This window comes from Heptranchias perlo, chromosome 8 (genome assembly GCF_035084215.1).
Source record: "Heptranchias perlo isolate sHepPer1 chromosome 8, sHepPer1.hap1, whole genome shotgun sequence".
NCBI classification, from domain to species: Eukaryota; Metazoa; Chordata; class Chondrichthyes; order Hexanchiformes; family Hexanchidae; genus Heptranchias; species Heptranchias perlo.
The window spans coordinates 62,488,780-62,632,958 of record NC_090332.1 but is presented as its reverse complement, the minus strand read 5'-3'; the positions used below and the strand labels follow the sequence as shown (position 1 = coordinate 62,632,958).

General features: G+C 46.0%; 1 protein-coding gene across 1 annotated transcript; it reads right to left on the bottom strand.

Annotated features, from left to right (window-relative positions):
* Window positions 1–46,840: 46,840 nt before the first annotated feature.
* Window positions 46,841–125,063, bottom strand: LOC137324643 (5'-nucleotidase-like). Its single transcript, XM_067989186.1, has 9 exons — window positions 124,561–125,063; window positions 86,988–87,210; window positions 86,721–86,909; window positions 81,761–81,958; window positions 76,096–76,250; window positions 58,651–58,759; window positions 55,077–55,226; window positions 49,068–49,268; window positions 46,841–48,963 (listed from the first exon to the last, which is right to left on the bottom strand). The coding sequence occupies exons 1-9, from the start codon at window positions 124,885–124,887 to the stop codon at window positions 48,794–48,796; spliced, it is 1,722 nt and encodes a 573-aa protein (XP_067845287.1). The 5' UTR covers window positions 124,888–125,063; the 3' UTR covers window positions 46,841–48,793.
* Window positions 125,064–144,179: the final 19,116 nt, after the last annotated feature.

Here is a 144,179-nt window from a genome sequence, read left to right as displayed (position 1 = left end):
TAAACCTACGCTGCACTCCCTCCAAGGCCAATATGTCCTTCCGAAGGTGCGGTGCCCAGAACTGCTCACAGTACTCCAGGTGCGGTCTAACCAGGGTTTTGTATAGCTGCAGCATAACTTCTGCCCCCTTGTACTCCAGTCCTCTAGATATAAAGACCAGCATTCCATTAGCCTTCTTGATTATTTTCTGCACCTGTTCATGACACTTCAACGATCTATGTACCTGTACCCCTAAGTCCCTTTGGACAGCCACTGTTTTTAACTTTTTACCATTTAGAAAGTACCCTGTTCTATCCTTTTTTGATCCAAAGTGGATGACCTCACATTTGTCTACATTGAATTCCATTTGCCACAGTTTTGCTCATTCACCTAATCTATCAATATCGCTTTGTAATTTTATGTTTGCATCTACACTGCTTACAATGCCACCAATCTTTGTGTCATCGGCAAACTTAGATATGAGACTTTCTATGCCTTCATCTAAGTCGTTAATAAATATTGTGAATAATTGAGGCCACAAGACAGATCCCTGCGGGACTCCACTAGTCACATCCTGCCAATGTGAGTACCTATCCATTAACCCCACTCTCTGTTGCCTTTCGCTCAGCCAACTTCCTAACCAAGTCTGTACTTTTCCCTCGATTCCATGGGCTTCTATTTTAGCTAACAGTCTCTTATGTGGGACCTTGTCAAATGCCTTCTGGAAGTCCATATAAATAACATCCACTGACATTCCCCTGTCCACTACTTTAGTCATCTCTTCAAAAAATTCAATCAGGTTTGTCAGGCACGACCTACCTTTCACAAATCCATGTTGCTCTCTCTGATTAACTGAAAATTCTCGAGGTGTTCAGTCACCCTATCCTTAATTATAGATTCCAGCATTTTCCCCACAACAGATGTTAGGCTAACTGGTCTATAATTCCCTGGTTTCTCTCTCCTTTCTTAAAAAGCAGAGTGACATGTGCAATTTTCCAATCCAGAGGGACAGTTCCTGAATCTAGAGAACTTTGAAAGATTATAGTTAGGGCATCTGCAATGTGCTCACCTACTTCCTTTAAAACCCTGGGATGGAAACCATCTGGTCCTGGGGATTTGTCACTCTTTAGTGCTATTATTTTCTTCATTACTGTTGCTTTACTTATGTTAATTTTATCGAGTCCCTGTCCCCGATTCAATATTAGTTTTCTTGGGATTTCCGGCATGCTATCCTCTTTTTCTACTGTAAATACTGACGCAAAGTAATTGTTCAACATGTCCGCCATTTCCCCATTGTCAATGGCAATATCCCCACTTTCAGTTTTTAAGGGGCCAACACTGCTCCTGACCACCCTCTTTTTCCTAATGTAATTATAAAAGTTCTTTGTATTGGTTTTGATATCCCTTGCAAGTTTCTTTTCATACTCTCTTTTTGTAGCTCTTACTATCTGTTTTGTGACCCTTTGTTGATCTTTATATCTTTCCCATTCGCCAGGATCTGTGCCATTTTTTGCCTTTTTGTATGCCCTTTCCTTCCGGCATGCATCACATATGTGCAGTAGGAAGCATAAGGCAAACGTGCCGTGAGCATGAAGGGGATGCACAAGGGTGTTTGAGGGTTTGTCATGGTTTTTACTTATATTTGATTTCTGATCAACTCACATTACATCTTATGTTGTCACCATTACTGCCACGTCTTTGCGAATCTTGTCTGGTTTGTGCAATAATGCCCTTTCCTGAGGATCACAATGAAGACCCACAACTGATGCCACCCATTGTGTCACTGTGGAGTGGGTGTAGGTGTATTTGCAGGGCTCTTTTGTGCAGACGACTGAGAGACGTCGGCGATGTCCCCGGTGGCACCCTGGAAGGATGCGGAGGAGAAGTTGTTGAGGGCAGTGGTGACTTTGACAGCGACAGGTAAGAAGATGGTGCTCGGGCCAGCCGGGAGCAGCTCGGCATGAAGGAGGCTGCAGATGTCCACGACTACATGTCGAGTGACTCTGAGCCTCCGTGTGCACTGCTGCTCAGAGAGGTCCAGGAAGCTGAGCCTCGGTCTGTAGACGCTGTGGCGAGGGTAGTGCCCTCTGCGACGCATCTCTCTCTGCGGTTGCCCTCCCTCCTGCTGTGCTGGTGAATGTGTCACAGCACTGTGTTGTGGAGCTCCACGTGTCAGAGGTGGACGGCGTGGCCGGCGAGGCTGGTGATGCTGTTCGCCCTCCGAGGAGTTCATGACTGCAGCTACGGCGGCCCCCATCCAGAAGATGTACATTTGAGGGGGTCCGCAAGGTAGGTAAATGTGTCTGGACACCGGGGTAAGTTTGCAAGTTGGTGAATTTTATTGTTAAGAGGAGGGTGGTGGAGGCCAAACTTTGTCCAAAGTGACAGAATGGCCTCCTGCAATGAGTGAGGGTTTCCCCCCCACCTGTCAAATTGACCTTTGCAGCTGCCACAGGCTGATGGCTACAACACGTCCATTTCAACTGGGAGTGTATCCCCCAGTACGGGAAACAGTCCCAGTTGATCTGAAAATCCCACCCCTCCTAAAATATCAGGTCAATCGGGTCTGTAAACGACCTGAAATACCTGGTTAATTACTTCAAGTGGCATTACGCCGATTTTAATTGTTGGCAGGAGTCCCGCATGCGGGGGCTGCACGCGCATGTAAGCGTGTCACTAGGGAACCCGGAAGTGGGCGGGTTGGAGCCGGGCTCTGGACCCGCCCCGGGAATCCCCGATTTTCACAGTCCCCCCGCCACAAAAGCACCTGCTCGGGGGTGCGAAAATCGAGTTCTATGTGTGTGATTAAGCAACCTCGGTCAACAAGGAATGTGAGAGATAATATAAAACTAAAAGAAAGGGTTTATGCAAAGGCAAAGAACAGCAGAGATCCCGAGGACTGGGAGAGATAAAATGAACAGCAAAGGATACAAAGAAAGTGGTAAGAGCTGAAAAAGGGAATACGAGAAAAAACATGCGAAGAATATTATGGACAACACAAAAGGTTTTTACAAGTATATTAAGAGAAAGAGAGCGGCGAAGGGTAATGTGGGCTCCTTAAAAACAGACGCAGGTGATATTGTAATTGGAAATCAGGAAATGGCAGATTTACTAAATAGTTACTTTGTATTGGTCTTCATAGTAGAGAATGAGGATAAAGTACCAGAGATACAAGGAAAAATAAAAATAAATCAAGGGGAGGAACTAACTAGATTCAATATAAGTTAAAACATGGTGATGGAGAAACGAATGAGATTAAAGATAGACAAATCTCCAGAACACGATGGTTTCCACCCAGGGTATTAAAAGAAATAGGTGAGGAAATTGTTGATACATTAGTCATGATCTTCCAAAACTCTCTCGATTCAGGAATTGTCCCCTTGGATTGGAAAACTGCCGATGTCACTCCATTATTTAAGAAGGGTACGAGAGATAAACTAGGAAATTATAGGCCTATTAGTCTAATGTCAATTGTGGGGAAGTTACTAGAATTTGTTATTAGGGACAGAATGACTGAGCATGTGGACAAATATGAGCTGATCAGTGAGAGCCAGCATGGATTTGTAAAGGGTAAGTCATAATAATGTGTATGTATCCAAATTGGAAGATGTGGTATCCCTCAGGGATCTGTCCTGGGCCCTCAACTTTTCATTATATTTATAAATGACTTGGATGAAGGAATAGAGAGCCATATATCTAAGTTTGCTGACAACACTAAGTTAGGTGGCACAGTATAGTATAGATGGGAGCAGAAAGTTGCAAAGGGACATTAATAAAGTGAGTGGGCAAAACTGTGGCAGATGGAGTTCAATGTGGTAAAGTGTGAAGTGATCCACTTTGGACCGAAGAAGGATAGATCAGAATGTTTTCTTAATGGTGACAAGCAAGGAACCGTGGACGAGCAGAGATTTAGGAGTCCAAGTGCAGAAATCACTAAAAGCTAGTGGGCAGTTACAAAAAATAATTTAAAAGGCGAATGGAATGTTGGCCTTTACCTCAAGGGTGCTGGACTACAAAGGGGTGGAAGTTATGTTACAGCTGTACAGAGCTCTGGTTAGACTCCATCTGGAGTACAGCATTCAGTTCTGGGCACCGCACCTCGGGAAGGATATATTGGCCTCAGAGTGGGTGCAGCGCAGATTCACCAGAATGATACCAGGGCTAAAAGGGGTAAATTATGAGGACAGGTTGCACAGAATAGGCTTGTATTGCCTTAAAAATAGAAGATTAAGGGGTGATCTAATTGAGGTGTTTAAGATGATTAAAGGATTTGACAGGGTAGATAGAGAGAAACTATTTCCTCTGGTGGGGGAGTCCAGAACAAAGGGGCTTAGCCTTAAAAAATGAGCTAAGCCTTTCAGGATGTCAGAAAGCACTTCTTCACACAAAGGGTAATGGAAATCTGGAACTCACTCCTCCAAAAAGTTGATGAGGCTTGCCCCATTGATCATTTCAAAACTAAGATTGATCGATTTTTGTTGGGCAAGGGTATTGAGGATTACGGAACCAAGGCGGGTAGATGGAGTCAAGTTATAGATCTGCCATGGTCTAATTGAATGGCGTAGCAGGCTTGAGGGGCTGAATGGCCTAGGCCTGTTCCTATGTTCTGGTGTCCTGGCCAATATTGATCCCTCAACCAACATTACTAAAACAGATTATCTGGTTATCATCTGATTGCTGTTTGTGGGAGCTTGTTGTGCGCAAATTGGCTGCCACATTTTCTACGACAGTGACTACACCTCAAAAAGTACTTCATTGACTGTAAAGCACTTTGGATGTCCTGAGGTCGAGAAAGGTGCTATATAAATGCAAGTCTTTCTTTTTTCTTTTTTTTCCTCCTTATCAGCCTATAGAATAGGATACTTACTGGGTTTGGCTGTTTTCAAAGTGAAATGAAAAGAAAAACCTCCCAATAAAGATGGAATTGGTCTGTTATAATATACAGGCTTACAGTGTGTCTGCAAACTGATCTTTCTCATGTTGGATCAACAACAACTTGCGTTTATATAGCACCTTTAACGCAGAAAATCGTCCCGAGGCGCTTCACAAAGGAGAACTGGTGCCGAGCCAAAGGAGGAGAGATTAGGAGAGATGTTCAAAAGTTTGGTCAGAGGTGGTTTTTATCGAGATTCTGAAAGAGGAAGAGGGAGGTAGTGAGGTGGAGGTAGTCAGGGAGTGGGTCTTAGAAGACTGAAGACACAGCTGCTCAATCAATAGATATGATGAGTTACAAACATTTTGTTGAAGATCTAATGAAATACTATATTGATATTTTGGTATAAAGATTAACTCAGTTACGTTGTGTAACCAGAAAATATAGTTACACAGCCTTTTTTCTACCATATTTTACGTGTTTCCATTGGCAACAGAAATTCTGCACAGGTTTCACAAGTGTGATGCAAATAAGGGAGTATTTTCTTCCTGCAGTCATGCAAAGTGAAGGGTGAAAGGTCAATGGTCCTGCTGGTCAGGAGGAACTAACAGAATTGAAAACCAGTCTTATGTCAATGCACTGCTTTCTTTAACTCTTGAAACAACTGCTTTGAACCAACACTACCAGAAAACAGAATAAACCAGTCGTTCATCTCATTTGCTGTGTGCAAATTGGCAGTTTATGTGCAAAACAATAGTGACTACACTTCAGAAGTAGTTCAATGACTGTGAAGCGTTTTGGGACATCCTGAGGCTGTAAAAGGCGCTATATAAATGCAAGTTCTTTCTTCCTTCTTTCTTCACAGGATAATATACAAGTTTAGCAGTACAGTTTGACAGAAATAAAGACACACTACAGAAAGGTGAGCTTTCAGTTCATGTAACTTTAAGTACTATTAAAATATGCTGTCAGTCTAAAATTAGATCAGTGACTGAAAAACATTCCAACATTTAGATTTTACTTTGTAATGTGATTAATGTAAGCCCACTAACAATGCAGATAGAACATTAACTGATGTGTACTATTAGAAATACTTTTGAAATGATGAAAACAGATTATGTACATGATAGTATTTTGTTGATGACGGACAGATTGGGATCTTTTCTTGCCCTGAAACCAGACTATAAATCTTTTCCATTTACAGCCCTACCCAGTGGAAATCCTAAGTTTAGATGTGGGAGGCACATCAAAGCTCATCCATCCAGAATAAAACCTCCATTCCCCTCACCTCCCAATCACACCAACTGACACTTGAATGAGTCTAAGGTTTTCGCCCCCAATCCTTACCCAGAAGACCATTGCTGATGTTGATCACTCTTTGTATTGGAGAAGTTCTGCCTGACTTCTGTCCTAAACTTTTCCTTCACCAGTTTTAACCTCTGTCCCTTTGTTTATGTTCATGTCTCCAGGATGGTAAAAGGCCATCACACACCTATCCGTGCTTGCCCTTATTGTTCAGCTGATTTCATTGTAATGGACTAATCATTCCTTCCCCCACCTTCTGGGAGAGACAAAAAAACAGAGACCTGCAGCCAATTCCGGAATCCTCTGGCAAAGAAAATCCTCTCTGACCTTTCATAAGACCCAAGAAGCCTGACGCCACTAATTATCCAGAAATAATTTACTCTTATCTTTCATTTGTCGTGATCAGTTTATTTTCTGGGAATCCATCTAACACCTTCTTGAAGGACAGTAAGGAATGAGTCTCCAGCACCACCTCTGGAATCATGTACAACAACCCTCTGGGAAAAGTAAAATTTCTGAACATCCAATCTCACCCCCGCTTCCCCACTTTGTACAGGTGGTCTCTAGTTACACCCAACCCCAACACCTGAAACACTACTTCCATGATAATCCATGTATTTAATAAGCTTAAATATCTGCATCAGATCCCTTCTAAGTCTCTTTGTCTCCCAGCAAGCATGAACCCAAGACATTAAGTCTATCTTCATAGCTCAATGCTCTCAGGCCAAGATCATTTTGGTTGCCCACCTCTGCATCTTCTCCAGAGTCACAAAGCCCTTCCAGAGGCAGGAGGAGCAAAATGGGACACAATACTCCAAATGAGGTTTTAATAAAGCCTCACATAACCCTATAATTGTGGACTCACCTTTGTATTGAATCATCTGGGCAAGATAGGCCAGGATCCTGTTCATTTTGGTGTCAGCCCCCTGACAGAGCTTGCAATTTAAGGGGGAAGTCAATGATCACTTTCATGTTTCTTCCTCTCATATATCTTTAACCTACACTCAATCATGTTTTATATATATGCATGTGTGTCCTTATTATGTGTATCTTTGTGCATACCTGCAAATTTGTCTACATTCTTAATTATTTTAAATCTGTGTCCTTTGGTTACTGACCCTCCTGCCAATGGAAACAGTTTCTCCCTATCTACTCTACCAAGACCCCTCATAATTTTGAACCCATCTATTAAATTATATTGAAGGACATTTACCAGTCTTGGGCCCACCTCCCAAGCCTATCCAAATCCATCACCCTCTTCGACTGACTTTTCCACACAATTTGGTGTTATCAAAAAATGTAATTACTGTGCCACCTATGCCCATCACTAGATCATTAATGAATACAATGCATTGAAGGGGAGACAGTACTGAGATCTAGAGTACCCTTCTTATAACCAGACCTCATTAGGAAGCTATCTCATTTAAAGTCACCCTTTGTTCATGGTCCCTTAACCAATTTTTTAATCCATATTCCCATTTCTTTCCTCCCACGCCACACACACGCGTGCACATGCACACACTCACAATGTGACCTAATTTTCTTACACCCTCCCTGATATGGCACTTTATGGAAATCCATATAGACAATGTCTACGACTTGATCCGATGTTCTAGTCAGCTCTTCAAGATATACCGGCAAACCTTGAAGTAGTACTGCAGATAAACTTTATCTACGTCAATTAGTATCTTGTATACTTCTGAAAGGTCCTCTCTCCGTCATCTCCTTCCACGGCTGAAGAGACCCAGTTTTTCCTCAAAACTCAATCTTTTGATGCTAGGGATCAGCCTCATGGTCCTTCCCTGCATCTTCTCCACAGCTTCAATGTTTCTCTTGTATCTTGGTGACCAAAAATGAACGCGGTACTCAAAGTGGTCTGACCAGGGCATTGTATAATTTTAACGTCACATCCTCTGACTCATACCCATTGACCAGGCAATATAATTAAGCTTTCTATTCACTTTGTTTAATAATGGCCCACAGTGATTTGACATGTTAAGTGCTGAATTTACTACCACTCCCAGAATCCTTTCTGCTCCACCTTTAGCTATTTGTACACCCTCCATAGTATACTTTTGACATCCATTTTTCCTACTGATATGCAGTACCTTGCATGTATCTGTATTGAACTGCATCTACCATTGATTGCCCAATTGTAAATTTTATCTATCTCATTTTATAGGTCTCTGGCTGCTTTGTCTCTCTTGACAACCCTGCTCCAGTTTAGTATCATCGCAAACTTGATCAGTTTGTATTGGATTTCTGTATCTGGATTATTAAAGTAGATTATTAAAGTAGATATTAAAGTAGTCCATACCGTTCACCTGACAAAGGAGGAAGCCTCCGAAAGCTTGTGGAATTAAAAATAAATTTGTTGGACTATAACTTGGTGTTGTAAAATTGTTTACAATTGTCAACCCCAGTCCATCACCGGCATCTCCACATCATAGATCAGGAACAGTAGGGGTCCAGGCACTACACTATTTGGCACACCACTCTGTACCCCCCCCCCCCCCCGACCCCTCCGTAACCCTGACATCACTCCCAAACAAGTCCTTGTTGTTTTCTTTCCTTCAGCCATAATTTTAACCATGTCCGCATTTTACCTTGAATTTCCACTGCTTGCAGGCTTTCATGAGGAACTTTATCAAAAGCTTTTTGGAAATCTAAATACATCACGTCATATGAGTTTCAATTACCCTCTTTAGATTCACCTCCTCATAATGATTAGGAGGTTTGTCAGGTGGGATCTTCCCCTTCTAAAGCCATGTTGACTTGTATTAATTAGATTATTCCCGTATAGGTACTCCTCGAGTTTGCTCCTGATGATTGATTCCATTATTTCACCAGGTACTAATGTTTGAGTGATGGAACTATAGTTGCCTAACTCTGTCCCCTTTCTTGAACATGTTAGCTTACTTCTAACCTAGTGGTACTTCCACAATATTCATTAATTCTCTCACGATGATAGCACTTCACAAATTTCATCCCTAGTCCCGAGCACCCTGAGATAAATACCAACCACCCCTGGGGATTTGTTCATTTTGAACTCTTTAAGTCTATTTAAAACCTTTATTTCGTTGATGTCAAAGCCCTCAAATCTGCCTGAATTATTTTCCTCACGGTAGGGCATCTTGCAGTAAGTCTTCTCTGGAAAATACTTCATTCAGTAAACTAAACTACCCTCTGCACATCCTCAGTTTCATCCCCATTCCCATCCTTTAAGCTTTGCACCGGTTCTCCAACTGTCCTATTATTATTACTAGAAGAATTTCCTGCTGTTGTGTTTAGCATCTATATTTGTTCTTATTTCCAGTACTCTCTTATCTCCTGTAATCACCTTTATAACACACTTTGGAAATTCCTGTAATCTTCGCAGTGGACTCCATCTCCTTCTCCCAAACAGTCTGGTGAAGTCCAATTTCCTTTTTTATTCCATTTTCTATTGGTTTATTGAACCATTTAGGGTTATGCTTAGTGAGCCTACACTTGCTAATCTTAAGTATTTACCCAGCATTTTCTTCAGTATGTCTTCTAGTTAGAGGTTCGTATATAATTTCCCCCACTAAACCCATTTTAACATTGCACTCATATCTTTGTAAGATCTTTGTAAGATTATACATCTGGATGTTGGACTTTGACAGTTTGAATTCCAAATCATGTTGAACTTATATATTATGCCTGCGATCACCAAAAGGTACCTGGCCTTCCATTTTCTGTATACTGAGGGGTCTTATCCTCAGCAAGTCAAGTGGACAGTTCCTCCAAGGTTTGAAATGTTCTAGCATTTTGCAAACACCGGCACAAGTATATCCACCCCAGGGTGTTTAAAGAGGGGACACTGGATGAATCACAGAGCATGGGCTTGATTTTCGCGTCGGGTTACCTGCGGGTTTCCAGCGGGGGGGCCCCCGAAAATCCCGATATCCGGTCACGTGACCGGATCGCGCCGAAATCCCGCCCACTTCCGGGTACCGCGCTGATGTGCGGGGCTGCGCGCGCAGGCCCCGCTGGTGGGAATCCCGCAGGCAATTAAAGCCAGCGGGGTTCCACTTGAGAGTACTTACCTTGCTTGTTGAGGTCAGTTAATGAGCTGAAGCAGCTGTCAAAAGAGGAAGTGTGGGATTTTAGGTTCAAGGCAGTGAGTTTCCCACACTGGGGGAAACAGTCTCTCTCCAACCAGGCGTGTTGCAGCCAGCAGCCTGTGGCAGGTGCCAAGGTGCACTCCACGGGGGAGAGCCCTCACCCACGCAGGAGGCCACCGCGTCACATAGGGCAACGCCTGCCCTCCACCACCCCCCGCCAAGCCAGAGGACAGACCGACACTAAACCGCAGCCCTAGTGTGAGGAACCACCCACCTACCCTGCACAACCCCTCAGACCAACACCTGCCAGATGGGTGGTGCGTGGACACCCTCGGAGGACGAACAGCATGACCAGCCCCAGCAGCCTCGCAGTCCACGCCATCCGCCGCAGAGACGTGGAGCCCCCCAACACGGTGTTGTTGCACGCCCACCTGCACAGCAGGAGGGAGGGCTACCGCAGGGAGAGACGCATCGCAGAGGGCACTACCCTCGCCGCAGGGTCCACAGACCGAGGCGCAGCTCCCCGGACCTCTCCGAGCAGCAGTGCACAGGGAGGCGCAGATTCGCTCGACATGTAGTCGTGGAGATCTGCAGGCTCTTTCATGCCGAGCTGCTCCTGGCTGGCCCCAGCACCAACTGCTTACCTGTCGCTGTCAAAGTCACCACTGCCCTCCACAACTTCTCCTCCGCATCCTTCCAGGGTGCAGCCGGCTACACCGCCGATGTCTCTCAGTCGTCTGCGCGGAAGAGCCCTGCAAATACACCTGCACCTACTCTGCAGTAACACGATGGGTGGCATCGGTGGTGGGTCCTCATAGTGATACCCAGGAGCGGGCATTATTGGACACAACGGACAGGATTCGCGGAGACATGGCAGTGGTGGTGTCAATATAATGTGTGCTGTTTGTTGCTCTGAAATTCAATATAGGTAACACCCAGGACAAACCCTCAGACACCCTTGTGCACCCCCTTCATGCTCACGACACGTTTGCCTTATGCTGCCTACTGCACATATGTGATGCATGCCCTGTGGCTGCAGCACAGGTGGTGGCAGGTTGAGTGAGGCTGGCCGTGAGGGAGATGCACGAGAGGGTGAGTATGGGATGGAGCAATGAGATTGTATGAGGATTGGGTTGCGTGTTAGTGGCAGGATGAGTACTGGCGAGGTGAGTAGGTGGAGGCAAGATGAGGATGGGGTTTGAGTGGGTATGAAGGGTGATGTGACAGAGTAGTGTTGGCGGTGCCGAAGGAGATGTGGGGTGGGGGCAGTGTTGTGGCAGACGGAGTGTAGGGGAAAGACTTCGTGTTCTCACTGTGGCTGACCTACTGCGGTCATTGCAGCGCCTCCTGCACTGTATGCAGGTGGGCGATATGTTGGTGGCGCAGGTAACCCCCTCTGCCACCTCGAGCCAGGCCTTCTTGGTGGCAGAGGCAGGCCGCTACCTCCCGCCCGCCGGGGGGAAGATCTGTGTCCTCCCCCTCCTCCTCACCCCATCTGATGATACCTGGGGTGAGGCATCATTAAACTGGGAGCAGCCTTCCCCCTGGGCTGCTCCATGCTGCAATTTGTTCCATTGGTTGCAGCATCTGTCAGTGGAGGACTGCCCCTTTAACTAGAGAGCCTCTAGCTGACAGATCGTACTGCGCATGCGCAGCCCGCCCGACGCGCAGACCAGCAGCGCGGACCCCGGAGGAGCAGGTAATTGATCCCTATTAGTGGGTTGCCTGCTACGATCGCGCGGGCAACCCACTAATTTCGCCGAGCGTGTTGACCACGCTCCCGGAGGACCACCCGCTGGGAACCCGCAGGCCTGCTAAATTCGAGCCCCATGAGTGAGCAAACACAGTGGATTGTCTTAAACTGAAAACACCAGTGATTGCTGCCCAGGAAGCAGGCAGTCACCTGCATAATTGTTGGCCACTGATCACCTGCACATTGAAGGGATGGAAACACTCGCAGTTCACAAAGACCATAGAATTGTGTTTCGGGGCCCAGTATGTTACATGGGTGCCACCAGTACTGCTGTGGACTTTGGGGAATCCTGCGACATGGTTTTTCATGGGGAGAACGAGAGTGTTTGCTCTAGGGAACAATGCTTCAATGACCTTCTTGTGCATTGAGGATTGACTCATGTTTCTGATGCCTCCTTTGGCAGCTTAGAATGAGCCTGATATATAAACATTCAGGGCTGTGGTGATTTTCACTGCCACTGGCTGTGCTGTCCCTGTGGTTGAAGATGTCTGCAGGCTGAATTCCAGTAGATGGCACAATTTCATCACTGCCTCCCTGCTGAAGGTGAGCCTGTGAGAGCAGTTTTACTCAAGCAACCTTAGTTAAAATGCTTGGGTCTGTATGCCTGGGTGCATGGGTGAGGGCAAGCGGCCCATCTCTGGTGCAAACTAAACTGCCGCTCATCTTTTGATCCTCTTCTGCCTCTTCCAAATAACTGAGAGGAATTCCCGAAGGAATCCCCATATCCAGGTCATTGAAAACTCTACTACCAAAAATTCAGTGAAGGAAATGGTCTGTTTGCAAAAAAAGATCCAGATGTCCGAAGTCAGAAATGCCCCAGAGAAAAATCCAGCAGGTACATAAGAAGACATTCAGTGACTGGCCAGAACGTGATTGACTCTCATCGCCCTTATGTGGGTGAGCTGATTGCAAAGCAAATCCCCTAAGGTGAAGTCAGGAATCATGCTGACATTCATTATTTTATTATCAATTAACATTATTATATTATCAATATTGAAATGAAATGTGTGAGAACCTTTTAGGCCAGCTTAAAAATATGTCAAGGGGAGGAGATTTGTCTTGTGGTGTTGGCGCAGTTTTGCCAGATTGTGATCATTCTGAGCATGCAGAGGCTGCTGATGCATCCCAGAGACTAGGATGGAGGGAGGGAGATGGGGCCACTGATGCATCTCAGAGAGTGGGAGACCGTGGGCTGGTGGAGCAGACCAAGACCCAAGATATTTGGAAGCCTGGCAGGATGTATTGTGCTTTTAGTGGAAAGTAGAGGGAAGAACAGTTGGAGCCAAGTTTATGGGCAATGTTGTGGTTTCCTCTTCGGAATTGTTGAACATTTTTTTTAAGAAATTTTATTTTTATGGGTGTATAGTAGGATGTTTGAGGAACTATCCTAGTTGCTAGTGGATGGTAACACATCAATTTAGTGTGGTTGAGGAGGATGCCAATATATTAATAGAACCAGTTCTTAAAGCAAAATTTTCTCTCTCCTATATTATCTGTAATTTGAATATTCTGTAAACTTTGTTCCTGTCTTATCTCTTTCAGTGATCTATGCTGATTGTATTTTCTGGTGATCAGCTGTTGAATTATCTTAAATTTGAAGCAATGAGGTCAGAATTGTTGTTCCTTGTGTGTGAACTTCATCCTGTAATCGTGATGTGAAGCATACCAGTTACATGTGTCTGCCATGACAAATAAATAAAAGCATAAGAACATATGAAATAGGAGCAGGAGTAGGCCACATGGCCCCTCGAGCCTGCTCCACCATTCAATCAGATCATGGCTGATCTTCAACCTCAACTCCACTTTCCTGCCCAATCCCCATATCCCATGATTCCCCTAGAGTCCAGAAATCTATCTATCTCAGCCTTGAACATATTCAACCTCTCAGCATCCACAGCCCTCTGGTAGAGAATTCCAAAGATTCACAACCCTTTGAGTGAAGAAATTCCTCCTCACCTCGGTCTTAAATGGCCGACCCCTTATCCTGCAACTATGCCCCCTACTTCTAGACTCTCCAGGCATGGGAAACAACCTCTCAGCATCTACCCTGTCAAGCCCCCCTCAGAATCTTATATGTTTCAATGAGATCACCTCTCATTCTTCTAAACTCAAGAGAGTATAGGTCCATTCTACTCAACCTCGCCTCATAGGACAACCCTCTCATCCCAGGAATTAATCTAGTGAACCTTCGCTGCACTGTCTCTAAGGCAAGTATATCCTTCCTTAGATAAGGAGATCAAAACTGTACACAGTACTCCAAGTGAGGTCTCACCAAAGCCCTGTACAATTGTAGTAATGATGTGGAGATGCCGGTGATGGACTGGGGTTGACAATTGTAAACAATTTTACAACACCAAGTTATAGTCCAACAATTTTATTTGAAATTCACAAGCTTTCGGAGGCTTCCTCCTTCCTCAGGTGAATGTGGAAATGAAATCCTCGAACCCTTCGCATTTATAAATCACAGAACAATACTTGGTGATTACAAATAGTCTTTCCAACTGCCCGTTGCCAAGGCAATCACAGTGTGCAGACAGAGAGGTGTTACCTACAAGGCCACCGAATATACAAACAACCAAAAAAAAAACAGAGAGAGAGAGGCAGAAACATAGAAACATCCGGAAGGAAGAGAAAGACAGCAAATGACCCGTTATATTAAAAACAGATAACATTTGTTCGCTGGTGGGGTTACGTGTAGCGTGACATGAACCCAAGATCCCGGTTGAGGCCGTCCTCATGGGTGCGGAACTTGGCTATCAATTTCTGTGCGACGATTTTGCGCTGTCGTGTGTCTCGAAGGCCGCCTTGGAGTACGCTTACCCGAAGATCGGTGGCTGAATGTCCTTGACTGCTGAAGTGTTCCCCGACTGGGAGGGAACCCTCCTGTCTGGTGATTGTTGCGCGGTGTCCGTTCATCCGTTGTCGCAGCGTCTGCATGGTCTCGCCAATGTACCATGCTCTGGGGCATCCTTTCCTGCAACGTATGAGGTAGACAACATTGGCCGAGTCACAGGAGTATGAACCATGCACCTGGTGGGTGGTGTCCTCTCGTGTGATGGTGGTATCTGTGTCGATGATCTGGCATGTCTTGCAGAGGTTACCGTGGCAGGGTTGTGTGGTGTCGTGGACGCTGTTCTCCTGAAAGCTGGGTAATTTGCTGCGAGCGATGGTCTGTTTGAGGTTGGGTGGCTGTTTAAAGGCGAGTAGTGGAGGTGTGGGGATGGCCATAGCGAGGTGTTCGTCGTCATTGATGACATGTTGAAGGCTGCGGAGAACATGGCGTAGTTTCTCCGCTCCGGGGAAGTACTGGACGACAAAGGGTACTCTGTTGGTTGCGTCCCGTGTTGGTCTTCTGAGGAGGTCTATGTGATTTTTCGCTGTGGCCCGTCGGAACTGTCGATCGATGAGTCGCGCGTCATATCCCGTTCTTACTAGGGCGTCTTTCAGCGCCTGTAGGTGTCCATCGCATTCCTCCTCGTCTGAGCAGACCCTGTGTATTCACAGAGCCTGTCCATTGGGGATGGCCTCTTTGACGTGGTTAGGGTGGAAGCTGGAAAAGTGGAGCATCGTGAAGTTGTCCGTGGGCTTGCGGTAGAGTGAGGTGCTGAGGTGCCCGTCTTTGATGGAGATTCGTGTGTCCAAGAAAAAAACTGATTCTGAGGAGGAGTCCATGGTGAGCTTGATGGTGGGATGGAACTTGTTGATGTTATCGTGTAGTCTCTTTAGTGATTCTTCGCCGTGGATCCATAGAAAGAAAATGTGCGAATCTGGTCCCCATGGCTGTTCCGTGTGTTTGGGTAAAGAACTGGTTATCGAAGGTGAAGACATTGTGATCCCGGATGAAGCGGATGAGTTGTAGGATGACGTCTGGAGATTGGCTGTTGTTGGTGTTGAGTATTGATGCTGTCGCAGCGATGCCGTCATCGTGGGGGATAGTGGTGTAGAGTGCCGAGACGTCCATCGTGGTGAGAAGTGTTCCTGGTTCAACTGGTCCGTGGGTACTGAGTTTTTGTAGGAAGTCTGCAGTGTCGCGACAGAAGCTGGGGGTTCCCTGTACCATGGGTTTCAGGATGCCCTCGATGTATCCAGAGAGGTTCTCACACAGGGTTCCGTTGCCTGATACGATAGGACGTCCGGGTGTGTTGGCTTTGTGTATCTTTGGGAGGCAGTAGAAGTCTCCCACGCGGGGAGTACGTGGGATGAGAGTGCGTAGGATGCTTTGAAGGTCTGGATCGAAGGTCTTGATCAGTTTGTTGAGCTGGTGGGTGTGTTCTTTGGTCGGATCTGCGGGTAACCGTCTGTAGTGTTCCTGGTTGTCCAGTTGTCGGTATGCTTCTTTGCAATAGTCCGTTCTGTTCTGTATGACGATGACTCCTCCTTTGTCCGCTGGTTTGATGTCGATGTTGCCATCCCCTATGGACAGGCCCTGCGAATACACAGGGTCTGCTCAGACGAGGAGGAATGCGATGGACACCTACAGACGCTGAAAGACGCCCTAGTAAGAACGGGATATGATGCTCGACTCATTGATCGACAGTTCCGACGGGCCACAGCGAAAAATCGCATAGACCTCCTCAGAAGACTAACACGGGACGCAACCAACAGAGTACCCTTCGTCGTCCAGTACTTCCCCGGAGCGGAGAAACTATGCCATGTTCTCCGCAGCCTTCAACATGTCATCAATGACGACGAACACCTCGCTATGGCCATCCCCACACCTCCACTACTTGCCTTTAAACAGCCACCCAACCTCAAACAGACCATCGTTCGCAGCAAATTACCCAGCTTTCAGGAGAACAGCGTCCATGACACCACACAACCCTGCCACGGTAACCTCTGCAAGACATGCCAGATCATCGACACAGATACCACCATCACACGAGAGGACACCACCCACCAGGTGCTTGGTTCATACTCCTGTGACTCGGCCAACGTTGTCTACCTCATACGTTGCAGGAAAGGATGCCCCAGAGCATGGTACATTGGCGAGACCATGCAGACACTGCGACAACGGATGAACGGACACCGCGCAACAATCGCCAGACAGGTGGGTTCCCTCCCAGTCGGGGAACACTTCAGCAGCCAAGGACATTCAGCCACCGACCTTCGGGTAAGCGTACTCCAAGGCGGCCTTCGAGACACACAACAAGGCAAAATCGTCGCACAGAAATTGATAGTCAAGTTCTGCACCCATGAGGACGGCCTCAACCGGGATCTTGGGTTCATGTCATGCTACATGTAACCACACCAGCGAACAAATGTTATCTGTTTTTAATATAACGGGTCATTTGCTGTCTTTCTCTTCCGGATGTTTCTATGTTTCTGTCTCTCTCTCTCTGTTTTTTTTTGGTTGTTTGTATATTCAGTGTCCTTGTAGGTAACACCTCTCTGTCTGCACACTGTGATTGCCTTGGCAACGGGCAGTTGGAAAGACTATCTGTAATCACCAGGTATTGTTCTGTGATTTATAAATGCGAAGGGTTCGAGGATTTCATTTCCACATTCACCTGAGGAAGGAGGAAGCCTCCAAAAGCGTGTGAATTTCAAATAAAATTGTTGGACTATAACTTGGTGTTGTAAAATTGTTTACAATTGTAGTAAGACTTCCTTACTCTTGTACTCCAACCCCCTTGCAATAAAGCCATTTGCTTTCCTAATTGCTTGCTGTACCTGCATGCTAACTTTTTGTGTTTCTTGTACGAGGACACCCAAGTCTCTCTGAACATTAACATTTAATAGTTTCTCGCCATTTAAAAAATATTCTGTTTTTCTATTCTTCCTACCAAAGTGAATAACCTCACATTTTCCCACATTATACTCCATCTGCCACCTTCTTGCCCACTCACTTAACCTGTCTATATCCCTTTGCAGACTCTTTGTGTCCTCCTCACAGCTTGCTTTCCCACCTAGCTTTGTATCATCAGCAAACTTGGACACATTACACTTGGTCCCTTCATCTAAGTAATTACTGTAGATTGTAAATAGCTGAGGCCCAAGCACTGATCCTTGTGGCACTCCACTGGTTACAGCCTGCCAACCCCCAAATGACCCATGTATCCCTACTCTCTGTTTTCTGTCCATTAACCAATCCTCTATCCATGCTAATATGTTGCCCCCAACCCCATGAGTCCTTACCTTGTGCAACAACCTTGTGGCAACTTATCGAATGCCTTTTGAAAATCCAAGTATATGACATCTACTGGTTCCCCTTTATCTACCCTGCTAGTTACATCCTCAAATATTCTAATATGTTTGTCAAACGCGATTTCCCTTTCATAAAACCATGTTGACTCTGCCTAATTATATTATGGTTTTCCACTTCCTTAATAATGGATTCCAGCATTTTCCCAGTGACTGATGTCAGGCTAACTGGCCTGTAGTTCCCTGTTTTCTCTCTTCTTTTTCAATCACTTTTATTTTTGCATTTGGTTTTGAGCAAGTGATGCTATCCCTGAGTCTCTGCTCTTTGTTGGACATGTTGCATGTGTGGAACTCTGAGCTCACCGTTATTTTGATCAGCCTCCCCCAGAGGGCATACCTGGGGCAGATTTATTCTTTAAATTTAGAAAAATAATATGAAAGGGCTTGCAAAAAGGCACCGAACCAGCCCAATCTTGTGTGATTTTATTATGATGTGATTTTATGTTAATGACATCGGAACGCTGACGATGTGATCTTTAACGCATTGATGGGGGCAACTTAGGAGGCAGCAATACTAACGGCACATTTGGAGACTTCTCTGCCATTTGTAAGGAATCTTACAACACCAGGTTATAGTCCAACTGTTTTATTTGAAAATCACAAGCTTTCAGAGGCTTTCTCCTTCGTCAGGTGAGTGTGGGATTCTCTGCCATTGGCTGAGAATAGCCTGGTAAGTTAAAATTCTGCAACGTTATCGACTGCGCGAGACCTATCATTGGAAGTGAGCAGCATTGTAATAATATTAAAACGCTGCGACAATTTAGGAAACTTCTGTATTACATATTTTTATATAACAATAGATGTGCAAGGTGATTTAGAAATAGAGTTAAGATAAAACCGATTAAACTTTGAAATGGAGACTGGAGCCCGGCTGGCTACAAGTTGCAGGCAGGCTCTTTGATTGTGTTTGACTAACTTGATTGACTTCTTTGATGAAGTAACGGAGAGGATTGATGAGGGTAGTGCGGTTGATGTTGTGTATATGGACTTTCAAAATGCATTTGATAAAGTACCACATAATAGACTGGTTAGCAAAATGAAAGCCCATGTGATTAAAGGGACAGAGGCAACATGGAATCAAAATTTGCTAAGAGACAGGAAGCAGAGAGTATTGGTGAATGGTTCTTTTTCAGACTGGAGGGAAATATTAGGACCACTGGGGTTCCCCAGCGGTTGGTATTTTTTAATTATTCGTTCATGGGATGTGGTATTCAATGGTATTAGGACCATTACTCTTTTTGATATATATTAATGATCTGGACTTGGGTATATAGGGTATAATTTCAAAGTTTGCAGATTACATGAATCTCAGAAATGTAGTAAACAATATGGAGGATGGCAACAGACTTCAGGAGACATAGACAGACTGGGGAAATTGGCTGACACATGGCAGATTAAATTTAATGCAGGGAACTGTGAAGTGGTATATTTTGGTAGGAAGAATGAGGAGAGGCAATAAAATCCAATTGGTACAATTTTAAAGGGGGTACAGGAACAGAGAGTGTATCTTTGAAGGTGGCAGGACAAGTTGAGAAGACTGTAAAAAAGCATATGGGATCCTGGGCTTTATTAATAGAGGCATAGGGTACAAAAGCAAGGACGTTTAGGCTTAAACCTTTATAAAACCCTGGTTAGGCCTTAACTGGAGTGCTGTGTTCAATTCTAGGCACCACACTTTAGGAAGGATGTAAAGGCCTTAGAGTGGTTACTAAGATAGTACCAGGGATGAAGGACTTCAGTTATGTGAAGAGACTGGAGAAGCTGGGGTTGTTCTCCTTAGAGCAGAAAAGGTTAAGAGGAGATTTGATAGAGGTGTTCAAAATCATGATCGGTTTTGATAGAGTAAATAGGAAGAAACTGTTTCTGGTGGCAGAAGGATTGGTAACCAGAGGACACAGGTTTAAGGTGATTGGCAAAAGAACCAGAGGAGACATGAGGAAAGATTTTTTTACCCAGCGAGTTGTTGTGATTTGGAATGCTCTGCCTGAAAGGGTAGTGGAAGCAGATTCAACAGTAACGTTCCAAAGGGAATTGGATAAATACTTGAAGTGAAAAAATTTACAGGGCAATGGGGAAAGAACAGGGGAATGGGACTAATTGGATAGCTCTTTCAAAGATCAGGCACAGGCATGATAGACCGAATGGCTTCCTTCTGAGCTGTACCATACTATGATTCTTTGATGATACTTGCTGCTTCCGCTGTTTTGCATGAATGTAGCCCTGTGTTGTAGTTTCATCAGGTTAGCACCTCATTGTCAGGTATGCCTGGTGCTGATCCTGACATGCTCTTCTACACTCCTCATTGACCCAGAGTTGGTCACCTGGGTTCACTGTGATGAAGGAGTGAGGGATTTGCTGGGCCATGTGCTGGTATACAATTCTGCAGCTACTGATGGCCCACAGCGCCTCATGGATGCCCAGCTTTGAGCTGCTAGATCTGTTCTTAATCATTCCCACTTAGCATGGTGGTAGTGCCACATGACACGATGGAGGGTGTCCTCAGTGTGAAGAAAGGACTTGGTATCCACAAGGACTGTGTGGCGGTCAGTCCGACCAATACTGTCATGGACAGAAGCAGCTGCAAATGGTAGATTGTGAGGATGAGGCCAACATCCTGGCTGTAGTGCTGAAGTCTTGTGCTCCAGAACTAGCTGCGCCTCTAGCCAAGCTGTTCCAGTACAGCTACAACACTGGCTGGCATCTGCCCGACAAAGTGGAAAATTGCCCAGGTCTGTCCTTTCCACAAAAAGCAGGACAAATCCAATCCGGCCAATTACCGCCCCATCAGTCTACTCTCAATCATCAGCAAAATGATGGAAGGTGTCGTTGACGGTGCTATCAAGCGGCACTTACTCATCAATAACCCACTCACCAATAACCTGCTCACCGATGCTCAGTTGGGGTTCCACCAGGACCACTCAGCTCCAGACCTCATTACAGCCTTGGTCCAAACATAGACAAAAGAGCTGAATTCCAGAGGTGAGGTGAGAGTGACTGCCCTTGACATCAAGGCAGCATTTGACCGAGTGTGGCACCAAGGAGCCCTCATAAAATTGAAGTCAAATGGAATCGGGGGAAAACTCTCCAGCGGCTGGAGTCATACCTAGCACAAAGGAAGATGGTAGTGGTTGTTGGAGGTCAATCATCTCAGCCCCAGGACATCGTTGCAGGAGTTCCTCAGGGCAATGTCCGAGGCCCATCCATCTTCAGCTGCTTCATCAAGACCTTTCCTCCATCATTAGGTCAGAAGTGGGGATATTCGCTGATGATTGCAGTTTTCAGTTCCATTCGCAACCCCTCAGATAATGAAGTAGTCCGTGCCCGCATGCAGCAAGACCTGGACAACATCCAGTCTTGGGCTAATAAATGGCAAGTAACATTCGTGCCAGACAAGTGCCAGGCAATGACCATCTCCAACAAGAGAGAGTCTAACCACCTCCCCTTGACATTCAACGGCATTACCATCGCCAAATTCTCCACCATCAACATCCTGGGGGTCACCATTGACCAGAAACTTAACTGGACCAGCCATATAAATACTGTGGCTACAAGAGCAGGTCAGAGGCCGTATTCTGCGGCGAGTGACTCACCTCCTGACTCCCCAAAACCTTTCCACCATCTACAAGGCACAAATCCGGAGTGTGATGGAATACTCTTCACTTACCTGGATAAGTGCAGCTCCAACAACACTCAAGAAGCTCGACACCATCCAGGACAAATCAGCCCGCTTATTTGGCACCCCATCCACCACCTTAAACATTCACTCCCTCTACCACTGGCGCACCATGGCTACAGTGTGTACCGTCTACAAGATGCACTGCAGCAACTCACCAAGGCCTCTTCGACAGCACCTCACAAACCCACGACCTCTACCACCTAGAAGGTCAAGGGCAGCAGGCACATGGGAACACTACCACCTGTACATTCCCCTCCAAATCATACACCGTCCAGACTTGGAAATATATTGCCGTTCCTTCATCATCACTGGGTCCAAATCCTGGAACTCCCTACCTAACAGCACTGTGGGAGAACCTTCACCACACGGACTGCAGCGGTTCAAGAAGATGGCTCACCACCACCTTCTCAAGGGCAATTAGGGATGGGCAATAAATGCTGGCCCTGCCAGTGATACCCACATCCCATAAATGAATGAATAAAAAGTCAGTTATTCCCTCATGTTGGTTCTCTCACCACCTGCTGCAAGCCCAGTCTCGGCCAGCTCAGTCAGTGATGGAACTACCGAGCCTCTCTTGGTGATGGACATTGAAGACCCCCACCCAGACTACATTCTGTGCTCTTGCTATCATCAGTGATTCATCCAAGCACTGTTCAAAATGGAGGAGTACAGATTCATCAGCTTCGGGAGAGTGGTAAGTGATAATTAACAGGAGGTTTCTTTGTCCATGTTTGACCTGAAGTCATGAGACTTTATGATCCAGAGTCAATGTTGAGGATTCCCAGGGCCATTCCCCTCTGACTATATACCACTTTGGCCCCACCTCTGGAGGGTCTGTCCTGCTGGTGGGACAGGATATAACCAGGAATGGTGATGAAGGACTGTAGGACTTTAGATGATGTGTATGATTCAGTAAGTATTACTATATCAGGCTGTTGCTTGACTAGTCTGTGAAGCAGCTCTCCCAACATTGGCACCATTCCTCAGATGTTAGTGAGGAGGACTTTGTAGGGTCGATGGGGCTGGGTGTGCATTTGTTATATCCTGATTCGATTCCTAGCTCGCAGCTGAGTGGTCCGTCCGGTTTTGTTCTTTTGTTCCTTTCTAATGGTTTGAAACAACAAAATGATTTGCTTGGCCACTTCAGAGGGCAGTTAGGAATCAACCACGTGTGGGACTGGAGTCACATATAAGCCGGACCAGGTAAGGAGGGCAAGTTTCCTTCCCTGAAGGACATTATTTTATGACAAAACAACAGCTTCATGGTCACTTTTACTGATACCAGCTTTTTATTTCCAGATTTTGTTTTTTTTAATTGAATTCGAATTCTCAAATTGCCATGGGTGGGATTTGAACTTACATTTATCTGGATTATTAATCCAGGGCTCTAGATTACTACTCCAGTAACATAACCACTATGGTACTGTATGCTTGATATATAGATCCCTGCCCCAGCAGTATATTTGGATGCTGCTTCTCCTTACCCTGACCTGCCTTTCTTTCTGCTCCATAGCCAGGAAGTTTCTCTTCCTGCCAGCTCTTTGGTTGAGAAATTTCTCCTCCTTTTTGTATTCCTGATCTGAGGAATCCTTCTGTCTGAGTGCCTGCAAGGTGCCACTCGTCTCTCTGCTGCCTCTTACCCACATCAGCAGCACTCCCCGCTCCCACAATCATTCAGTGAACAGCCTGATGCAATGTTTTAGCACTTCTCATTTCCAGCCCACACCCAAGCAAGGCATGTGATGGCCAACAAGAAGGATGTGGGATATCCCAGGACAGTGATGGCCAACAAGAAGGATGTGGGATATCCCAGGACAGTGATGGCCAACAAGAAGGATGTGGGATATCCCAGGACAGTGATGGCCAACAAGAAGGATGTGGGATATCCCAGGACAGTGATGGCCAAGAAGGATGTGGGATATCCCAGGACAGTGATGGCCAAGAAGGATTTGGGATATCCCAGGACAGTGATGGCCGAGAAGGATGTGGGATATCCCAGGACAGTGATGGCCAAGGAGGATGTGGGATATCCCAGGACAGTGATGGCCAAGGAAGATGTGGGATATCCCAGGAAGTGATGGCCAAGGAAGATGTGGGATATCCCAGGACAGTGATGGCCAAGGAGGATGTGGGATATCCTATGATAGGATTAACTTGATTTGTATTGAACCCTCCCACTGTTTTAATTAAAACCATTGCACATCTGATTGGAAAGAGCAGCCAGACTAACTGCTAGACATTAATGATGCAACCGGGTCTGCCCATCCACTATTGTCACTTAGGGCTCAATTTTAGGGGGCAATTGCGGGTGCGTTGGGGGCGGGGGGGGGGGGGGGGGGGGGCTCTGAAAATCATGGAAATCCCGTTCGGGTTCGGAAGCCGGCTCCAACCCATCGACTTCCAAGTTTCCCAGGGACCCACCTGTGTGCGTGTGGGCGACCCCAAAAACGGAAGTCCCGCCGGCAATTAAAGCTGGTGGAATGACAGTTAAAGAGCCAAATGTACCTCATTGAGGTACTTAAGGCACTTTACCTGAGACAGATGAAATAATTGAACCGATTTTTAACTTACCCGGGCGGCTTGTCCACCGCTTCTGATTCACGTCTGGTTTCACCGGACATGAAGGGCCGGATCAGGGAAAAAAAACTAAATAAATTACATAAAACACCGTAGAAGGAAGTTAAAACACAAAATGAACCTACCTTTACACCCTGCTTCGATGTCCGATGTCTCCCTCTCCGATCTCCTGCTCTTCATCCCCCCCGATGTCCTCCTGATGTCCCCCTCTTCACCCCCCCCGATGTCCTCCCGATCTTCCCCTCTCCCCCCCGTTCGTCCCCTCAACCCCCGATCTTCCACTCTCTCCCCCCGATCTTCCCCTCACCACCCCCCCCCCCCCCGATCTTCCATTCTCCACCCCCCCTCCCCAAGTCAATCAGGCTGGCTGCCGGGCGTGAACCCAGAGAGGACTTTAATCATCAGCAATCAACATGCGATCGCGTTGGAAACGGTAAGGTTTGTTCATGCGGGTTTGCCACGCGCACCTTCATCCCCCCACTGCCAACCTGCCACCATTGCAAAATTATTAATATCACTAAAACCTGGTGAAGCATCCTATAAACAGACAACTCCAGCAAACTCCAGCAAACTCCAGCCTTCTTGCACAACAAAATACAAAATATATTCTGACAAAGGGTTTATACCTGAAATGTGATTTCATCACTTTTCTCCAGTTTGTGATTGGCCTGCTGACGGGTTCCCAGTGTGTGCAGTTTTTTTTTGCTTTTTCTTTCTAAAATCCTTTCACTTCAACAAACCTAATTTTTTTAACAAAAACTCAATGGAAAAATAGACCGTGCCCACCTTTTATTGCAGCACCGATGAAAACTATTCACATTATATTCTTGAAGTGATCTAACCTGTAATGGTGAACATTAGTCTCCCTGTTTCAGATTGCAGCTAGTGCTGAAGGTTAGTAATTGTTCACGTGTGTGTGTGTGTGTGTGTATGTGTGTGTGAGAGAGAGAGATAATGGGGTTAATTTTCTGACTGGGGGCTCCTGGCAGGGAGCCTCGCCTGCCGGGAGAACGTATTGGAAATTCGGGCCTGCACTGCCCACAATACTTCGACCACCTAAAAGAAAGGCTCCTGCCTTGTTCACTGTTCATTCCCTTTCTGCTCTTCACCTCTCTTTTCCTTCAGACTGATAAACTACACAGGGTCAAACACACACGGAACCATTAGAATAGCCCATTTCATTGAGAGTATGTGATTATGTTATCTGTTTTGGGAGTACTCTGAATTTTTGCATGATTAGATAAAGATTAACCAGATTCTTGAACGAAATGGGAAACAAAACTTTTCTTTGAAAACAGACCAAACAAATGATTCATCTTTGTGACAAGTAAAAAAAAAATCCCTAAGTATTGACTGTGGTTTTGGTAATTATAGATTGTAACTTTACACAAATTTAAGGTGCAGACAGGGTGTGTCCTGACAGTCCTCATGCCCTAGCCTGGGAATGACGGGTCCGTGGAGAGACTTACCTGCCGGGAAAAAAGATTTAATTAAAGATCGAAACACGTTTTAAAATAAATTAGAGGCAGCCCACTTTTTTGTCCCTCCCGGAAGGGTGAGGATTTGTTCTGCCGTCCCACAAGTTCTTTCTAATAGGCCACATCCTGGGTCTGTCGGAGGGAGATTTCCTCACACCTGGAGGTTCTGTAACATGTTCCTGATGTTGTTATAGAACGGGGAGATATTCTGCAACTGAAGTAAAATACAGATTGCAGAAAATGCTCTCGCCGCCATTGATCATAGAATAATAGAATGATAGAATGATGCAGCATAGAAGGAGGTCATTCGGCCCATCGTGCCCGTGCTGCCTCTTTGAAAGAGCTATCCAATTAGTCCCATTTCCCCGGCCAGAGCATCCACTATCTCCACCTTTCCTCAGCAACCGAGGATGCCTCCCATCAGGACCAAGTGACCATTCTACTTTGAGCATTGCCAACCTTTTAAGTACCTCCTCTTTATCTATTTTTATCCTGTCCAATTTCTTTACTACCTCCTCCTTTACTGTGACATTGGCAACATCCTCTTCTCTAGTGAAGTCAGATGCAATCTAGAATCATAGAATCATAGAAAGGTTACAGCACGGAAGGAGGCCATTCGGCCCATCGTGTCGGAGCCGGCTCTATGCAAGAGCAATCCAGCTAGTCCCGCTCCCCCGTCCTTTCCCCATAGCCCTGCAAATTTTTTCCTTTCAAATACTTCTAGTACTTCAAAAATAATTCACTGGATGCGAAGCACTTTGGGGTATTTCTGAAAGACACGATAAAACATTATTTAAATGAAAGTATTTTTTTAGATTTTAACGATTGAACTTTTTCAAATCGTATTTCAAGGTAAATTTTCCAAGTATGTGCCAGCAACAAGGTACCTCACATTTCGGAAAATGGTGGGCGCATTCTCACCAATTTTCCAATTTGTGCTTGTAGTGGTCGAGGTTTCTTGTTATTGGCACGTACTCAGAAAATTTAAGCTCTCAAATATATTATGTAAAACAGCAAATGAGTTAAAGGAGGTAACTGAATCAGAGCTCTGCCAATATTGATAAACTGTTTCAGCTGCACTCTCACATTGTGTAACTGCAACAGAATCCCACAACTGAAGTACAGCCTTTTAATTCTCTCCATACTATCCACTATCTTTATTTAATTTGAAAATAAAATAAATGTTACGTTTTTTAAAAGCGCGATTAACTTTTAATCAATGACACTCATACTTAACCAATGCATTAGAGGTATGACATCAGAGTTCTTCAGTTCAAATTTGATGACTTATTTTGATCGCGTTACTGCTAAAGTTAAACAGTGTTGTGTTGAGCATCTGTGTACTTGCAGAATTTATTCCCCTCCAAGACCTAATTTAGGTCATACCTATTAAAAACAGAGCATCAGTAACTTACAAATGACCAAGTAAGCTGATGGGCTATGGAGAGGCAGATGGATTTTTAATGTAAATAAAAATAAAGTAACCCAAATTGGAGCAGGAAACAGTAAATGCACGTACAGTGAATGGGACCATTGCCAAAGTGGAAAAGGAGAATGATTTCAAGAATATTGTTAATCATATTCATTCAGTACCTCAGCCGTGCCCTCTGCCTCCACAAGAAGATCTCCTTTTTGGTCCCTAGTCGGCCCCACCCTTCCTTTGACTCCGCTTTTACTATTTATATGTTTATAAAAGGTTTTTGGGCTCCCTTTTATGTTACCCACTGATCTATTCTCATGCACTCTCTTTACCCCTCTTATTTTCTTTTTTAGTTCTCCTCTGTATTTTCTGTATTCAGCTCGATTCTCTTCTGTCTCATGAGCCTGACATTTATCATAAGCCTCCTTTTTCTGTTTCATTTTAATCTTTATGTATAATCATAGAATGATACAGCACAGAAAGAGGTCATTCGGCCCATCATGCCTGTACCGGCTCATTGAAAGAGCTATCCAATTAGTACCATTCCCCTGCTCTTTCCCCATGATCCATAGTTTTCCAAGTGACATTAAATTTGTTATGGATTGTTATCTCTAAAAGTTTCCCCACCTCCAGTTGCTGAGTTTATCCCTCTCCCCTTTTTTGAACAGGGGTGTAACAATTGCAATCCTCCAATCCTCTGGCACCACTCCCATATCTTCTGGGAGGATTGGAAGATTGTGGTTAGAGCTTCCGCAATTTCCACCCTTACTTCGCTCAGCCCATCTGGACCGATGACTTTTCTACTTTGAGTATTGCCAACCTTTTAAGTACCTCCTCTTTATCTATTTTCATCCTGTCCAATTTCTTTACTACCTCCTCCTTTACAGTGGCATTAGCAGCATCCTCTTCTTCAGTGAAGACAGATGCAAAGTATTCATTTAGTACCTCAGCCATGCCCTCTGCCTCCACAAGAAGATCTCCTTTTTGGTCGATCACCCTGCCAAATGAGTTGAAACCTTCTCCTACAGCACGAGTTAACCTCCCCACAAGGACATTGGTCCCAGGCCCGTTAGGGTGCAACCTGACCATCTTGTACAGGTCCTTCCTGCCTCAGAATTGGTCCCAATACTCCACGAGTCAGAAGCCCTCCCTCCTGCACCATTTCTCGAGCTACGCATTAACTTGCCTTATATTACTGCTCCAATATTCACTTGCTCGTGGCACTGGGAGTAATTCAATGGTTACCATCTTTGAGGTCCTGCTCTTTAACTTCCTCCATAGCTCCTGAAGCTCTGACTGCAGGATCTCAACTCGTTTCCTTCCTACGTTGTTGGTTCCAACGTGGACCACAACATCTGGCTGTTTGCTCGTGTTGTTGGGGAAGGTTTAAACTAGAGTGGCAGGGGGATGGGAACCTGAGCGGGGAGTCAGAAGGGAGTAAAGTTGAGAGCAGCAAGAGAGGGGAAGACCCAGGGGAAATCTACAATACAAATAGTACAAACAGTTGTTCAAGAACAAGTGAAAGGGAAAAGCATTGAGCAGCGGAAAGAAAGTGTACTTTAGGCACGACAGATAAAATAAAAACTAGAAGGCGTAAGGCGATTAACCCAGCATCAAAGCTGAAGGTCAGGCTAGGCTAACCCTAACCCTAACCCTAACCCTAACCCAATTTGAATTTGAACCTGTAGTTCATTTAATTTATTCCTTATACTCCATGCATTTGTATATAGAACTAAGAGTTCTATATACAAATGCATGGAGTATAAGGAATAAATTAAATGAACTACAGGTTCAAATTCAAATTGGACGGTATGACATGATAGCTATTACTGAGACATGGCTGCAGGATGGTCAGGATTGGGAACTAAATATACCGAGTTATAAGGTCTACAGGAGAGAAAGGGAAAATGGAAGAGGGGGAGGAGCAGCCTTAGTGATTAGAGATTAAATCACTTCAATGATAAAGGAGGATATAATGAGAGGTAAGCAGCCAACAGAGACCTTATGGGTTGAATTGAGAAATAGGAAAGGATCTAAGACTATAGTGGGAGTTGTATATAGGACTCCTGGCAGCTCTGAAGTGCTAGATTGTATAAATGCAGAGATTAGACAAGCGTGTAACAAAGGCATAGTGGTCTTAATGGGGGACTTTAATCTTCACATAGATTGGGAAAAGCAGACTAGCAACTGTCAGAAAGGTAGTGAATTTCTTGAGTGTGTCTGGGATAGTTTTCTGCAGCAGTATGTCCGAGAGGCAACAAGGGGGCAAGCCATACTAGATTTAGTAATGAGTAATGAACCAGATTTAGTTAACGGCTTAACTGTGCATGAACATCTATCCAATAGCGATCATAACATGTTCGAGTTCAATGTAGTGTTTGAAAGGGAAAAAAGTGAATCAGCTGCTAAGATTCTAGACTTGGGTAAGGCCGACTTCAATGGGATGAGACAGAGACTGTCCACAGTAAACTGGGCAAATCTGTTAATGGGTAAAACGACTGATGATCAGTGGGAAATGTATAAAGAAACATTTAACGTGATACAGAATCGGTTTATACCCCTGAGGGGCAAGAACTCTACTTGCCAAAAAAAAACCATGGACAACTAAAGAGGTAAGGGACAGTATAAGACATAAGGAAAGGGCATACAAAAAGGCAAAAAATGACACAGATCCTGGCGAATGGGAAAGATACAAAGATCAACAAAGGGTCACAAAACAGATAGTAAGAGCTACAAAAAGAGAGTATGAAAAGGAACTTGCAAGGGATATCAAAACCAATACGAAGAACTTTTATAGTTATATTAGGAAAAAGAGGGTGGTCAGGAGCAGTGTTGGCCCCTTAAAAACTGAAAGTGGGGATACTGTCATTGACAATGGGGAAATGGCGGACATGTTGAACGATTACTTTGCGTCTGTATTTACAGTAGAAAAAGAGGATAGCATGCCAGAAATCCCAAGAAAACTAATATTGAATCGGGGACAGGGACTCGATAAAATTAACATAAGTAAAGCAACAGTAATGAAGAAATTAATAGCACTAAAGAGTGACAAGTCCTCAGGACCAGATGGTTTCCATCCCAGGGTTTTAAAGGAAGTAGGTGAGCACATTGAAAGATTATAGTTTGGGCATCTGCAAAGTTCTCTAGATTCAGGAACTGTCCTTCTAGATTGGAAAATTGCACATGTCACTCCGCTTTTTAAGAAAGGAGAGGGATACCAGGGAATTATAGACCAGTTAGCCTAACATCTATTGTGGAGAAAATGCTGGAGTCTATAATTAAGGATAGGGTGACTGAACACCTCGAGAATTTTCAGTTAATCAGAGAGAGCAACATGGATTTGTGAAAGGTCGGTCGTGCCTGACAATCCTGATTGAATTTTTTGAAGAGGTGACTAAAGTAGTGGACAGGGGAATGTCAATGGATGTTATTTATATGGACTTCCAGAAGGCATTTGACAAGGTCCCACATAAGAGACTGTTAGCTAAGATAGAAGCCCATGGAATCGAGGGAAAAGTACAGACTTGGTTAGGAATATGGCTGAGCGAAAGGCGACAGAGAGTAGGGATAATGGCAGGATGTACTCACATTGGCAGGATGTGACTAGTGGAGTCCCGCAGGGATCTGTCTTGGGGCCTCAATTATTCACAATATTTATTAACGACTTGGATGAAGGCATAGAAAGTCTCATATCTAAGTTTGCCGATGACACAAAGATTGGTGGCATTGTAAGCAGTGTAGATGAAAACATAAAATTACAAAGCGATATTGATAGATTAGGTGAATGGGCAAAACTGTGGCAAATGGAATTCAATGTAGACAAATGTGAGGTTATCCACTTTGGATCAAAGAAGGATAGAACAGGGTACTTTCTAAATGGTAAAAATTTAAAAACAGTGGATGTCCAAAGGGACTTAGTGGTACAGGTACATAGATCATTGAAGTGTCATGAACAGGTGCAGAAAATAATCAATAAGGCTAATGGAATGCTGGCCTTTATATCTGGAGGACTGGAGTACAAGGGGGCAGAAGTTATGCTGCAGCTATACAAAACCCTGGTTAGACCGCACCTGGAGTACTGTGAGCAGTTCTGGGCACCGCACCATCGGAAGGACATGCAGCGTAGGTTTACTGGAATGATACCCGGACTTCAAGGGTTAAGTTACGAGGAGAGATTACACAAAGTGGGGTTGTATTCTCTAGACTTTCGTAGGTTAAGGGGTGATCTGATCGAAGTTTATGATATTAAGGGGAACAGATAGGGTGGATAGAGAGAAACTATTTCCGCTGGTTGGGGATTCTAGGAGTAGGGGGCACAGTCTAAAAAATTAGAGCCAGACCTTTCAGGAGCGAGATTAGAAAACATTTCTACACACAAAGGGTGGTAGAAGTTTGGAACTCTCTTCCGCAAACGGCAATTGATACCAGCTCAATTGCTGAATTTAAATCTGAGATAGATAGCTTTTTGGCAACCAAAGGTATTAAGGGATATGGGCCTAAGTCAGTTATATGGAGTTAGCTCACAGATCAGCCATGATCTTATCAAATGGCGGAACAGGCACGAGGGGCTGAATGGCCTACTCCTGTTCCTATGTTCCTTTGTTCCCCTTCCCCCTGCAGAATGTTCTGCACCCATTGTGTGAGGTCCTTTACCCTGTCTAATTGCTGTAACTTGGACCTCAGAGCTTGGTTACACCACAGGTACCCCAGATCATTCCAGTTGGATCGGCAGCTCAAACCCTACAGTAAATCAGTTCTCGGGCTAACTGAGGTGAGTAATGCCTGCTCCATTTCATCCTGAGAGCATAACAGGCACAAGGAAAGCTCATTTAAGCCACTCTGTCCATTATCGCCAATACCATTTACGGTGTCAGAATTACCTCCTTAGTTGTACTGTGTGCATCTGCTTGTACAGCCTAGCGCTCTGTTTAACTTGGTGATTACTGCCATGCAAGGTGATAACAATTAGTCAGCCAGCATGTCCAATCTAGATGAAGGTTCAAGGCCCATGCCATCAACAAGGTTAAAAAGAGTCAGAAAGCGATAAGGTACATCAGGTGACACCAAGCTTGCATTTTAAAAGACTGTAGATTGTAGGAGGAAGGAAAGTTATGTAAATAACTGTGTAAATAATTTGAAAGAAAATAAATTCCAGAGTCCTAAAGAAGTGCAAAGAGGTTAGGTGATCCTGTTCATTAGAATATCGAAAGTATACCCATGCAAACACATCCCATTCTTTCAAATAAATATCAGCTAATATGTCATTTTTTTGTCATTTATCCCCAATCTTCACCCTCCCCTTGCCCCACTTGGCTCAGTGGTAGTACTCTTGCCTCTGAGTCAGTAGGTTGTGGGTTCAAGTCCCATTCCAGAGACTTGAGCCCATACTCCAGTGCAGTACTGAGGCAGTACTGAGGGAGTGCTGCACTTTTGGAGGTGCCGTATTTCGGATGAGACGTTAAACTGAGGCCCCATCTGTCCTCTCAGGTGGATGTAAAAGATCCTATGACACTATTCAAAGAAGAGCAGGGGAATTCTCCCGCTATTTATTCCTCAACCAATATCACCAAAAAAACAGATTTATCTGGTCATTTATCTCATTGCTGTTTGTTGTCCTTGCAGTACGCACACTGACTGCCATGTTTCTCCTACATTACAACAGTGACGACACTTCAAAAGTTCTTTATTGGCTGTAAAGCGCTATGGGATGTCCTGAGATCATGAAAAGCACTGTATAAATGCAAGTCTTTCTATCTTTACTCCTGAGAGGGAAGGCAGTCCATGGTTGTCACCTCTAACCAGCTGCCAAGAGGTACTAGAGATCACCAAGTCAGGTGATCACCTTTCTATTTTCCTGTCCACAAGGAAATGGCAGAACCTCTGGCTGGAACTTAACCTGATCAGTGCATCTTAGAATCCGAGTGTGCAAGTCTGGGATCAGACTTATTTGTCCCTCGCTCTGTGACTGTGATAGTTGGTGTCTGTGACACTTCTAGGTACGTGGCGTTACCCACTAGCCATGTGTCTATTCTTATAATACAAGGGGTTCAATTCATAATCCCATTGATGGATGCAGCAACAATGACACTTGGGTCATTTTCCCCCCAAAACACTCTTCCCACTAAAACACTGCTGAAATTTAATGACAGAAAACATCAACAACAAATTCTGTGCAGCTACTTACTAAATATTCACCCAAGGGCTGAGGTTTGTTTTTAACAGTACTGCCAATTGTACCTCTTCAGAATAAGTTAGAAAAATAAACAGAAACCTTCACGAGCTGGCTTGTGTTAAGAAACTAGGGCTGTAAGGGGTCAGAGCGTGACAGAGGACCAGGACATGCCCTTTCGCTTCCGCAACTTGGGTTTGAACCCAGCCCAGACAGCTGGGATGAAAGCCTCCTCTGTCAGTGACTGTAAAGGCCCTTTTATGAAGTGAATTTGTGCAGCCTCCACTCAGTTCCTAGCTGGCACCGTTTGAAAGCATCGAATTTGCCCGTTATCTGCCAGTAACCAGCACTACATTGACAAGGTTGCTCAGAGAGATCGCAAGAATGGTTGGCGTGGGAAATGGAAATGCCACACTTTGAGGCTGAGACCCATTCAGGGGAAATCTTACTCTTGATGCCTTTAAGGGGAAGTTAGATAAGTATACGAGGGAGAAAGGAATAGAAGGATATGCAGATGGGATTAGATGATGTAGGGTGGGAGGAGGCTTGTGTGGAGCATAAACACCGGCACAGACGAGTTGGGCAGAATGGCCTGTTTCAGTGCTGTAAATTCTACATAATTCCAGGTAATGATTATACCTGATGTGAGCACACTTTACGCAGACACAGGGTGCAAAATAAATGTGGGAAAATGCTTTATAGGGCAAGCCTTGCTACACTTGATGCACAAAGTCAGAGAAGGGTCTACAGCTCTGTGACCACTGCTCCCTCTAAGCTGCGTGCGTGCGCGGCTGCGCAGCAGTTATGTGCTGCACATGTGATCATTCCGTTCACACAACAAACCAGTGCTCTCTGGTGGCGACGCTGCTGAGGTGAGTCAGCTGCCAATCACTTTGCAGCATGGGTGGGAGTTAAAGTTAGGTTGGATGGGAGCGTTGTCCTGCGGATGTCGGTGTCTAGTGCGGGTCAGAGGTCCAGCTGCTCAGAGACCGGTCTCCATAAATAGTATACTGTCTGATGGATGGAGATATATATATATATATATTCATTGGACAAATAGTGTAAATGTATATATATATATAACACATTAAAGAAATAGTGTAACAGTTTATATATGTGGAAGAAATAGTGTAAAAGTTTTTATATATTATATAAAAATATATAATAATTTGACAAAAAGTGTATAAGTTTATACATATTTATATATATAGGATAAATAGTGTAAATATTTTAATATTTATATATATTCATTCATTGGACAAATAGTGTAAAAGTTTATATATATATATATATATATATATATACATTTCTATCCCTTCGTGTTATATCTGATTTGAGTTTCCAATCAGAAAACTTCAGCACGCGAGGATTCAGTGAGGAGATGCATTCAATTAAATGAAAGCTTTTCACCTCTAGTGCAAATTGTGGCGAACTGTTACTTTAGTCTGAAGACAAACATATTTAAGGCACTGGTAGCAAATAACATTGGAGGGAGTCTACAATTAGTGCAATTAACAGTTTTTGTCACCATCCTATTCAACATTCACTTCTGAAGTAAACTACAAATGAACCCAAATTACCTGGCATATTGTAATAATCATTCATCAATTTCCATATTTCATATTTACAAATTAAGTAATTCAGACACAGATCATGTGTAATATTGTTATTAAAGATCCTTCTGCAATTGTGCTAAAATATACTTTCCAATCACATTGGTACATTGCAATCAAAACAATGAAGTTGATTTAAATTGTTTTATACAACTGCTATCCAAAAGCCCTCAGCTGCCCCAAGGATTGCCTCTTTTTAATCTTTGTCCGTTGCCTCCCTCAGTTCAGGTTCATGACCAAACTGCTCCCTGCCTTACATAGAGGCAGCCAAAACTAATGAGACCTGCAAGATGTACAATTGTGGTGCAATAATCTTTTAAACCCTGCTGAGGATTAAATGGGGGTTGGGGGGGGGGGTGAGCTTTAATTAAACTGTTCCCTATCCCCAAATTCACACTGACTGATTTGACAGCTGTTTCATATTTCTGATTGCATGCAATTTATTTCTGTTTGAATCAGAGTCATTAAGCTGCTTCAACAAAAAGCTGATTGGAATCGTTCCCATCAGATAACTTTTAATAAAATATAACAAGATTGGTCTGCTCAATCCTAGTGCAACTTAAGAAACCCATTTCATAAATTATATAAATTTATCAGCCAATATAACATTAAATTGTTACAATTAACCATTATTTTGTACATTTGTTCTGTTTGTTATTTATCCTGAATAATGTTTTCCAAAAAGATCTTCTATTTAAAGTTGTGATTTTTTTTTACGGTGGCGCACACACCCTTTATATTGGTGCACAAACCCAAATTCATTCACGCATGGCCGAAAAAAATTAGAGGGAACATTGACTGTGATCTCAATTCTCTAACTGCACTCCTATCAAGAGAGGCTCCCTGTTGGGATTGCTGAATAAACTCTAACATCCCAACAATAATATAGGAACAGGAGTAGGCCATTTAGCCCCTCGAGCCTGTTCCACCATTCAACGTGATCATGGCTGATCTGTGACCTAACTCCATATACCGGCCTTAGCCCCCTATCCCTTAATATCTTTGGTTAACAAAAATCTATCAATCTCAGATTTAAAATTAACAATTGAGCTAGCATCTACTGCCATTTGCGGAAGAGAATTCCAAACTTCTACCATCCTTTGCGTGTAGAAGTGTTTCTTAATTTCACTCTTGAAAGTCCTGGCCCTAATTTTTAGGCTATGTCCCTTAGTGGAAATAGTTTCTCTCTATCTACCCTATCAGTTCCCCTTGATATCTTGAAAACTTTGATCAAATCGCCCCTCAATCTTCACAACCCTAGTTTGTGTAATCTCTCCTCCTAATTTGACCCTTGGAGTCCAGGTATCATTCTAGTAAATCTACGCTGCACTCCCTCCAAGGCCAATATATCCTTCCTAAGGTGTGGTGCCCAGAACTGAACACAGTACTCCAAGTATGGTCTAACCAGGGCTTTGTATAGCTGTAATATAACTTCCACCCCCTTGTATTCTAGTCCTCTGGATATAAAGGCCAGCATTCCATTAGCCTTTTTGATTATTTTCTGTATCTGTCCATGACATTTTAATGATCTATGTACATGGACCCCCAAGTGTCTTTGGACCTCCACTGTTTCGAGCTTTTCAACATTTAGAAAGTTCTCTGATTTATCCTTTTTAGGTCCAAAATGGATGACCTCACACTTCCCTACATTGAAATCCATTTGCTATAGTTTTGCCCGCTCACTTAATCTATTAATATCTCTGTAATTTTATGTTTCCATCTACACTGCTTACAATGCTGCCTATTTTTGTGTCATCGGCAAACTTGGATATGTGACTCTTTATCCCATCATCTATATTGTTAATAAATACAGTGAATAGTTGAGGCCCCAACACAGATCCTGTGGGCACCACTAGTCACATCCTACCAATTTGAGTACCTGTCCATTATCCCTACTCTTTGTCTACGGCCACTCAGCCAATTTCCTAACCAGATCAATAATTTGCCCTCAATTCCATGAGCTTCAACTTTAGCTAACAGTCTCTTATGAGGGACTTTATCGAATGCCTTCTGGAAGTCCATATAACCAACATCCATAGACTTCCACACCGTTCACCTGAGGAAGGAGGAAGCCTCCGAAAGCTTGTGGAATTTAAAATAAATTTGTTGTACTATAACTTGGTGTTGTAAAATTGTTTACAATTGTCAACCCTAGTCCATCACCGGCATCTCCACATCATAACATCCATAGACATTCCCCTGTCCACTACTTCAGTCACCTCTTCAAAAAATTCAATCAGGTTTGTCAGGCATGACCTACCCTTTCACAAATCCATGCTGGCTCTCTCCGATCAGCTAAAAATTTTCAAGATGTTCAGTCACTCTATCCTTAATTATAGACTCTAGTAATTTCCCGACAACAGATATTAGGCTAACTGGTCTATAATTTGCTGGTTTCCCTCTCTCACCTTTCTTAAATAGCGGAGTGACATGTGTAATTTTCCAATCTAAAGGAACAATTCCTGAGTTGAGAGAACTTTGGAAGGTTATAGTTAGGGCATCTGCAATGTTCTCACCTACTTCCTTTAAAACCCTGGGATGGAAACCATCTGGTCTTGGGGATTTGTCATTCTTTAGTGCTATTATTTTCTTCGTTACTGTTAATTTATTTATGTTAATTATGGTGGGTCCCCAAGCCTGATTCAAAATTAGTTTCCTTGGGGTGTCCGGTACACTAGCCTCTTCCTCTACTGTAAATATTGACACAAAGTAATTATTTAACATGTCTGCCATTTCCTTATTTTTATTTACAATATCACCATTATCAGTTTTTAAGGGCTGCTCTGGACCACCCTCTTTTTCCTAATATAATTGTAAAAAATGTTTGTGTTGATTTTGATATCCCTTGCAAGTTTCTTTTCATACTCCCTTTTTGTAGCTCTTACTATTTGTCACCCTTTGCTGCTCTTTGTATCTCTCCCAGCCACCAGGATCTGTGCTATTTTTTGTATGCTTTTTCTTCTTGTTTTATGTTATCCCTTACCTCTTTTGTCATCTATGGCTGTTTTTTTTGGCAAGTACAGCTTTTGCCTCTCAGGGGTATGAACTGGTTCTGTATTACGTTAAATTCTTTTTTGAACACCTCCCACTGATCTTCTGTCATTTTACCCATTAACAGATTTGCCCAGTTTATTGTGGACAATCTCTGTCTCATCCCATTGATGTCGGCCTTACCTAAATTTAGAATCTTAGTAGCTGTTACGGGTTTCTCCCTTTCAAACATAATGTTGAACTCGATCATATTATTATGGTCCCCCACGTAGATGGCTGAATGTGCTGAGGGGGTTGCTCAGCAGCAGGAGTATGGCAGGAGCAGGCAGAGCAGAGGGAAGTGACTCTCAAAGCAACTCATCTTCCTTACCACCCAGCTGGATCACTCAACAGAACTCACGCTGAGCCAGAAAGTGAGCAGATCCAAGCAGACACTACAGCAGCACAAGTGGCACCTTTGGTTGCTGGAGTGTCTTTTGATCCTGGTGGGGGAAGTAACAAGTCTCCCCTGTCCCAGGAAACTCTCATTTATTTCTTCCAATGGGATAGCCACTTAGAAAGAGCATTTGGATCACCTCACAATACATCATCTTTGGGGGAAGAAACATTCGACCAAAAAAGGACAATTTTCTCATCGATTTGACACAATTTGTCCTTGAACTCGGTATTTGAAGTTCATTGATGTCAGGTCTTTCCTTGGTCTTGGACTTTCTTTTTATATTGGGCTTCCCTTGGTGTTAGAGTTTCCTTTCCGCTTGAGCATGTGACTGGCTGTGCATTGGGGTGGGCGCGGTATAATATGGAGTCCTGAAGTTCTAGGGCGTTGGTGATGCAGATCATGAGGAACATGACCCAGGAATGCTTGTGCTGGGAGACTTCAGGATTTCAAGCAAATTGGTTCTCCAGTATGCCCTGGCGGAATTCCTGGACATGTTGCTGCTCGAGTAGAGTTGGCAAATCCACAGGCTCTCGCTCAGTGTTTCCATTCTCTTTGGCCACTTAATTCCTCCACGTCCTGCCCCCTGCTCCATGGTGATTCCTCTCCAGACAGCATAACTATGCAGCATGGTTATAATTTTAAATACTTTTTCGGAGCCGTACAGCAGCCTTATCCTGACAGTGAACCAATATTTGAGCAATCCAATGGTCTGTAGAGGCATGTGTCTCACTCCTTGGATTGAAATTGTGCTGTGTGATATTCACAATTAATGACTTTAATGTGTATGTACGTAGTTCCTTTCTCTGTTATTTATTTTAAAATACCTTGCATAGTTAAGGCCAAGGTTGGTATGACAACAATCCACGATCAAACTATTACTCATTTATCCTTAGGGCCATTCATGTTGTACATCAACAAAGGAGGATAATCAGGCAACCCTTGGACTGGAACCTATGACCCCTGGATGCTAAAACAAGTGCTTGGTAGGATGTAACGGGGGTTATATTGGATAACCCCCGAAAACGGGCGCTGGGATTAACCCACGCCCATTCATTGTGAAGCAAGCAGCACCTAAAATTCGTGCTGCCTGATGATGTAAATGATTGCTGCGGCAGCTTGCGCTACCTCCATTGTTGATTGGCTGCACGCATCTGCAGGGGGCTTCGATATCGGGAGTGGCTAGCTCTATTTGAAGGCAGCTGCGCCTCTTAAAGAGAAGGTGCACTGTGGCTGCAGGAAGTGGTGGAAGTCAATTGTGAAGTGAATCTGTGTTGTAATATATTGAAGGATGGCTGCGCCTGGGAGAGTGTGGCACCAAGGTTCTTGGATGATGCACTAGAGGTCATGGTGGAAGAGGTGGACAGAAGGAGGGGCATTCTATATCCACAAGGGGGCAAGAGGCCCTCCAGACATATGCTGAAGAGGCAGTGGGAGGAAATAGAGGACAAGATCAATGCCAGGAGCATTGCACCAAGAACATGGATGCAGTGCAGGAAGAAGTTCAATGATTTGACACGTGTGGTCAAGGTGAGTGAGTTCAACTGTCAAATGGTGTCTCCTACCAAATGCCCCACTAGCCTCATCCACTGCTCCACGCACTACATCCCCCATCACCCACCTACCAATAACTCTTTCAATCAGTACTCAACTCTTCAAGTCAGATGCTTCCTCTCACCCTCACACACTACCACTGTTGCAAACCGCACACCCACAATTCACAAGTCACAAACACTGGCAGCTATTCAACCAAACATCTTGCAGGACACTCACTGACACACTTCCCTCTTTCTTGTAGGAGTAGGCGGTGCAAAACACTAGGCAGCAAAAAAGAACTGGAGGAGGACAGGCGCACTTGCATGTCCTCATCCCCATTGGGGACACAGTGCTGTCTATCATTGGAAGGGCCATCGCTGAGGCCGTAGCCACTGGCGGTGCTGGAGGGATCGATGATGAGGGTCTCTCCATACCCAATCCTCCTTCTCGCTTCCCATTTCTTCCTCAGCCCACAATCTTTTCTGACTCATGTTCAGCAGATGATGTAAGCACGCATGTCTTACTTTCTCCTCTCCCCGCACCACAACCCAACCTGTGTCCCTTTGTCATTTCAGATACCCAAGAACTGGAACCTGCCCTGTCAGAGGATGCAGAGGAAGATGTCAGTGATGATGAAGACACACCGTCACTCGATCTTACACTCACAACCACCAGCTCAGATACTGACACTGCGGGTAGTTTAGAGGTTAGGTTAGAGGAGGGATCTGCACGTGGTGAGACACCGAGCACAAGTGCGCAGGAGCCGGGGCGGGGGGAACGGATACTGCTGGTGCCAGCTCGCCGGAGGGCAAGGTCACTCACTAGTTCTGCTTCAGAGGAGTCAGATGAGGACTTTGATGGGTCAGGCTGCAGTAGAAGGCTGATGGGCGTACACAGCCAAATGCTTGGTGCACTGTAAAGCCTGCCAGAAAGCCTGTGCACAATGTTAAAGACAATGGGGGAGGCCAGCTCCAACTTGGCACATGGCTTTGCTCAGAGCTTGGAGCCCATCCTTTCCCACATAGAATGGGTCGTCACCTCCATTAACACACCTGTGGAACCCACTATGATATGGCGTCTGATGACTGATGTCACAGCTTCCATTGCAGCACAAAAATCTGCCATGTAAGGTCTGACTGCTTCCTTGCAAGCTCAGACTGCGGCTATCGCTGCTCTGGATACCACTGTTGAACAGAGCGTCCAGGACGTCACAGCACTCCAGCAATCTGTTCTCCAGTAGATCTCCAGGATTGCTGAGGCGCCGCCCAGAAGAGTGGGAGTGGTGTCACGGAAGACCAATCTGCTGTCCTCTCTCAGAATTACAGCGTTCCTGCTCCCACCCCTGCCACTCCGCCAGTGCCCTTGCTGTTGCCTGTCAGACAGCCAGGCCAGACTGCTGCAGCCCAGACGGAGATAGTGCAGTCTGAAGCCGGGCCCTCCCGTCCAGAGCTGCTCGAGGTCGTCCTCCAAGGCCATCTGCACTCTCCTCAATTGTAGGTCAGCAGCCTTCCACCACCCATGCTCCAGCAACTTGGGATGCACCTCGTAGGAGCACAAGGAAAGGTAAAGGTTCACGAACGACAGGCACTAAGGGAATGCACAAGGGTGAATAGTCTAATTTTGTTTGCATAATTTCATGTGTTCATTTATAAATGTGGATTTGAATTTGTATTTGGTGTTGGTTTTCATTTCTGCGAAGAGCCGAGGGGAGAAGCAATGTGTAATCATTAGGAGAACGATTGATGATCATGTGAGAGAGGAAAGGTAAGGAGTGTGGGACTGTTGGTGAATGGGGAGGTGTCGTTGAGGTTACTGGTATCACTCATTAATAATCTGATTACACAGAGCCCTGGCAGACACGGCCTGTCTACCTTGTAGCCTTCCTGCCTCTTCCATCATTTCCTGCTGCGCTCACTCCTTCTCCTTCTCCTCCACCTCCATTTCTTCTTCTGCCTCTTGCTCAGGTTCTCGCCGGATAGGCGGTGGAAAGGGCTGTTCCCTCATAACGGTGAGGTTGTGCAGCATGCAGCGTACAACGACGAATCCTGATACCCGCTCAGCTGAGTACTGCAGGGCTCCTCCAGAGCGGCCCAGGCAGCGGAAGCGTTGCTTGAGGACACCTATGGTGTGCTCGATGGTGATCCGTGTGACAGCATGGCTCTCACTGTACGCCTGCTATCACGTATGCGTGTATTCTGGACTGGAATCATGAACCACTTCATGAGGGGATAACCCTTGTTGCCTGGTAGCCAATCTTTGACTTGCCGTGCTGGTTGAAATAAAGGTGGCACGGTGGACAGCCGCAGAATGAAGGAATCATGACTGCTGCCAGGATAGCGGGCATTGATCTGCATGATGCGCTGCCTGTGATCGCACACCAGCTGCACATTGAGGGAGTGGAATCCCTTTCTGTTCATGAATATGGCCGAGTTTAGATGAGGCAATATGCGTGCAGTCAATGGCACCCTGCACCATGGGGAAGCCTGCAATGCGAGCAAACCTTTGCGCTCGCTCCTGCTGCTTGTCTCTGGTAAGAGGGAATGTGATGAATCTGTTTCTGATGCATACAGAGCCTCAGTGACCTCCCTTATACAGCAGTGCACTGTAAACTGCAAGATGTTGCTTATATCTCAAGCAGCAGCCTGAAAGGAACCAGAGACGTAAAAATTAAGCACCATGGTTACCGTGACAGTCACAAGCTGTGCTGTCCTTGACCCGTTCTATGGCTGGAGCATGGAGTTCCAAGATGGTGTCCTACGCACTTCACATCGGAAGAGTGTGTGCGCATTTCAGATGCCATTTTCAAGGCTCAATTGTCTGCATAACGCCTACAAAACGGGCGCTACACGGCTCAAATTCGCCCCCTACAACTTTAATAAACCACTAAAGGGAGAATTGTGCAATGCAATGTGTGACTGATGACAGGGTGGGGAATCATGGAATGGTACAAGTCTTTTTAAAACTAATTCTCTGGATGTGGGGGTCATTGGCAAGACCAGCATTTATTGCCAATCCCTAGTTGCCCTTGAGAAGGTGGTGATGAGACTTCTTCTTGAACCGTTGCAGTCCGTGTGGTGAAGGTTCTCCCACAGTGCTGTTAGGAAGGGAGTTCCAGGATTTTGACCCAGCGACAATGAAAGAACGGCGATATATTTCCAAGTCAAGATGGTGTGTGACTTGGAGGAGAACCTGGAGGTACTGGTGTTCCCATGTGCCTGCTGCTCTTGTCCTTCTATGTAGTGCAGGTCGCAGGTTTGAGAGGTGATGTGGACGAAGCCTTGGTGAGTTGCTGCAGTGCATCCTGTGGATGGTAAACACTGCAGCTACGGTACGCAAGTGGTGAAGGGAGTGAATGTTTCGGGTGGTGAATGTGGTACCAATCAAGCGGGCTGCTTTGTCTTGGTGTTGAACTTCTTGAGTGTTGTTGGAGCTGCACTCATCCAGGCAAGTAGAGAGAATTCCATCACACTCCTGACTTGTGCCTCGTAGATGGTGGAAAGGCTCTGGGGAGTCAGGAGGTGAGTCACTCGCCGCAGAATACCCAGCCTCTGACCTGCTCTTGTAGCCACAGTATTTATGTGGCTGGTCCAGTTAAGTTTCTGGTCAATGGTGACCCCCAGGATGTTGATGGTGGGGGATTCGGCGATGGTAATACCATTGAATGGCAAAGTGAGGTGGTTGGACTGTCTCTTGTTGGAGATGGTCATTGTGTCTGGCGCTTGTACGGCTTGAATGTAACATTCACTTATCAGCCTAAGCCTGGATGTTGTCCAGGTCTTGCCTCAGGCGGGCACGGACTGCTTCATTATCTGACGAACTGAACACTGTGCAATCATAATCAAACAACCCCACTTCTGACCTCATGATGGAGGGAAGGTCATTGATGAAGCAGCTGAAGATGGTTGGGCCTAGGACACTGCCCTGAGGAACTCCTGCAGCAATGTCCTGGGCATGCCATGATTGGCCTCCAACAGCCACAACCATCCTCATTTGTGCCAGGTATAACTCCAGACACTACAGAGTTTCCCCTGATCTCCACTGAGTTCAGTTTTACTAGGGCTCCTTGACCACACTCGGTCAAATGCTGCTTTGGTGCCAAGGGCAGTCACTCTCATCTCATTTCTGGAATTCAGCTCTTTTGTCCATGTTTGGACGAAGGCTGAAATGAGGTTTGGAGCCAAGTGGTCCTGGCGGAACCCAAACTGAGCATTGGTGAACAGGTTATTGGTGAGTAAATGCTGCTTGATAGCACTGTCGACAACTCCTTCCATCTGATACTGATAATTGAGAGTAGACTGATGGCACCGGAATTGGCAAGGATAGATTTGTCCTGTTTTTTGTGGATAGGACATACGTAGGCAATTTTCCACATTGTCAGGTAGGTGCCAGTGTTGCAGCTGCACTGGAACATATTGGCTAGAGGCGCGGCTAGTTCTGCAGTACAGGTCTTCAGTACTACAGCTGGGATTTTTTCGGGGCCCATAGCCTTTGTTGTATCCAGTTTGCTCAGCCGTTTCTTGATATCATGTGGAATGAATTGAATTGGTTAAAGACTGGCACCTGTGATGGTGGGGATATCGGGAGGAGGCGAAGAAGATTCATCCACTCGATACTTCTGGCTGAAGATGGTTGTAAACAATTCAGCTTTGTCTTTTGCACTCACGTGCTGGGCTCCATTATCATTAAGATGGGATGTTCACAGAGCCTCCTCCTCCCATTACTTTCTTAATTGTCCACCACCATTCATGACTGGTTGTGGCCGGACTGCAGAGCTTTGACCTGTTCCATTGGTTGTGGGATCACTTAGCTCTGTCTATAGCATGTTGTTTCCGCTGTTTAGCATGCATGTAGTCCTGAGTTGTAGCTACACGAGGTTGGCACCTCATTTTTAGGTATGCCTGGTGCTGTTCCTGGCATGCTGTTCTACACTCCTCATTGAACCAGGGTTGGTCATCTGGCTTGTTGGTAATGGTAGAGTGAGGAATATGCCGGGCCATGAAGTTACAGATTGTGGTGGAATACAATTATGCTGCTGATGATGGCCTGTAGCGCCTCATGAATGCTCAATTTTGAGCTGCTAGATCTGTTCTGAATCTACCCCACTTAGCACGGTGGTAGTGCCACACGACACGATGGAGAGTGTTTTCAGTGTGAAGACAGAACTTGGTATCCACAAGGATTGTGTGGTGGTCAGTCCGACCAATACTGTCATGGGCAGAAGCAGCTGCAAACGGTAGGTTAGTGAGGACGAGGTCAAGTAGGTTATTACCTCATGTTGGTTCTCTGTGCCCTTGCTACCCTCAGTGCTTCCTCCAAATGTTGTTCAACATGAAGTAGTACTGATTCATCAGCTGAGGGAGGGTGGGAGTTGGTAATCAGCAGGAGGTTTCCTTGCCCATGTTTGACTTGAATCCATGAGATTTCATGGAGTCTGGAGTCAATGTTGAGGACTCCCAGGACCACTCCCACCCGACTGTATACCACTGTGCCCCCATCTCTAGTGGGTCTGACCTGACCGTAATGGAGGAATCTGGGAGACCGGCTGATAGCTATGATTCTGTGAGTATGATTATGTCAGGCTGTTGCTTGACTAATTTGTGGGACAGCTCTCCCAACATTGGCACCAGTCCCCAGATATTAGTGAGGAGGACTTTGCAGGGTCGACTGGGCTGGGTGTGTCTTAGTCGTGTCCGAATTCGATGCCTAGGTTGCAGCCGAGTGGTCTTTTTCTTATTATTCTTTTTTGTGGCAGTTTGATACAACTGAATGGTTTGCTAGGTCACTTCAGATGGCAGAAACTGGTACATTCTGAATCTCACTTCCTGGCTTTTGACTTTGTCCTAAAGCTGTATTGTGTGGGTCCCACCCTCTGTCCTTTGGAAACTACCGCCCCATCTCCATCTTCAACCTCCCTTTCCTCTGCAAAGTCCTTGAAAATGTTGTCACCTCACAAATCCGTGCCCATCTTTCTCGTAACTCCATGTTTGAACCTCTCCAGTCAGGTTTCCGCCCCTGAAATGGTCCTAATCAACGTTCTAAATGACATCCTTTATAATGGATCATGGTGCACTATCCCTCCTCGTCCTTCTTGACCTCTCTGCAGCCTCTGATACGGTCGACCGCACCATCCTCCTCCAATGTCTCTCCTCCATTGTCCAACTCAGTGGCACTGCCCTCGTTAGATTCCACTCTTACATATTCAAGCGTAACCAGAGCATCACAGCAATGGTGATGCCTGTATCTGATCCCACACCCACACTGCTCACCCATCACCCCTGTCCACCCTGACCTACATTAATCCCAGTGCCTCACTGCTTCAAGTTTAAAATTCTCATCCTCATGTTCAAATCCCTCCTGGCCTCACCCCTCCCCATCTCTGAAACCTCCTGCAGCCCTAAAGCCCCGAGAACTCTGCGTCCCTCCGACTCTGGCCTCTTGTGCATCCCCATTCCCTACACCCCACCACTGTCCGCCAGACTAGTGATATTATCCACAGCAGCTCATGCATTTTGCCCCATACCCCTCGCAGCCCAAACCAGTACTTTAAATTACCCAGCACCCTTTCCATAACCAGCACTGCTCTCTTATGGGTCGGCTTTAGCTGAGCAGTGTGCACACGGTCAAATCACAGTGATCCAAGGATTGTGTCGAAGGATTAAATGGGAGATGAAATTACCAGGTGTGTACACCTCACAGAGGTAAAGAGAAACAAAACTAAACAAAATACTCATCAGCTCTTCCAAACAAATCAGGAAGCTTAACTTTATTTTTCTTAGAATCATAGTGCCCGTCACAATTCTCTGATATCCTTAAATATAAAACTTACAACATAAACAGCTAAAAATTTAACAATCATGGAAAAAGAACACACAAAACTTAACAATCCACTCACCCAAAAGCTAAAAGGACTTTCACAACCACAGGCCTCCTTTCTCTCAGGGCCTAGGCCTTGCCTCTTCACTACTTGCAGAGTTTAGCTGAGCCTCGGATCATACTGTTTGGTTTGGTCCCCCTTGGCTCTCCCCACTCCCCTGAGAAGTCACTGTCCCTCAGTCTCCCACTGTGGCAGGCGCATGGCATGACCTTTCAGGCCTCCATGCCAGCGTGCCCACACTGGCACCCCTCTAGGGTTGCTAACTCTGGTTGGACATATTCCTGGAGGCATCATCACATGACCCTCCCGCCTCCAACCACCCCACCCCCACTGGGCTCCTGCCATTGGTCGCCCGACACGTCCATTATCACCGCGCACTGCCTTTCCACACCAATGGAAAGTGAAGAGACTCTTTGTTACCTGATTGAATGATTCTTGACTGTCGGTCAAACAGCCTTTTCCTTCCTATTTCCAATATTTTTTATAACTAATAAACAGAATTGTTAAAAGTAAATGGAAAAAAGCTTCACATTTTTTAACGCCCCGATGATTTTTCTCCCAGATCATCAATCTTTAATTCCTGGAGACTCCAGGACAATCCTGATGGGTTGGTAACCCTACGCCCCTCCCCCGGGATGTTCCAGCCCGCATTCTAATAGAAGCACAATTCCGATGGCTGGGCTGTGCTGTATCTGCAAACGTGCTCAGTCAGGAAATTGAAAAGTTTCTGCTGGTGATGGGACTTTGTACACACGCACAGATCGATATCTGCATTACCAACTTCGCTGATGGTGACTTGCTACATCCTGGGGCTGGCGGAATGGAGGGGGACAGGCGGGGGGTCAGGGGACCACAAGATGCTTCCTCCAAACAAAGCTGTGTGTCTGGGCTCTGTACATCGGCAGAACAACAATCCACACGACGGCCGCTGAGCAGGGTTGTGCAGCACAAGGAAATTAAGGTCATCACTTAAAGGAGCTGTGTATTCCTTCATTTCACATTGAATTAGAGAAGTCATGATCCTGCCACCAACAATCTGTTAAATACAGGGCTGTGTATTTATTACGAGAGGAGTACTGGTCTTGCTGCCACATTATGCTGCAATACACTGTCATCTGTGGCTCAATGGTAGCCTCTGAGTCAGAAGATTGTGGGTTCAAGTTCCACTCCAGGGACTTGAGCCCATAATCCAGGCTGACACTCCAATGCCACACTGAGGGAATGCTGCATTGTCGGAGGTGCTGTCTTTCAGATGGGACATTATACTGAAGCCCCATCTGCCCTCTCAGGTGGGAGTATAAGATCCCGTGCCACTATCTCGAAGAAGAGCAAAGGAGTTCTCCCTGGTGTCCCAGCCCAATATTTATCCCTCAACCAACAACTAAAAGTAGATTATCTGGTCATTTAGATCATTTCAGTTTGTGGGACCTGCCTGTGTCCAAATTGGCTGCCATGTTTCCTACATTACAACAGTGACTGCATTTCAAAAGTTCTTCATTGGTTGTAAAGCGCTTTGGGTCATCCTGAGGTCGTGAAAGGCGCTATATAAATGCAAGTCCTCATTGCGTTAGGTGGTTGCACTGTCCAGCCCCACTCCATTACCCAGAAACCTTTGTGCCTGTGGGTCTCTCTGACCCTCACACTGTGTGGATGTGGGAGTGAGTGTCGAGACTGGGGATCAATCAGTCAGTGCTTTAAACAGGAAATAAGATTAACTTCTCTCGGGATGTGCAAATTACATTAAAAACATTTGAAAAGGGCCAACAGCTACTTCACTGAATACTTTTCTAGAATCGAATGCAGCAATTAGTTCATTGGTCATAATCGTCAAAAATGGAAAAACAAAGCAAAAAGTGAGAAAAAAACCAATCCAATTTTCAGATTAATACAAAGCCTCGTGCTGCTGTTTCCTATAAAAGATATTCTTCCATCGATTGCAGGATAAACCCGCTGCATCTCTCTGATGTAATTTGAAACGACTGAAAGATCTGTGTCACCTAGAGGGGAAAAAATGCTTATTAAAGGATATATTTCATATTTCATATAAACATTGGCAGTAAATAGCTGCTGGATTGAACATCGATTTAAAATGTGTGTTTACCAGTGTCGTGTTTCAGGCTTTCGTTCTTCAACATAGTGAACCCGTCTCCACCTCCAGCGATGTAGGAGTTGGTAACGATTTTGTAAACTTTGGATTCATCGAGTGGTTCATAGTGTGGCACACGGCAGTCTGAGCACAGAACATCCAGCTTGGCCACTCTGTGTCCCGAGTTTCGACTCAGGTCGAATACCACATGGACACCTGGGAAAATTCATTACGTCAGACTTGGCAGCAGGGAGAGAATTAACATTACAAACAATCATTTTAGGCACACAATGGGCAGTCAGCAGGCAGATTGTGCTCAACCCCACCATTCCTTGCGGAGGCACTTAACATCGGCCCAATGTGCTGGTGTGGGGCACTCAAGTACTGTTTGGACTTCCTGTGCAGACAAATCAGTTGGTGCCCATTTGGGAGCCATTGTTGCCTCTTATAACCTCCCTTCCCTTCCCCCCCCATCACAAGCTTAAGTGTAGACTAGATACCTCATCAAAGGAGGGTGTGAAATCAGAGAGTCAACAATGGGCCACTCTTGTGTCATTTGACTAAGAGTGACATTGGCATTGCCCTGAGTGTATGTTGCCAGCCCTGCCAGTCTGACCTGAGGTGACCCTGAAATTTGGCATTTCTAATCACTGTGGACAGTGACTATATTGGGGGGAGGGTCAATGTCCTAAGATACTAAAAGTGGCCAGTAAGATATTAATACTCAGTTAAATACACCAATCAAATTGGTTTCTAAACGCAACAGGAAATAGCAGTTTCGTCTGCGGACCAGCATTAAGAATTGTTAAACAGCAAAGGAATGACAATGCCTTGGAGTTCATCTCAAGCCTCGTTGGAAACAGTTGGCCCCAGTTCTAAAATAAACTTTTGATTTATCTGTCACTTTCTAGTTTCACTCACAGACAACCTTTTCCCACCTTGATTAACGTGACATTATCGTAATAAAATAAACCTTTTAGGATAGAAATTCTAATCAGTGAAGTTCATGTACAAATGCTTTATGCACTTGACCTATGACCCTGTGTGCTGTTATTACACAGGCGTTAAATTGTTTAAAATAAACTTGTGACATGTCATCAGGAGGATGGTGTTAGTCAGAGGAACATAGGGGCCGATTTTAACTTTAGGGCAGCTGACTGGGAGAGAGCGCTGACCGGGGGAGAGAGCGCAGACCGGGGGAGAGAGCGCGGACCGGGGGAGAGAGCGCTGACCGGGGGAGAGAGCGCTGACCGGGGGAGAGAGCGCGGACCGGGGGAGTGAGCGCGGACCGGGGGAGAGAGCGCTGACCGGGGGAGAGAGCGCTGACCGGGGGAGAGAGCGCTGACCGGGGGAGAGAGCGCTGACCGGGGGAGAGAGCGCTGACCGGGGGAGAGAGCGCTGACCGGGGGAGAGAACGCTGACCGGGGGAGAAAGCGCTGACCGGGGGAGAGAGCGCTGACCGGGGGAGAGAGCGCGGACCGGGGGAGAGAGCGCGGACCGGGGGAGAGAGCGCTGACCGGGGGAGAGAGCGCGGACCGGGGGAGAGAGCGCGGACCGGGGGAGAGAGCGCGGACCGGGGGAGAGAGCGCTGACCGGGGGAGAGAGCGCTGACCGGGGGAGAGAGCGCTGACTGGGGGAGAGAGCGCTGACCGGGGGAGAGAGCGCTGACCGGGGGAGTGAGCGCGGACCGGGGGAGAGAGCGCTGACCGGGGGAGAGAGCGCTGACCGGGGGAGAGAGCGCTGACCGGGGGAGTGAGCGCGGACCGGGGGAGAAAGCGCTGATCGGGGGAGAGAGCGCGGACCGGGGGAGAGAGCGCGGACCGGGGGAGAGAGCGCTGACCGGGGGAGAGAGCGCTGACCGGGGGAGAGAGCGCGGACCGGGGGAGAGAGCGCGGACCGGGGGAGAGAGCGCTGACTGGGGGAGAGAGCGCGGACCGGGGGAGAGAGCGCGGACCGGGGGAGAGAGCGCTGACTGGGGGAGAGAGCGCTGACCGGGGGAGAGAGCGCTGACCGGGGGAGTGAGCGCGGACCGGGGGAGAGAGCGCTGACCGGGGGAGAGAGCGCTGACCGGGGGAGTGAGCGCGGACCGGGGGAGTGAGCGCGGACCGGGGGAGAGAGCGCTGACTGGGGGAGAGAGCGCTGACCGGGGGAGTGAGCGCGGACCGGGGGAGTGAGCGCGGACCGGGGGAGAAAGCGCTGATCGGGGGAGAGAGCGCTGACCGGGGGAGTGAGCGCGGACCGGGGGAGAAAGCGCTGATCGGGGGAGAGAGCGCTGACCGGGGGAGTGAGCGCGGACCGGGGGAGAGTGCCGACGGGGGGGGGGGGGGGGGGGAGTGCGGACTGGGGGAGAGAGCGGACTGGGGGAGAGAGCGCGGACCGGGGGAGAGAGCGCGGACTGGGGGAGAGAGCGCGGACTGGGGGAGAGAGCTGACTGGGGGAGAGAGCGGACTGGGGGAGAGAGCGGACTGGGGGAGAGAGCGGACTGGGGGAGAGAGCTCACTGGGGGAGAGAGCTGACTGGGGGAGAGAGCGGACTGGTGGAGAGTGCGGACTTGGGGAGAGAGCTGACTGGGGGAGAGAGCTGACTGGGGGAGAGAGCGGACTGGGGGAGAGCGCTGACCGGGGGAGAGCGCTGACCGGGGGAGAGAGCGCTGACCGGGGGAGAGAGGGTGGACTGCGGGAGAGTGCGGACTGGGGGAGAGTGCGGACTGCGAGAGAGTGCGGACTGCGGGAGAGTGCGGACTGGGGGAGAGAGCGGACTGGGGGAGAGAGCGGACTGGGGGAGAGAGCGGACTGGGGGAGAGAGCGGACTGGGGGAGAGAGCGGACTGGGGGAGAGAGCGGACTGGGGGAGATAGCGCGGACTGGGGGAGAGCGCGGACTGGGGGAGAGCACGGACTGGGGGAGAGAGCGGACTGGGGGAGAGTGCGGACTGGGGCAGAGTGCGGACTGGGGGAGAGAGCGGACTGGGGGAGAGAGCGGACTGGGGGAGAGAGCGGACTGGGAGAGAGAGCGGACTGGGGGAGAGTGCGGACTGGGGGAGAGAGCGGACTGGGGGAGAGAGCTGACTGGGGGAGAGAGCGGACTGGGGGAGAGAGCGGACTGGGGGAGAGAGCTGACTGGGGGAGAGAGCGGACTGGGAGAGAGAGCGGACTGGGGGAGAGAGCGGACTGGGGGAGAGAGCTGACTGGGGGAGAGAGCGCGGACTGGGGGAGAGAGCGCGGACTGGGGGAGAGAGCGCGGACTGGGGGAGAGAGCGGACTGGGGGAGAGAGCGGACTGGGGGAGAGAGCGCGGACTGGGGGAGAGAGCGCGGACTGGGGGAGAGAGCGGACTGGGGGAGAGAGCGCGGACTGGGGGAGAGAGCGGACTGGGGGAGAGAGCGCGGACTGGGGGAGAGAGCGCGGACTGGGGGAGAGAGCGGACTGGGGGAGAGAGCGCGGACTGGGGGAGAGAGCGGACTGGGGGAGAGAGCGCGGACTGGGGGAGAGAGCGCGGACTGGGGGAGAGAGCGCGGACTGGGGGAGAGTGCGGACTGGGGGAGAGAGCTGACTGGGGGAGAGAGCTGACTGGGGGAGAGAGCTGACTGGGGGAGAGTGCGGACTGGGGGAGAGAGCTCACTGGGGGAGAGAGCTGACTGGGGGAGAGAGCGGACTGGTGGAGAGTGCGGACTTGGGGAGAGAGCTGACTGGGGGAGAGAGCTGACTGGGGGAGAGAGCGGACTGGGGGAGAGCGCTGACCGGGGGAGAGCGCTGACCGGGGGAGAGAGCGCTGACCGGGGGAGAGAGGGTGGACTGCGGGAGAGTGCGGACTGGGGGAGAGTGCGGACTGCGAGAGAGTGCGGACTGCGGGAGAGTGCGGACTGGGGGAGAGAGCGGACTGGGGGAGAGAGCGGACTGGGGGAGAGAGCGGACTGGGGGAGAGAGCGGACTGGGGGAGAGAGCGCGGACTGGGGGAGAGCACGGACTGGGGGAGAGAGCGGACTGGGGGAGAGTGCGGACTGGGGCAGAGTGCGGACTGGGGGAGAGAGCGGACTGGGGGAGAGAGCGGACTGGGGGAGAGAGCGGACTGGGGGAGAGAGCGGACTGGGAGAGAGAGCGGACTGGGGGAGAGAGCGGACTGGGGGAGAGAGCTGACTGGGGGAGAGAGCGGACTGGGGGAGAGAGCGGACTGGGAGAGAGAGCGGACTGGGGGAGAGAGCGGACTGGGGGAGAGAGCTGACTGGGGGAGAGAGCGGACTGGGGGAGAGAGCTGACTGGGGGAGAGAGCGGACTGGGAGAGAGAGCGGACTGGGGGAGAGAGCGGACTGGGGGAGAGAGCTGACTGGGGGAGAGAGCGGACTGGGGGAGAGAGCTGACTGGGGGAGAGAGCGCGGACTGGGGGAGAGAGCGCGGACTGGGGGAGAGAGCGCGGACTGGGGGAGAGAGCGGACTGGGGGAGAGAGCGCGGACTGGGGGAGAGCACGGACTGGGGGAGAGAGCGCGGACTGGGGGAGAGAGCGGACTGGGGGAGAGAGCGGACTGGGAGAGAGAGCGGACTGGGGGAGAGAGCGGACTGGGGGAGAGAGCTGACTGGGGGAGAGAGCGGACTGGGGGAGAGAGCGGACTGGGAGAGAGAGCGGACTGGGGGAGAGAGCGGACTGGGAGAGAGAGCGGACTGGGAGAGAGAGCGGACTGGGGGAGAGAGCTGACTGGGGGAGAGAGCGCGGACTGGGGGAGAGAGCGCGGACTGGGGGAGAGAGCGCGGACTGGGGGAGAGAGCGGACTGGGGGAGAGAGCTGACTGGGGGAGAGAGCGGACTGGGGGAGAGAGCTGACTGGGGGAGAGAGCTGACTGGGGGAGAGAGCGGACTGGGAGAGAGAGCGGACTGGGGGAGAGAGCGGACTGGGGGAGAGAGCTGACTGGGGGAGAGAGCGCGGACTGGGGGAGAGAGCGCGGACTGGGGGAGAGAGCGCGGACTGGGGGAGAGAGCGGACTGGGGGAGAGAGCGGACTGGGGGAGAGAGCGCGGACTGGGGGAGAGCACGGACTGGGGGTGAGCGCTGACCGGGGGAGAGTGCGGACTGGGGGAGAGCACGGACTGGGGGAGAGAGCGCTGACCAGGGGAGAGAGTGCGGACTCGGGGAGAGAGTGCGGACTCGGGGAGAGAGTGCTGACTGGGAGAGAGTGCTGACTGGGAGAGAGCGCTGACTGGGAGAGAGCGCTGACCGGGGGAGAGAGCGCTGACTGGGAGAGAGCGCTGACTGGGAGAGTGCTGACTGGGAGAGAGTGCTGACTGGGAGAGAGCACTGACCAGGGGAGAGAGCGCGGACTCGGGGAGAGAGTGCTGACTGGGAGAGAGTGCTGACTGGGAGAGAGCGCTGACCGGGGGAGAGAGCGCTGACCGGGGGAGAGAGCGCTGACTGGGAGAGAGTGCTGACTGGGAGAGAGTGCTGACTGGCCTGCAACAAGGTAAGTCAGGTGAGGGGGGTTTGCGATCGCGCAGGGAGTTGGAGCCGGGGGCTGTAGCAGTCCTGATTACTGTTATGGGGCCCAGAAGAGGGCTCTTGCAACTTACAATTAGCTTTCCAGGGCCTCTTTGGCTGTATTTCCAGAAAATCTGGTCAGAGAGCACATGGCACTTGCTCCAAGCAGTCCTAAAATGGTAATTGGAGTCCTATGAATGTCATAGGACCACGATTAAAAGGGACCTACCACCTGAAACAGGCGGGCACTTCACCCGCCCTGCGGGTATAAATGGCAGCGGGCAGATAGATTCCGATAACAGGGCAGTAAGTCTACCAATCCCATTTTGAAGAAGTTACGATTTCAGTAAGTTAAAATTGCTCCATAGTTACACATTTGCACATCCACAAACCCCACTGAAGAGTATGTCTCCTTTATGATCTTAAATCAACAAGCAACAGTGTCAAAAGTGGTATGAATTGTTGCTGAAGTGTTTTATTGCCACAGAAGAGACCGACTCTCCTATTTCAGCAACAATTGGCTTGTAGGATGGTGCCATGTTCAGCAGTGGGGAATGACCTTACCAGACACCTGCAGGAACTCCCCTGTGTTCTGCCGAAATCTTCTGACAGAATGTTCAAAAGCTGCTTTTAATGTTGAACCTCGGACCTCAAGCAGATCAATCGTACTTCCAAACGGTAAAACACTTAAAATATTTTCTACTAGTATCGTTCCTGTGTGTAGGGAAAAAAGATGAAGCCATTTTTTAATTTGATTGCAATCGACCATTTTAATCACAGATGACCCTCCCCTCTCCTCCCTCTTTCCCCTTTTTACATTCATTCAGTTGAGTTTGTGTGTCTCAAACTGGAGAATTTATATTTGCAGTCCATCTATTTAGTTTTCTCGGCTTCAAATATTTATCCAGTTTTCTTTTAAAAGATGCCGTGGTCTCTGCCTGTGGCAACCACTCTCTCTGGCAAAATATTCCATGAACCGCCAACACTCTGTGTAAAGAAATTTCTCCCAACCTCTCTCCTCGTTCTCTCAGTAATTATTCTAAATTGATGACTCCCCAACCAGAGGAAATGATCTTTCCCTGTTCAAAACTGCATAATTTAAAACCACATTATTAAATTCCCTCTTAACCTTCTCTGCTCCAATGGGAATAGTCCCAGTATCTCAAGTCTCTCCTCATAACTATAGACTCCCAGCCCTGACATCATCCTGGTGAATCTACACTCTACGCTCTCTGTGGCTTTAATGTCCTTTCTATAATGGGATGCACAAAACTGCACTCAGTAATCTAACTGTGGCCTAACCGATGTTTTGTACAAATTTATCATTACCTCTTTACTCTTGTATTCGAATTATAAAAAATCAAAATGCTGTTGCCCTTTTTAAGGTTTTATCTACCTGCACTCTCACTTTCAGGGAATTATGTATTTGAACCATGAGGCCTTTCTGTTCATCTGCACCCTTCCCTGTCTTTCCATTGAGTGCATTCTCCCATTCCTTATTTTTTGTTCCAAAATATATTACCTCACACTTATCCACATTAAAGTGCATCGACCACCTGTTTGCCCATTCTACAACAACAACTTACATTTATAGAGTGCCTTTAACATAGTGAAACGTGCCAAGGCAATTCACAAGAGCGTAAACAGACAAAATTCTATTGACCTGTCAATGTCTTCCTTAAGTCTTCTGCGACCCTCCTCGCTGTTTACCAAACCCTTACCTTTGTCATCAGCAAGTTTTAAGTCTGTGTTCCCTCCGCCCAAGTCCAAATCATCGATATATATGGAGGAAAAAAGTGGGCCCCGCACTGACCCTTGGGGTACCCCATTTCTAACTCTGCTCTAATCTGAGCAACACCCATTTACCCTAAGTCTGTTTCCTGTCCATGAACAAACTTTCTATCCGTGCTGCTACATTTCCTCTTTTATCAAATGTCTTCATTATTCTAACCAGCCTCTTCTACTAGTTGTCATTGATTAACACATGCATCTCTAAATGCTCATTAATTTTATCTCAAATTGCGGATCCTAAGAGTTTGTGACAGCTGACGTTAGACTAACTGGACTATAATTCCCTGGTCTGTCCTTCTCTACTTTATTAAACTGACGATATATTAACTACTCTCTAGTCCAATGGCGCAATCTGTATATTTAAGGAGGATTGAGAAATTGTGGCCAGAGTTTCTGCTATCTCCTGTCTTCTTTCAACAGCCCAGGTATGTTCCATCAGGGCCGTGACTTATCCATCTTAAGTTGTTATGTTTTCAGAACTAATTTCTTTCCTGCAATTATCCCTAAGAACTGTTCCTTATCCTCCTCTTAATACACCTTCCACCATCATTTGTAAAAAGCCGATACAAAATATTTATTTAATATCTGCCCCTTACCATCGTCCTCCACAATCAGACCCTCTCCTTCAGTCCTGAGTAGTCCTACCCAATCTTTCATTATTCTTTTACATTTTATATGATTATCAAGCCCCTTATTATTTCCTTATATATTATCTGCCTGCCTTTCTTCATATTCCTTTTTAGCACTTCTAATCCCCCTGTTCACCTCCATGTGACAACTTCTATATTCTTCATGATTTTCTTTAGTATTATAAATTCTAACAATCACGTCTTTCTTTTAAGTTTTAGTTTAGTTTCCATTTATCCAACATGTTATTGGGCTACTCACTATCTTGCATAGATCACAAGCTGATTAAGGGCTAACTCAGTATAATGTACAATATTGGTGAACTTTGATTAATTAATTGGACCTTAGATTGTATGTTTGTGTTTGCAGAGTAATCCTCGTTTACCAATCAATGTTTAAATCCATGGTTAGAGAGACTGAACAGGGCCGTGGGTGATACTCAGTCCTTTCGCCTCTGGACCAAGATTCAAGTCCAACCTCCATTCCTCTCACAATGCAATGACTGAGTCACCACACCATGACGTTCTCCATGCCCTTCAAAGCCCTGTCTTAACCTGTTCAATTACAGTGTTTTCATGACTCTTTAAAGTCCAACCAACAGCTGAGCTCTTACTTTTAGTGGTTCCACCCATACTCATTCTTCATGTTAACATTCTTGGCCTCACTTTCTCCTCAATTCTCAAGCAGAACTCCCACATCTCCTCCATTGATAAGAGGCTTGCTCTTCTCCTTCATACGAAATACCCAACAACTCTTCAATCTCCATAAAGCTCAAGGATGTTCACGACTTGAATTCAGAGAATCATGCAGCACAGAAGGAAGCTATTCAGCCCATTGTGGCTTGGCTGGGTCTTTGAAAGAGCTATCAATTAGTCCCACTCGCCTGCTCTTTCCCCATAGCCCTGCAAATTTTTCGTTTTCAAGTATTTATCCAATTCCCTTTCGAAAGTCTCTATTGAATCTGCTTCCACCACCCTTTCAGGCTGTGCATTCCAGATCGTAACAACTCGCTGCCTAAAAAAATTCTCCGAATTTCTCCCCTGGATTTTTTGAAATTATCTTAGATCTGTGTCTTCTGGTTACCGACCCTCAGTTTCTCCCTGACTACTTTATCAAAATCCCTCATAATTTTGAACACCTCTATTAAATCTCCCCTTAAACTTCTCTGTTCTAAGGAGAACAATCCCAGCTTCTCTTGTCTCTCCACATAACTGAAATCCCTCATCCCTGACACCATTCTAGTAAATTTCCTCTGCACCCTTTGTAAGGCCTTCGTATCCTTCCTAAAGTGTGGTGCCCAAAAGTGGCCACAATACTCCAGCTGAGGGCTAACCAGTGATTTATAAAGGTTTATCATAACTTCCTTGCTTTTGCATTCTACGCCTCTATTTATAAAGCCCAGGATCCCGTATGCTTTTTTAACAGCCTTATCAACTTGTCCTGTCACCTTCAAAGATTTGTGTGTGTGAACCCCCAGGTTTCTCTGTTCCTGCACTCCCTTTAAAATTATACCATTTAGATTATATTGCCTCTCCTCATTTTTCCTTCCAAAATGCATCACTTCACACACAATTAGACAACATTTTCTTCTATTTTTTCAATTCATTAATACATTTCAAATTGCCAAATTTGGGCCATTTCCAGTTGAGACTTAAATTTTAGCTAAAGGTGGCCCTGTTCATCAGAGATAGAAGTGTGTGATATTAGCTGACCCACGTACCGTTGTTACTGCGCTCGTCAATGGGCCCACGGATTCCACCCCCTTGCATCAAACAAATGGAGACGTGGTTCCAAAACCTCTCATCTGGTTTGCGGATATTTTGGTAGATCTGAAACCGTTGCAAAGAGAGTGAGTGAGTGAGTGAGTGAGTGTGAGAGAGAGAGAGAGAGAGAGAGACGAGAGTGAGAGAGAGAGTGAGACAGAGATTGAGAGAGAGAGAGAGAGAGCCTGGTGTAGGTTCTGTCAGCTCACTTAGATGCTCCTTACTGCAGGACAGCCATTCCTATCTCTGCGTTCTCTGCATGTACATTGTTACAGCCATCCCCTGGTTACTGAGATCCCAATGTACACAACTCAATCATCATTGTCAAACCAATAATGAGATTTCGAGTTTCATTCTAAATTGATGTAATTAGAGAATATGAGGAATGGAGGTGATGCAGTGGATTGCCTTTTCACATTTCCTCTCCCTGTTGGCTGCAAGAGTCCTACATGCTCTGGATTTGCATAGTCACAACCTAGTGCCACAGGGCATATTGCCCACAACACAAAATTGCCTCTAATTTTGCACTAAAGTTGCAATTTCACACTTGGCTAGAATGGTGTCAGAAGTGAAAAAAAAATCAGCAGAGATGCTCCTTTGAAGGTGGAATTAAAGGACAATTACTACCTCGTCTCCATCTGATCCGCCCAGCTGTACTCATTTTATAACATGCTTCGGATTCAGCTGGTGCAGAAATAATCATTTAGTAAAAAGCCAAGGAGCTAACTTAATATGGATATTCACAGGATGAAAGAAAAAACTTGCATTTATATAGCGCCTTTCAGGGCCTCAGGACATCTCAACGTGCTTTACAGCCAATGAGTACTTTCGAATTGTAGTCACTTTTGTAATGTAGGGAAACACGGCAGCCATTTGCACAGCCCGGTCCCACAAACAGGAATGTGATAATGACCAGATAATCTGTTTTTTTAGTGATGTTGGTTTAGGTATAAATATTGGTCAGGACACCGGGGAGAACTCCCTTGCTCTTCTTCAAATAGTGCCATGGGATCTTTTACTTCCACCTGAGAGCGCAGACAGGGCCTCGGTTTAACATCTCAGCTGAAAGACGGCACCTCCGACAATGCTGCACCTCATTACTGCACTGGAGTATCAGCCTGGATTTTATGCTCAAGTCTCTGAGCGGAACTTGAACAAACAACTTCCTGCTTCAGAGACCTGCGTACGAACACTGAGCCACAGCTGACACTTAATCGCATAGAAAGAGAGCACGGTGAGAGCGGAGACCCAGGGTATCAAGAGAGCACGGTGAGAGCGGAGACCCAGGGTATAAAGAGAGCACGGTGAGAGCGGAGACCCAGAGTATAAAGAGAGCACGGTGAGAGCGGAGACCCAGGGTATAAAGAGAGCACGGTGAGAGCGGAGACCCAGAGTATAAAGAGAGCACGGTGAGAGCAGAGACCCAGAGTATAAAGAGAGCACGGTGAGAGCGGAGACCCAGAGTATAAAGAGAGCACGGTGAGAGCGGAGACCCAGAGTATAAAGAGAGCACGGTGAGAGTGGAGACCCAGAGTATAAAGAGAGCACGGTGAGAGCGGAGACCCAGAGTATAAAGAGAGCACGGTGAGAGCGGAGACCCAGAGTATAAAGGGAGCACGGTGAGAGCGGAGACCCAGAGTATAAAGAGAGCACGGTGAGAGCGGAGACCCAGAGTATAAAGAGAACACGGTGAGAGCGGAGACCCAGAGTATAAAGGGAGCACGTTCAGAGTGGAGACCCAGAGTATAAAAGGAGCGCGGTGAGAGCGGAGACCCAGAGTATAAAGAGAACACGGTGAGAGCGGAGACACAGAGTATACAGGAAGCACAGTTCCCCTCGCGATCGCAACTTAATTGGAGGCCATTAATCTTGTTTTCTTGTTTGGCGTCCGAAAGCTGTGCAGCAGGCGGACTGCACACCTGCATGACCTGTTGTCAGCTGGAGCGTCTAGATTTAAAGGGCCATTGCACCAATGGATTTTGCTGAAGCCAAGAGCAAGGAGATCCAATGGAGCAGCACAGGGGCAAGGCTGCTCCATGATTCATCGACTCCTCACTTGAGGTGCTGCTGGCCGGGATGATTTTTTTTATTCGTTCGTGGGATGTGGGCGTCGCTGGCGAGGCCAGCATTTATTGCCCATCCCTAATTGCCCTCGAGAAGGTGGTGGTGAGCCGCCTTCTTGAACCGCTGCAGTCCGTGTGGTGAAGGTTCTCCCACAGTGCTGTTAGGAAGCGAGTTCCAGGATTTTGACCCAGCGCAATGAAGGAACGGCGATATATTTCCATGTCAGGATGGTGTGTGACTTGGAGGGGAACGTGCAGGTGGTGTTGTTCCCATGTGCCTGTTGCTCTTGTCCTTCTAGGTGGTAGAGGTCACGGGTTTGGGAGGTGCTGTTGTAGAAGCCTTGGCGAGTTGCTGCAGCACATTCTGTAGATGGTGCACACTACCATCTACAGGAGGAGGAGGAAGGAACTATTTTACACGGCCGACAGGAGGAAGTGCCCTGCCTCTGCCACCAAGAAGGCCTGGCTCGAAGGCAGGAGCAACATCTCCCGTGGTTGGGTCCAGTGCAGGAAGCGTTTCAATGACCTAACTCGGTCAGCAAAAGTGAGTACACTCACTGATTCTCCTGCATTCCGTGGTACATATCACCAGCCCCCAACCTTCACATCACTGCCCCACCCCCCTCACATTCTGCACTGCCAAGACTACTCCATCACATCACTCCTCACACCCACTTAAAGCTCATCCTCAACTTACCTTCACTTCCTGAGCACTCCCTCACCTCCCCATTTGTGACCCCACCACTACCACTCACCCCAATCCTGATACAATGCGATGTCTCTGTCTGATACTCAACCTCTGATGCACCTCTTTCACGGTCAGCCTCACCCAAAGCAATGCATTCATCGACTGACCACTTCACCCTCACTCACTCACACGTCTGTACTTTCTCCCCTTCTAGAAGAGAGCGCAAAATGCACGCGAGAGCGCGAGGACTGGAGGGGGGCCACAACAAATAGTGGTCCTCAGAGGTGGAGGAGGTGGTCCTGGAGATCAGCCGCACCCTCGAGTGCCTGTCTGTCGGGGACGCCGAGACTGGCACCCCACAAAGTTCTGGTGACACAACTTTAACATTCATCACACACAACATGAATTGATGTTAACAATGATTGCCATGTTGAACACCTCAGTATGCTCATCACAACATGACACATCCGTGACGATGCTTAATATTACCTTCTGTTCTCTTACAGGCCGTTTAATGACCGCAGTGATGGGAGAAGGCGATTCCTCAGAGGAGCTCCATGCCTCTGAGGTTGCACCGTCACATCTTAGTGAGCCATCCACCAGCGCAGATACTCGCATCTCAGTGGGTCCTAGTAGTCAGTTAGTTGGGTTGGCACCTGGTGAGTCACCGCACACAAGTGAACACGAGCAGACACTGGTGGCAGGGGCAGCTGTGGAGAGTCCGCGTCGGTGTGAGAACTCCTCTCCAGGCTCTGCTCAGCTGGACGCAGATGCTGAACCCCGGGGGCCACTCTTTAAAAGGAGAATGATCGAGGGACAGCAGCACATTTGCGAGGTACTGGAACAGGTGCCACACACACTCTCTACAATAGCGCAGAGGATGGAGGAGTCTACTTCCTACATTAGTGGACTGGTGGCACAGGTACGTGAGAGAATGTCTGAGATAGTGTCGCAGGTAAGTACCGAAATGTCTGACATGGTGGTCGCAGGTAGGAGTGATGTGGGCCTGGCCCAGGAGAGGGATGATGGCGAAAGGGGACGTGGAAGTGGGGACGCCACTCAAAGCGCTTTCACGTCTCACCCGTTGCCCCCCTCTCAACCAGTACCCGCAATGCTGCCTCCTCTCCAGGTGGCCGAGTCTGCCTCTGCACAGGTGCAGGTGGAGCAGTCTTTGGAGGAGCTCTCACGGGCTCCAAAACCCAGAGCGAGTAGGCCGAAAGCATCTAAGCAGTCTGGGCATGAACATGAGCAACCTGCCACTACCTCTGCTGCAGCCACAGGGGATGCACCACGTAGAAGTAGTAGGAAGAGAAAGGCTGCCATATCTTGCCAATTCCTGACTGCCTTTTGTGATAGTGCCCTTTCATGTGCTTCATCATGAATGGCGAGACCTGATGCCACCTAGTGGGTGAGTTTACAGTGGGTGTATGTGTAATTGCAGGACTGTTTGGTGCGTGGAAGAGGGCTGGGATGTTAGATTCCCTCAGAATGAATGAATCATGGCAGCTGCTAGGGAATCTCACACACATGAAGAAATCTTTTGCGGTGGTCACCAACGAGCTGAGTGTTGATCAAGTGATATCCCTTTCTGTTGATGAACAGTCCTGACTCGTGTGGAGGTGCTCGGATTGCTATATGCGGGTAATTGATTGCACCCTGTACCCGTGGGAAGCCAGCCACAGAGTGGAAACCCACTGACCCTCTGTCTGGCTGAAGTCGTCCGTGGGGAAGTTGACGTACTGCGAGGCCCTGCGAAACAAACCGTTGGTGACCTGTCTTATGCACTTGTGGGCAGACAACTGAGAGACCCCGACGATGTCACCGGTGGCACCCTGGAATGATCCGGAGGTGAAGAAGTTGAGGGCAGTGGTCACTTTAACTGTGACGGGTAATGAGATGCCGCCAGTCCCAGCCGGGAGCAGCTGGGCATGAAGGAGGCTGCAGATGTCTGCGACCACCTGGCGACTCACTCTCAGCCTCCGTATGCACTGCTCCTCAGAGAGGTCCAGGAAGCTCAGACTCGACCTGTAGACCCTGTGGCAAGGGTGGTGCCTCCTGCAACGTTGATCTTTCTGATGTTCCCCTCTCTGCTCTTGTGCGGGTGCCTGTGGCACAGCACTGTGTTGTGGAGCTACAAGTGGCGGAAGTGCACACCGTGCTTGGCGAGGATGGTGATGTTCATCGTCCTCGGATGTACTGGTGAATGCAGCCATCACGCCCCCCCATCCTGATGGTGTCAGTTTGAGGGGGTACGAAAAGTAGGTAAATATGTGTAAATACTATAATTCTGAGTGTGAACCAAGAATTTTCAGTCAAAAAACAAATGATCTCCCAGCCAAAAGTTTGTCTGAGAGAACTGAGTGCCCTACTCACCTTTTACCCCATCTGTCAAACAGAGATTTAAATGGCCAAATGGCTGCAGGCTGAAACCTGACTACTTTCCCATGGCGTGTTTCACACAGCACTCAGCATGGAAATCGCTTGCCTTGATTCTTAATTGGATTCAAGTACTTGAATTACTGCTTTAAATATTCTCCCGCCGGCATTAATTATCTTTGCCCGCACCCATAATCTCCTTTTAAATTCGTGCCCCGAGAACATGAAGAGAGCACGGTGAGAGCAGAGACCCAGATTATAAAAGGAGCATGGTGAGGGCGGAGACCCAGATTATAAAAGGAGCACGGTGAGGGCGGAGACGCAGAGTATAAAGGGAGCGCGGTGAGAGCGGAGACCCAGAGTATAGAGGGAGCACGGTGAGAGCAGAGACCCAGAGTGTAAAAGGAGCACGGTGAGAGCGGAGACCCAGATTATAAAGGGAGCGCGGTGAGGGCGGAGACCCAGATTATAAAAGGAGCACGGTGAGAGCGGAGACCCAGAGTATAAAGAAAGCACGGTGAGAGCGGAGACCCAGAGTATAAAGAAAGCACGGTGAGAGCAGAGACCCAGAGTGTAAAAGGAGCACGGTGAGAGCAGAGACCCAGAGTACAAAGGGAGCACGGTGAGGGCGGAGACCCAGATTATAAAAGGAGCACGATGAGAGCGGAAACCCAGATTATAAAGAAAGCACGGTGAGAGCGGAGACCCAGAGTATAAAGAGAGCACGGTGAGGGCGGAGACCCAGAGTATAAAGAAAGCACGGTGAGAGCGGAGACCCAGAGTATAAAGAGAGCACGGTGAGGGCGGAGACCCAGAGTATAAAGGGAGCGCGGTGAGAGCGGAGACCCAGAGTATAAAGAGAGCACGGTGAGAGCGGAGACCCAGAGTATAAAGAGAGCACGGTGAGAGTGGAGACCCAGAGTATAAAGAGAGCACGATGAGAGCGGAGACCCAGAGTATAAAAGGAGCACAGTGAGAGTGGAGACCCAGAGTATAAAAGGAGCACAGTGTGAGCGGAGACCCAGAGTATAAAAGGAGCACAGTGAGAGCGGAGACCCAGAGTATAAAAGGAGCACGGTGAGAGCGGAGACCCAGAGTATAAAGGGAGCACGGTGAGAGTGGAGACCCAGAGTATAAAAGGAGCACAGTGAGAGCGGAGACCCAGAGTATAAAGAGAGCACGGTGAGAGCGGAGACCCAGAGTATAAAGAGAGCACGGTGAGAGTGGAGACCCAGAGTATAAAGAGAGCACGGTGAGAGCAGAGACCCAGAGTATAAAAGGAGCACAGTGAGAGTGGAGACCCAGAGTATAAAAGGAGCACAGTGAGAGCGGAGACCCAGAGTATAAAAGGAGCACAGTGAGAGCGGAGACCCAGAGTATAAAAGGAGCACGTTTAGAGCGGAGACCCAGAGTATAAAGAGAGCGCGGTGAGAGCGGAGACCCAGAGTATAAAAGGAGCACAGTGAGAGTGGAGACCCAGAGTATAAAAGGAGCACAGTGAGAGCGGAGACCCAGAGTATAAAAGGAGCACAGTGAGAGCGGTGACCCAGAGTATAAAGAGAGCGCGGTGAGAGCGGAGACCCAGAGTATAAAGAGAGCACGGTGAGAGGGAACACCCAGAGTATAAAAAGAGTGCAGCGAGAGCGGAGAGCCAGAGTATGAGAGTGCGGTGAGAGCAGAGAGCCAGAGTATAAGAGAGTGCAGCGAGAACATAGAGCCATATTATAAGAGAGTGCAGCGAGAACGTAGAGCCATATTATAAGAGAGTGCAGCGAGAACGTAGAGCCATATTATAAGAGAGTGCAGCGAGAACGGAGACCCAGAGTATAAAGAGAGTGCAGCGAGAACGTAGAGCCATAGTATAAGAGAGTGCGGTGAGAGCGGAGACCCAGAGTATAAAGGGAGCACGGTGAGAGCAGAGACCCAGAGCATAAAGCGAGTACGGTGAGAGTGGAGACCCAGAGTATAAAGGGAGCACGGTGAGAGCGGAGACCCAGAGTATAAAAGGAGCACAGTGAGAGTGGATACCCAGATTATAAAGAGAACACGGTGAGAGCGGAGACCCAGAGTATAAAGAGAACACGGTGAGAGCGGAGACCCAGTGTATAAAGAGAACACGGTGAGAGCGGAGACCCAGAGTATAAAGAGAACACGGTGAGAGCGGAGACCCAGAGTATAAAGAGAACACGGTGAGAGCGGAGACCCAGAGTATAAAGAGAACACGGTGAGAGCGGAGACACAGAGTATGCAGGAAGCACAGTTCCCCTCGCGATCGCAACTTAATTGGAGGCCATTAATCTTGTTTTCTTGTTTGGCGTCCGAAAGCTGTGCAGCAGGCGGACTGCACACCTGCATGACCTGTTGTCAGCTGGAGCGTGTAGATTTAAAGGGCCATTGCACCAATGGATTTTGCTGAAGCAAAGCTCAAGGAGATCCAATGGAGCAGCACAGGGGCAAGGCTGCTCCATGATTCATCGACTCCTCACTTGAGGTGCTGCTGGCCGGGATGATTTTTTTTATTCGTTCGTGGGATGTGTGCGTCCCTGGCAAGGCCAGCATTTATTGCCCATCCCTAATTGCCCTTGAGAAGGTGGTGGTGAGCCGCCTTCTTGTACCGCTGCAGTCCGTGTGGTGAAGGTTCTCCCACAGTGCTGTTAGGAAGGGAGTTCCAGGATTTTGACCCAGCGACGATGAAGGAACGGTGATATATTTCCATGTCAGGATGGTGTGTGACTTGGAGGGGAACGTGCAGGTGGTGTTGTTCCCATGTGCCTGCTGCTCTTGTCCTTCTAGGTGGTAGAGGTCACGAGTTTGGGAGGTGCTGTTGTAGAAGCCTTGGCGAGTTGCTGCAGCACATTCTGTAGATGGTGCACACTACCATCTACAGGAGGAGGAGGAAGGAACTATTTTACACGGCCGACAGGAGGAAGTGCCCTGCCTCTGCCACCAAGAAGGCCTGGCTCGAAGGCAGGAGCAACATCTCCCGTGGTTGGGTCCAGTGCAGGAAGCGTTTCAATGACCTAACTAGGTCAGCAAAAGTGAGTACACTCACTGATTCTCCTGCATTCCGTGGTACATATCACCAGCCCCCAACCTTCACATCACTGCCCCACCCCCCTCACATTCTGCACTGCCAAGACTACTCCATCACATCACTCCTCACACCCACTTAAAGCTCATCCTCAACTTACCAGAGTATCAAAGGAGCACAGTGAGAGCGGAGACCCAGAGAATAAAGAGAGCGTAGTGAGAGCAGAGACCCAGAGTATAAAGAGAGCACGGTGAGAGGGACCACCCAGAGTATAAAGAGAGCACGGTGAGAGGGACCACCCAGAGTATAAAGAGAGCACGGTGAGAGGGAACACCCAGAGTATAAAGAGAGCACGGTGAGAGGGAACACCCAGAGTATAAAGAGAACGCGGTGAGAGCAGAGAGCCAGAGTATAAGAGAGTGCAGCGAGAACGGATTCCCAGAGTATAGAGTGCAGCGAGAACGTAGAGCCATCGTCTAAGAGAGTGCGGTGAGAGCGGAGACCCAGAGTATATTGAGAACGTGGTGAGAGCAGAGAGCCAGAGTATACAGAGAGTGCGGTGAGAGCGGAGAGCCAGAGTATACAGAGAGTGCGGTGAGAGCGGAGAGCCAGAGTATACAGAGAGTGCGGTGAGAGCGGAGAGCCAGAGTATACAGAGAGTGCGGTGAGAGCGGAGAGCCAGAGTATACAGAGAGTACGGTGAGAGCGGAGAGCCAGAGTATACAGAGAGTGCGGTGAGAGCGGAGAGCCAGAGTATACAGAGAATGCGGTGAGATTGTGACCTTCAGAAACACAGGAGAAAAATCTGAATAAGTGACATTAAAAGTGACCTCAAAATCATCGCAGAGTGAAAGGAGCAACGGAACCCGAGGAATTTAAGATAAGGAGAAATATCGAATTTACTTTACACAATCTAATTTCAACTATCAACTAATCTTTCAAATTTAAATAATTAATTAAATAAATAAGTACATAAACAAAAAACAAGACTAATTATTTACAAATTAATCTGAAATCAAGCTGAATCCATCTACTAAATATAATCTCGATCTCAATTAATTCTACTATATCTAGAAATAAATTACTACAAATAAATAAATATTGGAAAAGGCAGTGCAGGCGATGTGTCGGGACTGTGATTTGTGGGAGTTTGCAGACAGCAGGACTGACCTGGACCACCACATCTGCAAGAAATATCTCTGCCTTGAGGTATATATAATCTCACACTGACCTGACGAAGGAGAAAGCTTGTGATTTTCAAATAAAACTGTTGGACTATAACCTGGTGTTGAAAGATTCCTTACATTTGAGATACTCCAGCTTCGAGTCATTGAGCTGGAGTGCGAGTTGAGACATTCCAAGGCATAAGGGAGGGGAAGGAATTTCTGAATAGCTTACTCCAGAGTACAGTCGCACAGGTGCAGGAAGCGGGGAGTGTGACTGTCAGTCAGCGGGATAAGGGGAACCGAAGAGAGATAGAGAAGGAGGTCCTGCAGACACTGGTCCTGTCCAACATGTACAATGTACTTGATACCTGTGAGGATAAGAGGAAAGACTGCAGGAAGGACAGCCACAATGCAGACCTAGGCACCGTGGAGCAGAGGGCTGTCCAAAGGCGGGAGGACCAGAACAGAAACATAGTAGTTATAGGGGATTCAATAATATGGGGAATATAGAACATCCTCTACAGCCATGAGCGAGAGTCCCAAAGGATGTGTTGCCTACCTGGTGCCAGGGTAAGGGATATCTCGATGCAGCTGGAAAGGAATTTGGAAAGAGTGGGAGTAGATCCAGTTATCGTGGGCAATGTCGGGACCAATGACATAGGAAAAAAACGGGAGCAAGTCCTGCTGAGGGAGTACCAGGAAATAGGAGTTAAATTAAAAGGCGGGACCTTGAGGGTAATAATCTTACCTCAGCCACATTGGCATAGTGCCAATTGACATAGGGATAAACAGATTGGGAAAGTTAACACATGGCTAAAGGATTGATGTGGGAAAGAGGGGTTCCATTTCATAGGACATTGGCATCAGTACTGGTACAGGAAGGAGCTGTACCCCTGGGAGGGGCTTCACCTGAGCCGAGCTGGGGCCAAGATCCTAGCTGAAAAGATAAATAGAGCTGTAGAAAGGATTTTAAAACAATAAAGGTGAGGTGAGGGCTCAGTCAGAAATAAAAATAGCCTAAAGATTAAAAAAAGGGATGAGAGCGAAGGTCATCAATAGTGTTAAAGGTAATAGAAATACTTCAGGTTCATCAAAAATATAGGAAATAATAACAAAATACAACAGAAGTGATAAAAGGAACAAGGAATGTGATAAGTTAAAACATGTGTTAACATCGGGGCATGACAGGGTCTATTGCCAAATTAAAAGTTCTACACACTAGTGCACGTAGCATAAGAAATAAAACAAGTGAATTAAAAGTGTAAATTCAGCTAACAGGGTGTGACGTAGTGGGCATCACTGAGAACTGGCTACAAACAGGAGATAAATATTCCAGGTTATAAGGCCTTTAGAAAGGACAGGGTTATTGGAAAAATGATGTCGAGATGCCGGTGATGGACTGGGGTTGACAATTGCAAACAATTTTACAACACCAAGTTATAGTCCAACAAATTTATTTTAAATTCCACAAGCTTTCGGAGGCTTCCTCCTTCCTCAGGTGAACGGTATGGAAAATTTTTGGAAAATTATTGGAAAAAGAGGAGGAGTAGCCATATTGATAAGGGACACTATTACAGGATTAGAAAGAGGGGATATCAGTAAGGGTGAGAAAACGTTATGTGTGGAATTGAGGAATAAAAAAGGATAGAAGACTTTGGTGGGAGTGGTTTCTAGACCTCCAGATAGCAGTGATAAAGTAGTGAGATACATAAACATGGAGATCAGAGAAGCCTGTTGCAAAAACAGAGTGGTTATAATGGGAGACTTTACTACTCACATAGACAGGGGGGAACAGAACAAATCGAATGCCAAAGACAGTGAATTTCTTCAGTGAATTTAGGACAGTTTTCTGGAACAATATGTTCTTGAACCAACAAGAGAACAGGCCGTATTAGATTTAGTAATGAGTGATGAGCCTGAACAAGTCAATAATCTAACGGTGAGGGAACATCTAACTAAGAGTGACCATAATATGACTGAATTCGCTATTAGTTTTGAGAGGGAGAAGGGAGAGTCACGAACCGAGGTTTTAAATTTAGGTAAGGCTGACTTTGGAGGAATAAGGTAGGAATTGACCACAGTAGACTGGGCAGATCTATAAACAGATAAAACTGTAAAAAGTCAGATAGCCAGATGGTGAAGGATAGAATACTAGAGCCGAGACTTCAGTTGCTTCCATGCTTTTATTCTCAGAGCTCCCCTTTATGCATCGTGCCCCCCTAGTTAAGCTCCTTCCTATAAATGGCTACAAGAGAATCTCCAATTGATACCCACCATCTGAATACAATTAACACTAATTGATATAAATCACATGGATACAATTATCAAAAACTACGGTGGGAAGTGTAAGACAAAAAAGTATTTGGTAGAATAGAAGACCTGTATATACCCCTAAAGGGCAAGAGCTCTATGTGTGTAATTAAACAACCTTGGTCAACAAGAGAAGTGAGAGAGAGTAAAAAACTAGAAGAAAGGGTTTTAACAAAAGCAAAGAACAGTAGAGATACCACGGACTGGGAGAGATATAAAGACGGCAAGGGGATACAAAGAAAGTAGTAAGAGCTGCAAAAAGGGAATACGAGATAAAGCTTGCATGGGGTATCAAGGACAACACTAAAGATTTGGCACTGTGGCTAAACTGTGGCAGATGGAGTTCAATGTGGGAAAGTGAGGTCATCCGCTTTAGACCTAAGAAAGATAGATCAGAGTACTTTCTGAATGGTGAGAAGCAAGGAACTGTGGATGAGCAGAAGCCTTCGGACTGGAAGGAGATATACGATGGTGTTCCCCAGGGGTCAGTACCAGGACCACTGCTTTTCTTGATATATATTGCACTTAGGTGTACAGGGCACAATTTCAAAATTTGCAGATAACACAAAACTTGGAAGTGTAGTGAACAGTGAGGAGAATTGTGACAGACGTCAAGTGGATGTAGACGGGCTGGTGGAATGGGCGGACACGTGGCAGATGAAATATAATGCGGAAAAATGCGAGGTGACACATTTTGGTAGGAAGAATGAGGAGAAGCAATATAAATTAAAGGGCACAATTCTAAAAGGAGTACAGGAACAGAGAGATCTGGGGGTATATCTACACAAATCATTGAAGGTGGCAGGGCAGGTTGAAAAAGCGGTTTAAAAAGCATACGGGATCCTAGGCTTTATAAATGGAGGCATTGGGTCGATGTTAGGATGGCCGAGCGGGTGCGTTGGGGGGTGGGGGGGCTCGTAAAATCGGGGAATCCCGGAGCGGGTCCAGAGCCCGGCTCCAACCCGCCCACTTCCGGATTCTCCAGTGATGCGTTCGGGTGCGTGCGCAGCTCCCGCATGCGGGACTCCCACCGGCAATTAAAGTCGGCGGGATGACAATTTAAATACTTACCTAGTTGAGGTACTTGACAGGCCTCATTGACAGGAGATTTTGGCAGGGCTGCAATTTTCATGGATCCTCAGCGTATTTTACGTGCTGTGGGAAACATTCCCTGTTGGAGCAGACGTGTTTCAGCCAGCAGCCAGTGGGAAATGCAAAGGATTTTTTTGACAGTTGGGGGGAAAACCTCATTTATTACAGCAGGGCACTCTGTCACTTCAGACAAAGTTTTGGCTGCAACACCTTTGTCTTTCCACTCAAAATTATTAATTTATACCCTAAACTCTGCTGTGCAAACACATTTACCTACTTTGCGGACCCCCTCAAACTCACACCGTCAGGATGGGGGCCGCCATGGCTGCATTCATCACTTCATCCGAGGATGAGCAACATCACCAGCCTCGCCAGGCATGCCGTCCACCTCCGCCACGTGGAGCTCCACAACACAGTGCTGCGTCACAGGCACCTGCACAAAATAGTCTTGCAAGTACACATACACCCACTGTAGGGTGACCCAATGGGTGGCATCAAGTGTGGGTGTTCATGGAGAACCTCATGAAAGGGACTTATTGCACAAACCAGTCAAGAATGGCCAAGAGTGGCAGTAGTGGTAATATATAATGTAATAGTTAATGAAAGTTGAACCAAAATCAAATATAAATAAAAAACATGACAAACCGTCAGGCACCCTTATGCAGCCCCTTTGAGCTCACAAAACCTTTGCCTTGTGCTTCCTACTACTCATACGTGATGCATCCCCTGTGGTTGCAGCAGAGGTAGTGGCAGGTTGGGTGAGGGTGATCATGAAAGAGATGTATCAGAGGGTGGGTATGAGGCAGAGCCATGAGACTGTATGAGGATTGGGTTGAGTGGTAGTGGTGGGATGAGTACTGGGGAGGTGAGTAAGTGCAGGTAAGTTGAGAATGAGGTTTGAGTGGGTGAGAGGAGTGATGTGATAGAGTAGTGTTGGCAGTGCAGAAGGAGTTGTGGAGTGGGGGCAGTGATGTGGAAGACGGAGTGTAGGAGAATGAGTAAGTGTGCACACTTTGGCTGACCTAGTTAGGTTTTTGAAGTGCTTCCTGCACTGTATCCAGGTGCGGGATATGTTGCTGGTACTGTTGACCTCCTCTGCCACCTCGAGCCAGGCCTTCTTGGTGGCAGAGGCAGGCCACTTCCTCCCATCAACCGGGTAGACGATCTCCCTCCTCCTCCTCACCCCATCAAGTAAGACCTGGAGTGAGGCATCATTAAACATGGGTGCAGCCTTTCCCCTGGGCTGCTCCATGCTGTAATTTTGGCTATTTGCTGCAGGAGCAGCATTAGAGGACTGCCCCTTTAAATAGGGTTCCTCCAGCTGACAGCCTGTGATGCGGGTGCGCAGTCCGCCCACAGCGCAGGTTTCCAACAGGAAACCCGGAAGCCAAGGTAAATGGCTTCAATTTACTTGTGATCGCGTGGGGAACCCACCGATTTTACTGGGCGGGTTACCCACGTGCCCAGTCGACCCCCCACTGCCAACCCACCTCCCTGGTAATATCGGGGCCATAGAGTATAAAAGCAAGGCAGTCTGATGAACCTTTATAAAACATTGGTCCGGCCTCAACTGGAGTATTGTGTCCAGTTCTGGGCACCGCACTTGAGGAAAGATGTGAAGGCCTTAGAGAGGGTGTAGAAGAGATTTACTAGAATGATTCCAGGGATGAGGGACTTTAGTAATGTGGATAGACTGGAGAAGCTGGTGTTGTTCTTCTTGGAACAGAGAAGGTTGAGAGGAGATTTGATAGAGGTATTCAAAATCATGAAGGTTCTAGACAGAGTAGATAGAGAGAAACTGTTCCCATTGGTGGAAGGGTCAAGAACCAGAGGACATAGATTTAAGGTAATTGGCAAAGGAACCAAAGGTGACATGAGGAAAAACTTTTTTACACAGCGAGTGGTTAGGATCTGGAATGCACTGCCTGAGGGGGTGGTGGAGGCAGATTCAATCATGGCCTTCAAAAGGGAACTGGATAAGTATTTGAAAAGAAAAAATTTTCAGGGCTACAAGGATAGGGCGGGGGAGTGGGACTAGCTGGATTGTTCTTGCACAGAGCTGACATGGACTCGATGGGCCGAAGGGCCTCCTTCCGTGCTGTAACCTTTCTATGATGATTCTATCACTTAGGGGTCCAAGTACAGAAATCACTAAAAGCTAGTGGACAGGTACAAAAAATAATTAAAAAGCTAATGGAATGTTGACCCTAATCTCAAGGGGACTGGAATACAAAGAGGTGGAAGTTATGTTACAGCTGTACAGAGCTCTGGTTAGATCACATCTGGAGTACTGAATTCAGTTCTTGGCACTGCATCCCAGGAAGGATATATTGGCCTTGGAAAGGGTGCAGCACAGATTCACCAGAATGATACTGCGGTTAAAAGGGTTAAATTATGATGCCAGGTTGCATAAATTTATTACAGAAGGTTAAGGGGTGATCTAATCGAGGTGTTTAAGATGATTAAAGGTTTTGATAGAGTAGATAGAGAGAAACTATTTCCTCTGGTGGGGGAGTCCAGAACAAGGAGGCATAACCTTAAAATTAGAGCTAGGCCATTCAGGAGTGATGTCAGGAAGCACTTCTTCACACAAAGGGTAGTGGAAATCTGGAACTCTCTCCCCCAAAAAGCTGTTGAGGCTCAGTCAATTGAAAATTCAAAACTGAGATTGATAGTTTTTTGTTAGGCAAGGGTGTTAAGGGTTACGGAACCAAGATGGGTAAATGAAATTAAGATAGATCAACCATGATCTAATTGAATGGCGGAACAGGCTGAAGGGGCTGAATGTCCCACTCCTGTTCCTATGTTCTTAAAAACCCGACAGGTTCATTAACGTACTTCAGGGAAGGGAACCTGCCACTCCCTTACCTTATCTGGCCTATGTGTGACTCCAGTCCAACACTATGTGTAGACTTCAAGAGGACATAGACAGGCTGGTGGAATGGACGGACACATGGCAGATTAAATTTAACGCAGAGAAATGCAAAGTGATACATTATGGCAGGAAGAACAAGGAGAGGCAATATAAACTAAATGGTGCAATTCTAAAGGGGGTGCAGGAACAGAGAGACCCAGGGGTATTTGTGCATAAATCTTTGAAGGTGGCAGGACAGGTTGAGAAAGTGGTTAAAAAAGCATACGGGATCCTGGGCTTTATACACAGAGGCATAGAGTACAAAAGCAAGGAAGTTATGTTGAATCTCCATAAAACACTGGTTTGGCCACAACCGGAGTGTTGTGTCCAATTCTGGGCACAGCACTTTAGGAAGGATGGGGTGAAGGCCTTAAGTAAATAAAGAGAAACTATTCCCATTGGTCGAGAATCAAAAGACACATATTTAAGGTGATTGGTAAAAGAAGCAAAGGTGATGTGAGGAAAAACTTTTTTACACAGCGAGTAGTTCTGATCTGGAATGCACTGCCTGAAAGGCTGGTGGATACAGATTCAATCGTGGTTTTCAAAAAGGAATTGGATAAATATTTGAAAGGAAAAAATTTGCAGGGCTACAGGAAGAAATCAGGGGAACGGGACTAACTGGATTGCTCTTGCAAAGAGCCGGCACAGGCTCGATGGGCCGAATGGCCGCCTTTTGCGCTGTAACGACTCTCTATGATTCTCTGATTCTATGACTCTTAATGCTTTTAGACCAAGTAGGGATAGACGATACGTGCTGCCTTTTCACTGTTGCTCATATCCCACTAATAAATAAAAGGCTTGCTTTTGAACACTGTGAAGTGACTTTATAGGATCATACAGCACATTTGGCCCATCGTGCCTGTGCCAGCTCTTGGAAAGAGCTATCCAATTAGCCCCAATCTCCCGTTCTTTCCCCATAGCCCTGCAAATGTTTCCTTTTCAAGTATTTATCCAATTCCCTTTTCAATGTAAATATTTAATCTGCTTCCACCACCCTTTCAGGCAATGCATTCCAGATCATTACAACTCACTGGGTAAAAAAATTTCTCCTCATCTCCTCTCTGGTTCTTTTGCGAATTACCTTAAATTTGCGTCCTTTGGTTATCGACCCTCCTGCCAGTGGGAAAAGTTTCTCCTTATTTATTCTATCAAAACCCCTCATATTTTTGAACATCTTTATTAAATCTCTCCTTCACCTTCTCTACTCTAAAGGAAATAATCTCACAGAGATTATCCATGTAGGCTTTATAATGACACAGTAGGATTCTAGTGCACTAATGCATAGCACCTGCACCTCAAACTCCTTCCTCCAGCTGTTTCAGTGGAGTTATTAACCCAGCAATGAGGGACCAATGTTAAACCAAGTCACATAAAAATATAATCAGAGTTCAGGACAGGGCCTGCAAGGTCAGTTTTGGGGGGTGCAATCACCCCTAGTGTTATCTGTGGAGCAGCAATCGCTTCCCCATAGTTCCTCCCCACCACCTTGGTCATCTACCTTTCAGAGGGGAGAGGTGGGACGGGGAGGAAACTGGTGGAAGAGGGGGGAGAAAGGAGACAGTATCAATATGAGGCTAATAAATCACTGGTCTGTATCACTCAACCACTGCACAACTCAGATTATCCGAGCAAGTGGCAGAAAATGGAGTGAAGGCTCCCCTCCCGTACCTTGGTTAAACAATGGCAGATAGTCACATACTGCCGGGTTTATATCCATGAAGTAAATGGCACTGAAGTTGTCCACACAAGTGTTCCTTACCATAGCTTCACAGATTAAATTCCCCATATTGCATTCCCGATTCCTGCATTCCTCAGTCGTTCCGTTCAGATAGACCAGTGTTTCCCCAATGACTTCCTTTGAATAATTGGCAAGTGCTTTTTTCCAGTTGTTCACATCTGCCAGCAGCGCCTCATCTGAAGGTAAGACGGGAGATAAAGTTTTAATGCCATCGATTTATAGAATTAAATGATATTCCTCACCAGTTTTCTCCTTTTCTCCTCAAGACGTTGACTCCTTGCCGGGGTGTGGCTTTACGGTTGCCCTTAGCCAAGGCAGCATTATTTGAGCGTGACCCTTCGCAATGAGCGTCAGCAGGCTATTCAGCCGCAGGAGGCACCATGTCCAAGCCCCATCCTGCTTTCCCCCTAATGGGAACAGCGATCAGAAGCAGGGACTCTGGTCGGGAGTGACGAGGTAATGCCAGGAGCAGCGAACTCAGCGCACAGAAATCACAGAAAATTTACGGCACAGGAGGCCATTCGGCCCATCGTGTCCGCGCCGGCTGAGAAATGAGCCACCCAGCCTAATCTCACTTTCCCGCATTTGGTCCGTAGCCCTGCAGGTCATGGCTTTTCAGGTGCACATCCAGGTATTTTTTAAATGAGTTGAGGGTTTCTGCCTCTACCACCATCTCACGCAGTGAGTTCCAGACCCCTACCACACCTGGGGTGAAAAAGATTTTCCTAATTTCCGCTCTAATCCTTCTACCAATCACTTTAAATCTATGCCCCCTGGTTATTGACCCCTCCACTAAGGGAAATAGGACCTTCCTATCCACTCTATCTAGGCCCCTCATAATTTTGTACACCTCAAGCAAATCACTCCTCAGCCTCCTCTGTTCCAAGGAAAACAACCCCAGCCTATCCAATCTGTCACCATTGCTAAAATTCTCCAATCCTGGCAACATCCTCGTAAATCTCCTCTGCATCCTCTCCAGTGCAATTATATCCTTCCTGTAATGTGGTGACCAGAACTGTACACAGTACTCAAGCTGTGGCCCAACTAGTGTTTTATACAGTTCCAGCATAACATCCCTGCTCTTACATTCTATACCTCGGCTAATAAAGGAAAGCATTCCATACGCCTTCTTAACCACTTTATTTACCTGTCCTGCTACCTTCAGGGATCTGTGGACATGCACTCCAAGGTCCCTCACTTCCTCTACACCTCTCAGTATCCTCCCTTGCCTTGTTTGCTCTCCCCAAATGCATTACCTCACACTTCTCCTAATTGAACTCCATTTGCCACTTTTCTGCCCATCTGACCAGTCCATTGATATCTTCCTGCAGTCTACAGCTTTCCTCCTCACTATCAACCACACGGCCTATCTTTGTGTCATCCACAAATTTCTTAATCATGCCCCCTACATTTAAGTCCAAATCGTTAATGTATACCACAAAAAGCAAAGGACCTAGTACTGAGCACCCCACTGGAAACAGCCTTCCAGTTGCAAAAACACCCGTCGACCATTACATTTTACTTCCTGCCACCGAGCCAATTTTGGATCCAATTTGCCACATTCCCTTGGATCCCATGGGCCTTTACATTTTTGACCAATCTGCCATGTGGGACCTTGTCAAAAGCCTTGCTAAAATCCATGTACATCAATTGCACTACCTTCATCGATCCTCCTTGTCACCTCCTCGAAAAATTCAATCAAGTTAGTCAGACAAGACCTCCCCTTAACAAATCCGTGCTGACTGTCCTTGATTAGTCCGTGCCTTTCTAAGTCACAGTTTATCCTGTCCCTCAGAATTGATTCCAATAATTTGCCCACCAGCGAGGTTAGGCTGACTGGCCTGTAATTACTCGGTCTATCCTTCGCCCCCTTTTTAAACAATGGTACAATGTTAGCAGTCCTCCAATCCTCCGGCACTACGCCTGTATCCTGTGAAGTTTGGAAAATGATTGTTAAAGTCTCTGCTATTTCCTCCCTGGTTTCTTTTAACAGCCTGGGATACATTTCATCCGGCCCTGGTGATTTATCCACTTTCAAAGATGCTAATCCCCTTAATACTTCCTCTCTCACTATGTTTATGCCATCCAATATTTCACACTCCTCCTCCTTAACTTCAATCCCTGTATCATCCCTCTCCTTTGTGAAGACAGATGCAAAGTATTCATTAAGAACATACCCACATCTTCCACCTCCATACATAGTTTACCTTTTTGGTCTCTAATAGGCCCTACTCTTTCCTTAGTTATCCTTTTGCTCTTAATGTATTTTATAAAACATCTTTGGGTTTTCTTTGACTTTACCTGCTAATATTTTTTCATGCCCTCTCTTTGCTTTCCTAATTTCCTTTTTAACTTCACCCCTGCACTTATATACTCCTCTAAGCTTTCCGTAGTATTGAGTTCCCGGTGTCTATCATAGGCTTTCTTTTTCTGCCTTATCTTACCCTGAATGCTTCTTGACATCCAGGGGGCTCGAGATTTGGCAGCCCCTCCCTTTTTCTTTGTGGGAACATGTTTACCCTGAACCCCTTGAATCACCCCTTTGAATGTCTCCCACTGCTCTGACACTGATTTACCTTCAAGTAGCTGTTTCCAGTTTACTTCTGCTAAATCTCTTCTCAGTTTAGTAAAATTGGCCTTTCCTCAATTGAAAACTTTTACTCCTGCTCTGTCTTTGTCCTTTTCCATGACTATGCTAAAACTAACTGTATTATGATCACTACCACCAAAATACTCTCCCACTGCTACTTCTTCCACCTGCCCCTCTTCATTTCCTAGAACTAAATCCAGAACTGGACCCCCCCTCTCATTGGGCTTGCTGTATTCTGGCTAAAAAAATTCTCCTGTATGCAATTTAAGAATTCTCTGCCCCCATCATGTTCTACGTGGGGGTGAATTTTCATCGGGGAGGGGGATGGAGGGTTTCTGATCGTCCGCTGTAATTTCGGTAGAAGGTCCACAGAAATCCCGGAGAAAGAGCATAAATGGTGTTGATGCTGTTTCTCTGGAACTCCCGGCGAGGTTATATTGGACAATCGGGAGAATCCCCATGGGAATTCACCCATTGAAGCTTAGCTACCCGCTGGCTGAAGTCCCTGAGCTATCCAGGGGCCATCAGTTATATTCTGACGCTGCCAACTGTGACTATTATGATGCTGAATGTCGCTTCTTTGCTATATCGGTAAATTGCTCTTTGCTCTCATTTAATGGGTTCTAAAGACCTGCTCGGGGTGATTTTATACTCCCAGCAGGAAACTGTGTTCTCAGGGAGTGCAATTCAGAGAGAATGATACCGCACTGTAGCCCTGATTCTCCAACTGTGCTCCCTGTGAGCCCAGCTCCCTTCGGGGAACACAAAATCACCCCATCCCCTTCTTAGCTCAACCAGTGAGACTAAACTCTGTGTGAAAATCACTCCCTTAGTGATCGGAATCTCTCATCAGAGGCTCCAACAAACAAAAGTGAATCACTTCCCACAACAGAGAGACATAAATGCTCTTCCATTCTCAGTTATTAACTCACCCATTGTGTGATTTTTTTGAAGCTGGACTTTCCCTTTTTATGAAGTCTGACTTAGACAGATAAAGAAAAAAAGAAAGACTTGGATTTATATCACACTGTTCATGACCTCAGGACGTCCCAAAGCGCTTTACAGCCAATGAAGCACTTTTAAAATGTAGTCACTGTTGTAACGTAAGAAACATGTCAGCCAATTTATGTACAGTAAGGCCCCACAACAGCAATGTGATAATGACCAGATAATTTGTTTGTGATGTTGATTGAGGGATAAATATTGGCCACGACACCGGGGAGCACACCCCTGCTCCTCTTCGAAATAGTACCATTGGATCTTTTACATCCACCTGAGAGGGCAGTTTATGTCCACCTGAGGGGGCAGATGGGGCCTCGGTTTAACGTCATCCAAAAGACGGCACCTCCGACAGTACTGCACTGGAGTGTCAGCCTAGATTTTGTGCTTAAGTCTCTGGAATGAACTTGAACCCACAACCTTCTGACCCAGAGGCGAACACCTTACACAGTTTCAGTTACCACTCTTGGCCAAGCAGTGGGAGTGTCGACAAAGCAGCCTCTTCAAACCGAATTTTCTAGCCCATTCATTCAACAACAATAACAACAACAACTTGCATTTATATAGCGCCTTTAACGTAGTAAAACGTCCCAAGGCGCTTCACAAAATTTGACACCGAGCCACATAAGGAGGTATTGGGACCAAAAGCTTGGTCAAAGAGGTAGGTTTTAAGGAGTGTTTTAAAGGAGGAGAGAGAGTTGAAAGGCAAAGAGGTTTAGTGAGGGAATTCCAGAGCATAGGGCCTAGTCAGCCAAAGGCATGGCCACCAATGGTGGAGCGATTAAAATCAGGGATGTGCAAGAGACAAGAATTGGAGGAGTGCAGAGATCTCTGAGAGTTGTAGGGCTGGAGGAAGTTACAGAGATAGGGAGGGGCGTGGCTACGGAGGGATTTGAAAACAAGGGATTGAATATTAAAATCGAGGCGTTCCCAGACCGGGAGCCAATGTAGGTCAGCGAGCACAGGGGTGATGGGAGAACGGGACTTGGTGTGAGTTAGGATACGGGCAGCAGAGTTTTGGATGAGCTCAAGTTTATGGAGGGTGGAAGATGGGCGGGCAGCCAGGAGAGCATTGGAATAGTCCAGTCTGGAGGTAACAAAGGCATGGATGAGGGTTTCAGCAGCAGATGAGCTGAGGCAGGGGCAGAGACGGGCGATGTTACGGAGGTGGAAGTAGGCAGTTTTGGTGATGGAGCAGATACGTGGTCGGAAGCTCATCTCAGGATCAAATAGGACGTCAAGGTTACGAATGGTCTGGTCAGGGAGAGGGATGGAGTTGGTGACTGGGGAACGGAGTTTGTGGCAGGGACTAAAGACAATAGCTTCGGTCTTCCAAATATTTAGTTCGAGAAAATTTTTGCTCATCCCGGAGAAGCAATGTAACAAATGGGAGACAGTGCAGGGGTCGAGGGAAGTGGTTGTGGTGGTAGAGCTGTGGGTCATCAGCGTACACGTGGTATCTGACCTTGTGTTTTCAGACGATGTCGCCAAAGGGCAGCATGTAGATGAGAGATAGGAGGGGGCCAAGTATTCAGCGGGGATGTACTGAGCTGGAGTTGAAGAAGCCAGTTTTCAGGTAGACCGTGTCACAAGTAACAACAACAAACATGTATAAACTGAGGCCCCGCCTGCCCTCTCAGGTCGACATAAAAATCCCATGACATTATTCGAAGAGGAGGGGAGCACTCCCCAGTGTCCTGACCAATATTTATCCCTCAACCAACATCACTATTATGTATCTTAAATACAAAGCAAATAAAATTTAAATATGAAGGGAAAATCAAATAACATGATGTAGCCAATGGGGACCATTAATACACACATGGGTCGGACTGCAGAACTGTGGATAGTTTGAATGATTGGTGCATGAGACTGAAGTTAACACTTAGATTCTGTCATCTTCAACCAAAGTCAACTCTCCTCAAACAATACCGAACATAAACTTCAATCAGTCTGCATTTAAATCCAATCTGCTTGAATTCTTTTAGTTGCACGTTGTCATATCACAAATGCACCTTTTAGAAAAGTTGCTCCACAAACTGCATTTTTTTCTCCGCAATGAAATGTCTTCCAATCAATGTCTAGGTGTAATGTTACCTTGAGGGATGCTGCTGTCCAACAGTATTGGATTTCCCTCAGCTTTGGTCACCATTCCTTCATTGTTGAAGGTCACTTTTAGATATCCAAGGTACTTTCCGTATGCGTAAGCCTGTACGACAGGAACATCTTTGTCATCGTCTGACCGAACCATGTACGGGTAAGGACCAACAGGGATATTATTGGAAGGAGCACTGCCTGTCAAGTTAAAACAAGCAATATAAGCATTGCAGACAGTGTGGACAGCAAAAGTTATTTATCCCCTCATTTGATCCTTCCATTCCACAACCAAGGTAGGTGGCCTGTTCACAGCTCTGTCGATGCCTCACTGCATTCACCAGGGGAAAGAAAAGAAAGAACTTGTAGTTATAAAGCGCCTTTCATGGCCTCAGGGCATCCCAAAGCACTTTACAATCATTTATGTACTTTTGAAGTGTAGTCATTGTTGTAATGTGGGAAACGCGGAAGCCAATTTGCGCACAGCAAAGTTCCACAAACAACAATGTGATAATGACCAGGTAATGTGGTAATGTTTTAGTGATGTTAGTTGAAGGATAAATATTGGATTGGACAACGGGAAAAACTCCCCTACTCTTCTTCAAATAGTGCTGTGGGATCTTTTACACCCACCTGGGAGGGTCTCTGTTGAACATCTTATCCAAAAGACAGTAGATAAGAACATAAGAACGTAAGAAATAGGAGCCCCTTCAGCCTGCTCCGCCATTCAATATGATCAAGGCTGATCTATCTCAACTCCACTTTCCCGCCCTATCCCCATATCACTTGATTCCCTTAGAATCATAGAATCACAGAATGGTTAAAGCACAGAAGGAGGTAATTTGGCCTATCGAGACCATGCCAGCTCTTTATTAGAGCAATCCAATTAGGCACATTCCCCCGTTCTTCCCCCGTAGCCCTGCAAATTTTTTCCCATTAAGTATTGATCCAATTACTTTTTGAAAGCCACGATTGAATCTGCTTCCACCAACTTTTCAGGCAGCACATTCCAGATCATAACTACTCGCTACATAAAAAAGTTTTTCCTCATGTCGCCTTTGGTTCTTTTGCCATTCACCTTAAATCTGTGTCTTCTGGTTCTTGACCCTTCCGCCAATGGAGACAGTTTCTCTTTATTTACTTTGTCTAAACCCTTCATGATTTTGAACACTTCTATCAAATCTCCTCTCAATCTTCTCTACTCTAAGGAGAACAACCCCAGCTTCTCCAGTCTATCCATGTAACTGAAGTCCCTCATCCCTGGAACCATTCTAGTAAATCTTCTCTGCACCCTCTCTAAGGCCTTCACATCCTTCCTAAAGTGCTGTGCCCAGAATTGGACACAATACTCCAGTTGTGGCTGAACCAGTGTTTGATAAAGGTTCAACATAACTTCCTTGCTTTTGTACACTATAAAGCCCAGGATCCCGTATGCTTTTTTAACCGCTTTCTCAACCTGTCCTCTCACCTTCAAAGATTTGTGCACATATACTCCCAGATCTCTCTGTTCCTGCACCCTCTTTAGAATTGTACCATTTAGTTTATATTGCCTCTCCTCATTCTTCCTGCCAAAATGTATCACTTCGCACTCCTCTGCCATGTGTCCGCCCATTCCACCAGTCTGTCTATATCCTCTTGAAGTCTATCACTATCCTCGTCACTGTTTACTATACTTCCAAGTTTAGTGTCATCTGCAAATTTTGAAATTGTGCCCTGTACACCCAAGTCCAAGTCATTAACGTATAATCAAATAAAATGTGCTCCCAGCACCGATCCCTGGGGAACACCACTGTATACCTTCCTCCAGTCCAAAAAACAACCGTTCACCACTACTCTCTGCCTCTTTTATTCCATGGACTTCAATTTTGCTGACAAGCCTATTATGTGGCACTTTATCAAATGCCTTTTAAAAGTCCATATACACCACATCAATTACATTGCCCTGATCTACTCTCTCTGTTACCTCATCAAAAAACTCAATTAAGTTAGTTAAACACGATTTGCCTTTAACAAATCCGTGCTGGCTTTCCTTTATTAATCCACACTTGTCCAAGTGACTATTAAATTTGTCCCAGATTATTATTTCTAAAAGCTTCCCCACTACCGAGGTTAAACTGACTGGCCTGTAGTTCCTGGGTTTATCCTTACATCCTTTTTTGAACAATGGTGTAATATTTGCAATTCTCCAGTCCTCTGGCACCTCCCCCGTATCCAAGGATGTTTGAAAGACTATGGCTGGGATCTCTGCAGTTTCCCCCCTTTCTTCCCTCAGCAACCTAGGATGCATCCCATCCGGACCAGGTGACTTATCTACTTTAAGTACAGCTAGCCTTTCTAGTACCACCTCTTTATCAATTTTTAGCCCATCCCGTATCTCAATGACCTCCTCTTTTACTGTGACTTTGGCAGCATCTTCTTCCTTGGTAAAAACAGATACAAAGTACTCATTTAGTACCTCAACCATGCCCCCTGCCTCCATGCGTAGATCTCCTTTTTGGTCCCTAATCTGCCCCACCCTCCTCTTATCACCCATTTACTATTTATATACCTATAGAAGACTTTTGGATTCCCTTTTATGTTAACTGCCAGTGTATTGTCATACTCTTTCATTGCCTCTATTATTTCCTTTTTCACTTTCTATATTCAGCCTGATTCTCACTTGTATTATCAATCTGACATCTGTCATACACCCGCTTTTTCTGCTTCATCTTACTCTCTATCTCTTCCGTCATCCAGGGAGCTCTGGCTTTAGTTGCCCTATCTTTCTCCTCGTGGGAACTTACCTAGACTGTTCCTGAACCATCTCCTCTTTCAAGGCCGCCCATTGTTCGATTACAGTTTAGCCTGCCGATCTTTGATTCCAATTGACCCAGGCCGGATCTGTTCTCAACCCACTGAAATTGGCCCTCCTCCAATTGAGTATTTTTACTCTGGGTACTCCTTGTCCTTTTCCATAACTAATCTAAACCTTATGATACTATAATAACTGTTCCCTAAAGTTCCCTTAGTGTCCAATTATCCATCGATCTCAGTCTTGAATATACTCAATGACTGAGCACCCACAGCCCTCCCTCAGCACTGCACTGAAGTGTCAGCCCAGATTACATGCTCAAGTCTCTGGAGTGGCACTGGAACCCACAAACTCCAGAGGGAAGAGTGCTACCACTGAGCCTAGGCTGGAGGGTATCTCAAGTTGACTCACCCTTTGATTTCCCATTCCTCAAAGTAGGGAGATGCCTGGTTTCTACTGTGTTCTGTAACATAAAGCGCTCTTGTTCAGTCTGGGTCTCCTGACCACGACATTTCGCCTAGTGCTGAACTGTGCTGAGAATGCAGGGAAGGGGGAGGTGTAATTGGATGGCACTCACTCAGCGCACTGCCTGAAACGTGTAATTTGAAGACCGTTTTTGAGCATGCGCAGGGAAAGATATTCTCGGAAGGCCCGGCGTGTGCGCAGTGATGTCACCTTGTGGCCCGACGCATGTGCAGGAAGATGATATCAGTGGGTCACCCAAACACCGGTTGTTCATACGTCCAGTGTCCCTAATCACAGTGTATTACATTGAACTATGTGGAATTACATAGAATCTACAGCACAGAACAGGCCATTCGGTCCAACTGGTCTATGCCGGCATTTATGCTCCACACGAGCCTCCTCACACCCCTCTACATCTAATCCTATCAGCATATCCTTCAAGTCCTTTCTCCCTCATGAGTTTATGTTCATGCACTTATGCTATTTGCCTCAGCTGCTCCTTGTCATCGTGAGTTCCACATTCTAACCACTCTTTGGGTAGAGAAGTTTCTCTTGAATTCACAATTGGATTTGTTGGTGACTATCTTATATTTATAGCCTCTAGTTTTGGTCTCCCCCACAAGTGGAAACATCTTCTCTACGTTTACCTTGTCAAACCCTTTCATAATTTTAAAGACCTCTATCAGTTCACCCCTCAGCCTTCTTTTTTCGACAGGAAGAGTCCCAGCCTGTTCAGCCTTTCCTGATATGTCTAACCTCTCAGTTCTGGTATCATCCTTGTGGATCTTTTTTTGCACCTTCTCCAGAGCCTCTGTATCCTTTTTGTAATATGGAGACCACTCTGCACAATACTTCAAGTGTGGCCTGACCAAGGTTCTATACAAGTTTAACATCATTTCTCTGCTTCTCAATTCTATCCCTCTAGAAATGAATCGTTAAAGAGTCGTGTTGCAGGATGGGTAGGTAGGAAGAGTTACTTCTGGCCTGACTGGAAACGCACTGCAAACCATTCCCATTTCACATGTTAGTAAAAACTTGTAACTTAATTGCTTCTTAATACTTAGACCAGTAATCATGTGATTTGGTATAGACACTGAGTGCAGTTTGGACATGTGGTGCACTGATTAGGCCTCCGCTGGAGTATTGCAACCAATTCTGGGCACCACACTTTATGAAGGATGTCAAGGCCTTGGTCAGGGTGCAGAGGAGATTTACCAGAATGGTACCAGAGATGAGGGACTTCAGTGACGTGGAGAGACTAGAGAAGCTGGGGTTGTTCTCCTTAGAGCAGAGAAGGTTAAGGGGAGATTTAATAAAGGTGTTCAAAATTATGCAGGGTTTTGATAGAGTAGACAGGGAGAAACTGTTTCCACCGGCAGGAGGGTCGGTAACCAGAGGACACAGATTTAAGATAATTGGCAAAAGAATCAGAGGGGAGATGAGGAGAATTTTTTTTACACAGCGAATTATGATCTGAAATGTACTGCTTGAAAGGGTGGTGGAAGCAGATTCATTAGTAACTCTCAAAAGGGAATTGGATAAATACTTGAAAAGAAAACATTTGCAGGGCTATTGAGAAAGCGCAGGCCAGTGGGACTAAATGGACAGCTCTTTCAAAGAGCTGACACAGGCACGATGGGCCTAATGGCCTCCTTCTGTGCTGTAAGATTCTATGATTGGACGATTAAGAGTTGGTTGAGAAGTTACCTGTGTAAAGAAAAGTGTTGGTGTGTCCTCCCACTACAACATCAACTCCCATCACTTTCCTTGCAATTTGTTTGTCCGTCTCGAAGCCTGAATGACCCAGGGCGATTATCTTGTTAACACCCAGGGTTGTGAGTTTGTTGACTTCACGCTGCACGGCTTCAATCTCATCCTCGAAGATTAGATGTGGCCCTGGAATCAAAAATAAACATTTGGTGGCCGTTACAAAGCTCCGTAACACAGTGAATCTCGGCTTCAATTAGTACTCACCTGGGTGTGAGAGCATCGGGGTCTCCTTGCTGGTGTATCCAACCAAACCAATCCTCTGTCCATCGACGGTTAGGATCTTATAAGGCTCATAGTAGCCAGAGATGCTTGGTGATAGCTGTTGATCTGTTTTTATATTAGCGCTCAGCACTGGGAAAGAAACATTCTGAAGAAAGGGGTGCAAGAGGCCGTCCACTCCATTGTCAAATTCATGATTCCCCAGAGCCTACAGAATGAACAGCAGTCACGTTACACCGTTAAAAACAAAATACAAACCCATTCAGGGAATCAAAACCGTTCTGCTCGTCGAATTGGATTTAGTCTTGTTCAAAGTTTTTCCTCCCCAGAATCTATATTTTTCTGAATTTGCTAATGTTAGTGACAGTCAGTATGAATGGGGAAGGAGGAAGGAATCCGTTTAAACTGAATGCCGACAATTTCAGACTTGTGGTGTCATTATATGCAGCCTTCTAAGACAGTAATATGGGCTCTGGAAAAGGATTCTAAAAGGCTCTGTCACGTTGAAGTCAAAAAACAATTTTAAGTGCTGACGAGAGTTAAGTACTGCATTACTATTTCATCCGCTGATTCATTTTACTCTGTAGCAACTTACATATCGTAGTTTTATAAAGTCATAGTATGGTACAGCACAGAAGGAGGCCATTCGGCCCATCGTGCCTGTGCCAGCTCTTTGAGAGAGCTACCAATTAGCCCCACTTGCCTGCTCTTTCCCCATAGCCCTGTGAATTTTTTCCCTTCAAGTATTTATCCAATTCCCTTTTGAAAGTTATTATTGAATCTGCTTCCACCGCCCTTTCAGGCAGTGCATTCCAGATTATAACAACTCACTGCGTAAAAAAGTGTTTCCTCATGTCGCCTCTGGTTCTTTTGCCAATCACCTTAAATCAGTGTCCTCTGGTTACTGACCCTTCTGCCAATGGAAACAGTTTCTCCTTATTTAGTCTATCAAAACCGTTCATGATTTTGAACACCTCTATTAAATCTCCCCATAACCTTCTCTGCTCTAAGGAGACCAACCCCAGCTTCTCAAGTCTCTCCACATAACTGAAGTCCCTCATCCCTGGTACCATTCTAGTAAATCTCTTCTGCACCCTCCCTAAGGCCTTGACATCCTTCCTAACGTGTGATGCCCAGAATTGAACACAATACTCCAGCTGGGGCCTAACCAGTGTTTTATCAAGGTTTAGCATAACTTCCTTGCTAGCTATCAGAATAAATTCAAATAAGTAGTTTTAGCCTGAGCTACATGATCTATCAGAGCAGTGTTTTTCCATCTATTGGTGGATAACTGGTGGGAACGCACTGGCCGGCCAATAGTCCTGGCAGGATGCCCACTTTGAGGGCTAGACCTCATTACCAGGCTGCTGGCGGGCTTAGGGTGCCAAATGGGCAACCTCCCTGCAGCTTGCTAGCTCTGGGCCAGTGCAATATCAGGCAACCTGGAAGCCTAACCAGCAAGGTAGGTGCGGGAGGGGGTTGAGAGAGATCACATAGTGGAGAGGGGGGGAGCGGGGAAGGGGGGGGGAGAACCCGTAGTGGCAGTAGCCCACATTATTCTTGTGGAGCCCAAGGAGCACCTATGCTCTACCGGGCACCACAAAAATAATTTTAAACTTACTGTTTTTGGTCCTCTTCAGTTGTACCACCGGGTAAAATTGAGTGGTGTGTGTACACAACACGCTCCGCCCAGTTATCTCCCAAAATGACAATCAGGGTCCTGCGAATCCCGATCCTGCACTCCAGCTGTTATCTGTTAAAATCTGCCCCCAGTCTCTCCAATAGATAGAAAAACACCACTCCAATAGATCATGTAGCTCAGGCTAAAACTACTCATTGAGTTTATTTTTAAGATGTAATTTTTTTTTACAGAGTAATAATGAATCAGAGGGTGAAGTTGTACTGCAGTACTTACATCTCAACAGTACTTAAAACTATTTTCTGAGATCAACATCACAGCCTTTTAGAGTCCTTTTCCGGGGACCTTATTACTGTCTTAGAAATCCTTCAATGGGTCTTCAGCTCCATGGAGCTCTCTCTGACCATTGTGATTTGCATACTAAATGGACCTACCACCTGAAACGGGTGGGTGACCCTGCCGCCCAACGGTAGGCCGCTTTTAGAATGGCATGGGCCAGATGGGGAATGGGAATAGGTCTAAACTTTTCCTCACAATTTTCGGGGTGTTACCTCCCTATTTCTGCCCAGTCGAGCCAGTGAGAACCTTCCCCCAGGAGTATATGCTGAGCCTCCTGTTCTGTTTCTGGTATAATCCAATGGGAAAAGGATGGATTATCAGTCTTGAGGCACGTTACCTCCCCCTCCCATTACACACATTAGGTGAAGTTTGGATCCATTGGAGGCTCAGGCCTGATCATCTGGATGACCCGTCATGGCCACCCACTTGGATGCCCCACCCTCCCAAATGGTGAGCTGCCCACAAGCAGGGTGAGTGGTGTTGGCAGCTTCTCTCTTCTATTTAAATGAGGAGTATCCATGAAATTTGAGGGATCTGACCAAGTGCCAGCTGCTGGGTTATAAATTCCCAAGACAATTTGGGATATTTAAATACAAACGGATCCATCCAACTCTCGCAATCCCTGCGGGCTTTTAATGCTAATATTTCTTTCCCTGCTCCCAACACGTTTCTGTGTAAACATTTTGAGCTCGTTATGGGGTTTGAGTAAACTATTAAAACAAGAGTTGCCCTGAATGTTGTCACTCTGCACCCTGTGTACGGTGTTTTGTATGGTGATACGGTATTAGATGCGGCCGGATGCGTTACAGAGCTGCGTGTTGTCCTCCATTGAGTTTACGCTACTAAGGGGGGATTTAGTGGAGATGCTCAAAATTATGAAGGGTTTTGATAGACTAGATGGGGAGAAACTGTTTCCACTGGCAGGAGGGTCAATAACCAGAGGACACAGATTTAAAACAACTGGCAAAAAAGCCAGCGGGGAGAGGAGGAGATTTTTTTTTATGCAGCATGTTGTTATGATCTGGAATGCACTGCTTGAAAGGGAGGTGGAAGCAGATTCAATAGTAACTTTCAAAAGGCAATTAGATCTCTACTTAAAAAGGAAAAATTTGCAGGGTTATGGGGAAAGATGAGGTTGAGTGGGACTAATTGGTAGCTCTTTCAGAGAGCTGGCATAGGCACAATGGGCCGAATGGCCTCCTTCTGTATTGTATGATTCTATGTTTCTGTGATCGATGGAAGAAAGTCAAGTCTGTTACAATACAACTTTTGACCTTTGCAGCATAATAAAGCAGCCCCCCAGTGAAACAGAATACACGTATTATTTTTATTCTTAGGAAGTTTTTTTTTACATGATTCAAAATCTCTGAAGTAATGCAATGTTCAAATAAATTATACAGTCACATTGATTTACTAATTAAACATTGTGGGTACCCAGCTTCTCAAAAAGAAAATAACCTATTTCCAATCACTAACTCCTGCTTATAGGTAGCACTGGAGTGAAGATTAAGTCAATGATTGAAGTCGAATGAAGATTCAGTTTTGATGGACCATCTGGGTATAGCTCTTCACTCTGATGATGATTGGAGATGGAGATGCAGTAGAAAGAGAGAGAGACAGAGAAGAAAAGAGAGAGAGAAGTAGTTTTGCCCCCGCCAGACATTAATCAAACATTGTTACTAACTTGTGACGAGCACGGCATATCTTTGGCCTCAGTTTTTAAAGACACAGCAGGAGCTGGAACCCTGGATGATTTTTCTCTTCCTTAACCCAGGGAAAAAAGAAAGACCTGCATTTATATAGTGCCTGTCACGACCTCAGGATGCCCCAATACAGCCAATGAAGTACTTTTGTAGAGTAGTCACTGCTGTAATGTGGGAAACACATCAGCCAATTTGCACACAGCAAGGTCCCACAAACAGCAATGTGATAATGACCAAATCATCTGTTTTAGTGATGTTGGTTGAGGGATAAATATTTGCCAGAACACTCGAACTGAGCTGGTATTTATTGAAGAAAAAAGATCGAGAAAAGACGTGGGCCGCACCAATCGCCACCCTGTCTGAGGTGAGATAACTCAGTGCAAAGCAGGTATCGAACGGGTGATATTCCTGGTCTCTCTGGCTCAGCTTGTTTGCATATTTACGCTGATCGCCTCTGCTTTGAGTTCACAGGGTTTTAGCTAGACCTTTACCTTCAACCTGGAAGTGGTCACGTGATCGAAGGGCGCATGCTTAGAAGTCACATGATCAAATGTAATGTGATCAAACCTCTCGGAATATGTCCCACCAGAGTTGGCAACCCTAGTGGGACACAGAGCTTCAACACTGTACAAGCATTTTGGAACTGCCCCCCTCATAAAAAAACTCAGCCATTGAAAGAATCTCGCTGAGCACCAGGTACAGAAATGAATTTTGATCAAATCCTAGGTATCAAAGAAAATTGTTGTTTTTCACAAATAACTCCAAATAGTGAACCTGGGAACTTTAGGCAGTCAGTAAGTGTGTTGTGATATTTCCATTTCCTACACCATGACCTGTCTGAATCACACCATTGATTTTCAACCAAACTGTGTGTAAGTTTGTTCTCTGGCCTTCCTGCCACTGGAAACTCGATGAGACAGTCCAAACTGGGTTTGATGTGGAGATGCCGGTGATGGACTGAGGTGGACAAACGTAAGGAGTCTTACAACACCAGGTTATAGTCCAACAGCTTTATTTGGAATCACAAGCTTTCGGAGCTTTCCTCCTTCGTCAGGTGAGTGTAGGATTGCGTAAATGCACAGCCTATATAGTCAGAGAACAATGCCTGGTGATTACAGATAATCTTTCCAACTGCCCGTTATCTCACCTCGGCAGAGAGATAATCAAAGCAATCAAAGGAGTGGAATGGTGTTCAGACAGAGAAACATTACATCGCAGACTACTGAATACACAAGCGGTCAGAACACAAAGACAGAGAGAGAGAGAGAGAGACACCCGAAAGGCAACGAAAGAAAGAGAATGACCAGTTATATTAAAAACAGATAACTTTTTTTTGCTGGTGGGGTTACATGTAGCGTGACATGAACCCAAAATCCCGGTTGAGGCCGATAATACAACTGATCATTCTCTCTCTTTCGCTGCCTTTCGGGTATCTCTCTCTCTTTCTCTCTCTGTCTTTGTGTTATGACCGCTTGTGTATTCAGTAGTCTGCGATGTAATGTTTCTCTGTCTGAACACCATCCACGCCTTTGATTGCTTTGATTATATCTATGCCGAGGTGTGATAAAGGGCAGTTAGAAAGATAATCTATAATCACCAGGCATTGTTCTCTGACTATATATACTGTGCATTTACGCAATCCTACACTCACCTGACGAAGGAGGAAAGCCCCGAAAGCTTGTGATTCCAAATAAAGCTGTTGGACTATAACCTGGTGTTGTAAGACTCCTTACAAACTGGGTTTGGATAGAGAGAGAGAGAGAGAGAGAAATGGCAATAGAGAGAGAGAGGGTGCGAGAGTGAGAGGGCGAGAGAGAGAAAGGGCGAGAGAGTGAGAGAGGGGGAGAGGGCGAGAGAGAGAAAGGGCGAGAGAGTGAGAGAGGGGGAGAGAGTGAGAGAGGTCGAGAGAGTGAGAGAGGGTGCGAGAGTGAGAGAGGGCTGCGAGAGTGAGAGGGCGAGAGAGAGAAAGGGCGAGAGAGTGAGAGAGGGGGAGAGAGGGCAAAAGCGAGAGACGGCAAGAGAAAGAGGGCGAGAAAGAGAGTGTAAGAGGAAAAAAAAGGGTGAGAGAGGGTGAGAGAGAGAGGGTGAGCGGGCGAGAGAGAAAGTGCAAGAGAGCAATAAAGGGCAAGGGAGAGAGGGCAAAAAAGAAAGGGTGAGAAAAGGGCGAGAGAGAGTGGGCAAGAGAGAGAGCGTGAGAAAGAGGGCATGAGAGAGAGGGTGACAGAGTGAGAGGATGAGAGAAAGAAACGGCGAGAGAGACGGCAAGTGAGACGGCGAGAAAGGGCAAAAGGGAGGGAGGGCAAAAGAGAGTGAGAGAAAGAGGGTGAGAGAAAGAGAGGGCGAGAGAGAGAGGGCGAGAGAAAGAAGGCAAGAGAGAGGTTGAGAGAAAGAGGGCAAGAGAGAGGGCTAGAGAGAGGGCGAGAGAGGGCAAGAAAAAGAGAGAAAGAGCAAGAGAGGTGTCGAGAGAGAGGGCAAGTGAGAGGGTGAGAGAGAGAGCAAGAGAGAGAGGGAAAGAGAGAGGGCGAGAGAGAGAGGGTGAGAGAGACGGCGAGAGAGGAGGCGAGAGACAGAGGGTGTGAGAGAGAGAGAGGAGAAGAGAAAGAGGATGAGAGAGAGACAAAAACACGAACAGATAGACAGAGACCATCAGCACTGAGCTGATTTCTTAAAGGATCACAGCAATCCAGGAGTAAAAATAAAAGTCACGCCATTAATATGATTTTAACTCCAGGTTATCCTGACAGGTTTAACCCTTCCCATGGCAAGGAAAGGTTTATTTGTCCAGACAGTGCCGAGGTTTGAGTTCTGCTGACGTACAATTATTTGGCAGTACTTTACGTGCTTTGATGTAGAAATTAGATTGATTTGGGCTACATGGCTAGTTCCAGCTGGCTAAACGCCCTTTAAAGATGATTCTTAGCCAAGGGAAATGCATATTTTAAAAACATGCTCCCACTTCCAAATTGGAGCAAGAGGAAATAAGGTGATGAAACAATCTCAGGAAAAAAGTTTTAGAAATAAGGATAGGTTATACATCACAAATTTCCCAAGAAAAAATGGGAATAGAGAGAGAAAGTGGGAATAAAGAGAAAATTGGAATAGAGAATGGAATTCATGAGACAATGCAAAAGAGTTAGAATGAAAATAGAGAGAGAGAATGAGAATGGAGAGATTGGGAATCAAGGGAGAATGGGAATAAAGGGGGAAATGGGAATAGAGGTATAATGGGAATGTAGGAGCAGAATGGGAATAAAGGGAGAGAATGGGAAAAAAGGGAGATATTGGGAATGGATAGATAATGGGAATAAAGGGAGAATGGGAATAAAGAATGAGAATAGAAAGATTGGGAATAAAAGGAGAATGGAAATAAAGGGAGAAAACAGGAATAAAGGACGAGAATGGGAATAAAGAGAATCAGAATAGAGAATGTGGAAAATAGGAATGAGAGAGTGAGTAGAATTAAGTGTTTGAAATGATTAGTTTTAAACATATATTCCAGATCTATAAGGTTAAATTAGTTATAAAACAGGTTAATTGCAATATTTAGGCTTGTTTCAGCATCAGAATGGTCCAGGGAGGTTGTAATTTCTTTGGCATTCTAGGGGTTAAATAGGTGAGGGTAGATATTCTGCTGAGGAATAAATCCTATAAAACGTGTTCATCCTTTTACTTTAACAGTCATTTCTACATTTTGCAGATCACCTAGTAAAAAGAAAGGACAAAGGAAGTGATGTCTCGCTTTGACTCTCCCGGTTGCCATGGTGATGTATTTTGGCAGGCTTACCTCCAAAATGAACACTGATGGGATGGAGGGATTGAAGAGAAGAGTGCCGGCCATGATTCGACAATAGACTCACTGTGACAAAGGTGGGGGCGGGGGAGGGGAGATGGACGTAATCCTTCCAGCGTCGAAACCTGGTTTAATAATCTGGGTGTTAATTGATGAGTTTACTCGTTAGCAACACCTTTTCCGATTGGTGCGAAATGAGAACGCGCCACTCGTCACATTCTGGGCTCTGGAAGGACTAGAAGATTAACTATTAAAGCCAATTCTCACATGATTGGACAACGATGAAGGAGAACATAGGTCAGTAAAAGAGTTTGCAGTTAGAATAGCTCTACACAAGGTTAAAAAAATTAAATCAAAAAGTTAAAGAAAAAAAATTAGGGAATGGGAAAGAAGAGAGAATTGGGGAAATGGAATGACAGAGAAACCGCAAATCAATAGTTTTTCAATTAACATTGGTTTTGGCGACTTCTTTTCATTGTTTATGATTTTGTGTTATCTTTACTACTCTAATATAGAATCACAGAATCATACAGCACAAAAGGAAGCCATTCAGCCCATTGTGCCTGTGCTGGCTCTTTGAAAGAGCTATCCAATTAACTCCACTCCTCTGCTCTTTCCCCATAATCCTGACAAGTTTCGTAAGTTAACAGCTCACGCTCTATGCTGAAACAATCACTGATATGTGGAGAGACTTGAGAAGTTGGGATTGTTCTCCTTAGAGCAATGAAGGTTAAGGAGAGATTTATTAGCCGTGCAAATTTCTCCTTTTCAAATAGATCCAATTCCCTTTTGAAAGTTACTATTGAATCTGCTTCCACCACCCTTTCAGGTAGTGCATTCCAGATCATAACAACTCGCTGCGTAAAAAAATTCTCCTCATCTCCCCTCTGGTTCTTTTGCCAATTACCTTAAATCTGTGTCCTCTGGTTATGGATCCTCGTACCACTGGAAACAATTTCTCCCTATTTACTCCATCAAAACCCATCATAATTTTGAACACCTCTAATAAATCTCCCCTTAACCTTCATTGCTCTAAGGAGAACAATCCCAACTTCTCAAGTCTCTCCACATATCAGTGATTGTTTCAGCATAGAGCGTGAGCGATTAACTTATGAAACTTGTCAGGATTATGGGGAAAGAGCAGGGGAGCGGAATTAATTGGATAGCTCATTCAAACTGCCAACACAGACATGATGGGCCAAACAGCCTCCTTCTGTGCTGTAAGATTCTTTGATTCTCAGCTCAAGGAATCAGGAATGTTCCTGGATCGGTCAGCGGTCTAAAAGTGGAAAACTGTTGGAAGAAATAGATAATATAGATACAAGTAGGTTATTCCACTTGACCAAAGATCTAGAGGACACACATACATGTATGAAGGGGGTTTTTTAACTCCTGGGTGGAAAGTCAGTGAGATCTGTGGGCCACCCACCCGGGACCTGTAGTGAGAGGCCCTGGTCCATTTTAATGGCCAGGCCTCATTGACATTCCGCCGGCCAGCTGCCCTCTTGGGCGTCCAGAGGCAGCTCACTGGCTTTGGGCCTGTGAGGTAAGTCTGGGGGGGTGGGGGAAGGGGGGTGGAGTCGTAAGGGTTTTGCATGGCCAGGTACCGAGGACAGGAGGAGTCCTCCTGCTCCGCCAGGCCCCACAAAGATAAGTTTTAAACATTCCGACAGGGCGCCTCTGCTGGGTGTTCACCAGGTTTTAGTGAGCGGAGTGCCCGAGCTGTGGACGCTTCGCTCAGCAGGCTGTTAAAATCGCCTGAGTCAGGCAGGCGCCTCAAATGCCCAAGTCCACCAGGCGAAGGGAGTTAAAATTCCCCCCGCAGTTACAATAACAGATTAGAAGGTATTGTTTCCCCCCCACAGAACTGTGGCCATGTAAAGTGGTGTCCCAGCCAAACCAAATAATACTAGGCCAACAACTGATAGTTTTGTCGACACACTGGTGCCATGAAACTAACTCCTGAGGCCACATCAATTGTGTGAATTCAACAATCAAACAAGGGTTTAGTGAGAGGCCTCAGCAAAGGGCCAAGGCCTACAGTACAGGGCGTCCCCTAGTTGCGGAGATATTATCAGTCGGAGCCTGAGAATTCAGAAACATTTCTTTGATACCAGGTAGTACGGATGGTTCAATTAACATCAGCCAGTTAGAACCAGGCTGGTGAGGTCAGTCTGAAGAGGTAGATGGTAACCATGGCTGCTGCTGCTGAATGTTGCCTACATGTTGTGGTAAATCGAGTTACTATTGCACAATTTGATGATGGATTATTGAGGATTCTAAAATAGAGGCAGTGGAGGAAGTGCAAAAAAAATTTACACAAATGATACCAGAACTGAAAGGTTGTAACAATAAGGAAAGACTGAACAGGCTGGGGCCCTTTTCTCCAGTAAAGAGAAGGTTGAGGGGTGACCTGATAGAGGTCTTTAAAATTATGAAGTGGTTCAATAGGGTGGATTTAGAGAAGATGTTTCCACTTATGGGGAGTCCAAAACTGGAGGTTATAAATATAAGATAGTCACTAATAAATCCAATAAGGAGTTCAGGAGAAACATCTTTACCCAGAGAGTGGTTAGAATGTGGAACTCGCTACTACATGGAGTGGCTGAGGTGACTAGCATTGATACATTAAAGGGGAAGCTAGATAAGTACATGAGGAAGAAAGGAATAGAAGGATATGTTGACAGGGTGAGATAAAGTAAGGTGGGAGGAGGCTTGCGTGGAGTTCAAACACTGGCATAGGCCAGATGGGCGGAATGGCCTGTTTCTTTTTGTGAAATTATATGTAAATCTATTCTATGTAAAATAAAACATGAGAACAACATAATACAATGTGGGTGCCCCATATTATTGGGCATGGAAGCCTAAGGCCAAGGTGTGCTGGAGCCGCCCAGTGCACCTGAATGCTTGTGGCGGCTGCAAAGGATCTCAAAGCCTGCGTCTGGTTTGTTAGGACTCTGACCTTCATGTACAATAGGCAGCTGCTCATTAAACAGCTGGAGCATCTGAGCCTCTGTGGCACGGCCTCTCTTTGGAACAGGTGCTGAAGGGGAGGCCACCTTCAGAAAAAAATAATTCTGATATCCCTGCTGCTCTTGCCTGGTGCTCCTCCTGCCCCCTTGTGCCACCTCCTCTTCTGTGCCCTTTCTTCCGATGCTACAAAATTGCCGGCCATCCAGCAGCCCTTTGCTGGCAGTTAACACCCAACACTGTGGTCCTGGCAAGAGCACTTTATGCACATGAGCTGACCCAGCGTCATCTGGCGAGGTCAGCTCACATGCATGGGTACACACCGCACCTGCACAGGGCCAGTGGCGCTGTGCGTGATCACATTATCGGCCTTGCGGGTTACAGAATGAAAAGGATATGTGCGCCAAGCTAGAAAATGAGCAAAAGGGTTTCAGAAAATCTGACAAGGCTGCAGAAAAAAGATGGCAATAGAAAAACGCTCCTGAATGTAAACCTGTGACATGTGAAAACAAGTTCTTACATTGCAAGTGCAGTGGGATATGGCTTGTAACTGAAGCTGTAGGTACATCACTTTAAGTACATAAAGATGTTGGACTATAACCTGGTGTTGTGCGACTCCTTACATAAAGATGGAGGATAGACGTGTTGAAAGTACAGGATTTACTTTCAATGGAGGGTCGGGGGGCACTGGGGGAAATGGTCTTCATCACTACACCACTGATTTTATTATTTTTGTAAATCATTTTACTTCAGAGATGGCTGGAGTCACACCCTCAGTTTCACCTAGTTTACAACTGCTGAGTCCTTATAAGGAGATACTTATTGTGAAAATATCTTAATGATGACCCTCCGACCTGTGGGGATCAGCCCTGACCACGATTATTGGTATGGGAAAGCCTATTACAACAGCCATGTTAAAAAGGGGAGTGTCACTGGGAAGAAACTATTGCAATTTTCAGGAAGAAACGAGCAACATGTCACAATGCTGCAAGTTCTTTCTTTTGATCGTGGGAAATAAGAAAGACAGTTTTTGCTTTCGTCTGATCAAACAATATAGAAAGAAAAAGGAAGTTCACTCAGTACCGTCAGTTTTCAAAGTATGAGAAGTATAGAATGACAGGAAGAAACAGAAATGAAGTCCCCTGATGAATAAATGATACCGGTTTCTTGTCGTACTGTGCAACACCCTCACTTTCTATTGACTGTGAATCTGCTCTCATTAAATCCTGTCTGAAGAAATGGGAAGAAGAGGAAGAGAGAGAACGAGAAAGAACAGGAACCATCCGCAGAGCAAGTTAAATCGGAACGCTCCAGCAATTCTAAGACACAGACAGTAATCAAACCATCACCACTCCTTTAATATACAACTAGAAAACCACAAATATACATCTTTCTACCAAACACAAAACAACTCGATTGCTTTATTCTGCTGTTGACAATCATTTACAAATGTGATCTCCGCCAATCCACATCATGGTCAAAGAGGCTTTTTTTCTGTTTGTCATTTTTTTGAAAGTCTCGCGTTAACATGTAATTTTATTAAATCAGAGGGGCAAAATCAAATCAAACATAATATTCAGTCTCCTGTTTCAGAGAAATCGAGCTTGCTGCTAAATAATAATCCACTAGAATAACGCCTGGTGTTCCAACGGGGTCGATTTTAGCATCTGCGATCGGGTGCGTTCCTGGCGAGGGGGCTCCGAAAATCGGGGATTCCTGGGGCGGGTCAGAAGCCCGGCTCCTACCCACCCACTTCCGGGTTTCCCACAGACGCGCTGACATGCGCGCGCACCCCCCGCATGTGGGACTCCCGCCGGCAATTAAAGCCAGCGGGGTGCCACTTTAAGTATTTATTTAGGTTATTTCAGGTCGTTTACAGACCTGATTAACGTGATATTTTAGGAGGGTTGGGATTTTACAAACAACTGGGACTGTTTCCCGTACTGGGGGAAACACTCCCAGTTCAAATGGACGTGTTTCAGCCATCAGCCTGTGGCAGCTGCAAAGGTCCATTTGACAGGTGGGCGGGGGGGTAGAGACCATCACTTATTGCAGGAGGCCACTCTGTCACTTGGGACAAAGTTTGGCCTCCACCACCCTCCTCCTAACAACAAAATTCACCAACTTACAAACTTATCCCGGGGTCCAGAGACATGTACCTACCTTGCGGACCCCCTCAGATGTACATCTTGCGGATGGGGGCCGCCGTAGCTGCAGTCATGACCTCCTCGGAGGGCGAACAGCATCACCAGCCTCGCCGGCCACGCCGTCCACCTCTGACACGTGGAGCTCCACAACACAGTGCTGTGACACATCCACCTGTACAGCAGGAGGGAGGGCAACCGCAGAGAGAGATGCGTCGGAGAGGGCACTCCCCTCCCCACAGGCTCCACAGACCGAGGCTCAGCTTCCTGGACCTCTCTGAGCAGCAGTGCACACGGAGGCTCAGAGTCACTCGACATGTAGTCGTGGACATCTGCAGCCTCCGTCCTGCTGAGCTGCTCGCGGCTGGCCTGAGCACCATCTTCTTACCTGTCGCATTCAAAGTCACCACTGCCCTCAACAACTTCTCCTCTGCATCCTTCCAGGGTGCCACCGGGGACATCGCCGACGTCTCTCAGCCGTCTGCACAAAAGAGCCCTGCAAATACACCTACACCCACTCTGCAGTGACACAATGGGTGGCATCAGTTGTGGGTCTTCATTGTGATCCTCAGGAAAGGGCATTATTGCACAAACCAGACAAGATTCGCAAAGACGTGGCAGTAGTGGTGCCAATATAATATGTAATGTGAGTTGCTCAGAAATTAAATATAAGTAAAAACCATGACAAACCTTCAAACACCCTTGTGCATCCCCTTCATGCTCACGACATGTTTGCCTTACGCTGCCTACTGCACATATGTGATGCATGCTCTGTGGCTGCAGCACAGGTAGTGGCAGGTTGAGTGAGGCTGACTGTGAAAGAGATGCACGAGAGGGTGAGTATGAGATAGAGCCATGAGATTGTATGAGGATTGGGTTGAGTGGTAGTGGTGGGATGAGTACTGGCGAGGTGAGTAAGTGCAGGTAAGATGAGGATGAGGTTTGAGTGGGTGTGAGGGGTGATGTGACAGAATAGTGTTGGCAGTGCGGAAGGAGGTGTGGGGTGGGGGTGGTGATGTGGCAGATGGAGTGTAGGGGAATGAGTAAGTGTACTCACTTTGGCTGACCTACTGAGGTCATTGCAGTGCCTCCTGCACTGTGTGCAGGTGGGCGATATGTTGGTGGTGCAGGTGACCTCCTCTGCCACCTGGAGACAGGCCTTCCTGGTGGCAGAGGCAGGCCGCTTCCTCCCGCCCGCCGGGGGGGGGGGGGGGATGACCTCTGTCCTCCCCCGCCTCCTCACCCCATCCAATGATACCTGGAGTGAGGCATCATTAAACCTGGGAGCAGCCTTCCCCCTGGGCTGCTCCATGCTGTAATTTATCCGATTTCTTGCAGCATCAGTCAGTGGAGGACTGCCCCTTTAAATAGAGCTCCTCCAGCTGACAGACCTTACTGCGCATGAACAGCCCGCCCGACGCGCAGATCAGCAGTGGGGAACCCGGAACAAGAGGTAAGTGGATCCAATTAGCCTGATTTCACCGGACGTGTTACCCACGCGCCCAATCCCCGCCACCCCCCCCCCCCCCCCCCCCGGCTGCGAACCCGCCGCCCTGGTAATATCGGGCCCAACAAGTTTAAAATGAAGCATCCGTATCTGTTTACCAACATCGCTCAAAGATTTACAAGCCTCCCAATCAAATAATTTTGAATCAGGTCACATTTCAATGAATAAGCACAACTTTAACAGATGGGGCACGGTTTTAAAAGAAAAGTGCGGGTGCGTTGGGAGCAGGGGGGCAAAGAAAATCGGGTTTTTGAGGAGCGGGCAGAAATCGCAGCTCCCGAAGAACGCACACTGGGTGCGTGCGCTGTTTCAAACCCAGAATTCCCGCTGGCAATTAAAGCCGGCCGGATGATGTTTAAATCAGTAATTCAAGGGCTTCAGTGCTCCCAGGAAGACAGGGCCTTATTGTCCTTGCGCTAAAATGTTCTGGTGGTTGAGCCATCACTGACCTTACACTAACATGAGCCGGTTACTCTATCTGTATTAACACGAGTCTATCACTGATCTCACACTAACAGGAGTCTATCACTGATCTCACACTAACACGAGTCTATCTCTGATCTCACACTAACACGAGTCTATCGCTGATCTCACACTAACACGAGTCTATCTCTGATCTCACACTAACATGAGTCTATCGCTGATCTCACACTAACATGAGTCTATCACTGATCTCACACTAACACGAGTCTATCTCTGATCTCACACTAACATGAGTCTATCTCTGATCTCACACTAACAGGAGTCTATCACTGATCTCACACTAACATGAGTCTATCGCTGATCTCACACTAACATGAGTCTATCACTGATCTCACACTAACATGAGTCTATCTCTGATCTCACACTAACATGAGTCTATCGCTGATCTCACACTAACATGAGTCTATCTCTGATCTCACACTAACACGAGTCTATCTCTGATCTCACACTAACACGAGTCTATCTCTGATCTCACACTAACATGAGTCTATCTCTGATCTCACACTAACAGGAGTCTATCACTGATCTCACACTAACATGAGTCTATCGCTGATCTCACACTAACATGAGTCTATCACTGATCTCACACTAACATGAGTCTATCTCTGATCTCACACTAACATGAGTCTATCGCTGATCTCACACTAACATGAGTCTATCACTGATCTCACACTAACATGAGTCTATCGCTGATCTCACACTAACATGAGTCTATCTCTGATCTCACACTAACATGAGTCTATCTCTGATCTCACACTAACACGAGTCTATCGCTGAACTCACACTAACACGAGTCTATCTCTGATCTCACACTAACATGAGTCTATCGCTGATCTCACACTAACATGAGTCTATCACTGATCTCACACTAACACGAGTCTATCACTGATCTCACACTAACATGAGTCTATCACTGATCTCACACTAACATGAGTCTATCTCTGATCTCACACTAACATGAGTCTATCTCTGATCTCACACTAACATGAGTCTATCACTGATCTCACACTAACACGAGTCTATCTCTGATCTCACACTAACACGAGTCTATCACTGATCTCACACGAACACGAGTCTATCTCTGATCTCACACTAACACGAGTCTATCACTGATCTCACACTAACACGAGTCTATCTCTGATCTCACACTAACACGAGTCTATCTCTGATCTCACACTAACATGAGTCTATCACTGATCTCACACTAACACGAGTCTATCTCTGATCTCACACTAACATGAGTCTATCAGTGATCTCACACTAACACGAGTCTATCGCTGATCTCACACTAACATGAGTCTATCACTGATCTCACACTAACATGAGTCTATCGCTGATCTCACACTAACACGAGTCTATCGCTGATCTCACACTAACACGAGTCTATCGCTGATCTCACACTAACACGAGTCTATCGCTGATCTCACACTAACACGAGTCTATCACTGATCTCACACTAACACGAGTCTATCACTGATCTCACACTAACACGAGTCTATCACTGATCTCACACTAACACGAGTCTATCGCTGATCTCACACTAACACGAGTCTATCGCTGATCTCACACTAACACGAGTCTATCGCTGATCTCACACTAACACGAGTCTATCGCTGATCTCACACTAACACGAGTCTATCGCTGATCTCACACTAACATGAGTCTATCGCTGATCTCACACTAACATGAGTCTATCTCTGATCTCACACTAACACGAGTCTATCTCTGATCTCACACTAACATGAGTCTATCAGTGATCTCACACTAACACGAGTCTATCGCTGATCTCACACTAACATGAGTCTATCGCTGATCTCACACTAACACGAGTCTATCGCTGATCTCACACTAACACGAGTCTATCGCTGATCTCACACTAACACGAGTCTATCACTGATCTCACACTAACACGAGTCTATCGCTGATCTCACACTAACACGAGTCTATCGCTGATCTCACACTAACACGAGTCTATCGCTGATCTCACACTAACACGAGTCTATCACTGATCTCACACTAACACGAGTCTATCGCTGATCTCACACTAACACGAGTCTATCGCTGATCTCACACTAACACGAGTCTATCGCTGATCTCACACTAACACGAGTCTATCGCTGATCTCACACTAACACGAGTCTATCGCTGATCTCACACTAACATGAGTCTATCTCTGATCTCACACTAACACGAGTCTATCTCTGATCTCACACTAACATGAGTCTATCGCTGATCTCACACTAACATGAGTCTATCACTGATCGCTCACTAACATGAGTCTATCACTGATCTCACACTAACATGAGTCTATCTCTGATCTCACACTAACATGAGTCTATCTCTGATCTCACACTAACACGAGTCTATCTCTGATCTCACACTAACACGAGTCTATCACTGATCTCACACTAACACGAGTCTATCTCTGATCTCACACTAACACGAGTCTATCTCTGATCTCACACTAACATGAGTCTATCACTGATCTCACACTAACACGAGTCTATCTCTGATCTCACACTAACACGAGTCTATCGCTGATCTCACACTAACACGAGTCTATCGCTGATCTCACACTAACATGAGTCTATCACTGATCTCACACTAACACGAGTCTATCGCTGATCTCACACTAACATGAGTCTATCACTGATCTCACACTAACATGAGTCTATCGCTGATCTCACACTAACACGAGTCTATCGCTGATCTCACACTGACACGAGTCTATCACTGATCTCACACTAACACGAGTCTATCACTGATCTCACACTAACACGAGTCTATCACTGATCTCACACTAACACGAGTCTATCACTGATCTCACACTAACATGAGTCTATCACTGATCTCACACTAACACGAGTCTATCGCTGATCTCACACTGACACGAGTCTATCGCTGATCTCACACTAACACGAGTCTATCACTGATCTCACACTAACACGAGTCTATCACTGATCTCACACTAACACGAGTCTATCACTGATCTCACACTAACATGAGCCGGTCAATTTCAATGCTTTGGGACATCCTGAGGTCATGAAAGCCGCCAAATAAATGCAAGTTCTTTCTTTTTTATTTCACTGAGGATCATTGCCTTCTGAAGCAGAGTACCACAACATACCAGAACACTTCAAAAGGGAGCTGGACAATTTCTTTGGAGAGCAGGACATTATTAGTTACAGAGCGTAAATTGTGGGTTAAGAAAGAAAGACTTGCATTTATATAACTTCTTCCATGGCCCCAGGGTGTCGCAAAGCACTTCACAGCCAATGAAATACTTTGGAAGTGCAGTTGCTGTTGTAATGCAGGAAACACGGCAGCGATTTGCACGCAGCCAAGTACCTTAAACAGCAATGAGATAAATGTCCAGCTCATTTAGTTTTTTGTGATGTTGTTTGACAGATTGGCTGGGAGCGAACTCCCCTGTTCTTCTTCGAAATTGTGCCATGCAAGCTTTTACATCCACCTGAAAGGGCAGACAGGGCCTTGGTTTATTGTTTCATCCAAAAGGCCTCACCTCCAAAAGTGCAGCACTCCCTCAGTACTGCGCTGGACTATCAGCCTGGGTTATGTGCTCAAATCTTTGGAGTGGGGCTTAAACCCAGGACCTTCTAACCCACAGGGAAGAGGGCTACCACTGAGCCACAGCTGACACTTGGGTTAGCTGGAATTAGAAGGATTTATAGGTTTGCTGTGCCTTCCGGGAATCTTGATCGCCTTAAGAAGTCAGAGAAGAATTTCCCAGAGTTTTTCCTGCATTAGCCTCAGGTTTTCTTCCTCTCACTTTTTGTGTCCCCCAGGAGATTATGTGACTGGACAAGGGGCTGTCATCCAGATACTTCTATTGCTGCAGTATTCAACAGGTAGTTTTCCCACCACAAATTCACCAAGTGGGGGGTCAGGGAAGAGGGTGTTTCAGATTTCTCATGATATCAGCATGCCTCTGTCACTTTGCAGCACACCATCACTGTCACACCTTCTATCACTTTTTCTGCTCTCCAGCTATTTGAGTGGCCTTAAAAGTTAATGCACCATTTCAAAGCGATCTCCGGAATAGACTGATTACATAACAGGATGCTCTGTGGCTTGAATGCTAGCAGTAGCTGTTGCAGCACATCTGTTTCACAAGCTTCAGATCATTTATCATCAGCATTCATCTTCTCACCTAAATAAAACAAACAGTCATCTTCCTGCTTTTCCACCGACGGAGTCACAATCCTGTATAGTTCATACACTTGCTTCCTTTTTCTCTCTGAGCAACACCAGCATACACTGCATGCTTTGTCCAAACAGAACAGAGACTTTCAAATCCAGAACCTTTAACGACACTCTTCTCCTCCATCTGTGTTCTCATTGCTGGGCCAATCTCTGAACAATTTGTCCCTGTTCGTTCAAAGACTTCCCAGTGTTGATGGAGAGAACAAAATTTCTCTGACCCATCTCCTATAAGGTGTCTCTGACCCATCTCCTATAAAGTGTCTCTGACCCATCTCCTATAAAGTGTCTCTGACCCATCTCCTATAAAGTGTCTCTGACCCACCTACTGCAAAATGTCTCTGACCCATCTCCTATAAAGTGTCTCTGACCCATCTCCTATAAAGTGTCTCTGACCCATCTCCTTTAAGTGTCTCTGACCCATCTCCTATAAAGTGTCTCTGACCCACCTACTGCAAAATGTCTCTGACCCATCTCCTATTAAGTGTCTCTGACCCATCTTCTATAAAGGGTCTCTGACCCATCTCCTGCAAAGGGTCTCTGACCCATCTCCTGCAATGTGTCTCTGACCCATCTCCCGCCCTAAACTGATGAAGGGTATACACCCGAAACTGATGAAGGGTATATACCTGAAACTAGCGAGGGGTATACACCTGAAACTAGCGAGGGGTATACACCTGAAACTAGAGAGCGGTATACACCTGAAACTAGCGAGGGGTATACACCTGAAACTAGCGAGCGGTATACACCTGAAACTAGCGAGGGGTATACACCCGAAACTGATGACGCTGTTTTTCTCCTTACAGATGCTGACTGACCTGCTGTACATTTTCAGCATTTGCAATCGTTTCCTTTTTTATTTCCAAGAAATAGCTCAGCACTAAATTCACATAAATATCTTTCAATGTACAATTTCACCTGAGTTGCATTGTTTTATTTGAATAGAGATTTATTTAAATGTCTAAATAATTTCCAAACCATTCCTTAGATTAATTTCTGTATTTTTAACAAAATTTCACTTTGTTTCCAACAATGTCAAAAATCCATCAGCGCAATAATAAATTCTCTACAGTTATAACACTCATCTCGCTAGAAAACTGCACGTCTTCCAAGTTATCCCAAGCAACACTACGGGAGATCCCATTGTAATACAGAACCCACCGCTTATAGCGGGCGAGTTCACACGTACGTGATGGCTGGTCTAATGGGTCTAATAGTGCTGTTACAATACTCTACTATATAACAAGAATGTTGTAGATAACTATTGAGTAAACTAAACAAGACCAAGTGCAATGCAACTAGCTTTATTTAAACTGCAGTTGGGGCTCAGTACAAACTGTAACCCCAAACCACTAGGAGGGGATTAGAAGGATTTAAGTACACAAAAGGTAACTGAACATTAATGAGGTGCTATTTACTTATGTTTGTTTGTGCATTCATTACACCTTAACGAGGTGCGAACTAGTGAGTAAGCACAGATATTTCTGCCCGAAATACACAGACCATTCAAGACGCTATTACCGGCAACTTTGAAATTGACGTCAATGTGAATGGATAATGCCTATTGCTTTTTGGCCAATATAAGCAACTGCCCATTTTAAACGTGGACATTTTAAGTGGTGGGGACTGTTCTATTAAAAATGGTGGCTGGTGCATGTAGACGTCACAATGCGGTCATCTCACTTAGTTACAGATTCAAAAGGAATCTTGAAACGTTATGCGCTTGTCAGGGTGTAAGGAAAGGGTTAATCAGATAAACTTATTTGTTAAGTAGGGAAGCATGATTCAATTTTAAAGTAATGACCACTGAACATTTGAACTGAGACTGACTTTACAGCAATGGTAGGTTTTAATATGAAGTAATCACTTGTGTAATGAGGGAACTTAATTGAAGACATGCCATTCCATACTGGTTCCGAAGTTTCTGGGAGCTGTAATCACTGGTAATGGGTGCAACGACAAAGCTAGTCTCATAAAAAGAAAACATCTGGGTAAATATTATCTTTTTAATTGAGGTTTCTGTAGAATGGGGGAATTAGCTGGTGCTGGATGCTACAGAATCGAAGACATATGTGTAATTAAAGGTTTCACTTGGTGGAATAGCAATTTTATGTAACAAGAGTGAAATTATTGATAAGATAACGAAGTAAGGGAGTTATACCGATCTTGTTAGCCCAACAGAAAAAGAACTCGTTAGTAAGGAATTCAGTTTATTAACTTAGGTTATTGTAAAGGCATAGATCCAATTAGCTTCTCCTTATATGGAGTTGTATTTTAACTTTTGATATAATTATGTAATGCAGAAATGTGCGAGTTGTCACGTAGTCGGGTGAGAGAGGTGTATGAATAATGGCAGTTTATAATGACCATTTAGATCCGCACAGTTTTGATCAACCTGTATGCTGAGCTCAGAAGTGTAACTTGTTTGAGTCCCCATCCATCAGGTGTGGTTGTAAGTACTATCATTTAAATGTATGTTTAAGTACTATTGCATGTACTGTATATTGAATTAATCTTTGAACGCTTGACCGCGACATTTCAAGAACTTTATTGAGGTTCTGGATTGGAGGGAGGTATACAGTGGTGTTTCCCAGGGATCGGTACTAGGACCACTGCTTTTCTTGATATATATTAATGACCTGGATATGGGTGTACAGGGCACAATTTCAAAATTTGCAGATGACACAAAACTTGGAAGTGTAGTGAACAATGAGGAAGATATTGATAGGCTTCAAGAGGACATAGACAGGCTGGTGAAATGAGCAGACATGTGGCGGATATGTGGCAGATGAAATTTAATGCAGAAAAATGCAAAGTGATACATTTCGGTAGGAAGTACAAGGAGAGGCAATATAAACTAAAGGGCACAACTCTACAAGGGGTACAGGAACAGAGAGATCTGGGGGTATATGTACAAATATCATTGAAAGTGGCAGGCAGGTTGAGAAAGCAATTAAAAGCAGTTAAAAAAGCATATGGGATCCTAGGCTTTATAAATAGAGGCATAGAGTACAAAAGCAAGGAAATCATGATGAACCTTTATAAAACACTGGTTCAACCACAACTGGAGTATTGTGTCCAGTTCTGGGCACTGCACTTTAGGAAAGATGGGAAGGCCTTAGAGAGGGTTCAGAAGAGATTTACTAGAATGATTCCAGGGATGAGGGACTTTAGTTACGTGGATAGACTGGAGAAGCTGGGATTGTTCTCCTTGGAACGGAGAAGGTTGAGAGGAGATTTGATAGAGGTATTCAAAATCATGAAGGTTCTAGACAGAATAGATAGAGAGAAACTGTTCCCATGGCGAACCAGAGGACATAGATTTAAGGTGACTGGCAAAAGAACCAAAAGTGACATGAGGAAAAAGTTTTCTATGCAGCGAGTGGTTAGGATCTGGAATGCACTGCCAGGGGGGATGGTGGAGGTAGATTCAATCGTGGCTTTCAAAAGGGAACTGAAGAAGTACTTGAAAGGAAAATATTTGCAGGCTACAGGGATAGGGCGGGGTTGGGGGCCTAGCTGGTTTTCTCTTGCATACAGCCAGCATGGACTCGATGGGCTAAATGGCTTCCTTCCATGCTGTAAACTTTCTATGATTCTTTCTATGATTTTGAGGAATAAATGGAACATCTAACCGTAAATAAACCCCATCCTCTAATAAAGGCAATCTCAAACTGATGAGCACATTTCATCTCCACAGATTCCTGACCAAGCAATTAAAGTCAAGAGTGATCTTTTAGCCTTTGGTTACTTCATAATAAATAGATTTTTTAACACTTCAAAAAGAGTCTGACTTGTAACTGAACCCACCATTCACTTCAAGAATACAAATGAATGCCTTCTAGCCTTGAAGAGATACCCAGTTGTGCTTTAGCATCAGAATAATACACTGTGCATTACATAGTATAACGGTGTTATCTTTAAATAAAAAACCAGCGCAACCTCTGACTTATCGTGAGTAGTGTCACAAGTCCACTAGTAATAAATTAAAAAGGACACATCATTGCATGCAGATGTCACACTATAGATGCCACTTTAAATACAAAACAATCTTTAAAAAGGCTAGTTACTTAATATTGGGTGCTTCTAACCTGCACCTGAAACTTTCAAGCTCTTTACAATTTGCAAATTTCCCTGACTAAACAATTAAACTCTGAGTGATCTGAACCTGTATTTACTTGTTACCTCACAGGGACACCTTAGTAGAATAACACATTTGGTATTACAAAGTATATAACTCCTAGAGGGTAATTTTGTCTTTGGGCATTAGTGTAAAATGGACGATATGAATGCAGCCGCCCGTTATACATCTCTTCCAGTTTTCATTTCCACTGAAGTGCAATCACATTGCCCGCCTAAAGTTCCTGCCAAGATGCCCGAGCTATTTTGAGGCCGGGGCCTCCGGTAAGTTGCGAGCACTGTTCCAGTGGCTCCTCCCGGCCCCACAAATATAAATAAAGATTAAAGAACTTAACCTTTTGCCGAGCGGGCCACTTTAAGGACCGCTGGCTTGGCTGCTCAATGCCACCGGGGCAAAGCGCGTGCAGCACATTAACTGTCCACTATTACCTAAAAGTTGTGTCAGGGTCCAATGTACGTCATGGGATCCTGATTAGAATATTTGAATGAGGTTCCTGCCTGAAACAGATGAGTGCCTGGGCCGGCCCCCAGTAAAATGGTGGCAGGCGGGGACAGGGTGGTAAGTACAGCACCGCGATTTTTAGGCCACTACCGCCCTGTTCCCGTTGGGCGGAGCAACTTAAAATCTCCCCGTGCGAGAGGATTTAGAGCCCATCGACTGAAACTGAGGAAGGTTAGACACAGGATCATGTAGATTTGACCATGGACAAGTCTCTCTAGACAGGAACTCAAAGTTTATGGAAAGTTTGAACTCAAAGGTTGTGCAAGCTCTTAATGGCCGGGAATTTGCTCTGAGCGGCGAACGAATGCCGCCTGCCGCTCATTAGATTTAAACTTACCCACAAACAATCCACGGGCTTTTCTGCTAATGGTGAGCTGCAAAAAGTGGAGTTTCCTCTCCCACAAATCTGTGAGCTGTGTGAGCGGGGAAAGGATCACTCTATCCCCTCAACCAATCAGATTGAAGCCTCCTTGACAATCTGTGCAGGAAGTGCAAGCTACGATAGTCAATTCAATGTAAAATCAGTTAGAGAAAGCAAAATAAAGAGAGAGTAAGAAACACTGAATTAAAAGACAGAAATAAAAGAGACAGAAAGAAAAGGTAAAAAAATAAAAATTTAAAAACAATTTTTTGTTAATTGTCCGACAACAATTAAAATCGGAAGGAATGAGACTCCACATTTTTAAAAGTTATTTTTCAGTGCCAGAGAGGTAGTTTGGCAGTCATTAATACTTATCACACTGTTAAAGTTAATTTAGACCTTAAAAACCCAGCGTACTTTTTTCTATGTGGAGCAGATCGTTTCCAGCTGGGCAGAAGAGCAACTTCGCGCCGGTCCATTCATTCCAGACAGTGAGATCTCCTTCCCACGCAGCAACTTCCGGATTTCCCCATTTGACTACGCATGTGCGCTCACCCGGAAGTTGCTCTTCCATTTGCCCATAAATAATGGTGAGCGCTGTTCAGCTCTCCGTTAATTTTGGAGCAAATTCCGGGCCAGACATTCCCAACATCAAAGTGGAACCTTTCCTGCAGATCATGTTTCCCAGTTCTCTGATGCCAATTGCTCCGTGGGATATAATCTGCACCATCACCTGACGAAGGAGAAAGCCTCCCGAAAGCTTGTGATTTTCAAATAAAACTGTTGGACAATAACCTGGTGTTGTAAGATTCCTTACAAGTCGTGTTCAACATGGAGGAGGACTGATTCATCAGCTGAGGGTGGATGGTAGGTGGTAATCAGCAGGAGGTTTCCTTGTCCATGTTTGACCTGATGCCATGAGATTTCATGGGTTCCTTAGTCAATGTTGAGGACTCCCAGGGCCACTTCCTCCTGACTGTATATTACTGTACCACCATCTGTAGTCGGTCTGTCCTGCCGGTGGGACAGAACATACCCAGGGATGGTGATGGAAGAGTCTGGGACGTTGGCTGAAAGGTATGATTCTGTGAGTATGGCTATGTCAGGCTGTTGCTTGACTAGTCTGTGGGACAACTCTCCCAATTTTGGCACAAGTCCCCAGATGTTAGGGAGGACGACTTGCAGGGTCAACTGGGCTTGGTTTGCCTTTGTCGTGTCTGATTTTTTTGGCGAGATTTTACAACTGAGTGACCTTGCTCGGCTATTTCAACAGAGGGCAATTAAGAATCAAGCACATTGCTGTGGGTCTGAAGTCACATATAGGCCAGACTGGGTAAGGACAGCAGGTTTCCTTCCCTAAAGGACATTAGTGAACTGGATGGGTTTTTACAACAATCCGGTAATTTCATGGCCACCATTACTGATACTAGTATCTTAATTCCAGATTTTATTTAATTAATTGAATTTAAATTCCCCAGCTGTCATGGTAGGATTTGAACTCATGACTCTGGATTATTAGTCCAGGCCTCTGGAATACTAGTTCAGTGCTTAGGCTTACTACTCTTCTTTACAACAATATAAACCTCTTCTCTTAATCAAATACTATCCTTAACTTCTTTAGTTGGCCACGGATGGATCACTTTTCCCCTGGAGTTTTTATTTCTCAATGGAATGTATATTCGTTGAGAATTATGAAATATTTCTTTAAATGTTTGCCATTGCTTATCTACTGTCATACATCTTAATCTAATTTCACCATCTACCTTAGCCAACTCGCCCCTCATACCTATGTAATTCGCTTTATTTAAGTTTAAGATTCTAGTGGCAGACATAAGAACATCACTCTCGAACTCAACGTAAAATTCTATTATATTATGATCACTCTTCCCCAGAGGATCCCTTACTATAAGATTACTAATTAACCCTATCTCATTACACGAGACAAGAGCTAAAATAGCCTGTTCCTTAGTTGGTTCCATGAAGTATTACTCTCGGAAACTGTCTCGAATGCATTCCATGAACTCGTCTTCCAAACTACATTTCCACTGTTAAAGACCAATGCATAATGAACCCAGAGACGTTTTTCAAACCCATTCCACCCATTCTATAGCCTTATATTGGGTTTCCTTTAATCCTTTGCTTATCAAGCTTATTTGTAAGGAGAAATGCCTCACATTTACAAAACACTATTGGCTGGATTTGACTTCTCCAGATCTGGCAGGTGAAATTGGACTATCTAGCACACATTTTGTAGGCATTATGCGGACATCTAAGTCCCGAAAATGACGTCCAAGATGCACGCGCACCCTTCCGACGTAAAGTGCGCAGGACGCCATCTTGGTAAAGGGGTTTGCGTGCATGCACCTAAGGACTGCCGGCAGCATGTAGAGTAGGGAGATTATGACGCGAATCAGTGTACAACTCTGATTTAAAGCAGCCGGTGACATTTTGGAACTCCACGCTCCAGCCAAAACTGCACACAGTACTCCAGGTGAGGTCTCACCATAGTCCTGTACAATTGTAGCAAGACTTCCTTACTCTTATACTCCAACCCCCTTGCAATAAATGCCAACATACCATTTGCCTTTCTAATTACTTGCTGTACCTGCAAGTTAACGGTGTACACCCAAATCCCTCTGACTGCCAATATTAGTCTGTCACCTTTTAAAAAATATTCTGCTTTTCTGTTCTTCCTACCAAAGTGAATAACCTCATATTTCCCCACATTATACTCTGACTGCCACCTTCTCACCCACTCAGTTAACCTGTCTCTATCCCTTTGCAGCCTCTTTGCGTCCTCCTCACAGCTTACTTTCCCACCTAGCTTTGTATCGTCAGCAAACTTGGATACAGTACACTGGGTCCCCTCATCTAAGTCATTAATATAGATTGTAAATAGCTGAGGCCCAAGCACCGATCCTTGCGGCACCCAACTAGTTACAGCCTGCCAACCTGAAAATGACCCAAATATTCCTACTCTCTGTTTTCTGTCTGTTAACTAATCCTCAATCCACGCTAACTTATTACCCCCAATCCCATGAGCCTTAATCTTGTGTAATAACCTCTTGTGTGGCACCTTATCAAATGTCTTTTGAAAATCCAAATATACTACATCCACTAGTTCCCCTTTATCTACCCTGCTAGTTACATCCTCAAAATACTCTAATAGATTTGTCAAACACAATTTCCCTTTCATAAAACCGTGTTAACTCTGCCTAATCATATTATGATTTTCTAAGAGGCCTTATTACTACCTCCTTAATAATAGATTCTAGCATTTTCCCGACAACTGTTGTCAGGCTAACTGGCGTCTTGTTCCCTGTTTTCTCTCTCCCTCCTTTCTTGAATAGTGGTGCTACATTTACTACCTTCCAATCCACGGGAACCGTTCTCGAATCCAGGGAATTCTGGAAGGTCAAAACCGATGCATCCACTATCTCTGAAGCCACCTCCTTTAAAACCCTGGGATGTAGGCCATCCTGCCAAGGGGATTTGTTGGCTTTTAGTCCCTTTAATTTCTCCAGCATTTCTTCTTTACTAATATTAATAACTTTAAGTTCCTCACCCTCATTAGACTCTTGGTTCCCCGCTATTTCCAGTGTGTTTTTTGTGTCTTCTACTGTGAAGACAGATAGAAAATATTTGTTTGATGTCTCTACCATTTCCTTATTCCCCATTATAATTTCTCATGTCTCTGCCTCTAAGGTACCCATGTTGACTTTCGCTAATCTCTTACTCTTTACATAATTTTAGAAGCTCTTACAATCTGTTTTTATCTACCTTGCTAGTTTACTTTCATATTCAATTTTCTCCCTCTTTATCAATTTCTTGGTCATCCTTTGCTGATTTCTAAAACCCTCCCAAACCTCTGGCTTACTACACATTTTGGCAATATTGTAAGCCTCTTCTTTTAATCTAATACTATCCTTAACTTCTCTAGTTAGCCATGGTTGGATCATTTTCCCGTGGAGTTTTTATTGCCGTGCGTGCTCCACAGCTGCACTCGGCCATACTCATGAACTTTCCTTGGGTTGCCCAGGTGATTCCCCAGGACCAATAGGAACAGGGATAAACTCCAGTGGCAATTGGTCTTTGCATCTTATGGATTAGTGATTAATTTCTGATTTAGAATGAGGCAATGCAATAGACCAATTACCCTGTTTATAGTCATTGCAATAGATACATGGGAGAGAGGTACTGGCTGTAAGCCAATCTAAAGGTTCAGCTCAGATAATCTTGAACAGTTTATCAACATTAGGGGCATTGAAATTCCTGTATACGCCATTTTGAGTGTGCTGGTTAACACATTCATGTCAAATTCACACATGCACTGCTTTAACAGTCACTAACCCATTGATTCTAAATGGATTGATTCAATTAATTAAATAAAATCTGGAATAAGAAAAAAACTAGTATCAGAAATGTTGGCCATAAAACTACCGAATTATCATAAAAACCCATCTGGTTCACTAATATCCTTTAGGGAAGGAAACCTGCCGTCCTTGCCCGGTCTGGCCTACATGTGACTCCAGACCCACAGCAATGTGATTGATTCTTAATCGCCCTCTGAAATGGCCTAGCAAGCCACTCAGTTGTACAATCTCACTAAGAAAAGTCATAATAAGAACAAAACCGGACGGACCACTAGGCACCGGACACAACAAAGGCAAACCAAGCCCAGTCGACCCTACAAAGTCCTCCTCACTAACATCTGGGGACTTGTGCCAAAATTGGGAGAGCTGTCCCACAGACTAGTCAAGCAACAGCCTGACATAGCCATACTGACAGAATCATACCTTTCAGCCATTGTCCCAGATACTTCCATCACCATCCCTGGATATGTCCTGTCCCACCGGCAGGACAGACCCACCAGAGGTGGCGGTACAGTGACATACAGTCAGGAGGGAGTGGTCCTGGGAGTCCTCAACATTGACTACGGACCCCATGAAATCTCATGGCGTCAGGTCAAACACGGGCAAGGAAACCTCCTGCTGATTACCACCTACCGCACTCCCTCAGCTGATGAATCAGTCCTCCTCCATATTGAGCACGACTTGGAGGAAGCAGTGAGGGTAGCAAGGGCACAGAATGTAGTCTGGGTGGGAGACTTCAATGTCCATCAACAAGAATGGCTCGGTAGCACCACTACTGACCGAGCTGGCCGAGTCCTGAAGGACATAGCTGCCAGACTGGGCCTGCGGCAGATGGTGAGCTAACCAACATGAGGGAAAAGCCTACTGGACCTCGTCCTCACCAATCTACCTCTCGCAGATGCCAGGTATAACACCAGCCACTGGAGAGTTTTCACCCTGATTTCCATTGACATCAATTTTACTAGGGCTCCTTGGTGCCACACTCGGTCAAATGCTGTCTTGATGTCAAGGGCAGTCACTCTCACCTCACCTCTGGAATTCAGCTCTTTTGTCCATGTTTGGACCAAGGCTGTAATGAGGTCTGGAGCTGAGTGGTCCTGGCAGAACCCAAACTGAACATCGGCGAGCAGGCGATTGGTGAGTAAGTGCCGCTTGATAGCACTGTCGACGACACCATCCATCACTTTGCTGATGATTGAGAGTGGACTGATGGGGCAGTAATTGACTGGATTGGATTTGTCCTGCTTTTTGTGGACAGGACATAGCTGGGCAATTTTCCACATTGTCGGGTAGATGCCAGTGTTGCAGCTGTACCGGAACAGCTTGGCTAGAGGCGCAGCTAGTTCTGGAGCACAAGTCTTCAGCACTACAGCCGGGATGTTGTCGGGGCCCATAGCCTTTGCTGTATCCAGTGCACTCAGCCATTTCTTGATATCACGTGGACTGAATTGAATTGGCTGAAGACTGGCTTCTGTGATGGTGGGGATATCAGGAGGAGGCCGAGATGGATCATCTACTCGGCACTTCTGGCTGCAGATAATTGCAAATGCTTCAGCCTCGTCTTTTGCACTCACGTGCAGGACTCATTGAGGATGGGGGTATTTACAGAGCCTCCTCCTCCCGTTAGTTGTTTAATTGTCCACCACCATTCACGACTGGATGTAGCAGGACTGCAGAGCTTTGATCTAATCCGTTGGTTGTGGAATCGCTTAGCTCTATCTATAGCATGTTGCTTCCGCTGTTTAGCATGCATGTGTTGTAGCTTCACCAGGTTGGCACTTCATTTTAGATACACATGGTGCTGCTCTTGGCATGCTCTTCTACACTCCTCATTGAACCAGGGTTGATCCCCTGGCTTGTTGGTAATGATAGAGTGAGGAATATGCCAGGCTATGAGGTTACAGATTGTGCTGGAATACAAATCTTCTGCTGCTGATGGCCCACAGCGCCTCATGGATGCCCAGTTTTGAGCTGCTAAATCTGTTTTGAATCTATCCCATTTAGCATGGTGGTAGTGCCACACAACACGCTGGATTGTGTCCTCAGTGTGAAGACAGGACTTCGTCTCCAGAAGGACTGTGCGGTGGAAGATGGTAGTGGTTGTTGGAGGCCAATCACCTCAGCCCCAGGACATTGCTGCAGGAGTTCCTCAGGGCAGTGTCCTAGGCCCAACCATCTTCAGCTGCTTCATCAATGACCTTCCCTCCATCATAAAGTCAGAAATGGGGATGTTCGCTGACGATTGCACAGTGTTAAGTTCCATTCGCAATGCCTCAGATAATGAAGCAGTTGGTGCCTGCATGCAGCAAGACCTGGACAACATCCAGGCTTGGGCTGATACGTGGCAAGTAACATTTGCGCCAGATAAATGCCAGGCAATGATCATCTCCAACAAGGGAGAATCTAACCATCTCCCCTTGACATTCAACGGTGTTACCATTGCCAAATCCCCCACCATCAACATTAAGTTTCTGGTCACCATTGACAGGAAACTTAACTGGACCAGGCACATAAATACTGTGGCTACAAGAGCAGGTCAGAGGCTGGGTATTCTGCGGCGAGTGACTCATCTCCTGACTCCCCAAAGCCTTTCCACCATCTACAAGGAACAAGTCAGGAGTGTGATGGAATACTCTCCACTTGCCTGGATGAGTGCAGCTCCAACAATACTCAAGAAGCAAGATACCACCCATGGCAAAGCAGCCCGCTTGATTGGCACCTCATCCGCCAACCTAAACATTCACTCCCTTCACCACTGGCACACTGTGGCTGCAGTGTGTACCATCCACAGGATGCACTGCAGCAACTCACCAAGGCTTCTTCGACAGCACCTCCCAAACCCGCGACCTCTACCACCTAGAAGGGCAAGGGCAGCAGGCACATGGGAACAACCCTAACCCTCCAAGTCACACACCATCCCGACTTGGAATATTATCGCCGTTCCTTCATCATCGCTGGCTCAAAATCCTGGAACTGCGTACCTAACAGCACTGTGGGAGAACCGTCACCACACGGACTGTAGCGGTTCAAGGGCAATTAGGGATGGGCAATAAATGCTGGCCTTGCCAGCGACGCCCACATCCCATGAACGAATGAAGAAAAAATTAATAACTTAGTTCAGTAGATTATGTGGGAATTTAACACCAATGCAATAACCAGTGTGTGTTATAAACAGCAAAAAGAAGAATCTCGAGCTCTGGAGCTGACGTGGTCGGTTAACACTTTGGATTATAAATTCCGATTGGCGAAGTTCACGTACGGACACTTAACGAGCTTGTACAATGTTCCTCCATGTGCTACGGTTTTGGTATGTGGCACCATTGAATTGTGATTCCTCACCATTTCATAACAGCCCACCTGACTCGAGTGTGACACTTTGAGGTGTGACGGGTACACACTAAACTCAAGGCTTTTATATAGAAAATAGAATCATTTCATATATAGTCGGTATATGTTGGAGTGGAAGAAAAGTCAAGAAAATGCATGAGGTAGGGCAAAGGCCTTTGGGAGGTCCACACAATGAATCCCCATTAACAGAAATCACATGCCCCCAGCACTCCTCACAATGGAAGGAGAGGGCAGGTCGACAGTAGAAGAAAGATAGGGGTATAACATCTGCCCTGTGTTGTAAAGAGGGGACGATCCCAATGGGACTCTCAAACAAGGCCATAAAATCACCAACAGGGAGAATTTCAGCTAATCCTCCTGAACCCCCTCTGTAACTTTGGTAGACGGGTACAACCCCTGAACAGACGGCTGTTTTAGTCGTTTCTCTTGAGGTTCCACCAATCTTCCGCCGAAATTATAGTGAAAATCAGGAGAACGATCCCCCCCACACCCCCCCCGGAAATTCCAGGTGAAGATGCCCCCCTTCCCCACCCAACTACACCGCCAGATCACTGGCACATCAAACATCCTACTCCTCCAAGTGTGAGAAATATGGACAGCTCCACGGGCAGGAAAGTACCCTGTGAACAAATGGACACTCACTCAATGAACAGAAAACCTGGATAAAAAGAAACCCAGCAAAGGGGAAAAAGACAACAGAAACGATAATGACAAAGAATATAAAAAATGAGGGGGGAGGGTGAGACATTAAAGAGAGAAATGTAATAGAAGGGTATCCTGATGGGGTTAGATGAAGTAGGGAGGGAGAAGGCTCGTGCGGAACGTAAACACTGGCATAGACCAGTTGGGCCGAATAGCCTGTTTCTGTGATGTAGTTTTGATGCAACTCGATGTATTTGTAAAGAAATATGTAAAGGCATCAAAAAGAATTAAAACTTCTACCCCATCCCATCACACCTCGAGGAATACTGGGAACGTTATTTGCTTATTTATCCAAAAGAGAATTGGATAAATACTTGAAGGGAAAAAATTTGCAGGGCTACGGGGAAAGAGCGGGGGAATGGGATTAACTGGATTGCTCTTACAAAGAGCCGGCACGGGCTCGATGGGCCGAATGGTCTCCTTCTGTGCTGTAACCATTCTATGATTCTATGCTGAAAGGTGCATTTACACTGTGGGTTTAGTACCAGTGTGAAGCAATTCCAGTACGTACAAAAGCTAAACTTAAAGTGCAAATCTGAAGTCTGGGTCCACCCTGAGACTTCTGGGGAATGGGAGGAGGGAAGGTTGTCTCACACTGCTTTGGTTTGACACCACATGGAGCTTAAATCCAGTGCGGTGTCACACCTGGTTTACAAAGTTGCTCAGGGGATCCGTTGGCACTTTTAAAATCTAGCTGACCTCAATTTGAAAATTTGGAGGACAGGAGTTCTGCCCTTCCCTCCCCCATTGAAATTCCTGCTCTACGCACCTGGGTGTCCAACCAGCTGGACAATTATCCCTTGGGAAGCAATGGCTAGTATTCCAACAAGGCAGGAGCCAAGCCATGTAAATGGAAGAAAAGAGCTTGCATTTATATAGCACCTCAGGATGTCCCTAGGCTCTGCCCATTCATTGAAGTACTTTTGAAGTGTAATCACTGTTGTAATGTAGGAAGCCTGGCTGAAATGTTCTTACATTAAACAACTTCTCCTTTGACTCCAAAGGGACCGCTCCCTCTGCGACACCCTGGTCCACTCTTCCATTACCCCCAACACCCGCTCTCCTCCCCACGGCACCTTCCCGTGCGAGTGCAGGAGATGCAACACCTGCCCTTTCATCTCCTCCCTTCCCACTGTCCAGGGCCCCAAACACTCCTTCCAGGTGAAATAACAATTTGCTTGTACTTCTTTCAATTTAGTATACTGTATTCACTGCTCACAATGTGGTCTCCTCTACATTGGGGAGATCAAACGCAGATCGGGTGATCGCTCTGCTGAACACCCCCGCTCAGTCCACAAGCCTGACTCTAACCTTCTGGTCACTTGCCATTTCAATTCTCCGTCCCACTAGCACTCTAACCTCTCTGTCCTCGGTCACCTACACTGTTCTAATGAAGCTTAACTCAAGCTCAAGGAACAGCACCTCATCTTTCGATTAGGCACTTTACAATCTTCTGGACTCAACATTGATTTCAATAACTTCACATCATAACCACTGCTCCCATTTTTTCGGACAGCAGGTGCTGGTAATGGTTCTGCTGTTGCCATTTACAGCTCCTCTAGACCCATCTATTGTTTCTTTACCTGTCCCATTACCACCCTCCTTGCCTTGCACCATCATCCCTTTTGTCCTTTAATCACTCCTGTCCTCCACCCTATCACAGTCCTTCCCTTTTGCTCTTTCCTCCTCTCAACCCCCTTCCCCTGATTCTGTACTTGCTTTAAAACTGTTTAATCTTCAACTTCTTCCAGTTCTGACGAAGGGTTATTGACCTGAAACATTAACTCTGTTTCTTTCTCCACAGATGCCGCCTGACTTGCTGAGTATTTCCAGCATCCCCAGTATTTTGCTTTTGATTGAGTGCAGTAGCCAATTTGCGCACAGCAAAGTCCCACAAACAGCAATGTGATCTGTTTTAGTGATGTTGGTTGAGGGTTAAATATTGGCCAGGACACCCGGGAGAACTCCCCCACTCTTATTCGAAATAGTGCCATGAGATCTTTTACGTCCACTGGAGAAGGCAGACGGGGCCTGGGTTTAATGTTTCATCCAAAAGACTGCACCTTCGACACTGCAGCACTCCCTCAGTACCATACCGAAGTGTCAGCCCAGATTATGTACTCAAGTTTCTGTAGTGGGTCTTGAACCTACAACCTTCTAACATCAAAGGTGAGAGTGCTTCCACTGAGCCCAGGCTCACACCTTACAGTTGAGCTTGCTTGGAAGTTGTGAGGCAGCCCTTAGGTGAATCCTGCCTTACAGCTTTACTGAATTAGGTACTGATGGGACTGATGCTTTGTTAAATTAAAATCTAATGTCAGCTAACCAGTGCCAAACACATGGCTGTATATGTGGGAAAGGGGAGGTTAAATAAACAGCCTGCCTCAAAATACTGTCCCTCCATTTACATTTTGAACAAATATGTTGGGGGCTGCTCTATTTCTCATTACTGCTCCAATATTTTCTATTAGTGCATTAATCAATTTGTTAGACACTGTGTACGAATGTTTGGCAAATCTTGACTTTGTAAAATTACGAATATGACATTGACATAAACCAGGCGTCATCTGTGCCTGAATTCCCCACACGCTGTCCTGTCATGGGAAGCCCTTACTGGGAGATTTAAACCATACAATTTATCCCATCCTTAGCTTCATGCTACTCCGCAATATACTCCCTAACAAGAGGTAGGGGTGTAACCAGTGATGTGTCAGGCTGAATAGTGAGCCGCAATGTCGAATGTCAGGATGCATGCAATAGCTTTTGGTGGCTATTCTCCACTGTGTTTATATATATTTTCCTTATAACTGCACCAAGATATTGCTAAAATGGGAAAAAAACACTCCCATTATTCCTCTTGTAGAACATGCTCAAATTAATTTCAGGAATGGTTTCCACGCTTATGCAAACTTAGAACAACTTTGCATATATCAGTTATGTACTCAGCATTTAAAAACATCGCACCCCTCCCCATCTCACGGGCACAACTGAACTGCACGTTCTTTGCATGTAAAGTTTTCCACTCCTACCCACATGTGGCTGGGCAGAGGCCGATTCATAGTTTCTAAAGGATTTTCTGGTCTATGGCGTAAGTAGACGATGGGGAATCTTGGAGCAGCTGATCAAGCGGGCAGCAGAGTGTGCTCCCATAAACAGTCCTTTAGCCACAGGCTGTGATTGTGTATTTGTAATGGGGAAAAAGGTTTGCTTTACAAGCTCCATTGGGTTCCCCACAACTGTTAGCAGAGGCAGTCAAATCAAAAGAGCATTGAAGGCGTGCAAACTGCACTGCGACGGTTGCCAACGTACTGTGGAGTTCAGCTCATTAGGTGTTAGCCGTGGTTCAGTGGGAACACTCTTGCTTTTGCATCAGAAGGTTGTGGGTTTAATTCCCACTCCACAGACTTGAGCACATAACTGAGACTTGGCTGACACTCCAATGCAGTACTGAGGGAGTGCTGCACTATCAGAGGTGTCGTCTTTTAAATTTCCAGAACAGGCAGACGGAGCCCAGGTTTAACATCTGGTTGGAAAGACAGAACATAAGAACATAAGAAATAGGAGCAGGAGTAGGCCATACGGCTCCTCGAGCCTGCTCCGCCATTCAATCAGATCATGGCTGATCTTTGACTTCAACTCCACTTTCCCGCCCGATTCCCATATCCCTTGAATATCTCTGCCAATGCAACATTCCCTTGGTAACACACCGAAGATTATAAGGGGGGACTTTACAGAATCATGCTCACAGAGATTTTGTTCAATCAGCCCTATGACAGATGACAAGTCAAAGGTTACACCTCCGCAATATCCTGATGCATGCTCCCAGCGGGAAGGCTCCAGGCTGGGAGCACACAGTCATAAAATTGGCTCTTATGTGCTCAAGTGGGGCTTCAACACACAATCTCCTGACTCAGAGGCAAGGCTGCTACTGACTGAGCCAAGCTAACTGTGGTGTTCATACAAAAGAGGAGGAATAAGTAAACTCATTTAATGCCTCTCCTGTGCTAAGAAGGAACTTCTCTCCCCCTGGTAGAATTATCTAATCCTTCACCTGCAGAACAACAATACGTGATGAAGGATATGGAGGCTCTGTAGAGGATAGGTTATTTGAGTTGGATAAAGATGATAGGACTAGTGGGCATGAATATAAAATACACAGGCAAAGAGTTAGGCTGGAGGCCAGGAAGTATTTACGTTCACAGAGAGTCATCGCTCCCTGGAACAGACTACCAAAAGGGTTCCCGAATGAAGAAAACATTTCCAATTACAACTTACTCTTCCTAAATCATCACTTCATTCAAACTATCCGACAGTTCAATTTTATTTTAGCACAAAATTCCCACTTTGCCCTGATTAAATTATCGGATAATTCAATTTTTTTCAGCAATGACTTTCAGTGGTAGACTGTATTGAGTAGGTTGGTTGTTAGCTGTCATTAGGAGTTGTGAGTTACTGTAATCTCCTGAGTTCAGCTTATTTGCCTTAGGGAGCTGGATGGGAATTTTGCAGAGTTTACCTGAGTTTTTTTTGTGCCTCTGATTGTGTGGTTAAGGGGACGGGTCAATGGTGTCCGTGGTTACACTGCGACTGGATGGGGCCAGCTCGATGGGTCTGATGGCTCTTTTCTCATCCTTCTTTACGCCTGTTTGCAATAAAAAGCGAACCACTTCGCACCCAGTGCATTTTAAAGGGAGGGGGAGGGGGGATATTTGTCAAACTTTGAGAAAAAAGCACAAGAGATGCCCATTATTTTAACACTTGGGCAAAGGGTGTGATGATGCCAGTCAATGCCACACTCATACATTGTTGTGACCGATGCCAGCCATGACTCAGCGAGTAGCACTCTCGCCTCAGAGTCAGAAAATCATGGAGTCAAGTCCCACTCCAGAGACTTAAGCATAAAATCTGGACTGACACACCAATGCAGTACTGAGGGAATGCTGCAGTGTCAGAAGTGCTGTCTTTTGGATGAGACGTTAAACCGAGGCCTCCATCTGCCCTCTTAGGTGTACGTAAAAGATCCCATGGCACGAACTGAAGAAGAGCAGAGGAATTTTCCTGGTGTCCTGGTCAACGTTTATCCCTCAACCAATGTCATTAAAGCAGATTATCTGGTCATTATCACATTGGCTGTAAGGCGCTTTGGGGCGTTCCTGAGGTCGTGAAAGGCACTATATAAATGCAAGTTCTTTCTTTCAAACTAGAAAGAAAGCTTGCCTAACACTTGATCAGAATAGACAGTCCTTCTTTAATAGAGTGGATTTGCAGGGGGAACATACACTTACTCTTACACAGGTTCAAAAACAGGCAATTTCAGCACAGTGGTGCCTTCTTACCATTGCATCGTAGCCCAGCTTGTGCATGAAGTGGGCAGCCTCAGCCCCCTTGTAGTAATTGAACCAGATGGTTCCCTGGTACTGATCCCCGGCGTCCAACAGCAACACGTTCCTCTCCTTCGCTCTGATCTGGCGGATTTTAGTCCACCTCCTGGCCACTCCGGCGTAACAGTCCGACCCGCACTTGCCCGAGTCGATGCTGGTCTCCTCCACCCTGGCGTGTACGTCGTTAGTGTGGAGGATGGTGAGGTCCAAGGAGACAGTGGTCCCGATACAGAGGGCGCTGAGCAGGGAGACACACGAGAACAGTGTGGGAGCGCAGCCCATGGCGAGCGAGCATCAGACCGGCGAGCGGCTGCTTCAGACCCGCGGCTCCTCCAGCTTTAAAGGAACTTGAGCCTTGGACTCTCCCTCACACACAGGGTGGGTGGAGCGTGCAGTCCAGTTAGGCTGTACTTCCTAATGTAAAACACTGAGCACATTGATGGCCCCTGGGAGATGCAGATCACCTGCAGGAGTTTGAGAACAATTTTTGACATTAAAAAGCTAAAATTTTGTACTGCATGTACCTATTCCAATCTCTACATTTTTTCCCCACTAAAATATTGCTGGAACTTTTCACAAGCCACTGGTTCAAGACCAATGCAGAGAAATTGTAGCTAAAGCTAACAAGGTGTGCGGACAACACAGTGAACTGCTAAGAGTTTGGGAAGTGTGGGAGTTTAAGGGTTAATCTCTTTAAAATCTAGTGTATATTGCTCTCAACTGTTTAAGTTCAATTTTAAAGTTTAAATTTTTAAGTTTCTGTCAGGCTTCAGCAGAGAGAGCTGCTGTAGTAAGTTAATTGGTCAGCTAGATTAAACTGGTACCTGAAGGTGGGGCAGGCTTGACTCATCTGAGTCACAAACTGTAGAAATACAGGGGCCTGTCAGTGCGAACTGCACGGTGTGCGGACAACACAGTGTGAACTGCTGAGAGTTTGGTAAGTGTGGGAGTTGGGGGAAGGTGTTGCTGCTTTGCCTTGCTTTTCCAAACTTTTTCCCCAGAGCGGCAGTGGACCTGAGCAGCAGAAGACTGAGATTGGGGAATAAAAGCAGCAGCAGACCTGCAACAAGAGAAAACTACTGTGCGACATCACAGGTGAGGCTGGAGAGTCCGAGAGGTGAGCACAGTATAAAAGGAGAGACCTAGAGCGGGAGGAGAGTCTGAGAGTCTCAGGCAAGTCATGGCAGCACAGCTCGCAGCCGTGATATGCTCCTCCTGCACTACGTGGGAAGTCATGGACACTACCAGTGTCCCTGGCGAACATGTGTGCAGGAAGTGTGTCCAGCTGCAGCTAATGGCTAACCGTATTTCGGAGCTGGAGCTGCGGGTGGATTCACTGTGGAGCATCTGCGATGCTGAGACTATCGTGGATAGCACGTTCAGTGAGGTGGTCACACCGCAGGTAAAGATTACGCAGGCAGAAAGGAAATGGGTGACCGCCAGGCAGAGTAAAAGGACGAGGCAGGTAGAGCAGGAGTCCCCTGGGGCCATCTCCCTCTCAAACAGATATTCTGCTTTGGATACTGTTGGGGGAGATGGCTTATCAGGGGAAAGCAGCAAGAGCCAAGTTCGGGGCACCACGGGTGGCTCTGCTGCACAGGAGGGGAGGAAGAAGAGTGGCAGGGCTATAGTGATAGGGGATTCAATTGTAAGGGGAACAGATAGGCGTTTCTGCGGCCGCAAACATGACTCCAGGATGGTACGTTGCCTCCCTGGTGCTAGGGTCAAGGATGTCACGGAGCGGCTGCAGGGCATTCTGGAGGGGGAGGGTGAACAGCCAGTAGTCGTGGTCCATATTGGTACCAACGACATAGGTGAAAAAAGGGATGAGGTCCTGCAAGGTGAATTTAAGGAGTTAGGAGATAAATTAAAAAGCAGGACTTCAAAGGTAGTGATCTCAGGATTACTACCGGTGCCACGTGCTAGTGAGTATAGGAACAGGAGAATAGACAGGATGAATGCGTGGCTGCAGGGATGGTGTAGGAGGGAGGGATTTAGATTCCTGGGACATTGGGACCGGTTCTGGGGAAGGTGGGACCTGTACAAGCGGGACGGGTTACACCCGAGCAGGACAGGGACCAATGTCCTCGCGGGGGTGTTTGCTAGTGCTGTTGGGGAAGGTTTAAACTAGAGTGGCAGGGGGATAGGAACCTGAGCGGGGAGTCAGAAGGGAATAAAGTTGAGAACAGCAAGAGAGGGGAAGACCCAGGGGAAATCTACAATACAAATGGTACAAACAGTTGTTCAAGAACAAGTGAAAGGGAAAAGCGTAGAGCAGCGGAAAGAAAGTGTACTTTAGGTACGACAGATAAAATGAAAACTAGAAGGCGTAAGGCGATTAACCCAGCATCAAAGCTGAAGGTCAGGCTAGGGTGTGTGGCCCAACTAAGAGTTCTATATACAAATGCACGGAGTATAAGGAATAAATTTAATGAACTACAGGTTCATATTCAAATTGGAGGGTATGACATGATAGCTATTACTGAGACTTGGCTGCAGGATGGTCAGGATTGGGAACTAATTATACCAGGTTATAAGGTCTACAGGAGAGAAAGGGAAAATGGAAGAGGGGGAGGAGTAGCCTTAATGATTAGAGATGAAATCACTTCAATGATAAAGGGGGATATAATGAGAGATAAGCAGCCAATAGAGACCTTATGGGTTGAATTGAGAAATAGGAAAGGATCAAAGACTATAGTGGGAGTTGTATATAGGAGCCCTGGCAGCAGCTCTGAAGTGCTAGATTGTATAAATGCAGAGATTAGACAAGCGTGTAAGAAAGGCATAGTGGTCTTAATGGGGGACTTTAACCTTCACATAGATTGGGAAAAGCAGACTAGCAACTGTCAGAAAGGTAGTGAATTTCTTGAGTGTGTCTGGGATAGTTTTCTGCAGCAGTATGTCCTAGAGGCAACAAGGGGGCAAGCCATATTAGATTTAGTAATGAGTAATGAACCAGATTTAGTTAACGGCGTAACTGTGCATGAACATCTATCCAAAAGTGATCATAACATGATCGAGTTCAATGTAATGTTTGAAAGGGAAAAAAGTGAATCAGCTGCAAAGATTCTAGACTTGGGCAAGGCCGACTTCAATGGGATGAGACAGAGACTGTCCACAGTAAACTGGGCAAATCTGTTAATGGGTAAAACGACTGATGATCAGTGGGAAATGTTTAAAGAAACATTTAACGTGATACAAAATCGGTTTATACCCTTGAGGGGCAAGAACTCTACTTGCCAAAAAAAAACAGCCATGGACAACTAAAGAGGTAAGGGACAGTATAAGACATAAGGAAAGAGCATACAAAAAGGCAAAAAATGGCACAGATTCTGGCGAATGGGAAAAATACAAAGATCAACAAAGGGTCACAAAACAGATAGTAAGGGCTACAAAAAGAGAGTATGAAAAGAAACTCGCAAGGGATATCAAAACCAATACGAAGAACTTTTATAGTTATGTTAGGAAAAAAAGGGTGGTCAGGAGCAGTGTTGGCCCCTTAAAAACTAAAAGTGGGGATATTGTCATTGACAATGGGGAAATGGTGGACATGTTGAACAATTACTTTGCGTCAGTATTTACAGTCGAAAAAGAGGATAGCATGCTGGAAATCCCAAGAAAATTTATATTGAATCGGGGACAGGGACTCGATAAAATTAACATATGTAAAGCAACAGTAATGAAGAAAATAATAGCACTAAAGAGTGACAAATCCCCAGGACCAGATGGTTTCCATCCCAGGGTTTTAAAGGAAGTAGGTGAGCACATTGCAGATGCCCTAACTATAATCTTTCAAAGTTCTCTAGATTCAGGAACTGTCCCTCTAGATTGGAAAATTGCACATGTCACTCCGCTTTTTAAGAAAGGAGAGAGAGGGAAACCAGGGAATTATAGACCAGTTAGCCTAACATTTGTTGTGGGGAAAATGCTGGAGTCTATAATTAAGGATTGGGTGACTGAACACCTCGAGAATTTTCAGTTAATCAGAGAGAGCCAGCATCGATTTGTGAAAGGTAGGTCGTGCCTGACAAACCTGATTGAATTTTTTGAAGAGGTGACTAAAGTAGTGGACAGGGGAATGTCAATGGATGTTATTTATATGGACTTCCAGAAGGCATTTGATAAAGTCCCACATAAGACATTGTTAGTTAAGATAGAAGCCCATGGAATTGAGTGAAAAGTACGGACTTGGTTAGGAAGTTGGCTGAGCGAAAGGCGACAGAGAGTATGGATAATGGGTAAGTATTCACATTGGCAGGATGTGACTAGTGGAGTCCCGCAGGGATCTGTCTTGGGGCCTCAATTATTCACAATATTTATTAACGACTTAGATGAAGGCATAGAAAGTCTCATATCTAAGTTTGCCGATGACACAAAGATTGGTGGCATTGTAAGCAGTGTAGATGCAAACATAAAATTACAAAGCGATATTGATAGATTAGGTGAATGGGCAAAACTGTGGCAAATGGAATTCAATGTAGACAAATGTGAGGTCATCCACTTTGGATCAAAAAAGGATAGAACAGGGTACTTTCTAAATGGTAAAAAGTTAAAAACAGTGGATGTCCAAAGGGACTTAGGGGTTCAGGTACATAGATCCTTGAAGTGTCATGAACAGGTGCAGAAAATAATCAAGAAGGCAAATGAAATGTTGGCCTTTATATCTAGAGGACTGGAGTACAAGGGGGCAGAAGTTATGCTGCAGCTATACAAAACCCTGGTTAGATCGCACCTGGAGTCCGGTGAGCAGTTCTGGGCACCGCACCTTCGGAAGGACATATTGGCCTTGGAGGGAGTGCAGCGTAGGTTTACTAGAATGATACCCGGTCTTCAAGGGTTAAGTTACGAGGAGCGATTACACAAATTAGGATTGTATTCTCTAGAATTTCGAAGGTTAAGGGGTGATCTGATCGAAGTTTGTAAGATATTAAGGGGAACAGATAGGGTGGATCGAGAGAAACTATTTCCGCTGGTTGGGGATTTTAGGAGTAGGAGGCACAGTCTAAAAATTAGAGCCAGACCTTTCAGGAGCGAGATTAGAAGACATTTCTACACACAAAGGGTTGTAGAAGTTTGGAACTCTCTTCCGCAAACGGCAATTGATACGAGCTCAATTGCTAAATTTAAATCTGAGATAGATAGCTTTTTGGCAACCAAAGGTATTAAGGGATATGGGCCAAAGGCAGGTATATGGAGTTAGATCACAGATCAGCCATGATCTTATCAAATGGCGGAGCAGGCAGGAGGGGCTGAATGGCCTACTCCTGTTCCTATGTTCCTAGGTATTGGGTTATATTAATATAACCATTCAGTATAAATCAAAGGACAGCATTTTGTCACTATACAGGTCGCTGGTCAGACCACATCTAGAGTACTGTGCCCGGTTTTGGTCTCCCCACGTGGTGGGTGATATAGTAGCCTTTGGAAAAGGTCCAGAGGGGAGCTACAAACATGATTCTTAGCTTAAAGAACCTCAGCTTCTCAGATCGGCTCAAGGACCTTGATCTATTTACTTTAGAGCAGCGTAGACTTAGAGGTGACCTGATAGAGGTCTATAAAATGATCAAAAGGGTGAATAGCGTCCCTATTGATAGATTATTCCAGTTTAACAGGTTGGGGAGGACCAGAGGACACAAGTTTAAACTATGGAAGATAAGGAATAGGCTGGATGTTAGGCGGTTTTTCTTTTTCCAGATAATTGTGAGCCTCTGGAATGCATTGCTGGCTATAGAAGGTAAGCGTCTTTATCGACAACACATGGTCCATGTGACCACCCAAACTGGTTTCAATCGCCTGAGGGGATCGGAGAGGAATTTTTCCCTCATTGGCCCTGGGCTTTTTCTGTTTTTTGCCTCTTCCAGATTACATGGCTGCGGGGATTGGGTGTGAGGGGGGGAGGTCGGGGGAGTGACGAAGTATTTAGCCGTCTGGCCATCATGGTGCAGGGCAGACTTGACAGACCAGCTGGGCCTTTCCTGCCCATCAATTTAGTATGTTCGTATTAATAGTCCAGCCCCGGCTCAGTTGGTAGCTCTGACTCAGAAGGTTGTGGGTTAAAGTCCCACTGAAAGACTTGAGTACAAAATCCAGGCTGACACTCCAGTGTAGTTCTGAGGGAGTGCTTCACTGTCGGAGGTGCCATCTTTCAGATGAGATGTTAAACCGAGACCCCGTCTGCCATCAGGTGGGTGTAAAAGATCCCCGGCTCTATTTTGAAGAAGAACAGGGGAGTTCTCCCCGGTGTCCTGGCCAACATTCAACTCTAAAGCAACGTCACTAAAAATCAGATTATCTGGTCATTCTCTCATTGCTGTTTGTGGGACCTTGCTGTGCGCATATTGACTGTCACATTTCCTACATTACAGCAATAACTACACTTCAAAAGTATTTCATTGGCTGTAAAGAGCTTTGGGACATCCTGAAGTCATGAAAGTCTCTTTATAAATGCAAGTCTTTTTCCACTAAAACCATGCACATTTCTCTCTGAACATTAAAGTGTAAGTTGGAAATTCTGATCCTCATTCTCTAATGACCTCACGACCCCACCTGGAGAGGCGCCAGCTTCTGCCTGTCTTTCTGTTTTACTGCACCAAGTAGTTTTAACTGAACACTGGAAGCCTCATTGAGCCGAAGGAGAGGTCTTGGGGTTGCCAACTCTGGTTGGACGTATTCCTGGAGGCTTTATCGTGAGCCAGAGTTACAATTGGTTGCCATTGTAAAGAGAGACTTCACTTACCTTACTATAATTCCGTAAGCCGTAGCACCGATAAGATCTTTGAGAGGTGGCAAGCGTGCGTTGCCTTAACATTTCAAACAGCGGCCGGATTATAGAGTCTCCAGGAATGTATGAACCTAACCAGAAGCTGCTAACAGGATAAATCTGATTCAGAGTTCAGTATTCCAGGTTATTAACAGCAGGGAGATTAATCTTTAATTCCTGGAGACTTCAGGATAATCCAGGAGGGTTGGCAACCCTGAGGGTTCTGTCTGTAGACCTGTGCTGTCACCAGAGATGTGCCCTGATGACGGCCCACACAAACATTGATTATGGGCCCCACCTTTAGGTAAAGGGGGTGAAATTCTACCACAGGCACGATGGGCCGAATAGCCTCCTTATGTGCTGTAACATATTATCATAAGAAACATAAGAAATAGGAACAGGAGTAGGCCATAAGGCCCCTCGAGCCTACTCCGCCATTCAATAAGATCACAGCTGATCTTCGACCTCAACTCCAATTTCCCGCCCAATCCCCATATCTCATGATTCCCTTACTGTCCAAAAATCTATCGATCTCAGTCTTGAATATATTCAATGACTCAGCATCCACAGCCCTCAGGGTAGAGAATTCCAAATAGTCACAACCCTCTGAGTGAAGAAATTCCTCTTGATCTCAGTCTTAAATGTCCGACACCATATCCTGAGACTATGGGCGATAAATTGAGCCATGTTTTGGTACTACATGGCCTCTCTGACATCCAAGATGGAGTCTTGGATGCAAACGTACATTTCCAGCATGACGTGTGCTGGACGCCATTTTGGTATAGGAGTTAGCACATGCGCAGATAATGAACGCTGGAATCATGTAAAGTAGGGAGAAAATGGCTTCAATCGGTGTGCAACGCTGATTTAAAGTGATAGACATCATTTTGGGACTTAATGCTCAACTCAAACCCCAAACATCTGAACGTGTCTTAGAGTGCCTGGAGCACCCCCACTAGCACTATTTAAAGGGTCCATGCAGGATTTACAGGTTAGTGACTGGATTATTGTTTCTGGCTGCTGAGACATTTGTAACCGTTTTTGGAGGTCTCCTATACTTGAATACTAGGACGAGGGGACATAGCCTAACATTTAGAGCCAGGATGTGCAGGAGTGAGTTTCGGAAATGCTTCTACACACAAAGGGTGAGAGACGTTTGGAACACTCTTCTGTAGACGGCAGTTGATGCTAGCTCAGTTGTGAAAGTTAGATCTGAGATTGATAGATTTCTGTGAACCAAGGGTATTAAGGGACATGGGACTAAGGCGGGTATATGGAGTTAGGTCACAGGTCCACCATGATCTCATTGAATGGTGGAACAGGCTTGAGGGGCTAAATGCCACTGCCACTTGCTGCCTCCTGCTATGCGCCACCTTCTCCAGCAAGAAAGCAGGACATGTGTCTGGGTGATGTGCCTGTCATGGTTGAATAGCTGCCAGTGTGTGTCCTGTGAGTTGTGGGTGGGTGGCTTGAAACAGTGGTAATGTGTAAGGGTGAGAGGAAGCATCTGGCTGGAAGAGTTGAGTACTGATGGAAAGAGTTTGTTGGTATGTGGGTGATGGGGGTGTCGTGTGTGGTGCAGTTGGTAGGAGACGCCACTTGACAGTTGACCTCACTCACCTTGACCACTCATGTCAAAGCATTGAACTTCTTCCTGCACTGCATCCATGTTCATGATGCTGTGCACCTGGCATTGACTTCATCCCCCGCTGCCTCCTACTGCCTTTTGGATATATATATGGAGGGCCTCTTGCCCCTCCCTGCGGATATAGGATGTCCCTCCTTCTGTCCACCTCTTGCACCAAGGTCTCTAGTGCATCAGCAGAGAACCTTGGTGCATGAACTCTCACAGGCCTGGTACCAACTCACATCGGCAGATTGGTGAGGTCTGGCATGCAGATTGGAGGATGTGGGATTTAGTAGTGCGTAATCTTTATTCCATGTTTTACCATAACTCATCAGTGCGTAAACATAGGGATGGAACCTGCATCTGTGTTTTACGTGTGCGATGTCTGATTTCCGTTCAGACTCCGTGCAGACAGTACACTGTTATTTCCAGCAAATAACAAGTACCAGCTACCTTTAAACGATTTCTAAGAAACATCCTCCCTTTAAGAGATTGGGCTCCCCCTGCTGGTGGAAAGTGCGGATTGCATTGATTCCACATGCAAGGACCGGAATGGTCGTGGGTTTGGGAGGTGCTGTCGAAGAAGCCTTGATGAGTTGCTGCAGTGCATCCTGTGGATGGTACACACTACAGCCACGGTGCGCCGGTGGTGAAGGGAGTGAATGTTTAGGGTGGTGGATGGGGTGCCAATCAAGCGGGTTGCTTTCTCCTGGATGGTGTCGAGCTTCTTGAGTGTTGTTGGAGCTGCACTCATCCAGGCAAGTGGAGAGTATTCCATCACACTCCTGACTTGTGCCTTGTAGATGGTGGAAAGGCTTTGTGGAGTCAGGAGGTGAGTCACTCACCACAGAATACCCAGCCTCTGACCTGCTCTTGTAGCCACGGTATTTATGTGGCTGGTCCAGTTAAGTTTCCCTTCCACCAGTGGGAGATCAGACATCGCACACGTAAAACACAGATGCAGGTTCCATCCCTATGTTTACGCACTCTACTCTTTCTGGATCCTTCATGATTTTGTACACCTCTATCAAATCTCCTTGCAACCGTCTCTGCTCCAAGGAGAACAACCCCAGCTTCACCAGTCTATCCACGTAACTAAAGTCCCTCATTCCCAGAATCATTCTAGTAAATCTCTTCTGCATCCTCTCCAAGGTCTTCACATCTTTCCCAAAGTGCGGTGCCCAGAACTGGACACAATACTCCAGTTGTGGCCGAACCAGTGTTTTATAAAGGTTGATCGTGACTTCCATATTTTTGTACTCTATGCCTCTATTTATAAAGCCCAGGATCCCGTATGCTTTTTTAACCACTTTCTCAACCTGCCCTGCCACCTTCAATGATTTGTGCATATATACCCCCAGATCTCTCTGTTCCTGTACCCCTTTTAGAATTGTGCCCTCTAGTTTATATTGCCTCCCCTCGTTCTTCCTACCGAAATGTATCACTTTGCATTTTTCTGCATTAAATTTCATCTGCCACGTGTCCGTCCATGCCACCAGCCTGTCTATATCCTCTTGAACTCTATCACTATCCTCCTCACTGTTCACTACCCTTCCAAGTTTTGTGTCATCTGTAAATTTGGAAATTGTGGGGTGGAGTGTGCTGCAGTGATCGGGGAGGCGGGGGGGGGGGGGGGGTGTTGGGGGGGGAAGGGTGTGAATGCTGAGGTATCCAGGACTCCCACACCGCACAGGTACCGCACATCACAGCCTCAGCTGTACACCCCCCACCCTCCAATAGTAATCGCTTAATCCTAAAGGTTTAATCAAACTCAAGCACGACTTAATGATTTAATCCTTGAAATAGAGTTAATAAACTTACACATTTAAACTTATAATGCACAGCTAACTAGTTACAATACCACCGTGAGGGTCTGTCACGAGAGGGGAAGCAGAAGTCAATTTTAAAAACTCTAACCTGAGCTCCAACTTCAGTACACAGCAGCACTGGAACTACTGCTGCTACAGTGATTGCTGAAATTTAGATCTAAATAGAGAAGATAAAAAACAAACTGGAGTAATAGTTTCCTCCCCCCTCCCCCCCCCCCCCCACCATCGCCCCTTACTCTGGGTGCCTTGTATTCCCTGTACCCAAAATTTGATAGCCTCTGTAACTTAAATGCTACAATGTCTAATTAACCAACCATCACCCCCGCAATGTGCTGAACTGCACTAATTTAACAGCCCCGTTCAAGAAGAAGTGGACACTGCCATTACAGCAGCGGGGGGAGAGGGAGGGATCAAGCCAGGGCTGGCAAACCCCAAACCTGGGCCTCTGCAGAATTCCTTTCTCACAATGAGTCAAGTGGCACGCTGTAGGAATAGACCGTTTTCTGAGCTGCTTTGCATTCTGGTGCTTACCCATCTCCATTGCTGTCTCTTCCCCTTCCCAGTGGTTAATAACCAAATGACTGTCAGTTCCTGTACTTTAACGACTGCATTTCAACCCTGAAGGTTTGAATTTTAAATTTGCAAAATTAACATCAGTTTGTGACAGTAGACTGTGAAAGGGCTGATAAGATCCAAAGTGATGGAGTTTATACTGCAGTTATACGCGAAATGGGTATCTGCTACTTGCCATGCAGACAGTCTGGCTGGCACTGGGATGAGACCGTGGGCCAAGAGCACCTGGTTTGTCCTCACACTGAAAAGACACAGTATAAAGTTTTAAAAGTTCCCAGGCAATCTAATGGACCAATTTTGCACTGGGCTGGAGTCAATCTGGAGCCGATTTAAAGATTACATGCCTGACTCCTCAGTTACACTGCCCCACCCTGCCTGTGTGACTCAGTGATAGCTCTCCCCTCTGAGTTATGGGTTCAAACCCCCTGTTGGAGTTTGAGCTTATCATATAGACCAACATTCCAGTGCCGTACCGAGGGAGTACTACATTGCCGAAGTGTCGCCTTCGAATGAGGCATTAAACCGAGGGCTTGTCTGCCTGTCCTGGTGGTTCAGGTGAATAATAAAGATCCCACGACGCTACTCAAAGAGGACTAGGGAAAGTTAAATCTAAGATAAGATAACAAGCAAACTGGAGTTTAGTCCTCCATCCCTTCCTCTAGGTGCCTAGAAATACCAAATTTGGTAGAGTCAGTACCTTAAACATTACAATGTCACCCCACATTGTCTGTACATTGCCATGTGTGAGGAATTGAAAAATTGACCGTAACTTATTAACTTTCCCTTTACTGAGGCACTGACCGTCTGTCTCCCTTTCAAACCTGCCATCATCATCTCCCTCCTCAAAAATCCCATCTGTGACCTATCTGTCCTTTCCAACTAACACCCCATCTCTAACCTCCCATCATTGCCTTCCAGCTCCATACACATTTATCCTAAAGCTCTCTAATCGCATCCCTTCAGTTTAGCATTGAAACATCCCTGGCCAAAGCCAAGAATTACATTCTTTGTGACCGTGACCATGACCATGGTGCATTATCCATCTCTTATAAACAGCCGGGATGGGCTCGATGGGCCAAATGGCCTCCTTCTGTGCTGTAACCATTCTATGACTCTCTGACATCTCCACAATGATTGATAGAGTCAAGCACGCCATTCTACTTTCATCTCCTCTCCTCCATATCATGGAACTGCCCTCATGTGATTCCAATCCGACCTGTCTCAACGCAGCCATCACATCTTCAGCACTGGCATCCCTTCCCTCACAGTCACTTCCAGAGAAGGATCTATCCTTGGCCCCCTCCTTTTCTACTTCAACATCTACATGCTGTACCCTCAGCAGCATCATCCACCGGCATGGGATCAGCTTTCATATGTGTGCTGATGACACCCAGCTCTACCTCTCCACCATTTCCCTCAAGCTCCCCCACCTTAACTCCTTGCCATTGACTCCATTCCCCTCTCTGCCACTCAATGTGTAGTATATAGGCCTCCTAATAGTTGCAACTCTGCTGGAAGAAGTATTAATCAGGAAATAGTCGGGGCATGTAATAAGGGAACAGCTATAATTATGGGGGATTTTAACTATCATGTTAACTGGACAAATCAAATTGGGCAGGGCAGCCTTGAGGAAGAGTTTATTGAGTGTATTAGGGATGGATTTCTTGAGCAATATGTAACTGATCCTACAAGGGGGAAAGCAACCTTGGACCTGGTCCTGTTTAATGAGCCAGGATTAATTAATAATATCCTAGTTAAGGATCCCCTTGGAATGAGTGACCATAACATGGTTACATTCCATAGCCAATTAAAGGGTGAGAAGGTTGGTTCTCAAACAAGCGTACTGAGCTTGAATAAAGGAGACTATGATGGTATGAGAGCGGAATTGATTAAAGTGGACTGGGAAAATAGATTAAAGGGTAAGACAGTACATGAGCAGTGGTGTTCATTCAAGGAGTTATTTTACAACTTTCAAAAAATATATATTCCACTGAGGAAAAAAGGGTGTAAAAGAAATGACAGCCATCCGTGGCTAAGTAAAGAAATTAAGGACAGTATCCGACTAAAAACAAGGACATATAAGGTAGCCAAACTTAGTGGGAGGATAGAAGATTGGGAAGTCTTCAAAAGACAGCAAAAAGTAACTAAAGGATTGATTAAGAAAGGGAAGATAGATTATGAAAATAAATTAGCAAAAAATATAAAAACAGATAGCAAGAGTTTCTATAGTTATATAAAAAGAAAAAGGGTGGCTAAGGCAAACGTAGGTCCCTTAGAGGATGAGACCGGGAAATTAATGGTGGGAAACATGGAAATGGCAAAAATGCAGAACAAATATTTTGTTTCAGTCTTTACGGTAGAGGACACTAAGAATATCCCAACACTGGACAAACAGGGGGCTCTAGGGGGGGAGGAGCTAAATACGATTAAAATCACTAAGGAATTGGTACTCAGTAAATTAATGGGACTCAAGGCGGATAAATCCCCTGGACCTGATGGCTTACATCCGAGGGTCTTGAGGGAAGTGGCAGTAGGGATTGTGGATGCTTTGGTAATAATTTTCCAAAATTCTCTGGACTCGGCAAAGGTCCCGGCAGATTGGAAAACTGCTAATGTAACACCCTTATTTAAAAAGGGTAGTAGGCAGAAGGCTGGAAATCATAGACCAGTTAGCCTAACATCTGTGGTGGGTAAAATTTTGGAATCTATTATCAAGGAGACAGTAGCGGAACATTTGGATAAACATAATTTAATAGGACAAAGTCAGCATGGCTTTACGAAGGGGAAGTCATGTCTGACAAATTTGCTTGAGTTCTTTGAGGACATAACGTGCAGGGTGGATAAAGGGGAACCAGTGGACATAGATAGTTAGACTTCCAGAAGGCATTCGACAAGGTGCCACATAAAAGATTATTGCTCAAGATAAAGAATCACTGGATTGGGGGTAATATTCTGGCATGGGCGGAGGATTGGTTATCTAACAGGAAGCAGAGAGTTGGGATAAACGGTTCATTCTCGGACTGGCAACCAGTAGCCAGTGGTGTTCTGCAGGGGTCGGTGCTGGGTCCCCAACTCTTTACAATCTATATTAAAGATTTGGAGGAGGGGACCAAGTGTAACATATCAAAGTTTGCAGATGATACAAAGATGGGAGGGAAAGTGGAGAGTGAGGAGGACATAAAAAACCTACAGGGGGATATAGACAGGCTGGGTGAGTGGGCGGAGATTTGGCAGATGCAATACAATATTGGAAAATGTGAGGTTATGCACTTTGGCAGGAAAAATCAGAGAGCAAGTTATTATCTTAAAGGCGAGAAACTGGAAAGTACTGCAGTACAAAGGAACCTGGGGTCCTAGTGCAAGAAGATCAAAAAGTTAGTATGCAGGTGCAGCAGGTGATCAAGAAGGCCAACAGAATGTTGGCTTTTATTGCTCGGGGGATAGAATATAAAAACAGGGAGGTATTGCTGCAGTTATATAAGGTATTGGTGAGACCGCACCTGGAATACTGCATACAGTTTTGGTCTCCATACTTAAGAAAAGACATACTTGCTCTCGAGGCAGTACAAAGAAGGTTCACTCGGTTATTCCCGGGGATGAGGGGGTGGACATATGAGGAGAGGTTGAGTAGATTGGGACTCTACTCATTGGAGTTCAGAAGAATGAGAGGCGATCTTATTGAAACATATAAGATTGTGAAGGGGCTTGATCGGGTGGATGCGGTAAGGATGTTCCCAAGGATGGGTGAAACTAGAACCAGGGGGCATAATCTTAGGATAAGGGGCTGCTCTTTCAAAACTGAGATGAGGAGAAACTTCTTCACTCAGAGGGTGGTAGGTCTGTGGAATTTGCTGCCCCAGGAAGCTGTGGAAGCTACATCATTAAATAAATTTAAAACAGAAATCGACAGTTTCCTAGAAGTAAAGGGAATTAGAGGTTACGGGGAGCGGGCAGGAAATTGGACATGAATTTAGATTTGAGGTTAGGATCAGATCAGCCATGATCTTATTGAATGGCGGAGCAGGCTCGAGGGGCCGATTGGCCTACTCCTGCTCCTATTTCTTATGTTCTTATGTTCTTATCAGACTGAAGCAGACCGTATGAAAGCTCAGCGTCCTGTTTGACCCAAAGTTGAGCCTCAAAGCCGACATCCTATCCATCACCAAGATCACTTACCTCTCCCTCCAACACTGTCCCCTTCCACCCCTTCCTCACAGGTTGCATAGACTAGGCTTATATTCACCTTGAGTATAGAAGATTAAGGGATGACCTAATTGAGGTGTTTAAGATGATTAATGGACCTGATAGGGTAGATAGGGAGAAAATATTCCCACTGGTTAGGGAGTCCAGAACAAGGGGGCATAACCTTAAAATTAGAGCCAGGAAGTACATCTTCACACAAAGAGTAGTGGAAATCTGGAACTCTCTCCCCAAAAAACTGTTGAGGCTAGGTCAATTGAGAATTTGAAAACTGAGATTGATAGATTTTTTTTGGGCGAGCATATTAAGGGTTATGGAACCAATATGGGTAGGTGGAGTTAAGCTGCAGATCAGCCATGATCTAATTGAAAGGTGGAGCAGGCTGGAGGGGCGATTCCTGTTCCGATGTTCCTATGTTCTTCCTGTGGCGCTGGCTACCTCAGGGCAAACCGATCTTTGAAAGGAGGCCTCAAACAGGCGTTTGGTCGCTTATTTGCATAATGCCTGCTTCAGGCATGGTTAAAGGATATCTTGGAGTTAAATTGGTTAACACCCAAAAACGGGCGTCGGGATTGCGGTGCGCAATTAATTCGCGCCCGATCGTTGAGATGCAGGCAGCATGTAACATTCGTGCTGCCTGCTAATCTACATGATTGCTGCATGCAGCTAGCGCTACCTGTGCTGTGAGTGGCTGCATGCACCAGCAGGGGGCCCCGATATCGAGAGAGGCGAGCACTACTTAAAGGCAACCTGCACCTCTTAAAGGGGAGGTGCACTGTGACTTCAGGAAGTGGCGTGTGAAGTGATTCCTGGGCTGGAAGATATTGAGGAATGGCTGCATGAGGACACGAGGAGAACTCCCTGCTCTTCTTTAAATAGGGCCACAGGATCTTTTACATCTGCCTCAACATTGTAGACGATGCCTCAGTTTAATGTCTTATGTGAAAGACATGATAATGCAGCACTCCCTCTGTACGGTACTGAAGTGTTAGCCTAGATCATATGTTCAACTCAGTGATGGAATATTGGCCTTTATCTCAAGGGGGCTGGATTTTATGCTTCAGTTGTATAGCACCTAGGTCAGATCCTATCTGGAGCACTGCATCCAGTTCTGGGCACCGCACCTCAGGAAGGATATATTGGCCTTGGATGGGGTTCAGCACAGATTCACCAGAATGATACCGGGCCTTAGAGAGTTAAATTATGAGGACAGGTTGCATAAATTTAGCTTGTATTCCCTTGAGTAAAGGAGATTGAGGGGTGAACTGATTGAGGTGTTTAAAATGTTAAAAGGTTTCGATAGGGTAGATAGAGAGAAACTATTTCCTCTGGTGGGAGAATCAAGAACGAGGGGACATAAGCTTATAATTGGAGCCAAACCATTGAGGAATAAAAACAGGAAGCACTTTTTTACACAAAGGGTAGTAGAAATCTGGAATTCTCTCCCCCAAAGGACTGTGGCTGCTGGGACAATTGGCGCTTTCAAGATTGAGATCAATAGATTTCTATTAGGTAAGGATATAAAGGCAAATGGAGCCAAGGCGGATAAATGGAGTTGAGGTACAGATCAGACATGATCTAATTGAATGGCGGAGCAGGCTCGAGGGGCTGAATGGCCTACCCCTGCTCCTATGTTCCTGCTCCTCCTGACTTCACAGAGGGAAGTGAAGAACTTACCTGGAGGGCCACTCAGGCCAAAGTTAAAATAGCTTTTGGGGCCAATGACATCATCGGCTCCCAATTAGCATATGTAAATTAGGACGCCGCCGACTTTGGGCAGGCAGCTTAGATGCCAGTCCAAAAGTGTCCTTTAAAATGGGAAATACCGTGATCTAGATGACTTTCCAGTGGGTAAGTAACCCAGCGCATTTTAATTACCCACCCATGTGGTTTACACCGGGCAGATAGGGTTTAAATCCCCTCTGAGTGAGAAGGTTGTAGGTTCATAGTCCCCCACTAAAGACTTGAAGCATAAAATCTAGGCTGACGTGCCAGTGCAGTTGTGAAGGAGTGCTACGCTGTTGGAGGTGCTGTCTTTCAGATGAGATGTTAAAACAAGGCCCCATCTGCCCACTCAGGTGGATGTAAAAGATCCTGTGATGCTATTTTGAAGGAGTTCTCCCCGATGTCCTGGTAAACACGTATGTCTCAGCCAACATCACTAAAGTAGATTAGCTGATCATTATCACATTGCTGTTTGTGGGACCTTGCTGTGCACAAATTGGCTTCACTTTAAAAGCACGTCATTGGCTGTAAAGCGCTTTGGGATGTCCTGAAGTCATGAAAGGTGCTATGTAAATGCAAATCTTTCTTTCTTTACACCACATCCACTGCATTTCCACAATTTCTTTCACCTGCCTGGTTTGCCAAGCATGATCTTCCTTTCTGAGAACCCTGGATGCTGCTTTTAAATATTATCCCTTCATCTAGATATTCAGTAATTTCACCTTTAATTAAACCTTCCAAAATTTTCTCTCTTGCAGAAATAGCCCTCCATGTGCTTGTGTCTACGTTGGTGAGTTTATACATGGCCTGTAACTGCTCACGATTGATCTTTGTGCCAAACGATGGAACCAGGAATTGGGTGGAACGATGAACAACAACAACAACTTGCATTTATATAGCGCCTTTAATGTAGTAAAAATGACCCAAGGTTCTTCACAGGAGCATTGTCAAACAAAATTTGACATCGAGCTACATAAAGAGATATTAGGACAGGTGACCAAAAGCTTGGATAAGAGGTAGGTTTTAGGGAGCATCTTAAAGGAGGAGAGAGAGATAGAGAGGTGGAGACATTTAAGGAGGGAATTCCAGAGCTTGGAAAGTCACAGCCTGATTCACAGCCTGCATGACTTTCCTTCACGGACAGAAAATTGAGCAGATGGTCAATCGGACAAGCTGTTCTCCAAGCTCAAGCCTCCGATACGTACTTACATCGCCTGAAGCTGTACAACCGGACTGCAAATTGATCCAATTTAGGGGGTAATTTAAATCTAACCTGCCCGGTGGGAAACTGACAGGATCGGGTCAGCTGCCCGTTTTACAGCCCACCCGATTTAACTTTCTGTTGTAAACTATCCCCTTACTCGGTTATTTTATTAGATTTTTTTCCAACTTAGATTTCTTGGAATAACTTTCCTTGGCCAGTTTGTCGTTTGGAAAAGAACCTTTCCTGATTTAGACATTATTCCAAATTCCCTGGGAGTAATTTTGACTTTGTGCAATAGTATAAAATGAGCGCTAGCGAATCGGCAGCCCCGTTTTACATTTCTCCCGATATTTACTTCCATTGACTTCAATGTGAAACAGCCGATTCGCTATCACCCGTTTTACACTAACGCACAAAGTCAAAATTATCCTCTCCCCCAAACCCCTATCTAATGAGGATATAGTGGGCTGCGGTCAATGTACCTCAGCTTGTCTCTTTGTGAACCATAATTGTGGTTTCCTTGGAATCTTCTCTATTCCAGTAAGTCCTACTTCATTTGAAACCGTAGCTACTTGACATTCTGCTATGGCACCTCTCTGATCCTATGGCTGGTGCAAGGAGCTCATGGATTTGTTTCTCACCAAGATAGAGGCCATCCCTTCAGCCTCTGCTGTTTCCCTCCTTGCCCTTGCTCGCATGGTCCTCACTGCTTTAACCCTGAATCCCTATCGCTCTAGTTTCTCTCCCATCTTCTCCATGCTCTCTTCAGGCTCATCTTGTCCATGAGACCCACCTCTTGCTCACTTGACCACATCCCCACTAAACTGCAGACCACCAACATCCCTTCCATGTTGGCTGACATTGTAAATGCTTCCCTCTCCCCGGGCACTATCCCTTTCTATTTTAAAATGGCTGTCCTCACTCCCTGCTCAAAAAACCCACCCTCAACACTCCTGCTCTTGCAAACTAACATCCCACTTTTACCGAGCATCTCCAGCTTTAGCTTTTTTTCCCACCCTCTGCACTGTTAACTCTGGAGTCCCCCCAGGAAATGTCCTTGGCCCCCTCCTCTTCCTCATCTACATGCTGCCTCTTGGTGACATCATCTGCAGATATGGGGTCAACTTCTGTATGTACGTTGACGTCACTCAGCTCTTCCTCTCCACCACCTCTCTCGATCCCTCCACTGCCATTGTACTGCCAGACAGTTTCTTCAACATCCAGTGTTGGATGAGCCGCAATTTCCTCCAGCTAAATATTGGGAAAACTGAGGTCATTGTCTTTGGCTCCCACCACAAACCCTATATGCTTGCCAACAACTCTAGTCCCCTCCCCGGCCACTGCCTCAGGCTAAACCAGACTGTTTGCAATCTCGGCATCCTACTCATTCCTGAGCTGAGCTTCCGACTCCATATCCTCTCCATCACAAAGACTGTCTACTTTCACATCCATAACATCACCTGCCTCCACTTCTGCCTCAACCAAGCTGCTGCTGAAACCCCCTTTATCACGTCCAGACTCGACTATTCCGGTACTCTTTAGGTCGGACTGTCATCCTCCAGCCTCCGTAAACTTCAGTTCATCCCAAGCGCTGCTGCCTGTATCCTGTCCTGCATCAAATCCTGCCTACCCATTACTCTGAACCTTGATAACTTA

Excerpts from the sequence above, each read along its gene's own strand:
- LOC137324643 (XM_067989186.1), bottom strand. The coding sequence starts at position 124,887 with ATGGGCTGCGCTCCCACACTGTTCTCGTGTGTCTCCCTGCTCAGCGCC. Across the intron at positions 86,910-86,987 it reads CCCGATGCTCTCACACCCAG|GGCCACATCTAATCTTCGAG; the intron begins GTGAGTACTAAT and ends TTTTGATTCCAG. Across the intron at positions 81,959-86,720 it reads CAACACTTTTCTTTACACAG|GCAGTGCTCCTTCCAATAAT; the intron begins GTAACTTCTCAA and ends TTAACTTGACAG.